Below are 144,179 nucleotides of genomic sequence, written 5' to 3'. Positions count from 1 at the left end.
GAAATAAAATTTGTAATTTTTATTTTTATCTTTTTTCTTTTTGTAGAGACAAGGTTTCTCTTTGTTGCCCAAGCTAATCTCAAACTCCTGGCCTCAAGTGAGCCTCCTGTTTATTTTTATCTTTTAATCCATTTTTTTTCCACAAACTTTTTGAAGTCCCCTTGTAGTCTCATAATTCTTTTCTAGTATGTCTTCTTTTTCATGCCTAATTATGTCTATTTTTGCTGTATCCATTTTACTTTATCAGACTCATGAGTTTATTTATTTTGTTTTCAAAGAACCAGCTTATTTAATTATGCACACTTTCTATTCTTTTTGTTTGTTCTCTGTTTCACTGATTTTGGCTACTAGATTTTTTTTTTTTTTTTTTTTTTTTTTTTGAGACAGAGTCTCGCTCTGTGGCCCAGGCTGGAGTGCAGTGGCCGGATCTCAGCTCACTGCAAGCTCCGCCTCCCGGGTTCCCGCCATTCTCCTGCCTCAGCCTCCCGAGTAGCTGGGACTACAGGCACCCGCCACCTCGCCCGGCTAGTTTTTTTTTTTTTTTTTTTTAGTAGAGACGGGGTTTCACCATGTTAGCCAGGATGGTCTCGACCTCCTGACCTCGTGATCCGCCCGTCTCGGCCTCCCAAAGTGCTGGGATTACAGGCTTGAGCCACCGCGCCCGGCCAAGATTTTTTTTTAAATTCTCATGTCTCAGTATACTTTGCTAATTTTTAATTTTTAAGATGAAAAAATTAGTTCCTTTTTTTTTCTTATTTAATAATAAATTTATTTAATGGCAAACATTTCATTCTGGATTCAGCTTTCAAATGTCCTACAAGTTTTTGTATGCAGTCTTCTTTTCACTGTTTCCAAAATAGTTTCTAACTTACCTTTGGTTTTCCCCTAATTTTTATTATGTTATTATCTGAGAAGGTAGTCACTAGTATCTCTACTTTTAAAAATTTATTTTTTTAAATATTCTTCATGAGAAAATACATGATATATGTAAATGTTGTAAGGACATACAAAAAAAAAAAAAAGAGAGAATATTGTCTGTTAGAGAAATACAAGATTCTAAATGTAGCCATTAAAGCAAGGTAATTTATTGTGCAGTTCCCCTAGAATTGATCAATTCTAAGAGAAATACACTTATGTCTGCCACTAAATACTTATCTATATTATGCATTTCTAATGTTTTTGCTTTACATGATTTACCAGTATGATGTTTGGTGTATAGAATTTTAAAATTCTACCTTTTTCAGGCCAGGTGTGGTGGCTTATGTCTGTAATGCCAACACTTCAGGAGGCCAAGGCAGGAGGATTGATTGAGGCCAGGAGTTCAAGACCAACCTGGTCAACATAGCAAGCTCCTGTCTCTACAAAAAAAAATAAAAATAAAATAAAATAAAATTTAGCTGGGTATGGTGTCACATGCCTGTAGTCTTAGCTACTTGGGAGGCTGGGGCAGGAGGATCACAAGTCTAAGAGTTCAAGGTTGCAATGAGCTATGATGATGCCAGTGCCTACCAGCATTGGTGACACCAGCCTCTGAAAAAATAAATAAAATAAGTACAATAAAATTATACCTTTTGCATAAATTGTACTTTTTATTTTTTATTTTTTATTTTTTTTGAGACAGAGTTTCCCTCTGTCGCGCAGGCTGGAGTACACTGGTACGATCTCGGCTCACTGTAACCTCTGTCTTCTGGGTTCAAGCAATTCTCCTGCCTCAGGATCCTGGGTAGCTGTGATTAAAAGCACCTGTCACAAGCCTGGCTAATTTTTAGATTTTTAGTAGAGATGGGATTTCACCATGTTGGCCAGGCTGGTCTCGAACTCCCAACCTCAAGTGATCTGCCTGTGTTGGCCTCCCAAAGTGCTGGGATTACAGGCACGAGCCACCATGACTGGCCAAATTGTGCCTTTTAAAAATTATGTAATGTCAATCTTTATCCTGTTTAGTGTTTTTTATTTTAAATTCCACTTACTCTTATATTATTGGTGGCATTTCTGCTTTCTTATTTGCATTTGCTTGAGATATTTTGCCCACTATCTTGTTAACTTCATCATTTTAATCTTTTGAACAGCTTTTATATTTACATTCTTTTTTTTTTTCAGACAGAATCTCGCCCTGTCACCCAGACCAGAGTGCAATGGCACCATCTCGGTTCACTGCAACCTCCACCTCCTGGGTTCAAGCGATTCTCCTGCCTCCCAAGTAGCTGGGATTATAGGTGTCCATCACCATGCCTGGCTAATTTTTTTGTATTTTTTAGTAGAGACAGGGTTTCAGCATGTTGGTCTTGAACTCCTGACCTCAGGTGATCCGCCCGCCTTGGCCTCCCAAAGTGCTGGGATTACAGGTGTGAACCACCACGTCCAGCCTCAGGTAGTTCTTTATAGCAGTGTGAGAGTAATACACCCAGTATATTCTTATTCATTTATGTATAACTATGCATATACATGGCAGGGTGTATTTTTGCTCATTCTGTTTTTTCCCTCTTCGATTTTGAGGTGCTTGTACAGATTAATTGTTGTCTTTTCTTTAATATCTTTCTCAGACGAGTCATGTGAGTGACCCTCTGAATTACTGCACATTCTCAAAGACCTTTTTTCCTTTTGACAGATTAATTATATCTGTCAACCTATGTATTACTGCACATTCTCAAAGACCTTTTTTTCCTTTGACAGATTAATTACATCTGTCAACCTAAAAACCGTGAGATCTATAAATCTGGAAAGGAGAACTTTATTTCTTGAGCAGGGCTGCAACCTGTAGTCTGGGAAGCAGAGCCTCCAGCTAAGACCAAAAGCAGACAGTTTGAGGGAGGTAGGGTGGGACAGGAGTTTTATGCTAAATGGGTTGGCTAAACACATATTTAACAGGCTAAAGGAGAAACTATAAATATTCACGAAGGGCAGGGGGTTGTGGTAATGCATGGTAAGCAAACATACATGTCACATACGTTCACTTTGGGGTGGAGACTTAACGTTAAAATGCAGTAAAATTAGGCTCTATACATCAAAATGTGAAACTTAGGACACAGAGGTGCTGTGTGGGTAGCCTCTGTAAACCGGCCAGAAACAGCCCATGGTCAGTGGTTATTCATCAGGAAGGAATACTTTGTGAAACTAGTTAGCTGCCACGTCTATACTGCACAAGGGAGGGGAGTCTGGCCATGGTGTCAGGTGGCGGTTGAAGCTGAAGTTAGTGGAAGGGTTTTCCATTCTTTGTTTTCCAAGACTGCTTTCTGTTTAACTCTTAAGAAAAGATCCAGGGCTGGGCGTGGTGGCTCACGCCTGTAATCCCAACACTTTGGGAGGCCAAGACGGGTGGATCATGAGATCAAGAGATCGAGACCATCCTGGCCAACACGGTGAAACCCCGTCTTTACTAAAAATACCAATAATAATAACAATAATAATAATAATAATAATTAGCTGGGCATGGTGGCACATGCCTGTAGTCCCAGCTACTTGGGAGGGGAATCGCTTGAACCCGGGAGGCAGATGGCAGTGAGCTGAGATTGTGCCACTGCACTCCAGCCCGGTGACAAAGCAAGACTCCATCTCCAAAAAAAAAAAAAAGAAGAAGAAAGAAAAGATCTGGTAACAGTTAATGAACAAAAGGGTATACTGAGGTGTGACTGTGACTGACTTCCTGTCTTGTCATGGCCTAGAAATTCAATTTTTAGTTTTTCTGGGTTCTCCTTGGCCAAGAGGGGTCCATTCAGCCAGTCAGGGGCTTAGGATATACTTCACATATCATGGCTAAGTAGAGAATTTTGCCTTTTCTCTAAAGATGATATTCTACTGCTTTCAGGTTTCCAACAAAGTACAATGCAAGTCTGATTCTTTTTCTTTTTTGACAACTTTTTCTTTTTAAATGGTAGCAAATAATAATTTGCTCTTCAAAGTTCAGGAATTTTACCTGATTTTGTATATATCATTTTTCATCAATTTAGTCTACCTTGGATTTCTGGGAGCTCTTTTAATTTATAAAATTAAGTCTTTAGCCTTCCTGCAATGTTTCTTTTGTGTATCTAGAATGCCTATAATTTTATATATTAGACCTCTCGACTTTTTCCTCCAGTTGCTTATTTTTTCTCTCCTAATTTCCATATCACTTTTTTTTTGCTGTATGCTTTGAGGGAGTTCTTCTACTTTACCTTCTAGGCCATTACAGTGACCTACTTCTTTTTCAGTGTACCTACCAATATAATTAATGTTTTATATTTCTAGCAATTTTTCTTTATAACACTTGAATTTCATTATGTGGTTTAAAAATATATAAATATGAAATTTCTTCCCTTTTGGTGGAGATTATTATTTTATGACTTTTTCCTGTTGGGCTTGGGTCTGGTTTTTGGAGGACCTGAATTAAAAGAAGCAGTTCTCTTTCCTTGTGCTGGCAATGTAGAAGCAGGCAGGTTGTCATCTTAATTTTGACTCCATAAATAGAGGTTTGGGAACAGTAGATGCAAAAGAGGACTTAGGAGCCATACTTCCTGCATTCAAATGCCAGCTCTTCTGTTTATTAGTGATGAATCCTTGGGCAAATTATTCAAATTCTATATCTCAATTTCCTTATCTATCCAATGGGGGAAAATAAGATTTAAAAAATTTAATTGTATGTAAGAAAATTCTTGAAGGGTTGTCATGACCATTAAAAAAGCCTACCTTTTTGAAGCACTAAGTATAGTTCCTGGCAAACATATTGGCTATTTTTAAAACTTCTTTCTGAAAATGAATGCATACATGGTAGAATACAAATTATTAAATCTGTGAACATTCTAGCTTCCCTGCTAGTGGTTCTCAACCTTGGCTCCACAGATGAATCACTGAGAAGCACTTAGAAATCCTCCTACCTTATCTCAGACAAGTTAGATCAAGTCTCTAAACTTGGGGTTTCAAGGAAGTAAGAATTTTCAAAACTCCCCAGGTGATTCCCTTTGAGGCCAGTGTTGAGAACAACTGCTTTAATACCTGTGCCAAAAAATAGAAATCAATGTTTGCCTGTTGATCTACTCTCATACTGGTCATTGCTGAATTTCCCCAGACAGATTTTTTGGCTTTGCAGAATGCAGATCTTAAAGAGAATGAGGACTTCAGAATGTGGCTACATCTCAGATTCAAGGAGATTTGTAAAAGCTGTCAGTGATTTCCCATTGCCCTAAGATAGAGTCCTAAAATCTGTCAAGGCAAAGCTCATTGGTCTAGTCTCTTTGTGCCTCATGCTCCCACCTCCTGTCTCACTCCCACTATGGCTCACTAGGTTCCAGACAAAAGAGCCACTTTTCCCTTACTTTAACATGCCAAGCTCTTTCCTGCCTCAGGGCTTTTCTGCTGGTTGTGTCCTGTTCCACGTTTGACCTGGCCACTGCCCATTATTGCACAGACACAATCTGCTAAAACTCACACAAAGAAAAAGAGATAATCTGAACAGGTCTTTCTATTTTAAAAATTGAATCAATAATTAATAACCTTCCAAACAGAAATTACCAGGCCTAGATGTTTTCATTGGTGAAGTCTACCAAGGATTTAAAGAACAAAAGATACCAGTTCTTTACAAACTGTTATAGAAAATAGAAGCAGAGGGAACATTTTCTAACTCACTATTTATAAGGTCAGCATTTCCCTAATGCCAAATTACAAGAAAAACTGCAGACCCGTATCTCCCATGAATATAGTTTCTGTAGGTCATGAATTCAGGAGCAGCTTTGTTGGGTGGTTCTGGCTTGAAGTCCCTCATGAGGTTGCAGTTAACATTTGGCCAGGCTGGAAGCTTGACAATGACTGCAGATCTATTTTACACAGTGCTGGTTGTTGGCAAGAGTTTCTCCCCATATGGGCCTCTCTGCTGATTGCTTTAGTGTCCTCATGACATGGTGACTGGCCTTCCCCAAAATGAGTGATCCCAGGGAAAGCAGGTGGAAGCAGCAATGTCTTTTATGGCCTAGCCTCAGAAGTCACACATCGTCATTTCATCTATGTCCTATTGGTAACACAGATCAATATTTAGTCACCTATTCATTTTGGGAGGGGACTAAAAATGTGCCATCCTGGAGGTTGTCGATGACATCATACAATAGAATACGTTTCAGCAATGGGAAGCCATGAATTACTTATACATGCCACCATGCACAGAAAGCTCTGATATTATAGTGATAAAAGCCAGACACAACAGAGTATATCCTACATAATTCCCTTTGTATGTTGTTCTAGAATGGCAAAACTATGGTCTTGCATCTGTTTTTTTGTTTGTTTGTTTGTTTTGTTTTTTTTTTGTTTTTTTTTGTTTTTGAGACGGAGTCTCGCTCTGTCGCCCAGGCTGGAGTGCAGTGGCGCGATCTCGGCTCACTGCAAGCTCCGCCTCCCGGGTTTACGCCATTCTCCCGCCTCAGCCTCCCGAGTAGCTGGGACTACAGGTGCCCGCCACCTCGCCCGGCTAGTTTTTTGTATTTTTTTTTAGTAGAGACGGGGTTTCACCATGTTAGCCAGGATGGTCTTGATCTCCTGACCTCATGATCCGCCTGTCTCGGCCTCCCAAAGTGCTGGGATTACAGGCTTGAGCCACCGTGCCCGGCCTGGTCTTGCATCTGAAAAGAGGAGGGATTGACAGGAAATAACACAAGGGAATTTCTGGGATGATGGAAATGTTCTATATCTCGACAAGGGAGTGCTTCACATAGGCATATCATTTGTCAAAGTTGTACAGTTAAAAATATGTGTGTATTTCAATGTAGAAACATTCACCTCAAAAGGATAGGACCATAAAAAAAATCTAGTGGGGACTGGGAATGAGTGGTGGTCTAGATAAACAAGAATGGCAGCATGTCCATAAGAGTTGAAGTTAGGTCATGGAATTTATCAATGTATATTATATTAATCTGTATATGTTTAAACATTCCAAATGAAAAGTAAAAAAACCCCAAAACAAAACCCGAACTGTTTTGTGTAATAAGCTTCTTATTCCTTTGTGTAAGAGTGTATCTTCCCTTTTGTTTTACCATGCTAATTAAAAGAGCATTTACATCTCATGGAGGCTGCATTATTAGTTACACACAAACAGGGTAAAGTCACCTTAACAATCTTAATTATAATTGAGAAGCCAAAAGTGGCTTCTCAACCCACTTCTGATGGGTGGATAGTGAAAAAACCCTCCAACAGCCCAACCCTCCAAAATGTCATATTACTTATGTAAAAACTGGTGAAATCCATCCAGCTCTTAGGGAAAATGGGACAGCAATCATGGCACAAAGATGGCTCAGAGACTATGTGTCCTCTCAAGTCAGTTGACTTTCCCCCCTTTCTACCAGAGTGAAGCTGAGCAGGCAACACAGTGATCTAGACATGTAGAGAGGACCTCCTACTTTTTTTGTAATACCTCCTTTTTCTTCCCTTAAGGGCTCTAGGAGCATTTGGAGGTCAGGGTGGAGGTGAAAATTAAACGAGAGGAAAGGAATTTGTAAATTGGTGCACAGGTTAGTTTACCATTCCTGAATCACTCCAGGATCTAATTCTAAATGCAGAAGTACATATACATTCTCACAGATGCCAGTGAACTTTCTACCAGTACAGAACCAACAGCCCTCTAAAAAGAATGTGCAGAACAATGTGGTGAAATTAGAAAGCACAGAGTATATCCTGGAACCAGTAATAGTCCGGATGGCCTGAATACATGAGGCATTTTAGGAGAATAAATATTGAAAAGGCTAAAGAAGCATAGTGGGCCTTGTGCCTATTAGTATGCCTTATCTCATCAGGAGAAAAATGACCCCAAAAGTTTAAGAATGAGGTTTGGTTAATATAGCTTGGTGTAAAAAAATTATTTTTTGCAAAGTGAATTACACAAACACTTTATGCATATCAGATTGGGACTCATCTTTTTTCACAGAATAGTAACACTAATAAATACAAAAGAAGAACCTTGCAGTTGTATGGCTCTTTAGTCATGTTGAATAGTATAGCAATGGTAAAACGTATTGACTACTTAATGTCTACTAGAAACTGTACTAGGTACCTTAGGCGACTTAACTCCCTTGATCCTCCCAACTACGTCATGAGGTACTATTAATAACCCCAATTTATAGGCCGGACATGGTCTCACGCCTGTAATCCCAGCACTTTGGGGGGCCGAGGTGGGTGGATCACCTGAGGTTAGGAGTTCGAGACCAGCCTGACCAACATGGTGAAACCCTGTCTCTGCTAAAAATACAAAAATTAGCTGGGCGTGGTGGCAGGCACCTATAATCTCAGCTACTTGGGAGGCTGAGGCAGGAGAATCGCTTGAACTGGGGAGGCAGAGGTTGCAGTGAGCCAAGATTGCACCATTGTACTCCAGCCTGGATGACAGAGTGAGACTCCGTCTCATAAAAACAATAACAACAGAAACAGGCAGAATGCGGTGGCTCATGCCTGTAATCCCAGCACTTTGGAAGGCCAAGGTGGGCGGATCACGAGGTCACGAGATCAAGAGCATCCTGGCCAACATGGTGAAACCCCATCTCTTCTAAAAATATAAAAATTAGTTGGGTGTGGTGGCATGCACCTGTAATCCCCGCTACTCAGGAGGCTGAGGTAGTGGAATGACTTGAATCTGTGAGGCAGAGATTGCAGTGAGCCGAGGTGGTGCCACTGCACTCCAGGCTGGCCACAGAGTGAGACTCCATCCCCCACCCCCACCCCAGAAAACAATTTGTGGATGAGGAATCGGAGACACAGAGAGGTGAAGTAAACAGGTTCACAAAGCTAGAGAGTGGCAGAGTTAGCATATGAACCTAAGCAGTTGAGCTCCAGAGTCTGTGCTGCATTACCCTGTCACTCAAAGCTGACATGCTGTATTAGTTTTCTGTGGCTGCTGTAACAAATTATCACAAACTTAGTGGCTGAAAACAACACAAATTTATTATCTTACAGTGTTGTAGGTCAGAAGTCCTAAAATTAAGGTTTTAGCAGCACTGTGATCCTTTCTGGAAGCTATAAGGAAGAACACATTTCTTGGCCTTTTCCAGCTTCTAGAACCCACCCATGTTCCCTGGTTCATAACCTCCTGCCTCCATCTTTAAAACCAGCATCTCTCTGACTCCTCTGTTGTTGCATCACTTTCTTTGACCATAGTTAGGAAGAGTTCTCTTTTGTATTTACCTATTTTGTTTGAATTGTGGTAAAAAACATAAAATTTACAATCTGAACCATTTTTAATTGTACAGTTCAATAGTGTTAAGTATATTAACATTGCTGTGAAATGGATCTCTAGAACTTTTTCACCCCTGAAATCTGAAACTTTGTACCCATTAAACATCTGTTTTCCCTTTCCCCTTTTCTCTTGGTAACCACCATTCTACTTTCTGTTTCTGTGAACTTTAGATACCTCATATAAGCAGAATCATATGGCATTTATCTTTTTGTGACTGGCTTTAAGCATAATGTCCTCAATCCAGTTTCATCCATGTTGTAGAATGTGACAGAATTTCCTTCCTTTTTAAGGCTGAATAATATTTCACTGTATGTATATAATACATTTTGTTTATTCATTCATCCATGGAGGGACATTTGGGTTGCTTCCATCTCTTGACTGTAGTGAATAGCAATGCCGTGAGCATGGGATTGAGAACCTGCTATCTCTTTGGGATCCTGCTTTCAATTCTTTTGGATATATATCCAGAAATGGAATCACTAGATCATATGGTAGTTCTATTTGTAATTTTTTGAGGAAACCCTAAACTGTTTTCTACAGTGATCACACTGTTTCACATCCCAACACAGTGCGCAAGTTTAATTTCTCCACATAATTGTCCACACTTGCTATTTTCTGTTTTTTTTTTTTTTTTTTTTTGAGTTGTCATCCTAATGGGTATGGGTGACAACTTTTTGTGGTTTTGATTTGCATTTCTCTAATAATTAGTGATGTTGAGTGTCTTTTCATATGCTTATTTATTTGTATGTCATCTTTGGAGAAACGTCTATTCAAGTTCTGTGCCCATATTTTAATTGGATTTTTTGATTTTTTAGTTGTTGAGTTGTAGTTCTTTATATTCTAAATACTAGCTCCTTATCAGAGATATGTTTTGCAATTATTTTCCCCAAAGAACACTCTGATTGTGTTCTTTGATGCACAAAATTTATAAATTTAATGTAGTGTCATTTGTCTATTTTTGCTTTTCTTGCCTGTGCTTTTGTTGTCATATCCAAAACATCATTGCAAAGTCAAATGCCATGAAGCTTGCTCCTGCGTTTTCTTCTAGGAGTTTTAAAGTTTTAGATCTTATGTTAATGGTTTTTTTTTTTTTTTTTTTTTTCCAGACAGTGTCTTGCTCTGTCGCCCAGGCTGGAGTGCAGACAGTGGCACAATCTTGGCTCACTGCAACCTCTGCTCTTGGACTCAAGAGATCCTTCCACCTCAGTCTCCTGAGGAGCTGGGACCACAGGGGCACACCATCATGTCCAGCTAATTGTTTGCACTTTTTATAGAGACTGGGTTTTGCAATGTTTCTCAGGCTGGTCTCAAACTCCTGGATTCAAGCAATCCACCCTTCTTGGCCTCCCGAAGTGGTGGGATTACAGGAGTGAGCCACTGCACCCAGCCAAGATCTTATGTTAATGTCTTTAACTCACTTTGAGTTAATTTTTGTATACAGTGTAAGGTAAGGATCCAATTTCATTCTTTTACATGCAGATACCCAGTATTCCAATATTATTTGTTGAAGAAACTATCCTTTGGCATTGTCTATTATTGGTACCTTTGTCAAACATCATTTGCCCATATATAAGATAATTTATTTCTGGGCTCTCTATTTTATTCCATTGGTCTATTTGTCTGTCTTTAAGACAGAACACATCAGTTTGATTACTGTCTCATTGTAATAATTTTTGAAATAAGAAAATGTGAGTCTTTCAATTTTGTTAATGTTTCTCAAAATTGTTTTAGCCATTTAGGGTCCCTCGAGATTCCATATGAATTTTAGGATGAATTTTTCTATTTTATAACAAACATCTTTAGAATTTTTTTCTTTTTTTTTTGAGACAGGGTCTCGATGTCTTGCCCAGGCTTGAGTGTAGTGGTGGAATCATGGCTCACTGCAGGCTCAACCTCCCAGGCTCAGTAGATCCTCCCAGCTTAGTCTCCTGAGTAGCTGGGGCTATAAGAGCATGCTACGACATCTAGCTAATTTTTGCATTTTTATGTAGCATTGAGTTTCACCATGTTGACCATGTTGGTCTCAAACTCCTGGGCTCAAGTGATCCACCCACTTTGGCCAACCAAAGAGCTGGGATTACAGGCATGAGGCGCTGTGCCTGGCCCCCACTGGAATTCTGATAGGGATTGTATTGAATCTGCAGATTGCTTTGGGTAGTATGAACATCTTAACAATATTGTCTTCCAATCCATGAATGCAAGATGTCTTGCAACTTATTTGTGTCTTCTCTCATTTCTTTCAGCAATGTTTTATAATTTTCAGCACATAAGTGTTTTACCTCCTTGGTTAGGTTTATTCCTAGTATTTTATTCTTTTTGATGCTATTGTAAATGGAATTTTTCTTGATTTCATTTTCAGATTGTTTATTGATAGTGTACAGAAATGCAACTAATTTTTGTGATGTTTTTGTATCTTGCAACTTGGTGACTTCATTTATTAATTCTAATAGGTTTTTTGGTGAAATCTTTGTGGTTTTCTACATATAAGATCATCTTAATTGCCAAGAGAGGTAGTTTTACTTATTTCTTTCCAATCTGGATACTTTTCTTTTTCTTGTCTAAGAGCTCTGGCTAGAAATTCTAAAACTATGTTGAATAGAAGTGACCAGTGTGGGTATCTTGGCCTTCTTCCTTATTTTAGAGGAAAAACTTTCAGTCTTTCACCATTGAGTATAATGTTAGCTGTAGACTTTGTATAAATCACCTTTAATATGTTGAAGTAGTTTACTTCTATTCCTGGTTTGTTGAGTGTTTTATTATAAAAGGGTGTTGAATCTTGTCAAATGTGTTTTCTACATCCATTGAAATGATCCTGTGGCTTTTGCTCTTCATTTTGTAAATGCAGTGTATTACACTGACTGATTTTCACCAGCTGAACCATCCTTGCAGTCCGGGAATAAATTTTATTTGGTCGTGCTGTATAATCCTTTTCATGTGCTATTCTGTTTGCTAGTATTTTGTGGAAGATTTTTTGCATCACTATTCATTTCATCAGGGATATTGGTGTGTAGTTTTCTTTTCTTGTAGTGTCTTTCACTGTGGTATCAGGGTAATCATAACCTCATAGATTAAGCTTAGAAGTGTGTCCTCCTCTTCAATTTTTTGAAAGAGTTTGAGGAAAATAAATGTTAATTAGTCTTTAAACGTTTGGCAGAATTCTCCAGTGAAGTCATCTGGTCCTGGACTTTTCTTTGTTGGGAGGTTTTTGATTATTGAATTGATTCAATCTTCTCATTTGTTATTGGTCTGCTCAGATTTTCTATTTCTTCATGATTCAGTTTTGGTGGGTCATGTATTTCTAGGAATTCATCTACTCCTTCTAGATTATCCAATTTGTTGCTGTACAATTGTTAATAGTATTCACTTACACTACTCTTTTTTTTATCTCTTTGGCATTAATTGTACTGTCTCTTCTTTCATTTATGAATTTAGTTATTTCAGTCTTCTCTCTTTTTTAAGTTAATCTAGCTAAGAGGTGTCAATTTTATTGATCCTTTCAAAAAGCTACTCTTAATTTGTTGATTTTTTTCTACTGTTTTTCTGTTCTCCATTTAGTTTCTCTCTGCTCTAATCTTTATTATTTCCTTCTGCTAGCTTTGGATTTAGTTTGTTCATCTTTTTCTAGTTTCTTAAGGTGTAAAGTTAAGTTGTTGGTTTGAGATCTTCTTTTTTAATGTACACATTTATAGCTATAAAATTCTCCTAGTACTGCTTTTGTTGCATCTCGTAAGTTTTGAAATATTGTTTCCATTCTAATTTGTCTCAAGGTATTTTCCAATTTGCTCTGTGACTTCTTCTTTGACCTATTGGTCAAGAGTAGTATGTTGTTTAATTTCTACGTATTTTTAGATTTTTCAGTATTCTTTGTGCCATTGCTTTCCAGTTTAATCCATTGTGATGTCAATTTTCTTGAATTTGTTAAGACTTGTTTTGTGGTCTAACATGTGGTTTATCTGGAGAATGTTTTATGCACCCTAGAAAGAAATGTATATTCTACTGTTGTTAGGGTGGGGTGTTTTGTATATATCTTTTAGGTCCAATTGATCTGTTGTGTTGTTTAATTTCTTTATTTCCTTATTGATCTTCTGCCGGTTGTTCTCCCCATTTTTTTTAAAGTGGGGTATTGAAGTCTCCTACTGTTATGTGGCTATGTAATTCTATCTCCAATTCTGTCAAAGTTTACTTCATATATTTAAGTGCTCTGAGGTTTGGTGCATAAATATTAATTGTTATATTTTCTTAAAGCATTGACTTTTCCATCACTATATAATGTTCTTCTTTTCTTATCCCTTTTGCTGGTACCCCCTTTTTGGTTTTTGTTTTGTTTTGAGATGGAGTCTCACTCTGTCTCCCAGGCTGGGGTGCAGTGGCACAATCTTGGCTCACTGCAACCTCTGTCTCCCGGGTTCAAGCAATTCTCATGCCTCAGCCTCCCAAGTAGCTGGGACTACAAGTACCTGCCACCATGCCTGGCTAATTTTTTTGTATTTTTAGTAAAGATGGAGTTTTGCCATGTTGGCCAGGCTGGTCTCAAACTCCTGACTTCAGGTGATCTGCCCGCCTTGTCCTCCCCACATGCTGGGGTTACAGGTGTGAGCCACCACACCCATCCCCCTTCTTAGTTTTATAATAACTTTGGTGCTGTCGCTTCTCAACTGACCTCTAGCATCCCCACAGAGGTATTCTGGTCAGTATGCTGCTATTAATTTGGTGACTCTGTGGGAGGAGGAGGGTCTGTAGCTTCTTAGTCCACTATCTTGCTGACTGGTCCTCTGCTTTTAAGGACTCATGATTAGGTTGGGTCCACTTGGATAATCCAGGTTAATCTCCCCATTTAAAAATTCTTAACCTTAATCATGTCTGCAAGTCCTTTTTGCCACAGAAGGCAAATATTTACCATTTTTGAGGACTGGAACATGGTCATTTTGGGGGGACCCTTACTGTCTACTATACATGGTTTCTCCAAAGGATTTTTCCATATATTAACTCACTTAATACCAACAATGTGGTGGAATAGAAATTACAGTACTTTTCCATACAGGAAGACTAATAGATTTGTTTTTTGCCCCAGGGTTATACTAGTATTAGGGCCTTTACAAATGGATCTCATTATACCTCTCTAGCTTCATTTCACACAACTCCCTCCACCTGATTTATAGTCACAGTCACCCCTCACACCTGTTATGCCCCTTCACAATTCAGTCACCAAGCAGTTAGGTAGAGAGGTCTCACTGAACTTTGTCATACCCTCTATTATCATACATATACACCAGTGTATAGTGTTTTGCTACACATTAGCCACGCATCATATGTGTACACTGCTAACGAATGGGGTTTTAGGATAGAATTGACTCTAATTGCCTAGTTTTGCTTGAGAAGTGGTATAATAGACAGCAGGAAATTTAATTTAGGGTGAGACATACATCTCTCTATGTAGAACTTATAAAAAGAATGGTTTAGACACAAGTCTACAAGGTGTTGCAAAACTTGTAGACTCCTTAGCTAGGTAAGGGTCATAAAATGGGATCTGAGAGGAAAAAGCTTTTGTAAGAGTAGGGAAGAGTTTCTTTAGAGGGCGTGGTAGTCAGGCTGTAAATCTCCAACTTGGGGAGGAGTGGGAGATTGCCATCTTCCAACATCACGCCTAGTGAGGGGGCATTAAGTGTACCTTTGAGAAGTGTTTCCTTTAGTTGGAGAGAGAGATGACTGGTGCCTGACTCATGCCTAAGAAAATTAAATGGACTATTACTCTGGGGGCTGACTCATGGCCAGGGATTCCAGAAAACACAAAAATGCCTGCCTCTCTGATGGTGAACCAGAAAGGTGCTGCTACACTGAGATCTACTAGCACTCTCAGGGGCTGTCAAAGCAAGGGATTTTTCCCATGGAGCATGTGGTGAAACCCTATCACAAAGTTGTCTTAAGTCTTGACCAAGATCACTGCCAGAGAAGGGAGACAGTTTAGCAGAAAGAGGGTAGATACCCAGAAGCTGAGAAAGCAACAACATGGTATAGTGTTAGAATAACAACCCCCAATGCATAATACCTCTCTGCCACCTTTCCCCTTGCATCTAACTTTGCTACTCCTTCCATCAAGAGGTGGAATATATTTCCTTATACCTTGAGTCTTACTGGCCTTGTGAGTTTTATGATCAATAACTGCAGCAAACATGACATTGTGAAAACTGAGGAAGAGAACTTGCATGGGTATTTCTTTTGAGAACGTGCCCTCGGCATGAGATCAATGGGTCAAAGTGCATGTGTTCAACTTTAGCAGATACTGCTAAACACTTTTACAAAGTGGTTGTACTAAACATATTCCCCGTAGCAGTACAAGAGTTCTAGTTGAACTGCATCTCCTCCAACAATTTAGTATTTTCTATTGTTTTACACTTTAGCTATTGTGGTAGGTGGGGTATCCAGTGTGGTTTTAATTTGCATTTCCCTGATGACTAAAGATGTTAAGCACCTTTTCAGATGCTTATTGGCCACTGGATATCCTCTTTTATGAAGTCACTGTTTTGCTCATGTTTCTATTGAGTTGATGGGACTTTTCTTATTAATTTGCAGGTATCTGTTTTATACTCTGCATATGAATCCTTTGTTGGACATACATGCTGCAGATATCTTCTACTACTCTGGAAGCAACTTTTTCACTCTTAATACAGCCTTGCTGACCAGAAATTATTAATTTTAACATAGCCAAACTTACTTTCTTTCTGATTAGTACTTTTGTGTTCTATTTAATAAACTGGGGCTTGGCACAGTGGCTCACACCTATGATCCCAGCACTTTGGAAGTTTGAGGAGTGAGGGTCGCTTGAGGCCAGGAGTTCAAGACCAGTCTGGGCAACATAGTGAGATCCTGTTTCTTTCTTTTTCCTTTTTTTTTTGAGATGGAGTCTCGCTCTGTCGCCTAGGCTGGAGTGCAGTGGTGCAATCTCCGCTCACTGCAAGCTCTGCCTCCTGGGTTCATACTATTTTCCTGCCTCAGCCTCCTGAGTAGCTAGGACTACAGGTGCCCGCCACCATGCCTGGCTAATTTTTTGTATTTTTAATAGAGATGGGGTTTCACCGTGTTGGCCAGGATGGTCTCGATCTCCTGACCTCGCGATCTGTCCACCTCGGCCTCCCAAAGTGCTGGGATTATAGGTGTGAGCCACTGCGCCTGGCCTGTGAGATCCTATTTCTAAACAAAATAAAAATAAATGAGTTGGGTGTGGTGGTGCACATCTGTAGTTTCAGCTACTCGGAAGGCTGAAGCAGATCACTTGAAATCAGGAATTGAGAGCTGTGGTGAGTTAGGATCACATCATCACACTGCAGCTGCAGCCTGGGTGACAGGGAGACTTGTCTAAATAAATAAATAAATAAGAAATGTCCTCCCATTTCAAAGTCACAAAGTTGTTCTGTTTTTCCCCAAAATTTTATTGTTTAACCTTTCACAAGGTTAAACAATATAGTCTATAATCTATCTGAAATGTATTTTCTTTGCGGTACGAGAAAGGGGTCAAAATATTTATGTATTTTCTCACCCAGATATCAAATGACCCAGAACCACTTACTCAAAAAACTGTCATATCCCCTCTGCACTGTACTGTGATAATCAAGTGACCACTTCCTTTCTCCATGTCCCTTTTCATAAAAAATTACTGCATTAGGCCAGGTGCAGTGGCTCACACCTGTAATCCCAGCACTCCGGGAGGCTGAAGCAGGTGGACTGCTTGATGTTAGGAGTTTGAGACCAGCCTGGCCAACATGGTGAAACCCCATCTCTATGAAAATACCAAAAAAAAAAAAAAAAAAAAAAAGCCAGGCATGGTTGCGCACACCTGTAGTCTCAGCTACTCAGGAGGCTGAGGCATGGGAATCGTTTGAACCTGGGAGGCGAAAGTTGCAGCGAGCTGAGGTTGTGCCACTGTACTCCAGCCTGGGTGACACAGTGAGACTCTGTCTCCCAAAAAAAAAAAAAAACTGCACTATTTAGTTACAAAAGCAAGAATATTCATTGTAGAAGATGCAAAAACATAAAGAAAATGTTAAAGCCCCAACAATCCCACCCCCTTGGAACTATATACACATCCTGACTTCTTTTCTATGGCTATATATCTATGTGTGTGTGTGTATATATATATATATATATATATAGGTTTTTTTTCCCCCTTAGGTGGAGTTTTGCTCTCGTCATCCAGGCTGTAGTGCAATAGTGCGATCTTGGCTCACTGCAACCTCCAGCTCCCGGGCTCAAGCAATTCTCCTGCCTCAGCCTCCCAAGTAGCTGAGATTACAAGTGTGCGCCAGCAGGCCTGGCTAATTTTTTTTTGTATTTTTAATAGAGATGGGGTTTCACCATATTGGTCAGACTAGTCTTGAACTCCTGACCTCAAGTGATCCAACTGCCTTGGCCTCCCAAAATGCTGGGATTACAGGCGTGAGCCACTGTGCCCAGCCTCTAGGAATATATTTTTTAAACCAAATGGGACCATACCATCAATTCTGGTTTTTGAATTATTTTTTGCTTAATACATTATGAATATCTTTCACGTCAACAACTATGTATGTTAAATATTTTTAACTAAATACTATTCCTTTTAACATTGTACTCACCCAAGATATAATTATTTTGACACTTACTGGTTTTCTTTTTTTTTTTTCTTCTTTTTTTTTTTGCGGGGGAGGGGGCAGAGTTTCACTCCTGTTGCCCAAGCCAGAGTGCAATGGCATGATCTTGGCTTATTGCAACCTTTGCCTCCTGGGTTCAAGCAATTCTCCTGCCTCAGACTCCTGAGTAGCTGGGATTACAGGCACGCGCCACCATGCCTGGCTACTTTTTTGTATTTTAGTAGAAACGGAGTTTCACCAACATGGTGAAACTAGCCAGGTTGGTCTTGAACTCCTGACCTCAGATGATCTGCCCGCCTCAGCCTCCTAAAGTGTTGGGATTACAGGCGTGAGCCACTATGCCCGGCCCACTTACTGCTTTTCTTTCAGCCTTTGTCCTTAGAAGAAGTGTAATTAAATTCACTAACCGTGAATGTGAAAGTTTTTAAATCTGCTGCCAATTGCTTTAGAGAAAACAAAAACTTCAGTCAGAGGGCAATTAGAGGGGCTGTTGAATGGCAATAGTTCAATTCTCTCAATTCTCCTGTCCCATTAGCACAATTATCTACTGGATTTTTTTTCTTCTTTTGGAAAATCTCAGTGCTGGTTGAACAAGCTATACCTTTGCTATTACAACACAAATAATAATTCCCTAACTGCTCAGTATTTCCTTCTATCATTAGTTAATGTGAGTGTCTATGACCCATGCTTTCTTACTTAACCTTTTTGAGCTCAGTTTTGTTATCGGTACAAAAATGAATACTGTACCTACCTCATATGGTTGTTGTGAGAATTAAGTAAGTTAATGTATGAAAGTGTTTAAAACAGTACCCAGCACAGAGTAAACTACTACTATTATTATTCCAAAATGCTTTTCCTTTGGAAGACTACATAGACTGTGTAGTTTTCTATGTCCTCCTTCAAGATTCATTTCTTATAAATTAAAAACAGGACACCATTTTTAATCTAAATGGCAAAGATTAAGGAAGCAATAATATTCAGTGCTGCTGAAGCTGCAGTGAGACCAGTACACTCATACACTGAGTTATTAGAAACTGTTGAAATCTTCCCAAAGAGCAATTAAGTAATGCTTAACAATAGCCTTTGATGCAATAATTCCACAAGGTAGTCCAAGACTTTTCCATAAACCAGTCATCACTATGCTATTTATTATAACACATATAGAATAAAAAACTAAATGCCCTCAAAGAACAAATGAAAGTATGGTGATCTCTAAGCTGGATTGCCCAGCCATTAAAAATATATTCAAATAATTTTTAATGGAAAGAGAAAATTCCTACACTCTGAAAAAGCTTCTCAGAGGAAGTGCTATTGAGCTGGTTTTTGAAGGATCAATAAGGGAGTAGAAAAGAATTCTAGCCATAATGGATGGGTACATAAAGGAAAGGAAGCATTCAAGAGTTGGATAAGAATATACTCACTCATATGAATAGTATATGTATTTTTTAGCTTCAAGTCTGGGCAATGAGGTAAAAAGTTTCCTTAAGGTTCTTTATTCTAGAATTCTATGACAATGTGTTGAGAATTTTGTCATGCAATAAGGTGTCTGCCATGTATTATTCCAAATGTAAACTGCTAAGCAAGATCAGAAGAATTTGAAAAATCTGCCAAAACTCCAGTCTCATACCAGATTCGCTACATGGGCAAGAAGGCATGTGATACTTACATTAATTTCTACAAGAATCTGAAAGCGAAGGTGATACAAACAAGAAGCAGAGAAATACTAGGTGGAAAAGGGAGTGGTCCCTGGTGAGGGCTCCACCCTCAAGCCTGGACCTGCAGCCCTAAATGAGAACTTCACATCCCCGTTTTCCCACCCAAATGTTGCCTTTTCCAAAACCACCCTGGCCCACCCCACCCCCACCCTGTACCCATAAAACCCACAAGCTCCACCGGCAGAAGAGCAGAGCGGAGCAGCAGACAAGGAGAGAAGAGAAGAAGCAGTTGGAGAAAAGCAGCTTGACTTCAGGGGGATGGCTTGATGGCAGGACTTCAGAGAAGAGTTTGGCCAGCAATGGCCGAACTCCAGGGGAAGATTAATCTGCTCACTCCATCCCTCTCCAGCTCCCCTTCCCACTGAGAGCCACTTCCATCGCTCAGTAAAACAATCCGCATACACCACCCTTCAACTGGTTCGTATGACCTGATTCTTCCTGGATGCTGCACAAGAACTTGAGTACCAAGATGGAAGAGTATAAAAGGCTGTGACCCGGCCGGGCGCGGTGGCTCAAGCCTGTAATCCCAGCACTTTGGGAGGCTGAGACAGGTGGATCACGAGGTCAAGAGATCGAGACCATCCTGGCCTACACGGTGAAACCCCGTCTCTACTAAAAAATACAAAAAAATAACTAGCCGGGCGAGATGGCGGGCGCCTGTAGTCCCAGCTACTCGGGAGGCTGAGGCAGGAGAATGGCATAAACCCGGGAGGCGGAGCTTGCAGTGAGCTGAGATCGCGCCACTACACTCCAGCCTGGGCGACAGAGCGACCCCCCGTCTCAAAAAAAAAAAAAAAAAAAAAAAAGGCTGTGACCCTCACCCTCCACTGAGGTGGTGAACACTTAGCCATCTGCGGACAGCAAACACTGAAAGAGCACTGATTGTAACATATGCCCTCTGGGGCTCTGGGGGTCACAGACACACGCTCCCAAATGGCAAAGCTAAACATTGTAACACGCTTGGACGCTGCCATGGGGCCTGCTCGAAGCTTGATCCTACCAGAAAGAAGTGACCGGATGGCTCCAGCATTTGTTCGCCCTGGCAGCTACACCTGCTCACCTGTGTGCTCCCCCTTCTTGAGGGGTTCAGAGCTTCGGGCTGAGTAACGACCTACCCCTTCACAAGTCCTGTGAAGAGGTCAAGGGAAGTATCCCGCCTCAAAGGTATCAAAAAATGCCCTTGAATATCCACTGTTACTTTTATTTATACTAAAATTCCATTTTACTCTTTCAGTTCATTGTTAATAAAGTCGTTTATTAAGAGAAGAAATACGATGTAAAATAATGATGAGGGGGTGGAGGGAAAAGGGGGTAATTCCCAGAGATTATTTTGTTACTTTGAGCATGCTTTTGATTCATAGAAAAAACAAATTTGATTATAGACTTTATAAAAAAGTACTTTAAATTATTTTGTATGTGTATTTTTAACAGCATTAAATACATCTGTAATTGGATAACAATAGTATTTTGGTGTACATCCTTCTAATCTTTCTTCCTAGATTTTTATTTTATTTTATTTCTGAGATGGAGTCTTACTCTGTTGCCCAGACTGGAGTACAGTGGTGCAATCTCTGGTGCAATGGAGTACAGTTCACTGCAACCTTTGCCTCCTGGGTTCAAGTGATTCTCGTGCCTCAGCCACCTGAGTAGCTGGGACTACAGGCATGTACCACTACACCTGGCTAATTTTTGTATTTTTTAGTAGAGAAGGGGTTTCACCATGTTGGCCAGGCTGGTCTCGAACTCTCGACCTCAAGTGATCTGCCCACCTCGGCCTTCCAAAGTGCTAGGATTACAGGCATGAGCCCCGTGCCTGGCCTTCTTCCTGTATTTTTCTAGGATATAAGCACCTGACATGAAGCAGCAAAAAGACAATACTAATTACAACAATTTCATTGAGTTTAAAGTGTGTTAAAACACACTTGAACAAATTATGTACAAAATATTGCAAATTTATTTTTATTTTTTAAAGATAGGGTCTCACTCTGCCGCCCAGATTGGAGTACAGTGGTACAAGCATAGCTCACTGCTGCCTTGAACTCCTGGGCTTAAGTGATCCTCTTGCCTTAGCCTCCTGGGTAGCTGGGACTACAGGCACACACCACTACACCTGGCTAATTTTTAAATTTTTTTGTAGCAATGGGGGTCTCACTATGTTGACCAGGCTGGTCTCAAACTACTGACCTCATGCAATCCTCCTGCTTCAACCACCTAAAGTGCTGGGATTACAGGCATGAGCCACTGTGCCTGGCCCATATTCCAAATTTATGTCAATAATTAGCTTGGGGAAGATAGGAGGAGCTCAGTTGCTGAGGGGTTAGTGGGGGCAAAAGAACATTTAAGCTTTTTAGCTGGGCATGGTGGGGTGCACCTGTAGTCCTAGCTACTCAGGAGGCTGAGGCAGGGGAATCGCTTGAACCCAGGAGGCGGAGGTTGGAGTGAGCTGAAGTTGCACTACTGCCCTCCAGCCTGGCGACAGAGCGAGACACCCTCTCAAAAAAAAAAAAAAAAAAAAACTTTCGCTTTATGTCTAATGTTGTAACTTTTATTTATTTTTATTATTACTTTTTAAATTGAGAGTTTCTGTCACCCAGGTTCGAGTGCAGTGGCACAATTATGGCTCATTGTAGCCTCCAACTCCCATCCTCAAATAATCCTCCCACCTCAGCTTCCTGAGTGGCTGGGACTACAAGTGTACACCACATTTGGCTAATTTTTTATTTTTTGTAGAGACGGGGTCTTGCTATGTTGCCCAGGCTGGTCTCAAACTCCTGGCCTTAGGTGATTCTCCCACCTTGGCTTCCCAAAATGCTGGGATTGTAAGCATGAGCTACCACATCTGGCCTAATGTTGTAATTTTTAAAAAGGAATAGAGTCAGTGTATTATTTAATATTAATAAAAGTTAAAAAATCCAAACTTAAAAAGAGTTGTCATATTTATAAAATAAACTTGTGGGTGGGTGTATGGCTTGCACCTGTAATCCCACACTTTGGAAGGCCGAGGTGAGAAGATCGCTTGAGCCCAGGAGCTCAAACCCAGTATGGACAACATAGGACATAGTCTGGATTCATCTCTACAAAAAATTAAAAAAAAAACAAAAAGTAGCCGGGTATAGTGGTGCAAGTCTGTAGTACCAGCTACTCTGGGGCTGAGGTGGGAGGATGACTTGAGCTGGAGAAGCTGAAGCTGCAGTGAGCTATGATCATGCCACTGCACTCCAGCCTGGGCGATAGGGTAAGACTCTGTCTTAAAAAAATAAATAAATAAATAAAAATAAATCTTGTCTGGATTCACAGTTAGATCTACAAAAATAAATTTTTTTTGAAGAGGGTAGTTATGATAAATGGAGAGTTTAGTTTTGTCAGGGAAAATAATGTCAAGCCTTGCCCTGCCACTCCTTCACTTCTTCAATAATTCCTGACTCATTACTTTCAAAACCATTAATACTGTTTGGCATGATTGAAAAATGCTGGAAACATTCCAGTTCTCAGAAATTCAGGCAGCCAAACTGGGTTTTTCATTTTTTATTTTCCTCCAGGAATATGGTGCTGATTATCACCTTCCAGTCACTCTTAAAAGAAACAATGATTAGAGTCAAACAACTTAATTCAATGAATACATATTGAATGCTTAAGTATTTTAAAAATATCAAGAACCACTTGGAGTTATAAAAACAGATACTCATAAGGAGATTAAATAATTAAGCCATATAATTGTGTTTTCATTTTTTTCTTTTCTTTCTTTTTTTTTTTTCCGAGATGGAGTCTCGCTCTGTCACCCAGGCTGGAGTGCAACGGCACGATCTCGGCTCACTGCAACCTCTACCTCCTGGGTTCAAGAGATTCTCATGCCTCAGCCTCCTGAGTAGCTGGGACTACAGGCGTAAACCTCCATGCCCAGCTAATTTTTGTATTTTTAGTAGAGACAGGGTTTCACTACGTTGGCCAGGCTGGTCTTGAACTCCTGACCTCATGATCTGCCCATCTCGGCCTCCCAAAGTGTTAGGATTACAGGCATGAGCCACCTCGCCTGGCTGTGTTTTCATTTTTAAAGCGCACCACAATTCACCTGAGATATGGTGGCTAGTACAGATCATTCTCATTGTGATAGCACTGGGAACATTAGATAAAACATCAGGACGGTCAGATGATTGGGCCCTAGTATACCCACTGTGCCTAACAGGCAGCAGCTGTTCATATCACAGGCATGCCACAAAGTTTAAAACATCATTTCACATGCTTTCTCTCTATACTAGTCCTTTATCTAATTGGGATGGGGTTGGTATTTCTGCAGGCAGCATCCTATGTGTACAGCAGCTAGAAACAGGAAAGATATATACGAGAAATAGGTAACTCAAGTAATGAGAAAAGCTAATAATAGAATGTCCTGCTGAATCAATTCTTTGGTCTCCTGGTGGCTCCATTTAATGAGTTTTCAACACGCTACTCCTGGAAGTCTTCTTCAGGAGCTGTCCCAAGCCACATATATCTGCTCTCTTCTATCATAGAACAGTATGAAAAGAAATAGTATACTTTATACTGCTAGGTAGGTAGTTTTATTATACTGCTACATAGAGCTCTTTCCATGAGATATTCAAAAACTAATAGGATCTGTATAAAATATTTCACTCAAAACTACTGAAAAAAGTCATGAATTCTTTCATGAAAAGTGTTTTTAACATGAACTGCCCATTCTGCAAAGAGGAAAAATATGTTGAATTAGTTAAATACCCAATTCAAAAGATGTTACATGTAAGACTTACAAAAAAAAGGGACAGAGACACAATTTCTTATCCTCAATTCTCATCTCCAAAAAGCTATGAAAACCAGTTTCTTTATAAAGTTTGGTGACAAAACCTGACCAAACTTGATCTGAGGCTCTTTATGATCTTTAGTTATACTTAGTGGGGATGTTCATAAATCACCACAAAAACACTATATTTGATAATGAGCTGCTATCCCAGACTTTTTCAGTAGTTTTGAGTGAAATATTTTATACAGATCCTATTAGTTTTTGAATATCTCAAAAATTTTGATTGCAAAACACAACTAGACCTAAGTTTTCAAATACAGGATGGCAAAGCGGTATTTCCCCAAACTGTTAATGATACAGTGATTCTACTAAATCCAAAGATAGTTCCAATAAGTATTTTTGTCCCCTCGTATGTCATGAGGATGAATTCCCGAGATAAGAAAAAGGGCATGTGAGAAAATTGTGCAGGCTGTGTGAAAACTGACACATGATTTTATAAGTGATGTAGCTGTAAGATACTGTGTAATTACCAGAAGTTATTAATCCATAAAGATAACATATTGTGTTGTTGCTAATAGTTATCTCCCGAAAACTGGAAAGTCCCATTCTTTCCACGTGCTTAGATACAGTGCTTTAGGGCATTCTTATTCAGTAGTTCTAGTGCTTAGAATATTCTTCTTCTTTTTTTTTTTTTTTTGAGATGGAGTCTTGCTCTGTTGCCCAGGCTGGAGTATAGCGGTGTAAACTTGATTCACTGCAACCTCCACCTCCCAGATTCCAGCAATTCTCCCGCCTCAGCCTCCTGAGTAGCTGGGACTACAGGCATGCACCACCACACCTGACTAATTTTTTGTATTTTTAGTAGAGACGGTATTTCACCATGTTGGCCAGGCTGGTCTTGAACTCCTGACCTCAAGTGATCCACCCGCCTCGACCTTCTAAAGTGCTGGGATTACAAGCATGAGCCACTGTGCCTGGCCCAGGATATTCTTATTCAGTGCTTCCCAACTTGGTTAAGCATTAGAATCTTCCAGAGAGCTTTGTAAAAATACCCATGCATGGGCTTCATTGTCCAATATTCTGACTGACTTGGTCTAGAAAGGGGCTCTGGCAACAGTGTTTTAAAATCTCCTTACATGATGATTCAATGTACAGTCAGAGCTTTAAAAAGTCTCAATATCCAGGCTATACCTTAGATCAGATAAATCAGAATTTTGCAGTGTGAAACCCAGACATCAGTACTTTTTTAAAAACATGCCCTGGTGGCTGGGCACAGTGGCTCACATCTGTAATAGCTCTTTGGGAGGCTGAGATGGGCAGATCACTTGAGGTCAGAAGTTCGAGACCAGCCTGGCCAACACGGCGTAACCGTGTCTCTACTAAAAATACAAAAATTAGCCAGGCGTGATGGTGAACGTCTGTGATCCCAGCTACTTGGGTGGCTGAGGCATGAGAATCGTGTGAACTCGAGAGGCAGAGGTTATAGTAAGCCGAGATTATGCCACTGTGCTGGAGTCCAGCCTGGGCCACAGTGTGAGACTCTGTCTCAAAAAACAAACAAACAAAAAAAGCAAACATGCCCTGGTGCTTCCAATATATACCCAAAGTTCTAACCCGATTGTTGCAACCCCCTGATCTGACTGGCTTAAAGATTAAGGGTGTGATTGTTTTTTTTTTTTTTCTGTCCTGAAGTAAGTCAGTTCTAGATCATCACCATAGTAGGGCCATCAATAAAGAACTGTAAGCATTATCCGCTCTGCTGGTGGTACATTCATAAATCCTTCCCCATTTTCTTTAAGAAAGCAAAAGGGGCAGGAGGAATAAGGTACAGAAATCACATGAAAAACATTTAAAAATACTTTTAGTAAAATATTCTGTACCATGTCAAAACTCCTTTAGCACACAGTAAATCATAGTGAAGAACAAAATTGAAAAGCAGAATTTGCCTTAGTTGAGGCTACAGTGTAAGAGAGAATACAACTTAGAAGGTAATAATAGAAAACCATAGCATTTTCCAGCAATTGATATGATAGTAAATTCATAAAGAAACACAATAATTTCCCAGTGACTCTTAACTGTTCAGGATGCCAATGCTAAACCAGGCTGCCATACATAATTCAAAGAAAGCTAGAAAATACATTCCACATATTAAATTGAAGATAATTTCTGCTCAGAGAGCAACTGAAACATATAGTAAAGTATACATTTTTTAGAAATAAGATAAAGTTCTTTTGCTTTTAGTTAACTTTTTCATACATTCTAATGGTCATATGAAAAAGATATTTACTTTTTTTCATCACTAACCCTGAGGAAGGAAGAACAAATGTGGAGCAGGCCACAAAACTCAGTAGGAACCAATCTCCATACTTTTCCCAATTGTGAATAGCAATTAACGGGAGAAGTTCAGGATACTATACTTATTTAGGCTTCCACACACATCAGCTTGAACTATTTAAAATAGACATAACATTTGGGCAACTAGCACAGTGGCATTTCTCTGCTTCAACTGAGAATTATTTTAAGTATCATCACTTTTATTTCCCACACTGGTTTAAACAAAACAAAACAAAATAAGACAAAACTTGACACTGATTATGTAAGAACTTTCAATTCAATATATAGCAGTATGTAGGGACAATATAGCTTCATTGCTCAAGACTTCCATTCAGCAGAAAAAAACATGCCTAAGTTCTTGGAATTCTTCTCTTTCACTAGAAAGATGCTAGCTGTTACAGGGGAGTTGATGAGAGCAAAATGTGAAATCCCATCACAATGGAATATAGGAGGAGCTGGCATTTCTGCTTTGCCATTACAATTATTATTCTTAGGATGGAAGTTGGAATTGCAAATTTAGCTGGACTCACCAGTTTCAACCTGTGGAAATGAAATAAAGTTCATCCCCTGGGCCAAAAACCCCAAGCAGCAGTTGGGAGCAAGAGGGCAATAAGAACAGAAGAAAACAGATTCACCGCATTGTTATCAAGAATGGGTTTCCCTGCTATGTGCTTTGCCTCATTTGTTGGGCTGTTGACCACCATGCCAGTGCTTTCATCCAACCCTGGAATGGAAAAAGAAGCAAGTGAGGTAGAAAACCCAAACGACTTGATTTTGTTTTTTCTTTTCTTTTTCTTTTTTTAAAATTATACTTTAAGTTCTAGAGTACATGTACTTAATTTTTAAAAAAGAACAAAATAGGCTTTTTCCTCCAAAGGAGACAATCTTTGAAAGGTTCTAAGTAACTTGCTAAATGACTTTAATGGATCATTTATATGATGACAGATATGGGACCCTTGATTACAAATGGCCCATTTGAATGCACAGTAATTTTCTGTCAATACCTCTGGAATTGCTTCAGAAGTGGAAGAGAGAACATGAAAAGCAGAGAGGGCATGAAAATGGCAGGTTGGTCCTGCCTTCCCAGTGGTTCCCCTCCAAGACTGATCTATGAGGTCCCTGGGAGTAGGGATCACGTCTGTGGCCGCAGTACTGTAAACGCACGGTTGAGCATGGGGCTGGCACAAAGGAGGCACACGAAGATTTACAAAGTCTCCCCTACTGCACGCATTTCTTTTCAACCCACTCAATGCAATCAGAAACGTTCCCAGTTAGAACCTAATTTAGAATAAAACTCACACTCTTTAAAAAACATGTTTACTGTCTGTGTGGGCGTGTAGAGTTATTGACCCTTTAGTGAGAATTAAGATCAGATTGCTTCGTCCTTAAAATCTAAATGAGACTAACAAAATGGAGAACAAATATTCTGACTGATGGGGAGAGGGGAGGAAGGGCACATAAATTTTCTGAGGCATGAAGAGCGCTGGGAGGACTGTACTGAGAGAACCCTTCTCTAGCCTTCCAACCTCTTCCTGATGTCAATCAAAGGAGAAACATGGTTGATGAGAGTGAGGAGCAAATACACACCTAACAGAATATGTGAGTACACTGATAGGATGGGAGAGCCTTAGAAGCAAAGCACAGAAAATTTTGAGAAAAGCATACTCTACCACTCTACCAGATATCTTTTTTTTTTTTTTTTTTTTTTTGAGATGCAGTCTTGCTCTGTTGCCCAGGCTAGAGTGCAGTGGCATGATCTCGGCTCACTGCAATCTCCGCCTCCCAGGTTCATGCAATTCTCCTGCCTCAGCCTTCCAAGTAGCTGGGATTAACAGGCAGGCGCCCCCACGCCAGACAATTTTTTTATTTTTAGTAGAGATGGAGTTTCACCATGTTGGCCAGGCTAGTCTCGAACTCCTGACCTCAAGTGATCCAACCCGCTTGGCCTCCCAAAGTGCTGGGATTTAGATGTGAGCCACTGCACCCAGCCATCTACCGTATATCTTGATTGAAGCAAAAAAAACTCAGGGGCAAGAATAGCAAGCATGATACCACAGTAAAAAAGTAGGTGGTATGTATAGTCAGATTAGTACAATTATCCCTCAGATGGAATAGAAAAATGAATGGAAGGAATTGTGTTAAAATGATATGATCCAAAATGTCTTGCTTTTCTGGGATTAGGTAATGGCCCACACAAAAGCGTCTGTTCTCTGCACTATTGTATCTTCCCCACACAGCTGCTAATCATTGCTGTGCAGGACTAATTCGACTAATTCTCTTTCAATTAATTTAACACAAAAGAATAAGAAAACCAAAATTGTGAGAGACTTTGCCCTATCATTTCTAGTCCCTCAACACCCTGTGTCTTTGGATTTGTTTCCATTGTTGACATTTTTTCTTTCTTTTCCCTATTTCTTTAACACACCAATAAGTTGCAAGAATGAAGGAATGTTCTTACCAGTATACTGCATTATAGCCCCTAAGTATGAGTCCACAATTGATCCTAGTAATCCAGCTAAACCACCAAATGCAATAATTGGCCACTGGGGGGCAGAAATGTCTAAATCATTCACAAAAATCAGCTGTGTGAGGAAGTATGCAATGCCCACAAAGGTACCACCAAGGAGACTGGAGACAAGGCCCACCACTGTAACTCCTCCATTGGTACCTGAAGAAGAAACATGTAGAAAATCATCTGGTTAATAATCAACAAACACATAAAGGCAAGGACAGCAAGGTACCTATCTAATCAAGACTAATTTAAAGAAAGCATTCTCTTTAAAGCAATCTAAATACTGTAGCTATTTAGAAAATAGTATTTTCTCCTCAGCAACTCTCAACATTTTAAGCAATGAAGCAGAATGGTTCAATGAAACCAGACTCCCTGGTTTCAATCTTGGTTCCGCTTCTCTCTCTCAATCTCTCTCTCTCTTTTCAGAGACAGGGTTTTGCTCTATCAACCAGGCTAGAGTACAATGGTGTGATCATAGCTTACTGCAGCCTCCAACTCCAGGCTCAAGTGATCCTCCCACCTCAGTCTCTCTATTAACTGGGACGACAGGTGTGAGCCACCTTGCCAGGCCTAATTCTGCTACTCTTAAGCCGTGTGACTGTAGTTAATTTATCTAACTTCTTTGTCCTTTAGTTTCTTTATAAGATAGAAATAATAAAAGAACCAATTCATACGATTATTAGGAGTACTAAGTGGCAATCCGTGTAAAGTAGTTACAATAGTGCTCTGAAGTAGGTATCTAAAATGTGTTAGCTGTTATAATGATGATGAAGAAGAGAAGAAAAAGGAGGAGAAGGCGATGATGGGGGATGGGATGGGGTAGAAAGAAAAGAAGGGGACAAAGAGGAAGAGAAGCATCAGAAGACAAAAAGAAAAAGCAGTACAGGTTGAGTATTCTCTTTACCCGAATTGCTTCGGACCAGAAGTGTTTTGGATTTCAAATTTTTTCAGAGTTTGGAATATTTGCGTTATATAGACTTACCAGTTGAACACCCAAATCTGAAAATCGTAAATCTGAAATGTTCCAATGAACATTTCCTGTGAGCATCATGTCAATGTTCAAAAAGTTTAAGATTTTGGAGCATTTTGGATTTTGGATTTTCAGATTTGCAATGTTCAACCTATGTAGCTGTTGATAATGTTGATAATGGAGAATTGAGATATATGTTAAAGCACTGATACCATAACAGGCCCTCAATAAATATTCCATTGTTCCCTTTCTTTTCCTTCCCTACTGATATGTTTGCAAATCAATCTCTGTGTTCCTGTATTGCTTATCTAGGACTTGCTAACATTTCCTGCAAATACTATTTATTATTACCAATTTAATAGCCTATAGAAATTTTCCAATTATTAAAGAGACTAAATAAAGTTTTTAAAAGGCTCTAAAATAAGAAATACATTAAATCAAGAGGTTTTTTGGTTTTTTTAAAGACTCTCAAATCAAGACTCACCAACTGTGTCTACCAATGGGTCAAAAAGGAGAAAAGGACTCACCAACTGGAACTTTCTCCCAGGTTGTTATCAGTCTTGGAGGACTTTTACTCAGAACTGTGCCAACTTCTGAAGCCCATGTGTCTCCAGCAGAGCAGGCCAGTGCAGCCAAGAGAGACAAACACATCCAGGAAGCGGAGTACTGCTTGGAAAAATCGACTGGGATTTCCCCAGGGCCATTTTCTATCATGTACAGCAGGGCCAGTTCTGTGGGTACAGCTCCATTACAGAACACCTGAATCCAATTCCTTTGCCCACCTGGAAACAAACAGATGAAAAGGACAAACAAATGCCTTCTCCTTAGAAGAAAAACTATGCAGTTATAGGTGTTTATGTTTTAAAGTTTAAGAAAAGAAAAACAACGAAAAAATATTTCAAAACAGTAAAAGTGTTATGGTACATGTGCCCAGATTCTATACTGTTATTAACAAATCTGGAAAAATTATGATAGACTCTAGTGCTTCTAAAATTCTGCTGTTATTTACCATTGTTGTGAAATAAATTATAAACTCAATTTGGCTACTAAAGGAATTCTCATATAAAATTGATGTTTTTTGACAGTCTAAACAACATTCTGATTGAAAGCTTATGTTGGCCAGGCGCAGTGGCTCACGCTTGTAATCCCAGCACTTTGGGAGGCCGAGGCAGGCGGATCACGAGGTTAGAAGATTGAGACCATCCCGGCTAACACGGTGAAACCCCGTCTCTACTAAAAATACAAAAAATTAGCCAGGCATGGTTGCAGGCACCTGTAGTTCCAGCTGCTCGGGAGGCTGAGCCAGGAGAATGGCGTGAACCTGGGAGGCAGAGCTTGCAAGGAGCCAAGATTGCGCCACTGCACTCCAGCCTGGGTGACAGAGCGAGACTCGGTCTAAAAAAAAAGCTTATGTTAGGATGAAATGAAGTTTACTATTTTGAATAATATCAAACATAATCTTACCTTCCTTATATTCTGAATCTAGACGCTTCTTCATTTCTCCCTTCCATTTAGTGAGTTTTGAGGAAGACAAGAAAAACATCAGCAAAGAGGTAAAAAAGCTGAAATTTGCAATGGTTAGGATAAATCCAACCACGAGCCCTGAAAGAAACATATATCAACACAGAATTATATTCAATTCATACCTCAATGCTGTGAAAAAAGGATGGATTTTTCCGTTTTTATATTATAACCTGAAATGTACATTTCTAACAATTTGCATTTTGCCAATTAAGTTGTTACCAAGCAGTAAACTGAATGTGATTTGAGTACACATTTTTTACCATATTTTAATTTTGTTTCAAGCAATGCCATATGAATGTAAGATATTATTTTAGATAATATTTTTAAAATACCTTTATTTTTAAAAAGTAGAAATAGAGATGGGGGTCTCACTGTATTGCCCAGGCTGATCTCAAACTCCTGGGCTCAAGCAATCTGCCCAGCAATGACCTCCTAAAGTGCTGGATTGCAGGAGTGAGCCACTGCACCTGGCCTTCTTTTTCTATAATAACCCTTTCCATTGCTTAGCTCAAAGTTCAGATATCATAACCAATGAGATAGTTATTCATCGACTCTTCCAGAGATGCTCAATTATTGGTATTTAACTTTGGTACCTTTTAATTGAGAGTACAAGAAATAGGGTAACTTGATATAAAGTATTAACAATAACAAATTGCTTCAGCTCTGGAGTTGAACAGTCTAGAGTTCAAACTTTGGCTCCTTCACTTACCTCTTCAAGATTAGGATAAGTTACCCAACCTCCTGAAGTCTCAATTTTGCACTGATGAAATGAGAATAATCAGAATTTACTTTACCAGCTTGCTGTAAAAAGTCAGGGATAATTTTTGCAATATGCTTATTATATTATCCAGGATGTAAGAGGTCCTTAATAAGTGTTACCTAATGTCATGGATACTAATAACAGCAACAGTTCCAGTGGCAAAAGCTCAACAATAATCACGATAAATATTATAATATTGTTATCCAATCTTTAAGTTTTTTCAATTGATTTTTAAAACATTAGAAAAGTTGTATGCAACTACTGAAGGGGAAAGTCAAAACATATGGAGGTATACAAATTGAAAGTCAAAGTGTCTCCCCTCCTCCTCTTCATGAATATTCACTGTTAACAATTTGTTCCGCTGTCTCTAAACAAACCCAAAGTAGAAGAGCCCTAAACAAAATACACTGAGATGTTACAAATGGCATCTATATCCTTTTTACTTCAACCACCTTAAAATAGCACACGAGGTGATCAATGTTCACGTTGGTGATAGCTTCAGATTGAGGAAATGAACAAAACAAGCTTTGAGGGAAGGGTTTCTTTCTGTAGTCCTAAGAGAGCTTGGAACTTTTAGCAACTCCCACCTATGTCTACATTTTAGATTAGTAACTGCTATCTCCTGTTCATATCTTTTCCACCTCTCCATCCTGCAGATCTCTAAATATAAGGGGTTCACAGATATGACAATAGGGTACTCCCAAACAATTTGAAGACTTGAGGACTATGGTTGCCTTCTGAGCCTTAAACAGGTAAATTCTGTACCTAACAGATAGCATCAGGGGAGTAAAATGACATTGTCTACAAATTGCTGACAACGGGACTAGAGTTATACTCCAAATTCCAACCAGGGTGACCTGGGTAATCTCCAGGAGGCGTAAAAGAGAGAGGCAGGACTGGAATTTCATAGCAATTTAATAAACTCAGGGCTAACCTACTGATTCATACATATTCTATGATAATTTAATTGGCTAGCCCAAAATGTAGAAAGTGAAGGCCAAAAGAACCAGAGGTTGGCAGACTTCTTGAACCACGTCCAAGGGAGAGGAACCTTTGATTTGTGGACTTGCATAACTGTTTCTCAGACTTTGTACTCACCAAAGCAGCCTTCTAATTATAATTCAACTTCTCAAGTGGCCTGACTACAAGAATAGGGCATGCCTGAACAGTGATGTTTGTGTTCTTCTGCCTGGTAGTTCTTCCATCTGATTAATAAAGTGGCATTCTGGCTCATATAGCAATCCTTTATGACAATGAGCACCATTCAACCAGTTGTCTAGGCTCTAATCAACTCTGGGAACATGACAGAGTGAGGTTTCCACTTCAGAAAGACTGAAACCAGACCCAACGTATAGTGACCACAAAGAGGTCAGGCCACCCTTGTGAAACCACACAGAGCACCACCACTGGCCTCTCCTGACAACACCTCCTCTTGCTGTGCTCTTCCACAAACACTTTACCACAAATCCCCCTCATGCGACCCTCTCCTTATTCTGGCAATGCTTGCTTTCTCTCCAAAAGACCACAGTCCTCCACTTCAGTGTGCGGCGTAGAGACTAAGTGTGACTGAACCCCTGCCCAATCCTCTCAATACTGAGGTATGTGTTTCTGTCGTGAACGGTTCTAAATACCCAGATCCTGAGGAAGTTCTGTAACTCTTACTTCTCAATCCTAGACACACTAAAGTCATGATGTAGCAAAGTAAAATTCCTTATAACTGTGTGTATTAGTCTGTTGTCATGCTGCTAATAAAGATAAACCTGAAACTGGGTAATTTATAAAGAAAAGAGGTTTAATTGACTCACAGTTCCACATGGCTGGGGAGGCCTCACAATCATGGCTGAAGGCAAATGAGGAGCAAAGTCACATCTTACCTAGTGGCAGGCAAGGGGGCTTGTGTAGGGGAACTCCCCTTTACAAAACCATCAGCTCTCATGAGACTTATTCACTATCATGAGAACAGCACGGGAAAGACCTGCTCCCATGATTCAATTACCTCCCACCAGGTCCTTCCCTTGGCATGTGGGAATTATGGGAGCTACAATTCAAGATGAGATTTGGGTGGGGACATGGTCAAACTTATATCACTGTGGACAGCAGTAGTGGAAGGAAAACAGTAATAATAACTAACATCTATAAAATATTTGTATGCCAAGTACTGTGCTAAGCATTTTACATGGATAACACTTCAAGATAATTCATTGCTATAGATACCATTATTCCTTCACATTTTATAGACAGGACAAGTACAACACTGAGAGTTTAAGTGACTTGCAGTCATACTCTAGGATAGTATTCCCAACTACTATGATATATTTTAAATCAGCATTAGATTTTTTTTTATCCGTAAGGAAACAAAAAGTTCCAAACAGTAAGAAAAGCTGGGTGTGTCGCCGTGTGCCTGTAGTCCCAACTACCCAGGAGGCTGAGGCAGGTGGACTGCTTGAGCCCAGGAATTCAAGGCTGCACTAATCTATGGCTGCATCACTGCACTACAGCCTGGATGACAGAGCAAGACCCTGCCTCTAAAAAACATTTTTTTTGGGGGGCAGGGCCTCACTCTGTCACTCAGGCTCAAGTGCAGCAGCATGATCTTGGCTCACTGCAGCCTCTGCCTTCTGGGTTCAAGCGATTCTCCTGCCTCAGCCTCCCAAGTAACTGGGATTACAGGCACCCGCCACTATGCCTGGCTAATTTTTGTATTTTTAGTAGAGCAAGGTTTCACTATGTTGCCCAGGTTGGTCTCAAACTCCTGGGTTCAAGTGATCTGCCTGCCTTGGCCTCCCTAAGTGCTGAGATTACAGGTGTGAGCCACCATACCTGGCCATAAATTTTTTTTTCACAAAAAGGTAGAAAAAAAAAGATAAACATTTCATAGAATGAAATAATTAGGAAAAAAGCAAAGGTTTTTAAAAATCAGACTACATCTATTCCTAATCATCTATTATGTATCTAGCACTATTCAAAGAAACATGGGACACAGAAGCATAAGATACTCTTTGTCCTCAAGTTCACAATCTAGTAGATTTCCTTTACGCTTAAACAGATCAAGTGGCATGTTATACCACCATGATAATTTTTAGAAACATGCATATTATATTTTTGCTACCTGACTTTAGAACTATCAGTTACTACTGAAAGTAAGTTAATGACATGCTTCCATGTACTACTACATCTGATCATTTCCATCTCTAAGGGCTGGCAGCAAATAAATGACTTTATTAGATTTGAATCCTATTCAATAAGAATACTTCATTAAGCACTAAGAAGCCTAGAACTAGAAACTTTCTTAGTGGGAATACTTCATTTAATTTTACTCTGAAAGCATTAGTTTCAATTTTCTGCAGTTCTCATTGTTTTCTGCCCAGAACTGTCTCTTCATCTTTGAAACCTCTCTATATACTTGTCTATTAATGCAGATGATCGTAATAATCAGCATATATAATGAGGTAGGAGAGAGGTCAGAGGGGGAGGAGTAACGTGAGCAGAGGTATGGAGAAAGAAAGAAATGTTTGTGGCAATGCCAATTTAATAGTCATTCACGTATAAAAATATGGTTGAAAGTACATAATCACTAACAATGAACATTTTTGCACCATTTACAAAGATGTGTTGCCTCACATAATATCTTGTTTGAGCTTCACCAATAAGCCCATAAGGTATTACTATTGGAGGTATTTTAGAAGAGAGAAGAAAGTGAGGCTCCTAGGAGTTATGCAGCTTTCCCAAGTTTGCACTGATAACAGGTGGCAGTGTTAGGTTTCAAACACATATCTTTTAATTCTAATCAACATAGGACAGGAGTAGACGCCCAAGGGCTAGAAGGCAGCCCTTCCAGCAGCAGGAAAGAAACAACAGTAGAGATCATAAATGCCAGAGAAGCAGGACAATATACAGCATGGAAGCTCAAGGAAGACAGAATTTCAAGAAGGACTTGACCTTTCTTTCTATAAGAATAATAAATTCCAAGGCGAGGATATCTGAGAGCTTTTTTTTTTTTTTTTGACACAGGGTCTCACTCTGTTGCCCAAGCTGAGTGCAGTGGCATGATCAGCCTCCTGTGTAGCTGGGACTACAGGTGTGTACCACCATGCCTGGCTAATTTTTTGATTTTTTGATTTTTTGTAGAGGTGAAGTCTCATTATATTGTCCAGGCTGGTCTCAAACTCCTGGACTCAAGTTATCCTTCAGCCTTGGCTTCCCAAAGTGCTGGGATGACAGGTGTGAGCCACCGCGACCAGCCCAGAAAGAACTTTTTTTAGCAAAGCATAACTCCATGTTATTATATTTAAGCAGAGAGTGTTCAAGTTATGTTATAAATGAGTTAATACTACCCAAGTGCTAACAGCAGTGCCTGGTACATAGAAAGTGTGATATAAACATTTGTTAAATAGATAAAACATAACCATTCCTAATACTTATTGATTATATGGTAAAATAAAATTCATACAAAAATATCAGTATGTCTAGTTAACTTTAATTCTCAACTACCCCACAAAAGGAAAAGAAATCTCACAATATAACTTAAACAATATTTCTTAATTATGAAGAGAATTGGCATGATTTTGAAGAACTCTGCCTAATAATAATAGTTACAAGCACTGAATAAATGTTGGCTATGTGTCCAGGCAATGAGGCAAGGACTTTAAATTATCTCATTTAATTCTCTCTATACCCTAAAAATGAAATAAGGGGGAGATCCAGGCTTTGTGGAGCCCGAAGCTTATATAATTTGGGGTTCCCTCTTTAAGAAAAAGAGTACAAAAGTTTTGACCTTTGCAAAATTGACAAAACCATAGGACCATGAGAGCACACTGCTAGAGTTTATTTATTCAATTTTATCTCTCACTTCTTTTCCTATTGTTACTATTTTCTAGTCAAATGAGCCTTATCATTCTTACTCTCAAATAAGCCTCTAAAATATCTGGACTTTTGCACTTGTTATTCTGTCGGCCTGGAACATGATTCTGTCAGCTCTCATTGCTAGCTTCTTTGGATGCCAGCGCAGAATGACCTCCTTACAGAAAAGCACCTGACGCCATTTACAGAAGAATGCACCACGTCTTCCAAAATACGCACTTAACACTTAATTATCTTTTCATTTTTCTCATAAACTTAATCATTACCTGAACAGTTTTATATATTATCTACCTGCCCTAAAGAATATAAGTTCCATGAGAACTGACACCATGTTCTTTTTGTTTACAGATATAGCCCAAGTTTTTAGAACAGTGGTACATACTAGTAAGTGTTCAATAAAAATTTGCTAAAAGATGGGTCAGGCATGGTGGCTTACACCTGTCATCCCAACACTTTGGGAGGCCCAGGCAGGTGATCAACTTGAGGCCAGGAGTTCAAGACCAGCCTGGTCAACATGGCGAAACCCTGTCTCTAATAAAAATACCAGAAAAAATTAGCTGGGCATGGTGGCACAGGCCTGTAGTCTCAACTACTCGGAGGCTGAGGCATGAGAATCACTTGAATCCAGAAGGAGGAGGTTGCAGTGAGCTGATCATGCCACTGCACTCCAGCCTGGGCAACAGAGCAAGACTGTCTCAAAAAAAAAAAAAAAAAAAAAAAAAAAAATTGCTAAAAGAATGAATACATGGCCTGTTCTCAACTCAGTTTTGGAAAATTAATCCAGAATGCTAAGTTTGGACTGCTCTGTTTGAGATTACTAACAGCAACTTCCAAGAGTTTATTCTCTCTGAATGCTCTATTTTACATCTAGGAGGAGTGCTCCAGTGTTTCTGCTGGTAGAAGACTAATTAATCAAACTAAAGGAGCAGAAAAGTCAAGGTTCATCTATCCTATTAATTTACTTTGTATCAATCACAAAATTTAATTTGTATGGTACACTAAAAGTGTATGTTAGTTTCTGAAATTTTGACAATAGGAATGCTGAGCAAGATGTAACTTTATCATTGTCTAAAATATATAACACTATGATTTGTAGTCAGTCTCATATATTCAGAATTTAGAAAACATAAATTTAAATTACATAAGCAAGTACTTAGTAGTTACTGTAAACATTCAAAATAAAAACATACCTCCTAGAGCTCCACTGTGATCTAGACTTTTCTTTTTAAGGCCATTAGAGACGATCAAAACAGGAACAACAACAGAAAACAGCCAACGCCATGGAGAAATAGGTCGTAAGTTACCTGAAAAATTATAAAGGTGGAGCACAAATTGTGTGAAGTCTGCACAGGTTAGTTTTGGCAGTAAACTTCCATTACTGCTTTTGGACTAAAATACTGTCATAAGTACAAACACCAAGATGAAGTCACCAAAGAAAAATATAGTCATGCATCCCTTAAGATAGGGATATGTTCTGAGAAACGCATCCTTAGGTGATTTCATAGTTACGCAAACATCAGACTGTACTTACACACACCTGGAAGGTAGAGCCCACTATACACTTAAGCTATATGCTATAGCCTATTGGTCCTAGGCTACAAACCTGTATAGCATGTTACTGCACTGAATATTGTAGGCAATTATAACAGAATGTATTTGTGTATCTGAACATAGAAAAAGTAGAGTAAAAATATGGTATTATAATCCTATGGGAACATGTTATATGTGTGGTCCGTCATTGACCAAAACATTGTTAGGCAGAGCACGACTGTATTTATGTTGAGACATGCATGCATATTTTCAGAGAAGCAGTCTTACTGGAGAATGGCCAAATAGGTTATGTTCAAGTTTTGAAAACCTTTTACTGCTATTTATGATAATAATGGATATCTAGATATTTAAATTGAATCTCCGGTTCATTTTTTTTCAAGGGGGCATATATTAAATTTCAAGGACTACCTAGAATGAACTCTTTCTGTAACAGGGTCTTACTCCTCTCTGCCTTTTAGAGGACACCTGATTCAATGGTTAGAAATTGATTATTCCAGAGGCTGCATCCAGCTCACAGATGTTTGGCTAGCAGAGTGTTTTCAAATAATTTGAGTCAATATTTAAAGATTAGAAGATATCATATAAAAATCCAGATTCTTGGCTTCTGTTTCAAAATTGGGAAGTTCTGGCCAACATGGTAGGATTGACTGAAGGTAAAGAGAGGTCCCCTCCTTTAAACAGGCCATGGCTTTCCCGTTTAAACTTCCCACCACTCCTGAAGGCTCCTAAACGCCAAGGCTAAGTGATTTCCTTATGGTAAAGAAAACCGTGAACCACTGCTTGTATCCATGTTTCTATCAAAAATGAGAAAATGGGCCAGGCACAGTGGCTCACACCTGTAATCCCAGCACTTTGGGAGGCCGAGGCAGGAGGATCCTGAGGTCAGGAGTTCAAGACCAGCCTGGCCAACATAGTGAAACCCTGTCTCTACTACAAATACAAAAATTAGCTAGGCATGGTGGTGGGCACCTGTAATCCCAGCTACTTGGGAGGCTGAGGCAGGAGAATTGTTTGAAACCAGAAGGCAGAGGTAGCAGTGAACTGAGATCGTGCCACTGCACTCCAGCCTGGGCAAAAAGAGCGAAACTCCGTCTCAGAAAAAAAAAAGGGGGGGGCGGGGAATGAAAGACAAAGAGGGCCCAAGCATTCAACAAAAGATGAGAAATATCCTATTTCTGGAAGTGAAAACTATTACCACATGTCTAACACACAAAAACTTGCAGTTTCATTCATTTGCATTAGGTGACTGGTCCGAGGGATATTTCAGTTTACAAATCCTGATTTATTCTATTTAGTTCAAGTCATAGTAAATACTATGACTGCATGACAACCATTCACTAACAAGAATCTTCTCTTATACCCCTCCCCTAAAACTCTGACGCCCCACTGCGAATCATTATGAATGAACAGCCCTGAGAGCTTCTGTATCCTGGAGAACCCTTTCCAATTATTCACGTGTTCTCTTTGCAAAAAGCCTACAGTCTGAAATGGCAATCCCTTACGATATAACCATTTAAGAGAGTTCACTTTCTCATTCTCCTTTTCATTTTTTCCCTTGTTGTAAACTGACCAGTATTTTGTTTTCATAGGAGAAGGAAGTTTGTGTAAATGGAGGCTTACGCTCTAAAGCACCTTCAAAACCTTAAAGATCTGAGTCCAGAGTACCTTATATTTAAGCAATGTAACTTTAGGCTTTAAAAGGAGTCTATTCTTTTGAAGCAGCCAAATGGCAGATAAGTCCTTCAGCTCTCCAAATGTAAATATTATACCGTCTTTAATTCTTATTAACAGAACATGTGAAACTGATAAACTACATTACTAATTTCTTTCTTTTTTTTTTTTTTTTTTTTTTTGACGTATTCTCACTCTGTCGCCCAGGCTGGAGTGCAGTGGCTCAATCTCAGTTCACTGCAACCTCCGCCTTCAGGGTTCAAGTGATTCTCCTGCCTCAGCCTCCCGAGTAGCTGGGATTACAGGTGCGTGCCACAACGCCTGGGCTATTTTTCTAGTTTTAGTAGAGCTGGGGTTTCACCATGTTGGCCAGGCTGGTTTGAACTCCTGACCTCAGTTGATCCTCCTGCCTCTGCCTCCCAAAGTGCTGGGATAACAGGCGTGAGCTACCGCTTCTGGTCCATTACTAATATTCTTATTCAAAATTAAAAGCATGACTGTAATTGCTTTACAAAGCTATGTTCACCTCACTTATCTTTCACCAAGACAGATGGAATAGTTACTTAACACATAAAGACATTTTGAAATAGGTATAACTAGGCCAGAAGTGGTGGCCTGTATTCCCAGTACTTTGGGAGACCCAGGTGGGAGGGTCACTTGAGCCTGGGGGTTTGAGACCAGACCAGCAACACAGAGGGACTCCCATCTTATAAAAAATAAAAATTAAAAAAAAAGAAATAGGTATAACTCGAATTATCACAACAAGCGTTTATTAAAGGCACTGTTTATATTATCATGTTACTAAGTTAAATCAGGCTATGGAAGTTAAGTAAACACAACCATTCATAACCATTCAGAGGATATGAGTTTTGGATTTCACAATGTTATGGTTTTAAATTTCACTGACTAGATTACAGAGAAACAACTTAGAACATTCATACTTACCATAATAGGTGCTTGCAGTCATTGACATAATCCAGAACGCTAAGGAAATGCAAATGATCAGGCTCAATATAACTATATTAGTTATCATCTTTATATATCTTTTGCATATATTGTCGTTAAGATCTGTCATGGAAAATAAGGATATGCGCTCCTGCGGGACAGAATATTAGCGTTTCGGAGAGAAAGTCATTTACGATGTGAGCAAGACACTTGTTCAGAGGCAAACATAAATCCCAACATATTCCACCGACCAAACAAGCAAAAAAATCACAAAAATTCCAACTCCTTCCGGAAATTCCTGCTGGACGGAGAGCTCCAACTCGTATGGGCGAGGTCAACGCCTCACCGCAAAAGCAAAGCGCTACCCGATCGACGGTGAGGGCGGGCTCCAGGCTGCTCAGCGCCTCACGCCGAAGCACCAGGGGAAAAGAGAAAGCCGAGGCAGCCAATCCGCGGTCCCGGCGCTGGCGAGCTCCACCCACCTCCCGTCGCAACCTTCTCACCCGCGGGCGGCATAGGTCCGCGGCTGCAAAGGGGCAGCTAGGGCACCCGAACTTGGGCAAGTGTGGGAAGCAAGCCTGACGCGGCTGAACGCAGTCACGTCCCGACAGCTGCGCAAGCCGCCCTAGGGTCCAGGTCTAACTGGCCAAGGCCAAGACCCCAGGAGCAAAGCCCGCGCCTCCGCGCGTCCCCTCCTCTTGCGCCTCCCCCGCTGTGGGCATGCGCCGCAGCTGCTTAGGGGGACGTCACCTCGCTGAAGTGGGCGGGCACTGCTGGCATCCTGGCCGGCTGCGTTTGCACTGCTTCTCCGAAACCACTTTATAGGTACTAAACAGCATTGTTTAGTACCTATAATGTGCTAGACTCCTGGCTGCTAGCGAGGTAAAGTTAAACATAGATTCTGTTACAGAGCTCTCAGTATTGTCATAACATCACTTAAATTGTGGAAATACCTGTCCTCACACCCCTTATATTTAAAGTGTGTTCATTTAGAAAGCAAAACGTCTTGTTAGCATAAAAATTCTGAATCGTGGCCGATTTCATTATTATTATTATTATTATTATTATTATTATTATTACTATTTTGAGACAGTGTCTCTCTCTGTTGCCCAGGCCGGAGTGCAGTGGCATGACCTCTGCTCACTGCAACCACCGCCGCTAGGTTCTAAGCCATTCCCCTACTCTAGCCTCCGGAGTAGCTAGGATTACAGGCGCCACCACCACCCCCGGCTAATTTTTGTATTTTTGGTAGAGACGGAGTTTCGCCATGTTGGCCAGGCTGGTCTCGAACTCCTGACCTCAGGGGATCCACCCACCTCGGCCTCTCGAAGTGCTGGGATTACAGGTTTGAGCTACCGCGCCCGGCCTGATTTCATGTTTTATGTGGAATTAACTTGTTTGCCCGGGTTAACAGTAACTAACTGATAATTACATATTATTTATCAATTTTTTCAGTTAATTGCTGACAGTGTAAGAAGAGGAGCCAAATTCATTTCAGACACAGCGTGCACTTGTGTTTTAACCCTCAAGAGTAGTTACTTTAAAAAAACTCACATTATTTTAAATTTCAAAATACATGCCAAGACTGCTTGTCATTTTCTTTGGTAAGGCATCTAATTAAGTAGTTAACTAAGAACAAATCTGTGAAGTAGTACTAAATAGTAGTGGGCTTCTTGTACTAGATAATATACATATGGTCTTTATGCTGAAATTTATTATGTGCCTACTTTCTTTTTGTCTTAGTCTGTTATGCATAGGTAAATGTTTGGATTATCTTACCAAGCTGACTGGCCAATATCAATGTTACCAGACTATTGGGTAAAATTATTAATAATAAAAGCTAATGTTTTGGGGTTTGCACAGTGGCATTGTTTTTGTCTCTGCTTAGACAAAATTATAAACTGGTCTGTTTTTTTGTTTTGTTTTGTTTTTGTTTTTGTTTTTGGCCTTGCTTCACCATAGTCACAGAGTGACTCTCTCTGATTAGTTGGTGTTCTATAGGAAAATCAGCCTAGCTGTGAATGTCAAGCTATCTCCCAACACTGGGGTGTAGCTGTGTCAGGTCAATTCCTGAATGTCAGGGATGATTTTCTCATGACTAGTAGATCTGGCTAAAAATGCATTATTAAATAGTAGTGTCAGTGAACTGACCCTTCAAATGAGTATTTTCCCTTGTATTTTTTTTTCAGTGACTTATTATTGATGTTTTTCTCCATAAAAGTTATTCTAGCTTAAGACCAAAATAATTTAGAGGAGTTAATATAATTAAAATACGGTAGTTCTTCCTTACATGCAATAGGCAGTTTCAGTTACCAAGGGTTAAACATGGTCTTGAGGCAGGAGAATAGGGTCTGGAGGGAGGGAACCTAAGGTTGATTCATGCTGACCTCCTAGAGCTAAATCAAAAGGAAAACCCCAACTTTCCACACCTAAGTAACAAAAGGACCTGAAGCTACTCCCTCTGCAACCCCCCCCTCCCCTTTTTTTTCTGTGTGGCAGATAGAAAATTGAAAGTATCTCTGCTTGGTCGCTTTCTGCAACCAATCAGATGTTTGGGTAGGAGTGTAACTTTGTAACTTCACTTCAGTCTCTAATTGGTTGTTTTTCACAACCAATGACACTGATTGCGGGCTAGTACTTCATTTACATAGAGTGTACACCAAGTAACCAATGGGAAACCTCTGGAGGGTATTTAAACCCTAGAAAATTCTGTAAGGAGGCTCTTGAGCCCCTATGCTCAGGTGGTTCTCGCCCTATGGAGTTTACTTTGTTTTCAGTAAATCTCTGGTTTTGTTGCTTCAATATTTCCTTGCTTTGTTTGTTTTGTCCAATTCTTTGTTCAAAACGCCAAGAACCTGGACACCTTCCACTGGTAGCAATCTGAAAATATTAAAAAGAAAATTCCGGCAATATTCATAAGTTTTAAATTGCATGCCAGTCAGAGCAGCATGATGAAATCTCATGCCATCTAGCTCCATCCCACCTGGGACGCGAATCCTCTGTTTATCTAGCATATCCATGCAATAAACATTACTCTCTCGTTAGTCACTTAGGAGCCATCTCAGTTATCAGATGGACTGTTGCAGTATCACAGTGCCCTTATTTTAGTTTTATTACAATGTATTGTTATAATTGTTCTATTTTATTATTAGGTATTCCTCCTAATCTCTTACTGTGCCTAATTTATAAATTAAACCTTATCATAGGTATATAGGAATCGGAAAAAACATAGTATATATAGGGTTTGATATTATCCAGGGTTTCAAGCATCCACTGAGGGTGTTGGAATGTATCTCCAAGGATAAGGGGAGAGGGGCTATTGTATACTTTTAAAAGAATCTATTGTTATAAATTTTATAGACTATCAATCTCAAAAATTTCAACAAAGTCTTCGTTTTTCTATTTACTTTAGAAGCCATTTTCTGGCAATGGAAAATTTCTGGTTAGGCATTTCCTAAACTGTATTCTTTAACTTAATAGTAGTTATTCTTTATTAGTAGGCATCCCTACCACTCAAAGATACCTGTGATCAAATTTGAGAAAGATTGTCTCTACATGGGATAAAGTGTATTATTAATGACTCTAAGAAGTTAAGAAACAAACACATTTGTTTAAATGCTTCCAACAGTTAATTGTCTTCCCGAGATTTCTTTCCTGTAGAAAACATGTAGTTTGAGACTTACTATAGCAATCATAGAATAAACTGAAAGTTCATTGTTGTGCTGCTCTTTAAATTTCACAATATAAATACCCATTTATGGTTAAGTGCTCTTTGATATAAAGTTTGGATTTTTCTGTGATAGACATTTATATTCAATACCAATCACAAAAATTATCCTAATGGCAAAAAGCACTTACTATGTGAAATTATCAGATTTTATTTACAATCCCTTTGAATCTAATCCAAAGGGATTGGTTGCGATTTTCTGAAATGTGCAAATATTTGAGTGATTTGAGTGCCAACACACATATACCACAGTCTCTGCCTTGAAGGAGCATAGCAGATGAAAATGGACATGTAGACCATTACATTATAATAAGATGATGATTTTATCCAAGTCATATATAAACAGGACTCAAGGAGAAAAGCACTTATGTCCCTTTGGTATGTTTAGGGATGGTGTCACACAAGAGAGGGGAGCATCCAAGGTAAGAATTGAAAGATGACAAAGAGTTAGCTCAGTGACTAAGCTAAAGGAAGGGCAATTTGTCAAGGTTTGTTTGGTGGTTAAGAAGAACATGAAAATAGGAAGTTCAAGAGAATGGAGAAGACTTAAAAATAACACATTTTGGAGTGTTTGCTAAATAATTTATTAAACCAAAAATTCATCTGAGAAACAGACACCTCTTTTAAAAATTTTTTAATATAAAAATAGAGGTGAGGTCTCACTGTGTTGTCCAGGCTGGTCCCAAACTCCTGGCTATAAGTGATCCTCCTGCCTTGGCCTCCCAAAGTGTTGGGATTACAGGTGTGAGCCACTGCATCCAACCAATATGTGCCTTCTTGACATTAAACCCAAATATTTTGTTTTTTAAATGTTTGTAGTATAGATTTTAAAAGACTAGGGAGCAATTTGAAGATGCATTTGTTGTATTAGATTGAGCTCATTCTAACAGGGCCTTAGGGAGAGGGTGGGGAGCAATGAGGGCAGGAATAAATAAATGGAATACTGTTTTCCAGTAGCCTTGAGGACAGACACTATGTCTGTCTGGCACATCCTAGTTTGATCAATGTCTCTTAGTGAGTTTTAAGATAGTATTTTTGGGCCAGGTACGGTGGCTCACACCTGTAATCCCAGCAATTTGGGAGGCCAAGGTGGGCGGATCACCTGAGGTTGGGAGTTCTAGACCAGCCTGACCAACATGGGGAAACCATGTCTCTACTAAAAATACAAAATTAGCTGGGCATGGTGGTGCGTGCCTGTGATCCCAGCTACTCAGGAGGCTGAGGCAGGAGAATCAGTTGAACTCGGGAGGTGGAGGTTCTGGTGAGCTGAGATTGTGCCATTGCACTCCAGCCTGAGCAACCAGAGCGAAAAATCTCAAAAAAAAAAAAAAAAAGAAAAAAAAAAAAGATAGCATTTTTTGTATTATTACATTACTCCAATCTTTTTTTTTTTTTTTAAGACAGTCTCACACTATTGCCCGAGCTGGAGTACAATGGCACAATCTCGGCTCATTGCAACCTCCGCCTCCCGGGTTCAAGCGATTCTCCTGCCTCAGCCTCCTGAGTAGCTGGGATTACAGGCACCCGCCACCATGCCTGGCTTATTTTTTGTATTTTTTAGCAGAGACGGAGTTTCACTATGTTGGCCAGGCTGGTCTGGAACTCCTGACTTTGTGATCCGCCCACCTCGGCCTCCCAAAGTGCTGGGATTACAGGTGTGAGCCACTGCGCCCGGCCCGAAACAATGTTTTAATCAGAAAAAAATTAATAAAATATCACAATCTTCTTTCCCTTTTGTTAGTAAAATTGTGCTTTGATAATGTCTTTTTTTGTTTGTTTGTTTTTTAAGAGACAGGGTTGCACTCTGTTGCCCAGGCTGAAGTGCAGTGGTGCAATTATAGTTCACTGCAGCCTTGAACTCCTGGGCTCAAGCAGTCCTCCTGCCTCAGCCTCCTGAGTAGCTAGGGGACTACGTCACATGCCTCCATGCCTGGCTAATTTTTATTTCATTATTTTTGTAGAGACGGGTGTCTCGCTAAGTTGCCCAGGCTGGTCTTAAACTCCTGGCCTTAAGTGATCCACCCACCTTAGCCCCACAACATGCTGGGATTACAGGCATGAACCCCTGTACTTAGCCTGCAAATACATTTTTGTGTGAGCCTCAAATTATGGTCAGGATAGAGATAGACTCTTACCATTTTCATAGCCCTTCGTATATCTCGTCTAGATTGCCTAACCAGTATCTAAAACAGTGCAAATAAACTATAATGTACATTTAGATACAACTTGAGCAACAAAAATGAAAATAATTTCTCTTCAAGGCTTTACATTATCTTTATTTGTTTTACCATTTGCTTCAGTTTAGGGAGAAGGACTTCACAGAAATCTTTTAGCGGGTCAGTGTAAAAGAACTTTCACAGAAATATTTATGTACATTTCTTAGAAATAACAGGCATGACAGTAATTTCCTTGGGGAAAAATGTTTAATATCACCATACTCAGAATACATTTTTGTGAATATGCAATTATTTAGTATACATTACAAAATCCTCAATTTTAGAAAGTTTCCAACTGTCTAAATATCAGAAGAATCCAATATTTTGGTACAAAGATGAACCATTTCCTATATTATAGCAAAATTAAAATCTACCCGTATTCTAACATTGAGAAATGAGATAAAACACAGTATTATAAAGTCTACTTTATAGAAAAGATCAAGCGACCTCAAAGACTTTACTATTTTCATATTTTAAGACACATGATTTGTCCTATTTTAGTAACCTGCTTCACATGTTAAACAAAGGGTAATGTGAACAGCAGAGAGGATTTGTTGGCAGAAGATCTATGTTCAATCTAGAACTATCTAGATCACAGACATTTCTATTCCTTGTGCAAGTTGGCACATAGTAAATGCCCAAATGAATAAATAAATCGAATTAACAAAGATGTCTTCATGTGTAAATCAGAGGTAACACCACCTACCACACAGAATGTAAGGAAAAAGAGAACAAATAAATACCAAAGTGCTTTATAAGATTCTGAGTTATTTTAAAAATCTGTGTTCATAGGTTTGTTATTTTACACAAAATACCAAATTTCAAATGAACTCCAGTACTGCATTTTGATGTACTATTTTATTTATAGCTATGTTTTCCTTTTAACAAAGATACCATTAACAACACATTTGTTCAGTGTTCATTTTAAAGGGTAAAAACGTTGTCTTATAGCTCCTTCAATAAAACACCATAATTCAGGTCAAATGCCAATGTCCTTGTACCTCCTTTGCTAAGTCAATACAAGGAGGATTATGTTTTGTTTCAAAACAAAAGCATTTGATTATAAAAAGGTCTACAGTTTATAGTTCTTACTGAATTCCAATTCAACAGCATTTACTAAAGGGACTAAATAGCTATTTATTTTGTAGCATTTATCATATTGTGTTATAAATATTACTTGTTTCTCTCAGGAGATAGAGCAACTTGAGGGTAGAAAATAATGTCATATTCTTTTGTATATCAAGTACCTAGCCTTTGGCTGGTTCTTTGTAGAGGTTGGTGCCCAATAGAGGACAAATAAACAGAAGATCTGTGTTGTGACCAGCAGAGGAAAAAAAGCTATTAAAATTTCAGTTAGTTTTATGGTCAGGGTGATAAAAAGAAACCTATCGAACTGAAAGCAGGATTTTAATAGGCTCCTTTTAGGTTTTTCTCTGTGAATAAAGCTAGTTCAAAGGTAGACAAATGTATACTAATAAAACAATTTGATGCAAAGAGTTTGGAGCATGTTGTCAAGACAGTAAAACGGAAATGACAGAGAAAACACAGAAAAGTTCACTCTAAAATTATTGAGTAGTAGTTTATTTAATACTGTCAAGTAATAATGAATGAAGATGAAGTAACGTTGTCAAAAAGTTTTATTTTACAATATTTTATTTTTATGATTTTTAAAATTTATTAAGATTTCAAGGTATTATTGTAGATGGGAACTGGGCTACATAAGTAAGTGTTTTGTATCTGGGGTGAAGGGTGAACCACATGAGAGTGGTTATACTTGGAAAAAATAGTTTTTATTCAAATGATTATTTGTCCAACTTATTTTGAGTTATAAGGTAGATGTGGTCAGTAAATGTTTGATGATGATTATATGCTGGTGAAAAGTTATTTGAAACCATACTAGAAAAAAATAAATATGTAATGACAGTTCCAAGGAACTACATCTAATACTTAAGATAAAGATAAAATAACTAGCAAGATTTATAACATCCACAAAAAGATTTTCATAAATATCTGTTTTAAATACTTCATGGGCATTCTAAGAGACTTTTCCTACCTTTGCATTTCCTTGGGAGGCATTCCTTAGTAAAGAGAGTGCTAAAACTGTAAAAGAATTCTTACTAGGATCCAAGCAAATGCAATCCTAAATAGTTGGCAAAAAGAGGGAATTTTATTTTTAATCATAAAGTAGCTATTACTTTACAGGAAAGTTTTACAGCAATTTATGACTTTTTATGACATAATTATGAATTATGCTACCTTCGTATGTTAGTATCACAAGTTTGAATTAAATAGGTTGAGTTAAATAACTTGATTATATATTAACACATTTTTACATGATTTCAACAAAGCTGTTTGAAGCAAAGAGTTCCTATTAAACATTAGTGAAATAAAGCAAACCCTTTAATTGTTCAAGTGCCAATGATAAGAATAGTTCTGATACTTTTATTTTGTAAAATAATTAGCATTTGCATACCACTATCACAGACATACGCATATTTCTATAGGGAACATTTAATTTCCCTTACGCACTATGGTTGCTTTATTTGTTTTTGCTGTTGTTGTTGTTGTTTTAGAGACAGGGGTCTCTCCATTGCCCAGGCTGGAGTGCAGTGGTGCAATCACAGCTCACCATAGCCTCAACCTCCTAGGTTCAAGTGATCTTCCCACCTTACCCTCCCAAGTAGCTGGGAACACAGGCATGCTGGTTGCTCTATTTCACTCACTAAAAAAGGAGACAAAAAGCAAGCTGATGTCTAAGATAAACTGATGCCATTTTAAGTTATTAATACAAATTGTGAAGATATAAGTAGTTTTCTGTGATTAAATTTTACTGTGGGTTTATGAAGAGGAAAAAAAAAAATCCCACTATATTGATATACTATTTCTGAGGTATAGCATGCATTTAGAAAGTAGTTAAAAAGAAAACAGAAAACCTTAGGAGATTTGGTTATCAACAAATACGTAAGCACCAATTTTGAAGTTGGAAATGTAAGTTTTTTAATATGAGAAAAAGAGTAGTATACATTTACTTAGCTAGGTCCTGAACTCTGAATTATTTTACAACATTTTCTTAGGTGAATATTATCAGCTACTAGATTTTACTAGTTTAAAGTACTTGAGGCCTTACCTAGTTTGGATGACTCAATGGTACTTCACATTCAAATATTTTCAAAATATTTTACAACCTATTTTAAAATCTAATATTCTTACGATAGAGGCCATGACAAGCTCACTTTTACTGGTAAAACAAAATACAGAAAGTTTTAATTTAAAAACTTGCCCTGTACCTTTTTTTTCTATAAATTTTTCAAATCACAGTGCCAATTATAATTTAATACAAAACCCAGCAGTTTTAAGGTCATGTAAATGTTGGTTAACTCTTATTTAGCATCTTATTTAGAATGCAATATGCCAACTTTGGTACAGGAAAAAATTCTTTTCTAATGTAAGTTAACCATATTACTTATCATAAGCTGTTCTTTTAATAGTAGTTTAAAAAGACAGAAACAAAAAACACCTTTCAAACATACAATTTATTGGCAAAAATTTTAAGTCCATAATTCTAACGTAAGGCACTTCCATTCATTTTCAAATAAAAATTTCATACAAATTTTTTTATTCTTTTGTAATCAAGTCTTCACAAATTATACAGTAATGTTACTTCAAGTAAAACTTTATTAAATAATGCATTTTGGCGTTAAGTGCCATAATTATCTTTACTTCTGAAAAGAATGAAGGATAGGCATCAAGCTCTGTGCAAGCTAAACTGAAATGAAGGTACTCTTGGTCTGTTTTAGATTTAGACTTGGCAGTGTTTTATCTTGTTGATCTTGTTCAAGGATCTTAAAATCTTCCAAAGGAAGAGTGCTTAAGGCAGTTGGTAAAATGTGTTCTGATGTACCTTTAGGTAATACACTATTCGCCTCTAAATTCTTTACCAAACAAGTGGCTTTGATCCATCTTCGAGTTGCTCTGCGTTCCTTTTGTAGGCAAGTTTTCATTTTTCTTCTTAAGCTTGCTATTTCTTTTTCCAGTTTAATGATCCTCTTTTTTGCCTCCATAGGATTCCTAAAGGCATAGCTGTGTTCAAGTAGTACTTGCTGACTACTAATGTTTGATTTTAAATTAGATGGTCCAGCTGGGGAACAACTGTTGCTTTTCTTCAGAAGATTCCTTGACTTGAGTTTCTGAGCCGAATAAAATTAGAGGGTTGAACATAAATTATGAAATATCACAAATAAGCAAATAGTGTCCAGTTTTGGATAACAGAGTATTTAAACTGTTCTTTTAAAAGTCAATATCAAAACCTTAATAGGAAACAGCAGCAGCCATCTCATGTAATCCAAGATTAAGTATTTTAACTGGCTGAATAAACTCTAGTCACCTACTTCTTTTTGTCCCATATCCAGAGAGATTCAAACATTGATTTGGAAATCGACAATGGACGTCCAAGGTTTTTTCCAAATTATTGACTATGATTCTATAGAGACTTTATAGAGATTAAGGTCAATTTAGAATATATGTAGATATTATTTATGATATTAATTTGATCCCCTTTTAATTAAATACCATTTTCTCAATCTGATGAATATTTTAGAACCAGGGTCCTACTTAATGAAAACTGAAGGATCTGGAGAAATATATTCTTAAGTATCAAGTTTCTAAATTTATTTACCTATTAATTTTTGATGGTTACATCTTCAAGGATTTAAAATCTGGCTGGAATATTTGCCAAAATCAGGAGTTTTTTTTTTGCTTTTATCTCTTTCATTCAAATGGTCATCAAGTCCTGTAAATTCTACCCACTAAATATTCTTACCATGAATCCTCTCCTCTCCGTCATTCTTTTTTTTCCTTTCTCTGTTCCACAGTAAGGCTGAACACTGTCATTCTCGATGTCACTACTTACACTGGGCCTCTATCATATCTGTTCTGACTGTATTATTCTTTATTGATCTCTGCACTTCATTTTGATCCTCATTAATCCACATTCTGCCATGAGAATAATTTTTCTAGAATATTTGACATTTCTATTCTGGCCAAATTATTCTTTGCCTACCTATTATCTAAAGGAAAAAAAAATCTTTACATGGCACACTATACAATTTAGGATCTCACCCCATTCTGCAATTTACCATCTTGATTTATACTCCAGCAATACTAAGCCACTGAGAGTTTCCAGATTACATCATATCCTCATAAGTCTGTGTCTTTTATTCATAAACATTTTTTGAAACACATACTATGAATTCTGGGGACACAACACTGAACAAATAAGACAATATGGTTCCTATCCTCATGAAACCTCAGTTAGTCCCTCTGCCTAGGGAATTGACAGGGACTCTTTTTTGATCTTTGTATCTCTAGCACTGAGCTTAGATTCTGGCATAATGGAAAGTTTACTTGTATTTATTAAATAAATAATCAAAATGTCAAAAATAAGGTACATTTCAAATTCAGTATTTGAGTATATACTATGTCCCAGACACTGTTTGAGGTGCTGAGGATTCACACATGAAAAAGACTAAGTTCTTGCCCTCTTGGAGCTTTTCTAACATCAGTGGTAATTAGCTTACCACAACCTGGTCTCCCATTCAGATAATAACTCATATACATTTAAAAGTTTAACTGTTACAAACAAGAGAAACAGTAGTTTTTCCTCTCTCAGAGGAAAACATGTTTGTCCTGCCTTTCAAAGTTAAACTATTTGTGTTCATTTTACCCTTTCTTACCCTTGGTGACCCTGTCTTTCCCAGCTAGGTTTTCCTCTCTGGTCAGATCTTCCCTAACTAGATAAAACATTGTTTTAATTCATTCATCTTATATCTTAATTCTTTCATTTTTTAATTTTACTTTTTTTGCTTCATTTTTTCTTCATTCTTTCCTTTCAAATATCACTTGCTAACATTTCCTACTCACCCCTCAGCCCACTGGTTTTTTATCTCATCATGCAACTGTAATTATTCCGTGCAAAGCCAAGATCCCTTTCCTCTATTTTAAACTCCCAAGGCTTCAAAAGCCCACTCTAAATGCCCAAGCTCTCTGAAGATTTCTGTTATGTCTGCCTCCCTCTGAACTTACATTCTTTGGTGTAACTCTGGCTGTGCTGCTCTTAAAGTACTTTACACATGTTATTTGTATGTCATTTTAAAATCAGAACACAGTGATGCTGGAAGTTTCATTACTCATACGATTTTTCAGTTTTACCAGTGGTGCAATTATTAATAATAATTGGTAATAATGTAAAATTCCAATATAGTAAAACAATTTGGATTGGGGAAAGAATATTGGAGTCAGGAGACCCAAACTCTGATTCTAGCCTGTACCTTTACTGTACAAGAGGAAGGTCTGCAACTTTTTTGAGGCATATCACTATAAATGAATTTCAGTTAATAACTGCATAAATAAAAAGGAATGGGTTCTAAAAATGGTTTTAAAAACAAGAGAGTAACATTACCTACCATAGACTTTATATGGGTACAAAAATCAAAAATGGTTGGAACAGCATCCATTTTAAGTCTTCGAGTTTGTCCTGTTAGGTCAAAACAGGAGGCTTCAAAGTGCTTTGAACAAAGAAATGTGTGTTTTCCTGGCACAAAATTTTTGCGCCTAACCAGGCGAACCCATTCTTTTCTTCTTTTAGGATCCAAAGGAAACCTTAAACAAAAAAAATATGCAACTCAAGTTCCAACTATCATAATTCTGGTTGCACCTAAATGATTAAAAGAAATTTCGAAGATGATTAAAAGTGTGTCCCATTTACATAGAAAATGTTAAACTCACAACATCCAGACACTGAAACAGAAACCAATTCATGGTAATGTTTTATAAGTTTGAAAAACTTACTCAGAAACTGACGAGTTGTTTTATATTTCAGGGCTTTTAAAAAGAGACACTTCTTCCCAATTAGCCCTTAATCTGGGCAGTAAAATAAAACATGACTAAACTGATTTAGATCAAGTTTAAGTAGAACCATTATAAGCAGGAGTAATTTCACCATGCTTTAATCTGCTGCTGATATATGTAGTCAAGAAAAGTCAGATATCTAAAGATTAAATTTTGTCAAGGAAAGCCTAGGCAGATGCTGGTACTCCTTCCTCTATGTCCCATCATTATGACACTTACCACATTATTTTGTAATTTTTCCATTTTAATTTCCAATGACATAAAGATTATAAATTTCTTGAGGACAGGGATCATTATATCTTGGCATGTATTTATCTTTGACACTTAGCACAGTGCTTTGCAAACAGCAGGGATTCAACAAAATTTGCTAAATTAATACAAATACAGAATAATAATATTCTGTATGTAAACAGCAAATATTTTTAAAAAGTCAACTCTTTAATTATGTAGTGCAGCAGAAAGCAAACTTACAAAAACGTAAAATACTTTGTAGCAATGTTTTTCCTTTCATATTTCAAGTATAAAATACAGTTGATGCTTTAACAACATGGGTTTGAACTACACAAGTCCAATTATATGTGCATTTTTTCAATAAATATATTGGAATTTGAAACAATTGGAAAAAACTTGCAGATAAACCATGTAGCCTGGAAACATCAAAAAAATTAAGACAAAGGTATGTCATTAATATATAAAATATATGTAGATGCCAGTCTATTTTATCATTTACTACCATAAAATGTACACATACTAGTCTATTTTGTCATTTACTACCGTGAAATATATAGATTTTAAAAAGTTAAAATTATCAAATTTTACAGAGACCATACATGGCATCATTCAGTCCAGAAGAATGTAAACAAATGCAAAGATGCAGTATAATGATAACTGCATAAAACCAACTGTAGTACATACTGTACTACTGTAATAATTTCATAGCCATCTTCTATTGTGGTGAGCTCAATAAGTGCTGTGAGTACCCACTTAAAGTGCCATGTGATGCTAATTCTCTCTGTCTGAGCAATTTGTCTCTCCAGTAAGTTGTGTATCATGGCAGAAAGTGATTTCTCGCAGTTCTTGCATATTTTTCATTGTATTTAGTGCTATATCATAAACCTTAACTAATACCATGATACCCATATGAAGTGCCATTAGTGATGATGGATGTGCTCTAAGAAGCAGAGTCATGACAATACAAGAAAAAGTTGAATTGCTTGAGAGAGATATATATATCCCCCACAGATTTAGGTCTGCAGCTGTGGTTGCCTGCCATTTCAAAATAAATAAATCCAGGACCATTGTTAAAAAAAAAACAATCGTCAAGCTGTTGCTACAGCTATGCCAGCAGGTACAAAGATCTTGCACTTTTTGTGAAATATCTTTCTATTCTGTATTGGAAATGCAGCTTTTATGTGAGTGCACAATTGCTGTAAGAAAGTCATACCTATATTCCAGGACTACAGGTAGTTTTTTTTTAGAAAGAAAATTTTTTAGAAAAATCATATTAGAGTTTATATAGAACTCTGGAGAAAAAGTGAGGCTGTCATATGATAAAACAAAAGGAAGGTGAATGATTTGAAGCTGCAAATTTAATGCCATCAGAGGATGTCTGATAATTTTAGAAAGAGGTTTGGCTTAAAAAATGTCAAGATAAGAGAGAGACAGCTTCTGCTGACCAAGAGGCTGCAGATGTTCCCCGATGCCATTAAGTTCATTCAAGAGAAAGGCTATCTGTCTGAACAGGTTTTTGATGCAGACAAAAATGCCCTTTCTTGAAAAAAAATGCCACAAAGGATATTTATTAGTAAGGAAGAGATGCAAACATCAGGACTTAAGGCAAGAAGGCATAGGCTAACACTGTTTTGTACAAATGCAGTGCAATTCTGCCCTTATCTACAAACCTGCTAAACCCTGAGCTTTGAAAAGGAAAGATAAACACCAGCTGCCAGTCTTTTTGTTGTAAAATGAGAGGCCCAGACACTGAGAACTCTTTCTCTGGATTGGTTCCGTTAAATTTAGGAAGCACGTTGCCAGTAAGGTACTGCCTTTTAAAGTTCTTTCCATTTTGGACAATGCCCCTGGTCACCAAGATCCGTGAGTCCAACACAGAAAGTGTCAAAGTGGTCTATTTGCCCTCAAATTCAATGTCTTTAATTCAACTTCTAGATCAGAGGGTCACAAGTTTTAAGGATCATTACACATGGTACTCTATGGAAAGGATTGCCAACGTGATGGAAAAAAACCCCAACAAAGATAGAAAGCATCGTGAAAGTATACAAGGACTGCACCATTGAAAATTGTTACAGAAAAAGTGGTGAAAGACACCAAGCCCAAAACAATAAATTCCTGTTAAAGAAAACTGTGTATTTGTGCGTGACCTCACAGTCTTTATGACAGAGCTGATAAGGGAAATCATGAAAGAGATTGTTGATATGGCAAAAAAGGTGGACAATGACAGGTTTCAAGATATGCATCTTAAAGAAATTCAAGAACTGATTTACGACGCCACACCAGAGGAATTAACAGAAGACTGCTTGATGGAGCTGAGTGCTTCTGAACCACTGCCAGATGATGAGGAAGAAGTTGAAGAAGAAGCAATGCCAGAAAAATTGACATTAGAAAATCTGGCAGAAGGGTTCTGATTATTTAAGACTGCTTTTGACTTCTTTTATGACATGGACCCTTCTATAATAGGGTCACTGAAACTAAAGCAAACAGGGAAGAAGGATTGGTACGATATAAAACCATTTTTAGAGAAATGAACAAGAGTAAGACAGAAATTATGATGTATTTCCATAAAGTTAGAGCGAGTGTGCCTGCCTTTCCTGCCTCCCCTTCCACCTCTTTCACCTTTGCCATGCCTGAGGCAGCAAAACCAACCCCCCCGCCTTCTCCTCCTCAGCCTACTCAGTGTGAAGACGACAAGGATGAAGACCTTTATAGTGATCCACTTCCACGTAATCAATAGTAAATATATTTTCTCTTAAGATTTTTTTTTTTTTTTTGAGACAGAGTTTTGCTCTTGTTGCCCAGGCTGGACTGCAATGGCGCCATCTCGGCTCACTGCAACCTCCACCTCCCAGGTTCAAGTGATTCTTCTGCCTCAGCCTTCTAAGTAGCTGGGATTACAGTCACCTGCCACCACGCCCACCTAATTTTTGTATTTTTAATAGAGACAGGGTTTCACCATGTTGGCCAGGCTGGTCTCGAACTCCTGACCTCAGGTGACCCACCTGCCTCGGGCTCCCAAAGTGTTGGGATTATAGGGGTGAGTCACCATGCCTGGCAGGATTTTCTTAATAACATTTTCTTTTCTCTGACTTACTTTATTGTAAGAATACTGTATAGAACACATGTAACATAAAAAATGTGTTGATTGTGTTATTGTTTAAGGCTATTAGTTCAATTTGGGGGGAATCAAAAGTCATACTCTGATTTTTGACTCTGTGGTGAGGGAGCTTCTGCACCCCTAAACCCTGTATTGTTCAAGGGTCAACTATATACTGATATACATCCAGTGTGTACCTGTTAAGGAAGAGACAAATACAAGGGGCTGTCTCTAAAAATTATACCAGTAACTTGGAAATATAAGAATCAAGTCGCATGTAGTAAGCTTGTGTAAAACTCTTTGGTTTGACTACATTATCCTTTAGATATTAATTATTAAATGACTGGTGCTTAAAAAGAACCACAAAATCCAAGTTAGAAGATCATGTGGTTCCGAAGCCCCCAAATGCAGCCTCATTAGGTAACAGCTTTGGGTATATCGCATATACTAGGTTTGCTAACATTACCAGCAATGAAGGGCACAAAGAAATGAATGTCTGGATTTACAGTCAACACTCTCCCATCTTCTGTCTCCATCCCCCTCAACCCTATAGGCACCCTGATCTGAAGATACTAACATCTGTATATCACTCCACAATTCACATATGCATTTTTTTCTATTTTACAAGAAAATAGAGATTTTTTTTTTTTTTTTTTGAGACGGAGTTTCACTCTTGTTGCCAAGGCTGGAGGGCAGTGGCAGGATCTCAGCTCACTGCAACCTCTGCGTCCCGGGTTCAAGCAATTCTCCTGCCTCAGCCTCCTGAGTAGTTAGGATTACAGGCGCCCGCCACACCTGGCTAATTTTTTTTTTGTATTTTTAGTAGAGACGGTGTTTTCCATGTTGGCTAGGCTGGTCTCAAACTCTTGACCTCGGGTGATCCACCTGCCTTGGCCTCCCAAAGTGCTAGGATTACAGGCTTGAGCCACCGCGCCTGGCTGAATAATTTTCTGATAACTTACTTACTCTGCCTAGCTTCACCTCTTAACAACAATCTAGTCTCATTTCAAAGATCTCTGTCCCAGTATTTGACAGTTTGGAAATATTTCCTAAAGACTAAGCTAAAAATCAGGCTTTAAACATATTTCTTCTTGTCAGGGCCTCGATAAAGACTCAATAAATAAGTACTATCATTGTATTATTTGTGTAAGACTCTTCCACTCTAAGACTGTCTTTCAGATATTATTCAGGTCCTTAATTCTCTTTCTTTTAAAGCTCTTTTAAAAACTAGCTCCTTAATTAGGAAATCAATGCCTTGAATCAAACCTTAACTTGACCAAATTCTACTTAAGACTGTTAAGGAATCCTATCTTATTAAGGAAGTTTTCCATGATCAGAGGACCGGGTTAGATGTTGCTATAGCACTGATATCACAGTTTTTTGGTTACTTTTCTATCTTTCCCACTGGACTGTAAGTTTCTCTAGGGTAGGAGCTATGTTTTTCACTGCTTTGTCCCTGAGTTTAGCATAGTATCTAGCATTGTACCTGTTAAGCACTCAATGAACTTTTCTGAATCAATGAATCAATGAACTAATGGGGTTAATTTGGCACTACTAGTCTTTAGATTTTTCTGTGCTGAAACAATATGAATAATCAATGATTTTATATTTAATTTTAGTGTAATGTTTTTGTACAGCACTAACCTTGATCATGTTTTGGATGTGTTGTTTGGACTTTTCTCAGCACATTCAAAGAGTGGGAGATATAGCCATAAGCTAAATTTAAGTTTACCTTAATTTAATAATAAATCATCACATAAATATGATGAAATTAATATTATGGTAAGAGAAGGATATATTCTTATCTATACAGTAATAGAACCAGGCTCTTACAAATATTTGATGTTTTGAAAAGTCACTCAGTAGTTTAAACAGTGCTATGTTGTGTGCATCTTCAATAATCAGTTGAATGCCTCATACATTCCAAGCACTGTCCTAGGCACTGAAGATACAGTAGTAAACAAAATACACATACTACTTCTCTTTCATGAGTGTATACTGTAATGGGGAAGGTAGGGAATCAACTAGTTGGATGCAATAGAACAGTGGTCACTGTCTCTGGACTCAAACCAGGGCACCAATCCTGGCTCCTCTGCATAATATCTGGGTGACTTTAGGCAAGTTAACCTTTTTAGGTCTTCTTTTTATCATATATAAAGTGGTGATAAGATTGGCACCTAGTGTGGTCATAAGGATTAAATGAAAAAATGTCAGTAAATGCTTAGCCCAATGCACAGTACCTGCTAAATACTAAACAAATGCTATTTATTATTATAATAAAAGTAACTACAAGTGTCCATGAGTCTTATAAAAGGGTAAGTACAAGGTTGTATGGAATAATAAAACAGGAAGAGCTAGTCTACTCAGGAGGCCTTAAAAATTATAGGAATCAGCTAGGAAAGTTAGGGTGGGTCAGTAGAGTGTTAAGAATATCTTGGGGACAGAGAATAGTGTTATGAAATAATGCTGGAGGACCTTCTAAGTCAAAGAGTAATTTTGAACCTTGTCCACCTTATCCAAAATGGCAATGGTAAGCCATTAAAAGGCTGAATTGTGAGAGCTGTTAACAGAAAATCTGTGAGCCAGTTGTTAAACACAGCCATTATTAAAATTAAATATAAAGTTGCAATTAAATAAATTAAAATGAAAAGGTAATGAATACCAAAATCCCCAAATTTCCTAGTGATTTTACTGTTATCTTTACTCTTAAGGTTGTCTGTTGTATCTGTATGGTGGAAATACTATCGAATAGTGTGAGACTGCACATCTCTTCCCAACTCCATAATCAGTGATGTTACATTGATAGCTTGAAACTAGACTTGGTAGTAGTATTTACATCATAGAAGGTGGGGAAACACTACAAATCAGGGCTTTTTCCCCTTCCTAGAGAACCATTTATTAAATATTTAGCAACATCCTATTGATTATAGAAGAGTGGCTAGGAGTGCATGGATGGAAACAGTGAGCCAGTTAAAAGCCTACTGTAATAATCTAATCAAGGTGTAATGGTGAGAAGTCAAGGGAGAAAGACTTCCAAGTTTCCAGATGGGTAGTGTCTTCATTTACTGAGAAACAGAGTAGAGAAAGTGGGGGTATGTTTGGGGAAGGGCAGTTTGTCAATATAGATAACAAATCTGGGTAACTAAAAGACCAGAGAAATACTGAGTAGACACTTGCCTATAGGTCTAGAACTCATTAGACAGAGATGGACTGGAGATACTGATTTGGGAGGCATCAACAGGTAGATGCTGAGACCACAGAACAGCTGAAATTATTTTGACATGAGTGTGAAGACCTGGGTTAAGGAGTAGAGAGAAGAGTAGCAAAGGAGATTGAAGACAGGCCAAAAAAGTAAGAAGATAATCATAAAATTAGTGTCAATTAATTTAAAAGTGGAGAGTATTTCAAGGAGGAAATGATCACACACCATGAAAAATGAATGTAGAGAGACATAAAGGTCATGTTAGCAAGAGCAATTTCAGATTACTGGGGAGACTTAAGACTAGAGTTGGCTAAGAGGTAAAAAAGATAGAGACAGTAAGTTTAGGCAAAATAACTTGCACATGGAGATACAGAAGTCTATTAATGGCCAGGCACAGTGGCTTATGCCTGTAATCCCAGCACTTTGGGAGGCCGAGGCAGGCGGATCACGAGGTCAGGAGTTCGAGACCAGCCTGGCCAATATGGTGAAGCCCAGTCTCTTCTAAGAAATATAAAAATTAGCCAGTCATGTGGGCATGCACCTGTAGTCCCAGAGATTCGGGAGGCTGAGGCAGGAGAATGGCTGGAACCCAGAATGTGGAGGTTGCAGTGAGCCAAAATCACACCACTGTACTCCAGCCTGGGTGACAGAATGAGACTCTGTCTCAAAAAAAAAAAAAAAAAAAAAAAAAAAGTCTACTAATGTCCCAGTAGTAAAGGAGTGAATCAGTTGAACCTGGTTTGTATTTACGAAATAGGAATGTATTTTTATTATAACGAATACTATTTTAAGACCTAAATTTCTGATGTTACACATGAAAATATTCAATTCATAGGCAAATTTTATGCATGTTATTGTACCACCATCCATCTTTTTTTTTGTTTTTTCTTGACCCTGGCAATACAGGGTCTCACTGTATTGCCCAGGCTAGAGTACAGTGGCACAATCCCGGCTCAGTGCAGCCTCAACTTCCCCAGTTCAGGCAGTCCTCCCACCTCAGCCTCCCAAGTAGCTGGGACTACAGGCACGCATCACCACGGCCAGCTAATTTTTTTGTAGAGACGAAGTTTCACCATGTTTTCTAGGCTGTTCTCAAACTCCTGGGCTCAAGTGATCAGCCCACCCTGACCTCCCGAAGTGCTAGGATTACAGGTGTGAGCCAACACACTGGGTTAAACATTGTTATTGGTGTCTGGACTACCCTCCCTCATCTATCCAAATTACTAAATTCAGTAGTTTCTCCTAGAACATTTCTCAAATCTGTCCCCTCCTCTCCAATTCTACTCTAATATCACCCTAGTCTAGAAAATTGGGTGGACTTTCCTTGTTTTATTTACTACAGCTTCCTAACTAGTTTTTCTCTGTCAGCTCACACCTTCCCTAATCCAATGCTGATTGTGCCAGCAACTGAGTACAGGGTTTAGTTTAGTTGACATTGTAACAAGATTTCCCTGTGAAGGAAAAAATAGGTACATTAATATTCTGTAATAAGTTCCTTTCTCATCAAGTTCATTCCCGATGATGCTTGACCAGCACTTTCAGTAATACTACGATTCTCTACACTGCAACCAGAGGACTTTTTAATATGCAAATCTAATCGTGCCATTCATTTTTTAAACCCTCCATGGCTTCTTAAGTACTCTTAGGATAAAACAGAAAATACTTAAGTAGCATGCAGGACCAAATCTGTCATCCTCTGGTCTCATGTGAAATATCACATCCTTTGAGAAGTGTTTTTTGACTTTCCAAGACTAAGTCAGGTCTCTGAATGTTTCTTCTGTGGCACTTAATTATAATGATTTATGTCTTTCTCCACCACTAAATTCTAAACTCCAGGAGGATTAGAACTTTCTGGATCCTTAGCACAATGTCAGGTAATTAGGAACTCCGTACATACTTGATGGATGAATGAACAAAGCACTACATATGCATGAACTAGTTTAAAAACAGAAACATCACAAGATTTTTTTTAAGTGGCAGATTTTAATAAAAGTACAGTTCGTAATAGTGAGGTAGGGAAAAAGGTCAAGGATATAATTTCTACATACTAACATCACATACGTTGTTAGGTATATAAAATACATAAAATCGGGACCGGTGTCACTTAACTTAATGTGTCTTTTCTTCAGGCACGTGGCAGGCACTTGCAGAGAAGGTAAACATTTACAGAGTACCTGTTATTTTCCAAGCATTGTTCAAAGTGCTTTCAAGAGTTCTGGTTTGACAGAACTAAAGAATTTTGATTTTTCTTCCAGCAAACAAAAGAAAACCTAGGTTCTTTTTATTACTCTGTTCTAGTAAGAACAGAAAGGTTATCTTTTGCACTTTAATTAACATCGCTTAATTCCATGGCTATCAAAGATGACTCAATTCCTCCGCAGAATTACTATGTGACTATTAGAAATCTAAATGCCTCCCAAGTCAATTCATCTAGTGAGAATTTCCTAATTTTAACGGGAACACAGCAGGCTTTTACGGTGATTGCTGATTGAATGGGAAGATCTCTTTCTCCCTTACGGCGTCATTCATGTCAAAACCCGGTCTAACAGAGGAATAAAAGAGTAGAAAATTACGATATCCTCCTGTTACTTTTTTACTAAGGGGTAATCACCAAACAGTACTTGGATTTCTTTTAGAAAATGAGTAAAGCTTCCCCGAAAGCGGGGAAAAATTGGACAGATTTGAGAAAAACAAAGGACGTATGATGCTTCCCTGCTACCAGCTGGGAAAGTTATTAGAATTAGGAGAATCCTCCTGTTCCTTCCACACAAGCGATAGCCAGAATAGGAACTCCAGTTTCCGTCACCCCCACTCCCTGCCCAGGTTACCTGTGGAAGCTGATGTTAATGTGCTTGTTGTAGGTAGTGGCACAGCCCGCCGCGGCGCAATTGGTCGGCATTTCCCTTTCCCACTCATTCAGCGCCCTTAAGTCTCTACTGAGGCGCTGGCTGCTAAGCTTCCTTCTGGCAGAGGCTGGACAATCGAGGCAGGCGTGCCTTAATCGTGAGAGCTTAGTCGTGAGAGCCGAGTGGGAAGAAGGGGTGTGTATGTGGGGGCGGAGGCGAGGGAGGGTCAGCCTTCCCTTTCTCTTTATTAATATGGCGGACTAGAGCCCACAGAACTGGCCCTCCTAGAGCTCTAGTCGCCTTCGCTTGACTTCACCAACATGGCGGACACAACCCGTTCTCTCTCCCCGCCCCCAAAAGAGAGCGGATCTACTGCGTTTCTTTGGCAGCGGTCCTCACAGCAATTAAAAGGAAGTGTTTTCCCCTCCGATTACTATAAATTATAAGAGTTTTACAATAAAACTCTCTCAAGGATGCAACTAAGAGCAGCTCCACCTACTTCTGCATGCACCCAGCTGTACCAGGCCAGATCCTGCAGTGGGTGTGACCCGTAGACCGGAAGAGTGAACCCGAAGAAAGAAGAAAGACTACAAATCCTAGTGAGTATCGAGTGGTCTTATTATCGCGTGAACTGTGAGCCTTTGTTTCCTGCGTGTCGCAGGAAGTGACGTTTCGGGTACAGCCGCTACCAGAGTCCCTTTCTCGCGAGGCGGAAGAACCCCGATCGCTGAGGAGCAAGGGGGCGCTAGGAAAAGGAACTGGGTTGCGACGGTCCGGCGAGAGAGAGCTGGGGTGCGGGGAAGTTGGGGAACAGAGGCCGCTAGGTGTCCGAGTAGGGTAAGACCGCACTGACCCGGCGGAAACGAGGCAATTGTCGGGCGGATCCCCGGACGGAGAGCTAAGGTTGTGTGGAAGGCGCTGCTCCCCGGATGGCGACCGCAGATACTCCGGCCCCGGCCTCCAGTGGCCTCTCGCCGAAGGAAGAAGGGGAGCTTGAAGATGGGGAGATCAGTGACGACGATAATAACAGCCAGATACGGAGCCGGAGCAGCAGCAGCAGCAGTGGCGGCGGGCTGTTACCCTATCCGCGGCGAAGGCCTCCTCACTCGGCCCGGGGCGGTGGATCCGGCGGAGGCGGTGGCTCTTCCTCGTCATCGTCCTCTTCTCAGCAGCAGCTGAGGAATTTCTCACGCTCGCGGCACGCGTCTGAGCGGGGCCACCTCAGGGGACCCAGCAGCTACCGACCCAAAGAACCATTCCGGTCTCATCCGCCCTCTGTACGGATGCCTTCGAGTTCACTGTCCGAAAGCAGTCCCCGGCCGTCTTTCTGGGAGCGGAGCCACCTCGCCTTGGACCGTTTCCGCTTTCGAGGCAGGCCTTACCGGGGTGGAAGTCGCTGGAGTCGGGGGCGAGGAGTGGGTGAGCGAGGAGGCAAGCCGGGGTGCAGACCCCCTCTGGGAGGAGGAGCAGGATCCGGGTTCAGCAGCAGTCAGAGCTGGCGAGAGCCCTCTCCACCTCGGAAGAGCTGTATCCTTAACGTGGCGGTCGGCGCTGGGTGTGTCACTTACCAAAGTTCCCTTTAGCGTCATTACTAGGTCTGTGAGACGAGTGTAACTTTGAATCATCAGAACCGCTGATTTCTCCCTGTGTCAGTATACTTAAAGTAAGTTGTTCTTTGGTAATTCCCCGTGTGTCACACTATAGTGTTGTTCTTAAGACTGCTTCATTGGATATATTAACGTGCTATGGATTGGGTTAAGCTAATGAAATCTAAGACAGTTAAGTCTGATTTGTAATAATACCTTAGAAGCCCAAGTTTCGTTAGCATTTGTATTTTTGCTGGGACAGAAACTTTGTATTTTATGTGAAGTTGACATATTGTTAGAGAAAAAATATTCATAAACAGTTTGGGGAATACTGTTGCTTTATCATATTGCGGTTTGACATTGAAAATTGTGAAAGTTTCAGTCTGCGCAGCCCTGCACTATTTTTGTGATTCTGTTTTTATCTTGATTTATTCCGGTTGCTGCCTTTTAAATTGCGGGAGGGGGAGGTTAAAAAAAACACTCTGGTGTCTTTAACAAGTCTGTTTCAGAGCTTTTTGATTCATTTGATCTTTTTGGAACGCTTTACCTCCTTTACGTTTGTATCAGTGTTCACTTTTGCGCATTGTGTAACTCTTCCTGCTGACCAAATGAGGGCCAGAAAGAGAAAGATAAACTTATCAGCATTTTTATTTTAATATGTTAGAGTGGAGGAATGTGTATGCGAGGGTGGAGATATCGGATACGTTGAGAAAGGAAATAGTAACATACCAGATTTTTGCTACTTCTAACCTTATTCTCAGTTTTAAACATTCCTGAGTTTACTCAGGATTTATACAGAGGAATCAATCATCCGAAGGTTTCCTGTTTTATAATGGGTTTGTAAAACACTATCTTGACTTACACTGTGACCATTGCAAAAGTTTAAAGACTTTCATTACTGGTTGTAATTCCCATAATGTGATTTTTAATTTCGTCATTATATATGAAACTTAAAAGTAATGACAGTTATTTGGAAGACAATCAGAATTACTTTTATAGAACACTTAGGTCCAGAATAGGTCTTTCTCAAATGTCATGATGTAAAAGGGGCAAGGAATGTACATTTAGGTAAGAAACGGCAGCTTCTGATGCTAGTCCCCTGAAAAACCTTACTTCTGCAACCAAAAGTTGGGTTAGGAACATTTTAGGATTGTTTCAGAGAAAATCATGTAGGCGCTGGGCGTGGTGGCTCACGCCTGTAATCCCAACACTTTGGGAGACCGAGGTGGCTGATCACTTGAGATCAGGAATTCGAGACCAGCCTGGCCAACATGGTGAAACCTTGTCTCTACTAAAAATAAGAAAGTTAGCCAGCGTGGCACTGGGTGCCTGTATTTCCAGCTACCCGGGAGGCTGAGGCAGGAGAATCGCTTGAGCTGGGGAGGCGGAGTTTTAGTGAGCAGAGATTGCACCTCTGCACTCCATCCTGCGCAGTAAAGCAAGACTCCGTTTCAAAAAAAGAAAAGAAAAGAAAATTATATAGATATTTAACTTTTTAAAAGCCAGCACATGGTTCTTCCAAGAAGGTTAGAAAACCTCTGCCCACGGTGTTTCTTAATCCATGGATTTGTAGTCTGTTTTCAATCCAAAAGCCAGAAAGGCTGTTTGAGCATATGTGTGTGTATGATTTAAAAATTTTTTTCAATTAAAAAAATTTTTATTAAATTTATTTTAAAAAATTTGGAGAGACGAGGTCTTGCTATGATCTTGAACTTGTAGCTTCAAGAGATCCTCCTTCCTTGGACTCCCAAAGTGCTGGGATTTATAGGTGAGAGCCACCAGTCTATATGTGTTTTGTAAAGGTACAAAGAGGAAACCTGTAGTTTGTATTAGGGAAACAAATGAAAATAAGTAGTTGTAGTTTAGTATAAAAAGTTGAAACTGAGGTATGTGTATAAAAAGTACTATGGGAGCTCAAAAGTTTTTCTTAAAATTTTTATTCTGTATTAGAAAAGGGGGAGGTGAGTAGGCTTTCTTTCTGCTTTTGTCCTCTTTCTGCGTGTTTATTCAATACTATTTTGGGCCTCTACCATAGACCTTTATTAATTGGTAAGCTTGTATGTTTTTATTAGTAAACTGGCATATGATGTTGCAAAAAAAAAAAAAGTACCGAAAAATATCCAGTCTGTGTGACTGATTTCTGTAGTAACTTGTCATAAATAAGATATCTTACTGTTTTTCTTTTCACAGATGCTGCACTTAAAAGGATGCTTATTTTGATCCTCTGCTCATTGTTTTCCTCATGAAGTATCACTGATTCATCCTAGAGGTGGTGTTCTTTTTAAGAATTTGAGAAGGAAAACGTAGTTCCCAGCTACTTTTGTATAATGTGAGCAAACAAAATATTTGTTACAACACTTTATTCAAATTTATTTAATATCAAGATTGTACTCAGTTTAATTCATATTTCCACTGTGTGATTATAATAATACCTTTTTTATTTTACAAATACTGTATAAAGAAATAATACAGGTTACTCTGTGGCATATTTCTATAATTTAGAAGTAAAGTAGCCTGAGTATAGGGTTTATTTATTTCTGTTTTTGTCATAACTCCTTTCACTGTAATAACTAAGATACGCTAGTTGCAACTTTAAATAAATAGAATAAACTAGATTCAATTGCAGTTCTTATTTTCATCCTTAATTTTTCTTAATGATAGACACTTTGTCAGTACATCTTAGCATGTCTCCCTTGAATGACTGCTCTTTTAAACTTTCAAATCTGATGAGAGCTAACATAATTAGGCCAGTGTCTCTCATCGGTAAGAAGTCATTCCATTTTCAGCTGCAGCTGAAAAGGTTGAATAGCACTTCTTTTTGTTTTAAACCAAGGTTCAGTTAGAAATTGTATCTTAACAAGCGTAAAATTAAATCTGGTAAGTGTTGGTTTGATCTTAGCTATTCTGTATAGATAGGGATAGATTTTCTTTAGCCTTAAAGGAGATTAGTCAGTTATAGTTGTAACTCAATTGCTTTTCCTTATTTTTCTATTTAGCATTTTTATTAGTATATTTAATCATTTCCCTTTGCAGATATTTCCAAGGTCTTCAGTCTTTTTTTTTTTTTTTTTTAAACTGCAGTTGTGCCTTTAAATGACTCCAGTGAAAAGTAAGATATAAATGCAGATAATTACAGAGCTTACGTACAAAGAGTGCATAAGAGGGGAAGGGGGAGTGAGAAACTCAGGCTTCATAGAGGTGACGCTCGAATTGGGGTTAAGTTGAAGAACAGACAAACTTAGACACAAAGCTATGCAAAAATTGTGATGAACAGGGAAAAAGTAAGTTTGGAAAGGAAAGCACAGGTCAGATTATATTTATTCTCAGGATTTTGGACTTTTTTATTAGTGAAATTTAAACAAGGGGAGTAATCTTATATTTTTATTCTAGAAAGATTACTCTGGCAGCAGCAGTATGAAGGATGGCTTGTAGGAGGTAAGAGAAATATCTTTTCACCAGGGTAAACTCTCCTGTGGTAGGTAAAACGGTGGAGGTGCATTAGAATGCTCAAAATAAGAAGAGAAAGAGGCTAAGTAGTGCTCTCTGAAGAGCACCATTATCTCACAAGTTAGAAAGGACTCAATGGAGACTTAAAAGACAAAAAACAAACAGGGAAACAAAGGGAAACGGGGAGTTATGGAAGCCAAAAGAGAAGTGGTTTATGGTGTCAGATTCTCATAGGGGTCAGGTAAAAAAAAAAATAAGGTTTGAAAACATTGATAAGGAAACTTAGCCACAGCAGTCTCTCTAGATTAATGGGACAAAAACCAGATTCCATTTGGTAAGAAGGGTACAGAGAAACTAGTTTTCTTGCAAGAAACTTGACTTTGAAGAGATCAGAAAACCAGAGATTTACTAGAACAGTTTTGCTGTAGAACTGTTAAGATTTTCAGATGTACTTACTGCTTATTTTTGTTTCTCAAATGATGGTAATTCTCATTTTTAGAACTGATCATCAGGAGAGTTTAAAAACCTTTTCTGCTGCTTGTCCTGTGAGGAGTTTAAACAGAAGAACCATATTTGGGGTACTGTATTGTTACATCCTAGCCAACTGAAAATGATCTATAGGCTGGGTGTGGTGGCTTATGCCTGTAATCCTGGCACTTTGGGAGGCCAGGGCAGACAGATCACCTGAGGTTAGGAGTTCGAGACCAGCCTGGTCAACATGGTGAAACTCCATCTCTACTAAAAATACAAAAATTAGCCGGGCATGGTGGCACCCACCTGTAAGCCAAGCTACTCAGGAGGCTGAGGCAGGAGAATTGCTTGAGCCTGCAAGACAGAGTTTGCAGTGACCAGGATCGCGCCACTGCACTACAGCCTGGCTGACAGAGCGAGACTGTCTCAAAAAAAAAGAAAAAATCTATAAATGGTATATTAAAACCCCAGGAGGTGCTGTCTTTTCTCTTGCTAATATCTGGTCTGGAAAAATGAGGTATAACAGTTCTCATGTATGAATTGTTTAGAATAAAAATTGTAGTTTGAAATTGTGTAGCTGTTTCTAAGGAAGAAGTTACTTTTCGTGTATCACTGTGTTAGAGAAGAAAATAAGAACAGTTGCTTCAGATTATTTTCATTACATTTTCCCTTCTCTGTAGGGGAAAAATAGGAGATATATTTTGAGTACTATTTTAAAGTGTTTTGTTTGTTTTTTTTCTTTTTTTTGAGGCGGAGTCTCCCTCTGTTGCCCAGGCTGGAGTGCAGCCGTGGGATCTTGGCTAACTGCAGCCTCCGCCTCCTGGGTTCAAGCAATTCTCTTGCCTCAACTTCTCAAGTAGCTGGGACTACAGGCCTGCACCACCACGCCTGGCTAATTTTTGTATTTTTAATAGAGATGGGGTTTCACCGTGTTGGCCAGGCTGGTCTTGAACTCCTGACCTGAAGTGATCTTCCTGCCTCGGCCTTCCAAAGTGCTGGGATTATAGGCGTGAGCCATCGCGCCCGGCCCCCTGAAGTATAAATTATCCACATCCGTGACAAACCATTCAGTTTCTCCCTTCTTCATTCAGAAAATAATCTTTAACATTCAGCTAATTATGACTTTCCTGGCACTTATAGAAGGAAGGATGCGATAACCTAACCAGGTGGACTATCTATGGATACTACTGGTAATTACAACACTAGTGATTTTGTAAGTGGACTATTTATATGGTACTTATTAAATTCAAGTATGGACACATGATGAAAGTGGGTATTAGCTGCACATACATTAAATGGAATTTAGTAATTTAAAAATATCGATTCATTTTTCTTGAAAAATTAAAAAGGGAGAAAATTCATCCATAATCTATGTGGTTTTTTTTTTTGTTAAATTTAACTGTGGAAAATTTTTGGAATCTGGTTTCCTTAATATGCTGCTCAGCCAAAAGTTTTGGAAGGTCTCCATCGAGAAAACAAAATTATTCATCAAAAAATGAAAACTGTGTGGAAGAAACTTTTGAAGATTTGCTTTTAAAGTATAAGCAAATACAGTTGGAACTAGAATGCATCAATAAGGATGAAAAACTAGCATTGAGTAGCAAAGAAGAGAATGTGCAGGAAGATCCTAAAACATTGAACTTTGAGGACCAAACTAGCACTGATAATGTCAGTATTACAAAGGATTCAAGTAAAGAAATAGCTCCTGAGGAGAAAACACAAGTCAAAACTTTTCAGGCATTTGAATTAAAACCACTCAGGCAAAAATTGACTTTACCAGGAGATAAGAACCGTTTGAAAAAAGTTAAAGATGGAGCAAAACCGCTTTCCCTGAAATCCGACACTACTGATTCTAGTCAAGGTAATGGAATTAAATATTTCAGTTAGTAATGACTTCTTTGTCTGAAGGAGTAACTACTTGTTTTGGTAGTGTACTTCATTTAAATGATTGTACGCTCATTTAAATGATTATAATTATCTGTAAATTTTGTACTTTCTGTGTAGACATATTATTGAATAATTACTAATTTTGTTTACTTTTAGTCTTTATTTCTTTATTTTTTTTTTGCCTGACATGTTGGCCTCTATAATAGAATGTTATACATCAGTGATAATAGTGGACACCTTTGTTTCCTAATTTAAAGAAAATGGTTTTGACATTTGTCATTAAATATGATGTTAATTTTTTTGTAGGTATCGCTTATGGGGTAAGGGAGGGTTTTACTCCTATTCCTAGTTTGAAATTTTCAGTGTGAATGGATGTTGAAGTTTACAAAATCTTTTTTCTTCATTATTGGGATGAGCATCTAATTTATTCTAATTTGTTAGTGTAATGAATTATATAATTTATTTCTAGTATTAAACCACCCTTGTATGCTTGCGTTTAATACAGTTTATGATATACCATTTTTAAATCATGGATTTGGCTTGTTTTTTCTTTTCCTTTTTATTTTTAAGATATAATTTATATACAGTAAACTTTACCTTTTAACATTATAAATGTCTGTGTAGTTCTTCAGGTTTTGACAAATGCAGACAGTGCGTAACCATCACCAGCCACCATTAATATACAGAATTCTTTCATCAACCTCAAACAGTTTCTCCAAGTGTCTTTGTAGTTACCCCCTCCCTCAGCCCTTAGTTCACCTGTAACCACTGATCTGTCCCTATAGTTTTGCCTTTTCCAGAATGTCACATTAATGGAATCATACAGTATATTGCCTTTGATTATAACTTATTTCATTGAGCATAATGTGTTCGAAATTCATTCATGTACTTGTATATGTCCGTAGTTCTTTTTCGTTGAGTATCCCATCATACTATAGTTTATCCATTTCCCAATTATGTTTGGGTTTTTCCAACTTTCGGCAATTACAAATGAAGGTTTGCTAGTGTTTTGTTTAGAATTTTACAGGTTATGTTCATAGCCTGTAATTTTTCCCCCCTCTTTTTCCTTGCCAGTTTTTAGTGTAAGGTTGTGATACTCAAGTCGGTTGGGGCTGGTTTCATCTTTATTCTCTGCAATAGTTTAAGATTGGAAACATGCTGAGATACTTGGTAGATCTTGCTGGTAAGTATCTGGGCCTGAGTGGAGTTTTTTTCCGAGAAGGTTTTAATCTGACTTTTCGTGTTTTCTATTTCTGTTAAGGCAGTTTATGTAAACTATATATTTTTTGTAATGTGTCTTTCCTATAAGTTATAGAAGTTATAAAAATTATTCTTAAGAATCCTTTACTTTTTTATCTGTAGTATTTGTAAGTTGTACCTTTTTTTCCCTGCTCTCTTCTTTAATTTCCCCTGAAATAAGTATATAGGTTCTTAAACTTTAATTTCCCCTGAAATAAGTACATATGTTTTTTCCCTGCTCTCTTCTTTAATTCCCCTGAAATAAGTACAAAGGTTTTTCAGCCTCTCTCCTATTAAGATCATTTTAGACCATCAAATTTGACTTTAGTTCTGTCTCAGGTTGGGATGTTTTAACTTTTTTCATTCATTCTAAATATTTTCTAATTTTTATTTTTCATTGACTTGTAGGCTACTTGAAAGTATGTTTCTTCGAAACATGTAGGTTGTCTAGCAGTGTTTTTTATTGATATCTAAGCCGATCATACTGTCAGAAAATAAGATTGCTTTGATAACCAATCTTTTGAAATACTTAAAGACTTCCTTTATTGTCTAGTATGTAATCAGTTCTTGTAAGAGTTCTGTGTATGTTTGAAAGAAATTTATAGATTACTTGAGCTTTTTGTGTTGTTCACTTTTTTATTTTTTGATACGCTTGATCAGCTACTAAGAGAAGTTTATTCAAATTTGCCAGCATGATGATGGATTTGTGATTTTTACTTTTTGCTTTAAATACTTTGAAGCTGGGTAATTAAGTCATTATGTAGTGACTTTATCTCTGACGTTTTTGCCTAAAAGACTATTTTGTCTTATATATTAATAGCCACATGATCTTTCTCTTTATATAATTTCCCACCCTTTCAGTCTTTCTATATCCTCATGTCTCAGATATTACTTTGTACATAGTATAGAGCTGGTTTTAATTTATAATTCAGTATGACAATCTTTGTCCTTTAGCTTAAACATAGTCTACTCACATTTTTTATGATTATTGACATTTGGTTTTATTTCTTTTTTTTTTTCTTTTTAGTCTCTTATTTTTCTTCACACAATTTTTTTTTTCATTTGCTAGTTTGGAAGTTAAATACTAAATTTCTGGTCTTATATTCCTGCCAGTGTTTAAAGTTAATCAAGAACCTTACCCTTTCCCCAAAATACAAAGAATGATGTTTGCTAAGTTTTGCCTATATTTTTAGCACTTTCTTGGCTCACTGTTTGTATTATGTCTGGGATTATATATGTATAAATACATTCTTTGTGTGTGTGTGTGTGTGTGTGTGTGTGTTTTAGATAAGGTCTCACTGTGTTACCCAGGCTGGAGTGCAGGGGTGTGATCATGACTCAGTGCAGCCTTGACCTCCTGGGCTCGGGTGATCCTCCCACCTCAGCCTCCTGAGTTGCTAGGACCACAGGCATGTACTACCATGCCCGGCTATGTTTTAAAAATTTCTGTAGAGACGGGGTCTCAGTATGTTGTCTAGGCTGATCTCAAACTCCGAGCGCAAGTGATCCTCCTGCCTTGGCCTCCTGAAATGCTGGGATTACAGGTGTGAGCCACCATGCTCAGTGCTTAAATACATCCTTTAGACATTTTTGCTTTTAATGTGTTTTTGCTGGGTGGAAAACGGTTTCTGTTTACTCTTTTTAAAAGATATTTTCCCTGGGTTTAGAATTCTAGGTTGTTTAATTATATGCTTTTTGTTTGTTTGTTTGTTTGTTTTTGAGACAAAGTCTTGCCCTATCATCCAGGCTGGAGTGCAGTGGCACTATCTTGGCTCACTGCAACCTCCGCCTCCTGGGTTCTAGTGATTCTCATGCCTCATTTTCCTGAGTAGCTGGGACTATGGCACATGCCATTGCACCTGACTAATTTTTGTATTTAGTAGAGATGGGATTTTCCATGTTGGTCAGTCTGGTCTGAAACTCCTGGCCTGAAGTGATCCACCTGCCTTGGCCTCCCAAAGTGCTAGGATTACAGGCATGAGCCACCACACCCAGCCCCTAATTATGTTCTTACTAACAATATTTTCTGACTTCCATTGTTGATTTTCAAAAGTTATCAGTCTTAATGGTTTCCAATTTGAAGATAATCTTTTTTCTTTGATTGTTTTAAATATCCTTTTTGTCTTTGATACTCTGTAGTTGAACTGTGATGTGCTGATTGTAGATTTCTTTTTTTGTATCCAGCTTGGAATTTGTTGTTTCTTGAATCTGGATTGGATCTTGCATTGGTTCTGAAAAAATGATCATTATTTCTTAGAATATTATCCCATTCTCTCTCTTTTTTGGAACTCTGTATAGATGTATGTTATGTTAAGTCATCGTACTTTATCTTTCATGTCTCCTAATTTCTCTAAGTCTCTATCACTTCGTAATTGACAAATTCTGGAAAATTTTCTCTGATACATCTTTCATTTTACTGATTCTCTCTTCAGCTGTATCTGATTTGCCTTAAGCCCACTTACTGAGTTTTAAATTTCAATTACAGTTTTTATTTTTATTTCATTTTTGTTTGTTTTCAAATCACTTTGATCATTCTTTGCACTTTTCTTCTCCCTGCTTATAATTTCAGCTTTATCTTTGTTTCTTTAAACAAATTAACCGTAGGTCTGTTTTGTTTTATCTCCTATCCCTGCTAATTTTCAATATCTGAGGTCTTTGGGGGTTTGATTTCTGATGTTTGTTTTTGTTATTACTCATTTTTGGTACTTTCTTTCTTGAACATTTAGTGGTTTTGTTTTGTTTTGTTTTGTTTTAATGTGAGGTGGTCATTTTCTTTTGAATTTTAGTAGTGGGAAGTTTTTGAGACCTGGGACAAAGATACATTCCCCAGAGAGAATTTGCTAAAGACTTTAGCCTTGAAATCAGTTCACCCCTCACTGGCTGCCCGTATAGTGTGAATTTGGTTGTAAACCTAAGTGATGATTATTTTGGGTTACACATTCTCAGGGAGATGCCTTTCTTTCCCCTCTTCAATTTAGTACTATGATTCTGTACAAGTAGTTTTGAAAAGTATAACACGGAGGGATAGAAAATACACACAAATAACTATCATGGAGTATAATATGAGTTATGTGTGAAAGCCTAGAGTAACACAGGAAGGATTAAATATCCTCACCTGGATTTAGAAAGGTTTCGTAGAGATGTAAATGTTTGATATACTTCTGGAAAAATGAATCTTTTCCACTGGGGAATTCAGAAGGAACCAAATGAGCAGATAGGCACAGAGGGCTTTTTAAGGGCGTTGAGATTCATCAAATATGTATGCAGTGTGAGAGATAATGGTGTTCTTTTTGGTGAGTGGTTGGACATAAAATTATAAAAGGACAAGTTAGTGTTGGATTGGGAGGGATGTTTAATATTTTGCTAAGGAATTTGAATTTTGTCCTTTAAACATTGGGTAGCCTGTTAAATGTTTTGAAGCAAGAAAATGATGTGATCAGATGTGTGTTTTAGAAAAATAACTGGCATCAGTATGGAAGAGTGATTGGAGGAAAATCAAAGAAGCTAAAATGTCATCTGAATCAGTAAATTATATAATTGTTTCTACATGTATATTTCCCCACCAATCCTCACCAAGACTCTACTATCAAACTTATGTTATTGGTGAGCCTTTTTTCCATATCTCTTGACAACTCTTCTATACCTTCATAACTTTTTCAGGCCCTTTACTCAAACTTTATTATTGTCAGTATATAAGCGTGTCTCTTATTTGAGGTGATCACACTCAATTCCAGCTTTTCACTTCCTGACCATAAACTTGTTTGTAATCCGTATCAATTTTCACTTCAGTTCTTTCATCCTGAGGGTAATGATTCTCTTGTTCATGACCATTTTGTTTTAACTTGTTCCCCTGGCTCTAACTTCTTCTGCCTTCTCTGGGACCTTGCTTTATTTATTCTGCTTTATCTTGACCTATTGTCTCCTTAGGGTGTTCTTAATATATTTGACTTTTCCATCCAAAAATGGAAATCCTCTTCCACCTTATCCTACATTCTGTCTTAAATTATGTCAAGTATTCTTCCTCTTTTCAGTAAGACTTCTGAGACGTCTAGTCTGTACCAGCTTTTCACTTTACTTCTCATTTCCTTATTAGCCCAATACAGTTTGCTTTTCTACCCCCATCACAATACTGAAACTACTCATGGTAGTTTTCTGTGACCTAATTGCAAATTTTAGTTGATGTTTTTTATTTCATTCTTCCATTCATTCAAAAATTAGTTGAACACTTTATTCCACGCTCTTGGAAATAAATTGGTGAGCAAAATAGTCACTTATGTTTTCATGGGCTTGCATTTTAGAAGGTAAAACAGTAAACATGATGAGTAAATTAACTGTTATGAAAGAGAAAAAGTATAGCAGGGTAAGTCGGGAAGGGATATCGAGGATACAGGTTGCAGCACTAATAGGGTGGTCAGCATAGGTATCTATTTGAAGGTGAGATTTAAAGAAAGACTTTGAAGACAGTAAAGGAATAGCCAAATGGATTTCTGGTGGAAGAGGCTTCTACACAAAAGGAAAAACTAGAGCAGTGATTTTCAAAATGTGGTTTCTGGGGACTGCATTATTTGGGAACTTGATAGAACACAAATTCTCAATCTCTACCTTAGATCTGTTGAACTGGGAGCTCTGGAAATGGGGCCTAGCAATCTGTATTTAACCAGCCCTTCTGTTGATTCTGCTACATGCTGAAGTTTGGGCATTGCTGAACTAGAGAAATGACCATAATACAGAAGGATGCCTGACATGTTTGGGGAAGAACCAGGAGTCCTGTACTAATACAGAAGAGAGAGTGAGGGGAATGAATAATGGGAGAGAAGCTGCTGGAGATGGCAAGAGGGGGCAGATCTTATAGACGGAGTCTTATAAGAACTTTGTTTTTTTATTCCTAGTGAAATGGTGACCTCTTACAGGGTTTTGAGCAAAGAACTGACATAATCTGTTTTATATTTTTAAAGCATCACTCTGGCTGCATTGTTGAGAATATTCTGTTGGGGGTAGACATCCCACCTATATTCAGTGATGTTTTTCTTCCTTTGAAATTTTGGGATTTCTGCAATGGATTTTAAAAATAACTTCCTGATTTTCCTTTTCTGTCTTTTGTTTGTTTTAAATAATTACTTTTCCTATGTAATTTCTTAATTTGTCATGTCCTCAGTGTCCCATTTTCTAGAGGTATTCTCATTGTTGTGGTTTTAACTACTACCTCTGTGCTGGTGACTTTAGCTCACATTAGACTTTTGGTGGGTAATATTTTAAATTCTGTGTGACAAGAACAGTGTTCATTTTGGAGGTTTTGAGTAAAACTTGAGATAATTTTATTGTACAGACCTATGACAGTGGTAGAACAATATCTAGCTACCCATTTGATCAGTTTAAACCTGCGTTTATAATCTTTGTGTAAAGTTATATTGTCTGAAATTTGTATTTATTGAATTTATTGTATTTATTATTTTGTTTTTGTTTTTGTTTTGTTTTTGAGACGGACTCGCTCTGTTGCCCAGGCTGGAGTGCAGTGGCGCGATCTCGGCCCACAGCAGGCTCCATCTCCGGGATGGACACCAGTCTCCTGCCTTGGCCTCCTGAGTAGCTGGGACTACAGGTGCCCACCACCATGCCTGGCTAATTTTTTTGTATTTTTAGTAGAGACAGGGTTTCACCGTGTTAGCCAGGATGGTCTCCATCTCCTGACCTCGTGATCCACCCGCCTTTGGCCTCCCAAAGTGCTGGGATTACAGGAGTGAGCCACTGTGCCCAGCCTATTGTGTTTATTTTTAAGGTAGCAATGTAGTCATAAGGTACCTGTTATGTTAATAGATGTTTGCCTCTATGCTACATTAAAGGGAGGTGCTGCCATTTTGTATAGACAAGTGAGATCCTAATCGACCAGTAGATTTCTCATGACCTAATGAAACTCATAAGTTTCTCATGTAGGATAATTTAGTGTTTAATGTTTCCCTGTTTATTTTTGTCTGATAGTTATTACTATTGTGTTGTTTTTAAAAGCATGATAATTTTTGCTACAATGGGACATATGCATTCCCCAAAATTACCACACTGCAAAATTGTGCAATAAAAACAATAGGGTGTGTGTAGAAAATGGGGTCAGAGGAACAACACTCAAAAACTTTATCCGTGGCACATAAAAGATAGGAATAAATGAAAAATGATAGCACAGCTTTGCTGAAATGGGGGGAAAAAGTGTGAAATATTGAAGTAAACATGTCAGCATTCCATAAAATAGACCTGAAGTATACCTGTGGAAGTGGAATGTTTGCTACTTATGAGTTATTATGAAGTAAAACAAGGAGTGTTACCTGAAATCAGACAGTAAATTGTAGTACCAGATGTGGATGTATGTGGCTTATAACACACACAGTGAACTTGGGTATTTGATAGGTGTTTGAGTGTATGTTTGTGTATTCCTACATGGCTCAGATCACTTGGGTGCAGTTTTCTGCAATCTTAGTGTTTCTCTGAGACAAATCACACATATAAATTTGTGTTATGCTCAAATTCTTTTCTTTTATCTTTTTTTTCTTTTTTTGAGACAGAGTGTTACTCTGTTGCCCAGGATGGAGTGCAGTGGTACAATCTCAGCTCACTGCAACCTCCACCTCTCAGCTCCAAGCGATTCTCCTCTCTCAGCCTCCCTAGTAGCTGGAACTACAGGCGCGCACCACCATGCCTAATTTTTTGTATTTTCAGCAGAGACGGAGTTTTGCCATGTTGCCTGGGCTGGTCTCGAACTCCTGACCTCATGTGATCCACTTGCCTCGGCCACCCAAAGCACTGGGATGACAGGCATGAGCCACTGCACCTGGTTGCTCAAATTATTTTCTACTGTATCAATCATGTTGCAACAAGTTCACATTTATAGACCAAGCCTTTCAACAGAACTCATTTGTCTTGAAATTTGGTCATTGCCTTCTGTTTACATTGATTGAGGTGCTTGATTAGTCATTTCTCTATTTATTGAATAAGTTGCATATTCTTTGGTTCACTTGAGCAGTCAAATTAGAATGTTTGGACCATTGACAGGTGTGGTGTTATGGTAAAAACACTAGGCTTGAAGTTAAGATCTAATTTAAATCCTAGCTTTGCAACTTCAGTTTTGTCATCTTAAGGAAAGGTTTCTGAATTTTTAACATAATCTGTTTTAGCTACAAAAGTATCTCAGCAGGATTGTAGATATTCTGTAACTTTATTATGTGATGTTTAAAGCTGTTGTAGATTACATAATATATAAATAAGGTTTCGTACATTGTTTCATCAGTCATCTGGGCCCAAGGCTGGATGTTTAGGAAAAAATGTATGCATGGACTTAATTTTATTGATACTTAAGCTGCCTCTACTGATGCTTTTCTAGGTAAATAAAAGACCAGTTCTCTAATGCACAAATGTAGACATTGAATTTATTTCAGTTTAGAGGACTGGATTAATTTAGTCATCATTATAGTCTATCAGTGTGGATAATCCAGTTGATAAATTAAGTGTTGCTGCTTGTTTCTATGCTTTATAAATTCTGTTCTTACTTGAAATGACTGTTTGTAGTTCAGAAGTCATTTTATTAAAAGTGTGGTTTTATTTTAATATTTTGAATCATTTTGCCTTACAACTTGCAGGAATGAGACTGATAAGAAGTTTGTTCAGCTTTTCGTTCTCTTTAATGGTATTTTCCTTTGGTTGAGAGATTGAGAAAATGAGACCCTTTAATGATATCTTTAAAGTAATTACCAGATATTATATAGGATTATTTTATTTTAGATTGTGGCTATCTTTTGGAGTATTCAAAAAATATTATTTTATTTTAAAGGATTACAAGATAAAGAACAAAATTTAACAAGAAGAATTAGTACCTCAGATATTCTGTCTGAAAAGGTAAGATGCTGCTTTGTGAGACTGTATCATCTCTGTAAGACCCATTTTCACATTGCTTTATTTTGTTCTTTTGTAAGGGAAATTGTCTTACTTTCACTCATTTTCTTTCATCATTCCTATAACTCCATTTGGACATAAGCCTTAAAGATAAGAAATTCTGTAGTGACATCTAGGAGTCTCTTTTCCCTGGGTTCTGCAAATTATGTTTAATTAAATGTTATATATATTCATACAGGATCTTTTTTTATCATTTGTTTTTTTGAAACCTTTAATTTTGATCCAGATATTTTCTCCATTTTTTGTGGGTTATCCTGTGTGGGTAAGCTTTTGGAGTTAGGTAGACCTTCACCTGGTATCAAATTCTATTTCCACTTCTTGTTAGCTGAGTGACCTTCTATAAACTATTTAGCCTTTGCTTGCTTCTATATTCTTTTCTACAAAATGAACTTAACGTCTTCTGTCCTCTGGGTTGTTGTGAGGCTTCAGTATAATGAAATACAGAAGCATCAAGCACTGTGTTTGACATGTAACAGGCACTCAATAACCTAAGCCTTTTCAGTTTGTTGAATTAGAGATCTGAAATATCTGTAGTTTTTTTCTTTTGAGATTTCAGTTTGTTTTTCTGTATAAATTGAAATGATTTAAATGGTCTAGGAGCTTTAGGAAAAAGATGGCTCTGAGTTTAGAAATGATACTATAACATACACATACACATTTTTAATACCCTCACAATAACCCTGTGAATCAAGTTGACATTATGTACATTTCATAGATGATGTAAGAGTCCTGTGAGTAAATTAAGTGACTTGCCTAAAGTTATATAGGAATTAAGTGTCAGAGCAAGTAATTTAATGAGCGTGTCTGACTAATGGGAACTAACGAGCTTAGCTCTGTGCTCTTGCTGTTCAAGTAGCTACCTCACGTATCATATAGGTGGGTGACAGAATCAGTGGTTTCTTCCATTCCAAAGGGAGTAGTTGCAAAAAATAATCAAAAGTCTCACTGGGCTCAAAAGTCTCACTGGGCGTGGTGGCTTATGCCTGTAATCCCAGCACTCTGGAAGGCTGAGGTGGATTGATCACTTTAGCTCAGGAGTTTGAGACCAGCCTGGGCAACATAGTGAGATCCCAACTTGAAAAAAATTAAATAATTTAAAACAAAAGAAAACAAAAAGACTTTGTCTCAGTGGAACAGTGAGGATAGCTTTATTTTAGTTAAACTCTCTACATGAGTACTGTTTAATAGAATTTTCTACAAAAATGGAAAATATAGCTGTATTCTCCAATATGGTAGCTGTTAGCGACACGTGGCTATGAAGAACTTGAAAAGTGATTAGTGTGGCTTAGGTCCAGATTTTTAAATTCAGTTTTGGTAATTTAAATTCAAATAGCCACATGTGACTCATTGCTGCCATATTGAATAGCACAGCTCTAGAATTTTAGTACTAGGCAATAGAATTTGATACAGTTAAGTGACTGAGAACTTAAAAAAGAATCATGATAATTTTAAAATTATTGCTTACATGTAGTTACCAACAGTGGAAAGGGTAACTGTATTCTGGTTTGGTTAAATTGAAGTACTGAAGTGTATGACAGTAGTTTAGGGCTTATAGTAGTTCATATTCAGGTGAAATCATTAGTTAGTATCCACTGTTTTCTTTATGTTTAACAATAGAAATACTTTAATTGGATTTTAGGAGAAAATATAATTACAATTTACCTATAAGAAAAAGTTATTAGATAAGTAGGCCTTCATCTTTTGGAATCTTTTTCGACTCTTCCTTTCCATTCCATGCACATACATAAAGAAAAAACAGAGTTTGTGTTTAACTTCAAGGGTGGGGAAGCCAAAGCTATCCTCCCACCCCTTATTAAAATCAATGGACTCTTATTATGAACCTCTTCGGAGCCTGCCATTTTTCAGTTCTGTTTTTGCTATCATGTGGAGAATATTTCGAAAGTGAAATGCAAAAGTTATTTCAATTGGAAAAAAGTCTCAGACATCTGCTTTTAACATTATTGTCCTGTTTTAGCTTTCCTGAAGAAAAGTCTGTTCTCAAAATATGTGAAATATTCAGATATCTGTAGCCTTAGAACACATAACAGTCAGCTGTAAGCAAGTCTCTGTAGATTTTTCCCTTCACTAGTAATTTAAAGAATTAAAAAATATACACATAAAAGAAAATTTGTACATTTGAATCTTAAGGATGTCTGTTGTTCTCTATTACTGGTGAGGCCAGCAAATCACGTGATCAGGGAACCACTTCCTTCTTCTTTCCTTACCTCTCCTGGGTCTTATTTCTTCATTGCATTTGCTGCCATCAGACTTTTACTCTTTGAGGTTTGGGAAGCCCTTTTAAATGTTAGCTACTAACTCTTTTATTTTTTGCATTATCCTGTTCTATCAGTTGTACCGCCTCACCAACCCTACGTTACATATATACACATACCTTCTGCAGACTGATCTTCTATTCGTATTTTAGGAATTATATTAGAGTCTTAGGCTATGGGAAGTAAATTAGTTTACTTATTTTATCTGTATTTGCCTTGTCATATTTGCCTTCAAACTTTAAATTTTTATCTTATAAAGGATTTGACTTGATAAAATGTATAAGCTAAATAATAGAATTAAAAAATTTTAGCTCTTTCTTTTTGCTTTAAAGAAACTTGGTGAAGATGAAGAGGAACTATCTGAATTACAGCTTCGCCTTTTGGCCCTTCAGTCAGCCAGTAAAAAATGGCAACAAAAAGAACAGCAGGTGATGAAAGAAAGCAAAGAAAAGTTGACTAAGACGAAAACTGTACAGCAAAAAGTTAAAACAAGTACAAAAACACATTCGGCCAAAAAAGTTAGCACTACAGGTGATCATTTTTATTAAATCTTGTGTTTTTGTTTTGTTTTGTTTTGTTTTTTGAGACAGAGTTTTGCTCTTGTCACCCAGGCTGGAGTGCAGTGGTGTGATCTCTGCTCACTGCCCCCTCCACCTCCCAGGTTCAGGTGATTCTCCTGCCTCAGTCTCCCAAGTAGCTGGGATTACAGGCGCCCACCACCACGCCCAGCTAATTTTTTGTAGTTTTGGTAGAGACAGGGTTTCGCCGTGTTGGGTAGGCTGGTCTCAAACTCCTGACCTCAGGTGATCCGCTCGCCTTGGCCTCCCAAAGTGCTGGGGTTATAGGTGTGAGCCACTGCTTGTGAATGAATTCTTCTAGCTGAATTCATGTATCAGTATAGTTTTGGGATTTTAATTCAGAGTTTTGAGTTTGGGGAATTATAGGGCCCTAAAATGGAAGACAGTCTTATATAAACAACTTAAGAGGAGCATCATCATTGATGAATCGATAATGAAAATATTTCTTAAGACTCTTATTTTTCTTTTATCTCCTAACAGATACTAATGTTTATGTATTTTTTATTTAAAGCTAAACAAGCATTGAGGAAGCAGCAAACAAAGGCATGGAAGAAACTACAACAACAAAAAGAACAGGAAAGACAGAAAGAAGAGGATCAGCGGAAACAAGCTGAGGAAGAAGAGAGAAGGAAAAGAGAGGAAGAAATCAGAAAAATTCGAGATCTCTCAAATCAGGAAGAACAGTACAATCGATTCATGAAATTGGTTGGTGGCAAGAGGAGATCAAGAAGTAAAGTAAGAAATGCAAAAATATAAAATCAAAACGTTACTCTAAGTTTCCTTGAAGGCTTATTTCATAGATTCTGTCAAATAAGAAAGCTTATTTTATAAATAACTTTTGGAAGAAAGGAAGGTAGGTTATAATTGGGAAAGCATCTTTTGTAGTCGTAGGTATTAGAGGACAAAATGAAGGCCAAAATTATGATTAGCAGAGACTACTTTTAGCTTTCTTACCATTTTCTAATTAGGTGAAAGTAGGATTACTAAATTGTGAAAACAAAATGATTGTTTCTTAAGTACAGGGGTAGAATTTCATTAGTTTTTCATTGTTTAGTAATGTAGATTGAGAATTGTGTCATGACTAGTATGGACTATTTTAATGTTAAATCATCATATAGTAATAACCTTAGTGCATGTGGCTATTTTGTTTAGTGGTCAAGCATTTGTTGAACATTTACTATGTATAGGAATATACTTGTTGTCTTCTCTTTTTCTCTCTCCCTCCCTTCTTTTACCCTCTGCACCCAAAAAGAAGAAAAAAAGCCCAAAAAGAGTACACTTGAGAATGTATTAATGAAGAATAGAGGGATATTAAAGAGTAAATTCATTAATTGGAGTTAGATTTGCTTAAGCAAGGAATATTGTAAATATTTATACTTTGAACTTTTTTTTTTTTTTTTTGAGAGGGAGTCTTACTCTTGTCGCTTAGGCTGGAGTGCAATGGCATGATCTCGGCTCACTGCAACCTCCGCCTCCCAGGTTCAAGCGATTCTCCTGCCTCAGCCTCCCGAGTAGCTGGGATTACAGGCGCCCGCCACCACGCCTGGCTAATTTTTTTGTGTTTTAAAAGTAGAGATGGGTTCCGCCATGTTGGCCAGGCTGGTCTCGAACTCCTGACTGCATGAGCCACCGCACCGGGCCAATAGAATCTTTTTCTAGAGATAAATATGGTATTATTTGCACATTATTCTTTACCTCCTCCTCAAGAGGTTTTGCGAGTTTTTAGTTTATTATAAACTGTCTCTGAGTGAAACATAGTAAGAAGTAGACAAGAAAACAGCATACAATAGGTAAACACATTTACTCAGAATTTGTAGTTTTCAGGTATCATTAATTTATTCATAATTAAAATGTTTTTGAATTTTTAGAGAAATGTTCTCTATGTAGTCATGATGATGTAAAACTTGCTTGTATTCCTCTAGTTTCTTAATTATACAGAAGTCATAAGTGTACAAGAGTTTGATGTCATTTTTACAAGAAGAGCTAATTATTTAGTGGCTTAGCTAACAGTGGGGGATTTCATCTGTATAGCTAGTATTTTGGAAATTCCATTATCTGTCTCATTATACAGTTATGAAATGTCAGCCAGTGTAGCTGTCATTTAAATTGAATCTCCCAAAGATGTGATAGGCACATCTAACTGAATCACCATGATTTTTGATATTCTTCCCTAGAAGATAACCATCAGTTCTTTTGTGATTTGTAACCCAAGGCAGAAAATACTTTGAAACTAAAAAAAAGTGTTGTATACTTAGTCTTCAGATCCTGACCTGAGGCGATCCTTAGATAAGCAACCTACTGATAGTGGAGGAGGCATTTATCAGTATGATAACTATGAAGAAGTTGCTATGGATACAGATAGTGAAACCAATTCTCCAGGTACGAGCCAAAACTTGAAACCTTTGTGTATTTACATGTATTAAATAGAGAATAGTCATTATGGTACTCAAAACCTTAAAAGAAATGTGTAATGCAAGTGAGATTTGCTGATGAACTGTATGATGATAGACATTATTTGTTGTTGTGAATACTTAGAGAGCAAACCTCAAATAAGTAATATTAATCTTTATTTCCAAGTGTTTCTAGATAGCCTTTAAATTAAAAAATAAATAAATAAGGCATTATTTAAACTCTGTTAACTATTGCTCTAGAAAGTGAAGATTGGGCCGGATGCAGTGGCTCAGCCTGTAATCCCAATACTTTGGGATGCTGAGGTGGGCAGATTGCTTGAGGCCAGGAGTTGGAGACCAGCCTGGCTGACATGACGAAACCCCGTCTCTACTAAAAATACAAAAATTCGCTGGGTGTGATGGCATATGCCTGTAATCCCAGCTTCTTGGGAGGCTAAGGCATGAGAATTGCTTGAACCTGGAAGGTGGAGTTTTCGGTGAGCTGACATCACACCACTGCACTCCCACCTGAGTAACAGACAAGATTCTGTCTCAAAAAATAAAATGAAAAGTGAAGAATGGGAAAGATGAGAACACTACTCTTTAAAAAAACAAACTCTTGATGTTTATATCCAAGATTCATTCTGCTTTAGTCAAAGAACAAAAGACCTTTTTTGCTATTTGGCTTCCTGTCTCTTTCTAGTATGATAATTTGTAGAAATTTTGAGACAGAAAATTATACTAGTGGCATCTCAGGAAAGACTAGTTAGAACTGGTCAGGGCTGTAACTCTCCTTTAGGTTGCATTGTCTAGAATCTGACTTATCTTTGAGGGCCAGAGACTTGATTTTGTTGATGTTCAGGGGTGATTAGCTGTGAGAGACCTATTCATTCACAAATAATGTAAAACACCTAAGACTGAGTCAGATAACAGAATGCAGTTGGCATTCCAGGAACTGGAGAATTTGGAAGAACACATGATCAGTGTATTTCTCCCTGTAGTCACATGGTGAGACCAGATCAAAACTAGAATCCTACTTTGGTGTATCTAGACTAGAGACAAAACAAAATATGTATTATTTGGCTAGTGTTTACCAAAATGCTCATTTTTCAGGTTGTTATTGTAAGCTGGTATATGATAGTCTTACATTATATTATGTTTTGATAACATAATTTAACTTGCTTTGGTCAATCTTTAATTTTCTTATTTTCAGATTCTTGGAGATGATTCTTTGTAATTCCCAAGTATCGACAATATTATTAATACTTTATTTCTATAAAATAACTTTATGATCTATGCTTTTTAAATGATTTTGTGAAACATGTAGAGAACGTACTCTCTATGCAGCTTTGTCAAATTTTAATTTTTTGCCACATTAACTGCAGATATTTATATATATTTTTTTCATTCAAGATCAATTTTTTTCTCAAATTTTGCCAACACAAACGTATTATATTTGAAGAAATGTGCATTAAAAATATCTTTTAATTCACTTTATCTTGTATTAAAAAAATGTTTAAAAAAACAAGATAATTCAAATACAGTAAAAAATCAGTTTAGGATCTGAGGTTCCAGGCAGTTCAAAAATTCCTGGAAGGTTTTTTTTTTTTTTCACCAGGATACTACAATGGCAGAACAACTTAAAAATCAGAATACTAAAATGATGGGGTGGTCCCGGCAGCTGCCCCGTCCAGCTGGAGCACACAGTGCCACCAAGGTAGAGAGGCCAGGGTCAGAGACAGTGAGCATCCCAATGCCAGCCTGCCCATCCATGTAATGAAAGCAGAGCAGGAACTGCAGCTGCATGGCCTTGGGAGCGGGTGGACTTGTGGAAAGCCAGGCTTTGAGGCTGCAAATAACTTTGAGTACCACTGGTGGTCCCAGAGCAGGTGGAGCCTGTATCTGCACCTCTGTTCCAACCAGCCTCCTGGCACAGGGCTGGGCCCACATCCTGGCCTCTGCATCTTGATCTGGGCTGGGGCCGGTCCACCTTGTCATTCTGGCCAGTGCTCATACTATAAGCCAATCACAAGTTATGTCAACTTCCTTCCTGTGTTGAAAAACAAGAATGGCTGGGCACGGTGGCTCACACCTATAATCCCAGAACTTTGGGAGGCCAAGGTGGGAGGATCACCTGAGGTCAACAGTTTGAAACCAGCCTGATCAACATGGTGAAACCTTGCCTCTACTAAAAATACAAAAATTAGAGCCAGTAGTGGTGGCTCGCCCCTATAGTCCCAGCTACTCAGGAGCCTGAGGCAGGAGCATCACTTGAACCTGGGAGGTGGAGGTTGTAGTGAGCTGAGATCGCGCAACTGCACTCTAGCCTGGGCACTGAGCGAGACTGTGTCTCAAAAATAAATAAATAACAAGAAAGCTTGACACAGAATCAAGAGCACAGTAGAAGTACCTACTGTTAATACTATTAACTGAATCAAACACCAGCAAACACTTTCCCAGTTCTCTGTCCTCCTGGATGATCCTGACATGGTGGGTAGCATGAACCAGCACGTAATGGACTTCATCTTTCCTGCCAGTAGTTTCTAACATTCATGAATGAAGGCTCCTCTTGCTGAGGGCACCTCTACCTTCCCACTGTCCTTTCAGACCCCCTAGTGGCAGGCCCAACACAAAGGTTAGAAAGTCCTCAGAAGCCTTTCCTGGCACCTGGCAGTGAGTCAGGGCTGGTTAAATCTGGATGAGGACAGTGCAAGCTGGAGGTGCAAGCTGGAGGGCTTTCCTTGGAGATCAGTGCACTCACTAGGTCCACCCTCTCTCCCAGATACTAGGAAGGGAAAACATGCCAAGTCCATAAAACGAGAGCACCATCAAATGTCAGACTATTAAACATTCAAATGTTCATGGGGCAGAACACTGAGCATAGACATAGCCTCTCTCTGCCACCTAATAACACAAATGTGACACAGCAGCCACATCTGCAGCGCTAAGTAAAATGTTCCAAAGATTAGTGTATATTCAGACGATCTCATTTGGGACTCAAGTCAACCCCATATAAGGCATGTGGATAATAATGTATTGACTTGTGAGACAACTGGGATAAAGAAGAAATGTTAGATTTTCTCTAAGATTATATAGTTAGTGGGTAGGGTAGTAAGAGTAGTCTTTGAAACTGCTATATTTCAGTGAGCCTAACAAGTCATTGAAGATAAAATACACAATTATTTTTATCTGTTACCAAGGAAGAAAAATTCTGACATGCATCAATTGTAATTATTTCAAAATTGAAATGTGAAAAAATGTGCACCTTAATGACTAAATACACTAAGTAATTCTTCTCATTCCTGGTTTTATTTGCTTTCAACACAGCTTATATAGTCCATGTCCTCAACTTTCATTTGTTCCACAAGAAGGGAATAATGAAGTCACCACATCATTGTTTTCCTTTGGCTAGAGCACTTTGGCAGGATTCAAGGGAATTTTTTGTTTCATTATTTCTTGAAAAGTATGCTTGTGGTTTTGTTGTTTGTGTGTGTGTGTGTGTGTGTGTGTGTGCTTTTTTTTTCTTTTTTTTTTTTTAAGTATGCTTCTAGCCTTTCTTGCTCTATTCCCTGATCTTATCATTAGGTTAAAAGTGGAACAAAGTGAGAGTTTTGAGGGACTAATCGTTAGTTTGAAGTGAATGACTGACTTTATGATGATATGACAATTTTAAATGGCTGGAGATGGACTTATGAACGTTAAAGATTTTATCAGAGGTTGATAAAATCTAATTTGCACTCCACCTAGATGTATTTCTTCAAACATAACATAAACCTAATGTATTCCTGGTGAAATATTTCTGTTACTAAACGCTTAACAAAAAATTTGTTTACAGCTCCTTCACCAGTGCAACCGCCATTTTTCTCTGAATGTTCATTGGGGTATTTTTCTCCAGCACCGTCTCTTTCTTTGCCTCCACCACCTCAGGTTTCTGTAAGTCAAAATTGATATCTAAGAAAATTATTTTGTCTTGTCTTTTCTAATTTGTTTTTAAAAACAAATGAATGGTTAGGTTTGAAGAGGGCTTAAAAAATCAGAATTGCTTATGAGAATTAATAGCATTGAAATATGTAGAATAAACAGTTGATTAAAGCAGCAAGCTATCCATTTGGTAGATATTTTTCATAGCTAATTTTTAATTTCATGTTGACTTTTCGGTACCTATCATGTTTCCTTCTTCTCTTTACTCTCATCTAGTAGCTACTCAGAAAATTTATTCAAAAACAGAAGTTAACTACTGTTTTGGACTGTCTCTTTTTTAGGGAATTGGAATTTATGTGCATTAGGATGCTTCTAAAAATTAATATTCTCTCCTTTCTCCTCTTTTCATAAAGATGGTTATTTTTAACTTGAAAATCCAGCAAAAGAAAAGCATTTTCTATGAAGTTAATTTCTTTTCCCCTGTCTCCAGTCCTCCCACAAAAACAAAACAAAATAAAAAAATGAAAACAATAAAAGGAAAAGGAAAAAAAGGAAGTAGAGAAATCAGACATTAAAAGTTTTGACATTATTTTTAGATTGTGAGAGCCTAGAGATCAAATTGAGTATCTCTCAGTAGGTGTAAGAGGGAACCTTTCCATTTCAGGAAAGATGCCTAGTGTGTTTCTAGAACATATATGGTGAGGGGAATATTAGAGCCAATAGTGAGAGAGAAAACAGCACTTTCTTCGTTGTAATGTTTTCTTTTGGGAAATAAATAAATGAACTAAATGCCGAGAGAAATACTGGAAGATCTTTGATGCAAATACATACCCAAATTCAGGGATTTGTGTAAAATTAGTTTCCTTTATAGATATTCTCTAAGAAGCCATTTTAAGAGAGTAGTCGTGATTCTTCTTGATAATTAATGATTAAGGTACTCTGGACTATTATGCACAGAATTCCTTGGTTTCTAATTTTTATTTTTTACTGAAATATGTCTTGGGTTTCAGTATCTCTTCTTGCTTTCAGGTAGTCATCTAGAAGGAAGGACCTTGTATAGTTTGATATCTATATTTTCTAGAATGCTAAATGTATATAAGAATGAGAACAGAGAAGTTTCTATAATTTTCCTTGAAGTTAATAAATGTTTCAAATATTGTTGATTTTTTTTTTAATTGTAAAAATAACACTTTTTCGTGGTTGGCTATTGATTTCTGGGTTTGTTTTGAGGTTAACATATACTTAGCTTACTATTCTTACAGCTAAAATAATAATATAAAGTTTATTTTTTTCTAGTTTAATATTGCTGCAGAAATAAGCATTTGAGTTGATAAAATTTGCATTGTAATTATTTCTTTTTTTAAAAAATAGTCTCTGCCACCTTTGAGCCAGCCTTATGTGGAAGGCTTGTGTGTTTCTCTTGAACCTCTACCTCCTCTACCACCATTACCACCTCTCCCACCTGAAGATCCAGAACAGCCTCCAAAACCACCTTTTGCAGATGAGGAAGAGGAGGAAGAAATGCTGCTTCGAGAAGAACTACTTAAATCTCTAGCAAATAAAAGAGCTTTTAAGCCAGAGGTAATTTAGGTACCTGAACCTCTAGGTGGTGCTCTTGAGCTTAGCTTTATGGTAGTCCTACTTTTTTCTGGTTACTTGGGTTTCATTGGACTTTTCTGCCAAGTGGGGATAATTCTAACATGCTCCAGATTTTTAAAGGTGGCAGAAATTTATTTTTATTTAGGAATGTTTCGTATCTTTCTCTTCCTTATATAGGAAACATCCAGTAATAGTGACCCACCTTCACCTCCAGTTCTGAACAATTCACATACTGTGCCAAGAAGCAATCTATCAATAGTCAGTATTAACACAGTGTCTCAGCCTAGGATACAGAATCCAAAGTTTCACAGAGGACCTCGTCTTCCACGAACTGTGATCTCGGTAAAAACAAAAATTTAATGCTACTTTTATTCAAACAGTTGTGAGAAATTTCTATGAAGTTTAGTTGTCCTGTTTTCTACCCCTTAGTTTATTTATATACACACATATATTCACATATAAATACAAATTTTTAAAATTTATTTTTAATTTATTGATAAAATGAGAGCAACACCTTCACTTGAAAACTGGTAAAGTTTGGTGATAGTGTGTTGGGGGAGTTATTGTTTTCATCAGAGTGGTATACTTTCCTCTGTCGTTTCTTCAACTTTTTTTCTATAGAAATTGGCTTATTCAGATTTTTTATCTTTTTGGAGTCAAAATTTTAACAAATTACATGTTTTTTATTTCTCCCATCTCTTTGTATACTTTGTGTATGTTTTCCAACCAATGACTACACTATTATGGAAGAAATTATTAGTGATGTTTATTAAGGAGGTTGAAATAATAGTTTGTTTCTGTCTTGTTTTCTAATGGCTTCAAAGTAAAATAAATAGAACAAAGACAAGTTGAAATCTTGCCTCTGTTAGGTAAGCCAGTTTTGGCAATTTACCCTCTATATGTAACCACAAAGTACAGAATTTTGATAATTATGTAAAATTAACAAAATAATTTTTCTTTGGTTTTAAAAGAGTTAATTTAAATTGCATTGTGGTTCTTTATATAGAAAGCGAAAATAAAATTTTAATGAGAGTAATTATAGTATAGAAAGACTTAAAGAATATACAGCATTTTATGTCTCGAGCATATAACCAGTATTGGTTGACACAGTGGATTATATAATACAACCCTAGAAGGAGACATAGACTGTCTACTTGGAGTCCATTGTTTTTGTGGATTGAAATTCAGAGAGGTTAAATGATGACCTTTTGTTATCACGAGTAATAAATATATTGTCTTTGCAGCTTCCAAAGCATAAATCAGTGGTTGTAACACTAAATGATTCAGATGATAGTGAATCTGATGGAGAGGCTTCCAAGTCAACAAATAGTGTTTTTGGTGGATTAGAGTCCATGATTAAAGAAGCAAGACGAACTGCTGAGGTAAGTGCAATAATTAAAGGTGGTAAGAAAGATGACCTTTTGACAATCAGTAAAATTTATTTTTTCCTGAAAATTAAACCATGAAGTTATAGATTTTTAATGACATTGATTTGTGGACATATTTTAAGTATTTGTGCTATTAGGACTTTATGTAATGAAGCATGTATCAATGTAGATTCATTTTACTATTAAAAGTTTCCATTATTTGTGTTTCCTATTAAGTATTTCCTTTTTCAAAATAGTAAAATTGGATATTTTGGATAATTGTTCTTTGTAGTAAGGAGACTGTTGTTTTAGAGTTGTGTTGTGTTACCAGAAAACAGTTTTTATTAAAATTTATTATCTAAGTACAACTTTTATCCTTTTTTCCCTATTTCAATTGTTGTTTAGCTATTATTTAATACAATGATTTTCAGACTGTAGATCTTGACTACTTGGTGGCATATACAATTTAGTAGTTATCAACCAACGTTGTTTTAGAAAAAAGAATAGAAAATGATGAAGACAGTCAGGTATTTCTAAATAAATTCAGTATACGCTGGGTTGCAATGTAAAATATAAATCTTAGTATGGAATTTTGGAAAGCTGATGATCTAGTTGACTTCAAAATTTTTTTTTTTTTTTTAGCAAGCTTCAAAACCGAAAGTACCTCCAAAATCTGAAAAAGAAAATGATCCTTTGCGAACACCGGAGGCTTTGCCTGAAGAAAAGAAGATTGAATATAGATTGTTAAAGGAAGAGATTGCCAAGTAAGTGTAATTTTATGTAATTTACATTAAAAGTATGTGATGTTTTCAAAACTTCTCTTACAGGGTTCGTTGGCACTGGGAAATGAGTGATGATAGTTTTATCCAAGATACAGAGTTAATGTTTTATAACTCACACGGAAGAGGGAGCTGGATGGTCATACATAGACTTGAATAGAGTGATGTGCTGAGACATAACCAGCTTAGAAGAAAGATGAAAACTCTCAAAGAGAAGGACTGCACTATCAACTTTGAGTGTTAACTTGGGTCATGCATATTGGTCATCATTTTTATTATTAGTCGGTGTGATTAATATTGTTACTGCATGAAATAGAATACGTTTTAAAATTAGTTTAAGTTTATTCTTGGGTATAATGCATATATCCTTTTTGATAATTTTAGCCGTGAGAAACAGCGTTTGATTAAATCAGATCAGCTGAAGACAAGTTCATCATCTCCAGCAAACTCTGATGTGGAAATTGATGGTATTGGCAGGATAGCAATGGTTACTAAGCAGGTTACAGATGCAGAATCAAAACTGAAAAAACATAGGTGAGCCTTGTTATCTTCACATATCTAATTGTTCCTGTAGTAGAGAAATATATTTTTGTGGCATATGTTATTAATAAGCATACTGTAGAATTATACATTTTCTCATTTAAACTTTGTAGAATATAGAAGTCTGTCATTTTGTTGAATGATACTACATTTACATAAAGTAATGAAATTAATGTTTAAATAAAAATACCAGCCAGGCGCGGTGGCTCATTCCTATAATCATAGCACTTTGGTAGGCTGAGGTGGGTGGATCACTTGAGGTCAGGAATTTGAGACCAGCCTGGCCAACATGGTGTGAAACCCTGTCTCTACTAAAAATACAAAAAAAATTAGCCAGACATGGTAGTGCATGCCTGTAATCCCAGCTACTTGGGAGGCTGAGGTGAGAAAATCGCTTGAACCGGGGAAATGTGTTCCCACCGCACCTGGCCCAACATTGAATATTTACTATAAGTTTTCAACAGTAATTGACATTACCTCAAGCTTAAATGGGTTGTTTTTTTTTAAGAGATCAGCCTCATAGTTACTATTATCAGTGCAGCAGTGTTACTTTAAATACCTGTGTGATGAATATAAAAATATTCATCCCTTTAAATTTTTATCTGTGTCTCATTGTAGATGCATTTTTAAAAATTGTGCTACTACTTTGAAAATTTTTTATTCTGACAGTGTTAGTCTGCTCTTGTAGGGAAACATTAACAAGAATTTTGTTATTTCTCATTTAGGATTCTCTTGATGAAAGATGAATCTGTTTTAAAGAATCTTGTGCAGCAAGAGGCCAAGAAGAAAGAATCTGTTAGAAATGCTGAAGCAAAGATTACAAAACTTACAGAACAGCTTCAAGCAACTGAAAAAATTCTTAATGTTAACAGAATGTTTTTGAAGAAGCTTCAGGAACAAGTAATTATTTTAAAATACTCTAGTCTCCCATTTACTACACATTTTTATAGGCCAAATTTTCTGTAAGACAAACCACCATATACGAAAGCCAGCAAAATATGTGTAACCTATAGTTTCTCATTGATAAATAATATTGGAATATTTTTATTTTCAGTTGAATAAAGCTGCGGTATTTGAAAAGAAGAAATTTCCTGTTTTAAGGTTTTCATTTACATTTTCAGGATTATTCTATATTTTCAGATTCACAGAGTTCAACAGCGTGTTACAATTAAGAAAGCTTTGACTCTAAAATATGGAGAAGAGCTTGCTCGGGCAAAGGCAGTGGCCAGTAAAGAAATAGGAAAACGTAAACTGGAACAAGATCGCTTTGGGGTGAGTTTTTTATAGAAATATTTTACTTTTAGAAAGCAGAAAGTTTTTATGATAGTTTTAAGGGTAAGATGTATATATGAAGTAACTCTTTGCTATAAATTCCAAGAGATTAAGATTAAAGCTTTGTTTTTAAATGACATCCACATTTTTGGATGCCTACTTTATTATTTTGTCTTGACTTTGTTTTTTTCGTAAGTCATAGATTAACTAGCAAAACTTTTGGCTACTTATGTTAAACTCTGTTTTATTCTCCATATTGATTTAGTTTTGGAATGTTAGCATTGTATGGTGGGGATAGCACAATTATCTTGCCAGAAGTTGTTTATAAAATCACAGTGATGTAAAGTATTTATATCATTTTTCTCCCTTAGCCAAACAAAATGATGAGACTGGACGGTTCTCCAGTATCAAGTCCAAGAAAGCATTCAGCAGAACTAATTGCTATGGAGAAAAGACGGTTACAAAAGCTGGAATATGAATATGCCCTGAAAATTCAAAAATTAAAAGAAGCCCGGGCCCTTAAAGCAAAGGAACAACAAAATATCTCTCCGGTTGTGGAAGAGGAACCTGAATTTTCTTTACCTCAACCCTCACTTCATGATCTGACCCAAGATAAATTAACCCTGGACACTGAAGAAAATGATGTTGATGATGAAATTTTGTCTGGTTCAAGCAGAGAGCGAAGAAGATCCTTTTTAGAATCCAATTATTTTACTAAACCTAACCTTAAGCACACTGATACCACTAACAAAGAATGCATAAACAAGCTTAATAAAAATACGGTAGAAAAACCAGAACTTTTTCTAGGGTTAAAAATTGGTGAATTGCAAAAATTATATTCAAAAGCTGACAGCCTAAAACAGCTGATTTTAAAAACCACCACAGGCATGACAGAGAAGGTTTTGCATGGTCAGGTAATTGAACATTTCATGTTTTCTCTAAAATCTGGAATTCACCCCAGCCTTATTTGCCTTACAGAATTATTATTTTCTTTTGCAGGAGATTTCTGTAGATGTGGATTTTGTCACAGCACAAAGTAAAACAATGGAAGTGAAGCCATGTCCTTTTAGACCCTACCATAGTCCTCTTCTAGTTTTTAAGTCCTACAGGTATAAAAGAAAGATTCAATAAGCTTGAATTTCAGGATTTCTCTTTGGTTTTTAATATTTTACCTTGAATATTTGATGATAATGAAAAAGCAGTTGAATCATTGCTCTCGATAACCAGACTTACCCTTTTAAGGAACATAAAAATTAAGTGTCCTGCTGTTGGGCTCAAACCACACTCTTGGATTTATCAATTTGTATCAAATTCCAGTTTCTGGCTATTGATAGAAATGTGGAAAATTTTAGATTTCTGTTTGCTAGGGATTTTAGGAAAAATAATTGGAGTCTTAGAGGTTTTTTTAATTTTTGATTTTTAATTTTACTGTTATTCAGTGTAAGAAGTGCATTGGCCAGACTTCAGAGTATTTAGATGTTTTCAAATGATTAACTTTGTGGGTCCCCCAAAGTTTTTAGACATTTAAAAGTTGTGAGAATGTTAAAGGGTTGCATGTTTTTATCTGAAAATTGTAAAGCACCTTCCAGGTAATACAGACTTTTTCCAGATTTTCTTGTCTTAGCTGGTGATGTGTGTAAGAAATACCAGTATTATATAGTATTTTATCATGTGGTGAGAAACTACTTTTAGAATACAAGGTTTTTTCTATTTCACCTGTTTTATGTTCTTGGTAAGAGGCTCGTTTCTATCACTTGATATTCTGGGTCTTTTCTCGAATTAATTTTGACATTAATTTAATTAGATAAAAACCTCATAAATAGTATGGAAATTTTAACTTGAAAAAGAAAAACTAAAGTTTTCTTAGTTTTCTGAGGAATATTAATTGGGCATAATATACCTGTTCACTCTTTTCACCTTAGATTTAGTCCATACTATCGAACCAAGGAAAAACTTCCCCTGAGCTCAATATCATACAGTAATATGATTGAACCAGATCAGTGTTTCTGCCGTTTTGATTTAACAGGAACATGTAATGATGATGATTGTCAGTGGTGAGTAGTTTTTGTGAACCTTCTGTAATTTGAAAAACGGTCTTATTTGCTTAACTTTGATATGTACATGATTATCTTTTCTGTGTTTTTTTATCTTAGGCAGCATATACAAGACTATACCCTTAGCCGAAAACAATTATTCCAGGACATTCTGTCATATAATCTGTCTTTGATTGGTTGTGCAGAGACAAGTACTAGTGAAGAAATTACTGCTGCAGCAGGTTTTTAAAGATTTCTTATTCTCTCTCAAATGAAAATTGAATTTAGGCAACTTAAAAATTATATGTTTAGTTGTTGAAATTGTAAAATACTTATTATAATTCAGTGTGTTTACCTATAATGCTTTATCTAGATTTGCTGTATCCAGTATAATTAAGGTAAAAATTTACCTCCTCTGTTATACTAGCCACATTTCAAGTACCCAATGGCCACGTGTGGCAAGTGCATGCCAGCACAGATTTAAGACATTTCCAACATTGCAGAAAGTTCTTTGGACAGAGCTCATTTAGATATTTAGTTCCATTTATTTAAAAGAAAATATTAAGCTGTTTGCATAGAAACTTTCCTGTTTTTAACATAGGACCCTATTTTTACTTACTGTTTTCAAAAATAGAAGAAGGCTGGAAATTACGATGGCTGTTGTTTCCAATTCTATAATGAAATAAGACTTCATACACTTTGTAGAAAGCAGAGATTACTGTCACACATTGTGAGCAAATATTATTAAGCTTTTTCTCAGATTTGGTGCCAAGTAATAAACCTTAAGCTACAAATCTTTTGAAAGTAAATGAAATAATAATTACTAAATTTGGTGTTATCACAGCCCAGAGTGATTGTAATGCCACTGAATCTATTTTATTGCTCCCAAATTGGGACTTTAACTTAATTACTTAGTTTATTTCAGGAACTATTTTTTTTTTTAAGCCCAAATTGGGTATATGATGTGGTAGGATTTGCTATAGTAAAGATAATACAGGCTTTGCCCTTTCAAATGCCATAGGTGTTATTGACCAGTACCATATACTCGCCTTTAATTCTTAAACGAGTTCACGTCATACATTTTAATTATCCTAGTCTCTAATTGATATTTGTCATGAAGATTGCTTTGCATGTATTTCAGAAAAATACATTGAGAAACTTTTTGGAGTAAACAAAGATCGAATGTCAATGGACCAGATGGCTGTTCTCCTTGTTAGCAATATCAATGAAAGTAAAGGTCATAGTAAGTACATATATAAGAGTGTGTGTGTGTGTGTGTGTGTGTGTATGTGTGTGTGTGTACTGCATCTCTTTCTGAAAAGGACTTTTTAGTTTCTGTATGACAGATTTTGTTGGTATTATGTTCTTAATATAAAATACATATCATTTCAGGCTGGGTGCGGTGGCTCACGCCTGTAATCCCAGCACTTTGGGAGGCCTAGGCGGGCTGATCACTTGAGGTTAGGAGTTTGAGACCAGCCTGGCCAACATGGCGAAACCCCGTCTCTACTAAAATTATAAAAAGTAACCGGGTGGTGGTAGCGTGTGCCTGCAGCCTCAACTACTTGGTAGGCTGAGGCAAGAGAATCACTTGAACCCAAGAGGCGGAGGTTGCAGTGAGCAGAGATGGCGCCACTGCACTCCAGCCTGGGTGACAGAGCGAGACTTCTGTGTCCAAAAAAAAAAAAAAATACATACCATTTTTAAGATGGAGTGAATGTAGTTCTTTTCAAATATTGAATATCCTTCAAAATGTTTAAAAAAAAAAAACACTAGTTATGTCATTAACAATCTTCTCCTATCTACTTTAGCTCCTCCATTTACAACCTACAAAGATAAAAGAAAGTGGAAGCCAAAGTTTTGGAGAAAACCTATTTCGGATAATAGCTTCAGTAGTGATGAGGAACAGTCTACAGGACCAATTAAGTATGGTAAGAAGTTATGTAATTTAAGATCCAGAAATATTAAATTGTGGTGTTCCATCTTTATTTAACACTTTGCTAATCCTTTGGTGTATCAGCCTGCCTAGTTAAAAAAAATTTTTTGTAAAAACGATGCCATTGGGTTTTTAGGCAATACAGTTAATTCACTGTGCAGGATTGCCTCTGAAATTGCAGGATATTTGTGTTCATGGCTTCTCTCCAGTAAATGCAAGCAGTACTGCTTAGTAAATAATTATGACTGCTTCAGATATTTCCAAACATACATTATTTGTCTGGGAAGGTAGCTTCCATTTGAGAACCACTGCCTAGCCTGTGTCCTCCTTACGGGCAGGTGTTCTATTTTACTTCATCTTTGAATATGTTTTCTGACATGCAGAAGGCTCAAAAAATGAGAATGAACAAATGATAGATGAACTAATGAACAGAATAATGTATGAATGAGTGCCTGTATGTTTGGCACATTTTACTTTCTAATTTCAAGTTTGCATTATTTGTGAATTAGCAAGTATCCAAGAGATGAATACTATTATATACTTATTTACACTAATGTAACACTTTTTTTCTAGTTTAGATATAGTAAAATAATCTTTATAAAGTATGACTTTTAATTTCTTAATTATAATTTGCAATTTAACAAATGTGAATTCATTTGATAATAATGAAAAAGCAGTTGAATCATGGTTACTGATAAGTCGACTGAAAAGGTAATGTCACTTAGCCTTAAAATAGTAGAGGCCTAATTACTCCTTTTGTTCTGGTGTAATCTTTAATAGCTCCTCTTTCCACTCAGAAGAGTCCTGGTTTGGGCGATAGATTATGTCATAGCTCTACCTTAAAGCTATGAGCTAGTACATATCATTAGAATCTAGGTTTTTAAGTTATTTTAAAGATGAGAACAATTGTTTTCTTTTTCTTGCATCTGTGGACTAAAGAAAATATGAAGCTAATAACACTTTTTTTTTTAAATAGCTTTCCACCCAGAGAACCAAATAAATGTTCCAGCTCTGGATACAGTTGTCACTCCAGATGATGTCAGATACTTTACAAATGAGACTGATGACATCGCTAATTTAGAAGCAAGTGTGCTTGAAAATCCTTCTCATGTACAACTTTGGCTCAAGCTTGCGTACAAGTACTTGAATCAAAATGAGGGGTAGGTCAGCTTCAAATCTTTGTGTAAACAGTTGCACATTTATATTTTTATGTTTGAGGTTTTTTTTTTACCTATGGTAATCAGTTAGGTTTCTTTCCTAGTATCAATGGAGTCTTTGTTTTTTGACAAAGCCAAAAGCATTTTATTGTTTAAAAGCTATTAGACAAGTTTAAGATTAGATCTTGAGTTTGTGTGCATGGCTCAGTGTATGGGTAATAAATTATACTAAAGTTTTTTACTCCAGTAGGCTCTTATTTCAAAGTAGGATTAGTTAAAACAGTAAATTCTGACTGGTGGAATGATTGGTTATTTTTTTTAAAAAAATCGTAGTCATAGTTTTTAAATAAAATTATGATAAAATAATGGTGGAACAGGTTAAATTTTGTTAATTTGTAATGGATATTTAAAGCTTATCTGAGAACCTCCAAATTATGATGAATTTTCTTCTTGTCTCTGTGTCATATTAAATTATATGTATTTAAATAAGGTAAATAGTAATAACTTATACAACCAATAGTTTGTATTGCAAATGGCATCTTCTAACTTCTTGGTAGTATAAATAAGCCAAGAACAGTCTTTTCATAATTATAACTTTATAGTTACAATAATTCAAGGGTTTTTGTTTTTTTTTTTTTTTACACATTTCTTTGAAATATTTGACCATCTTAAAAGCTTTTAAATAAAGCAGTGCTGCAGAGTGCTAATAAACCCACACATGCCTGGATGTGTTGCTTATTTAACTTTCCTGTGTGTCATTTCCATGTTAATGGGATAAGTACAGTGTTTTCTTTTCTGACTCATTTACTGAGTGAAGGCCAAAAGAACCGTACATTATTTTATGAATAGGATCATGAGAAAGAATTATCTTCTCCAAGAGATAGCAAGCCCTTGACCGTTGAAAAGAACTATTATACTGAAAGCTTTGATATTTTGTACTTGCAGTAGCTGGCCTTGAGAGAGAGTCGTTTAACTTTTCCCATTCTTGAACAGTGTAAATCATAAAAGGTGTTGCTGAATATGGACATAAAGCACATTTGAAGTTGATAATCTTAGTGGTTTTATAACACTGTACTTTTGTCTGTGGTAAATGCTTACTGAACATTCACTTAAAACATTGTTGAGTCTGTGGAAAATCAGAAATTTTCAGACACGTGATTTAAAATCTTAATCTAGTACCCTTTTCATAAGTGATCCTGGCTTCTTGGTAAATTCTAATAAAAATGGAATTTTAAAATTGATTCATTGTATTAGCCCTGTTTAAATTTTCAAGCAGGTTCTAAAAAGCATTCCCACCTTTTCTTTTATATATACAGGGAGTGCTCAGAATCCTTGGATTCTGCTTTAAACGTTCTGGCGCGAGCATTGGAAAATAACAAAGATAATCCAGAAATTTGGTGCCATTACCTCAGATTGTTCTCAAAAAGAGGAACCAAGGACGAGGTGCAGGAAATGTGTGAAACAGCTGTTGAATATGCTCCAGATTATCAAAGCTTTTGGACTGTGAGTAGAAAAGATAACGTACATGTGCGTGTGTGTGTGTGCGTGTGTGTGTAATCCTTTGGATCATCTTAAATATTGATATGTAGCTTAATAGAGCATATGCCTTATCTGAATATGGATATAATAACCTTACTTTCAGTTTCTTGTAACCACAAAGCCACTTCTGGATCAGAATTTAGACTAAGCAAGAAGAAAATATTTATTGAAGCAGTGATTTTTTGTTGTTGTTAACTTTATTAGTAAAGAAAAAATGTAAAATTATTAAAAATTTCACACTTACCTATATTTACACAGTTTTAGCTTGGGCAAAGTTAAGTGTAGCTTTTGCAAAACACCTGAAAAAATTGTTTCTTTTAAATTTATCTTAAATTGCCTCTATAAAATTATAATGACTGCCAGGAAACATTTTTGTCTTTTTATTATTTGTTTCCATGCTTATAGAAATAATCCCAATCTGTAATTCACACTAATATCTAAAGTTGCCAAGCTAAAAACATGTGATTGAGAAAAAGTGGCCTCTTCTTCTTTCTCCAAGAGAATGAGATGGTTTTTTTGGCTGTCAGTTTTTGAGACAGGGTCTTACTATGTCACCCAGGCTGGAGTACAGTAGTGCAGTCATGACTTACTGCAGCCTCTACCTCCTGGACCCAAGCGATTCTCCTACCTCAGCCTCCTGAGTAGCTGGGGCCACACATGGGTGCTACCATGCCTGGATAGTTTTTAGATTTTTTTGTAGAGATGGGTTCTTGCTCTGTTGCCCAGACTGGTCTTGAACTCTTGGGCTCATGCAATCCTCCTGCCTGGGCCTCCCGAAGTGCTGGGACTAAAGATGTGAGCCACCATGCCCAGCCAAGAATGGGATGTTTTTTACCCAGACTTAAAATTATAATTGATCCACTTGAGAAGTAAAATAAATATTCACCTGAACTTTTATCACCTGAACTTGGGAGCCATTAGTTTCAGATAAATTTTTAAATAAGTCTGTTGCTGTCAGATCTGTCATTTACTTCCAACTGAAGTTGTGAACCTGATAGATTTAGATAACATGATACCCCTTAATAAACTTCCTACTCTATTTCTTATTCTTTGAACGTAGGTACTGAACAGATTTAGATAGTAAAGGATGCTTGTTTTTTTTTTTTCTTTTTTAAAACCTAGAGCATTGTACCAAAGTGAATGCTGTTGATCACCACAAGATTTTATAGGGTGTAGAATATTCAAAAGTTGTAATATTTTTCTTTGAAGTTGTTTGGTCTTTAATGTATTTTGTCATGCATTTCCTTTCTTTTTTAAAAAATCTTTTTTGAGACGGAGTCTCACTGTGTCACCTAGGCTGGATTGCAATGGTGCGATATTGGCTCACTGCAACTTCCGCCTCCCAGGTTGAAGCGGTCCTCCTGCCTAAGCCTCCAAAGTAACTGGGACTACAGGCATGCACCACCGAGCCTGGCCAAGTTTTGTATTTTTAGTACAGATGGAGTTTCACCATATTGGCCAGGCTGGTCTCAAACTCACGTGATCCACCCACCTTGGCCGCCCTAAGTGCTGGGATTATAGGCGTGAGCCACTGTGCCCAGCATATTTCTAATATAAACCTATTCTCAAAACCTTTATGTAGTCACACACCTAAGCAACACAAATCATATGTGATAATAAATGTGAACTTTGGATATTCATCCTGATCTTGCTGCGATTTACCTTTTAAATTAGGGAAAAGAGAAATGAAATTGCTTCAGTGATGACTATAAGAGTATATCTGTATTGTTTTAGTTTTCATCTGATTCCACTTTTCGATATGTGATAGAAGAGGGAGTCTAGATTGTAGTACTAGAAGATGGATTTATACATTTTTACAATTATCCTTTTTGCAGAAGTTGAAGATTTACTATGAGATGGTTTTTTAATGAAATGTGAAAAGTCTGTAGTTTTGGTTTATTCCTGTAAGGCAAGATTAATAATATAAAGGCCCTTTGGGCAGTTTTTACACCTAGAAAGCACCTTTGAAGAGAAGGATTACGTATGTGAGAGAATGTTGGAGTTTCTAATGGGAGCAGCCAAGCGGGAAACATCCAATATTTTGTCCTTTCAGCTTTTAGAGGCTCTTTTGTTTAGAGTTCAACTGCACATATTTACTGGAAGATGCCAAAGTGCACTGGCAATTTTACAGGTAAGCACTTGTTACAGCATTTAATTGCATTTTGTAGAAAAAGTTTAAAAGGTCTACACCGTTATCCATAGCATTATTTAATGGTTGAAAGCACAAGATTTGGATTTGAATCCTTGTTTTTCCACTTACTGCTAAGTCATGTGACATTGGGTAAGTCTATGACTTTATTTCCTCATTTGCCTGATGGGTGTAGTATCTTTTTTTATAAGATACTAATAAGTAGAGTTTTTATAAGGTTTCAATGAAAGTATTTTATGTTAAGTATCCACAGATAAACTTCAAGATTCAAGCCATAAGGAAAAAAAATCAGTCTGATGAAAATAATCTATATGAGTGTGGTTTAAAAAAATTTTTTTCTTTTTACTGTTTTGTCTTTGTCTTACCAGATTTTAAGTATCAGGACACTTAAGATGTACCAACAAATGTGACCTTTTTATTATTTCATAAACTTTAGCATGGTAAAAATTATGTTTATCTGGTATTGACATCTCTAATTAATTTTTTTATCAAAAAATTTTAAATTTTTCCTAGAATGCATTGAAATCTGCTAATGATGGAATAGTTGCTGAATACCTTAAAACAAGTGATAGATGTTTGGCATGGTTGGCCTACATACATCTTATTGAATTTAACATTCTCCCTTCAAAATTTTATGATCCATCTAATGATAATCCTTCAAGAATTGTTAACACAGAATCATTTGTAATGCCATGGCAAGCAGTTCAAGATGTAAAGACTAATCCTGACATGTTGTTAGCAGTTTTTGAAGGTAAGTATAAAGTTTATAAATTGTAATATCAACTATTATATTATAACATCAGTGTTTAGAACATTAAGTACCCATTGTGATTCTCCATAATTAAGTGGAACAAATTGATATCTCTATATTGCAAGTTTTAGTTTCATAATTTATAAGGCAGATTAAGTATTGAATCTGAGAAGATGGACACTGGCATCTTTGAAAACCAATAGCTGCATGATATTACATTATCTTTCTGATTGTGGCAAAGAGTATCTGTTAAATGTGTAGAGAAAATAAATTATGTAAGTTTGATGAATTGATTAAATCAGAGAACTAGGCACCTTTTTTTTTTTTAGCAGTCCATTAAGGTGGAAGTTTAAAGATTTGTATTTATTCAACCAATTAATATTTTCTCCATCAGTCAGTGAGGTTGGTTGCTTCTCTATATTAAATGATAGGCCTGTTGTGGAACACATTAAAAGATGTAAAACCTGTTCCTAAAAGAAGTGTATAGCCTAGTCAGAAGATAAAATCTATACATTTGTCATAATTAAACATACAAGGTCATATAACTGTGTGTTAGTATATAGTCTAAACTGTATGCTACATAAAAGAGACTAGGGCCGGGCACAGTGGCTGATGCCTGTAATCCCAGCCAAGGAGGCGTAGGCAGATCACCTGAGGTCAGGAGTTCAAGACCAGCCTGGCCAACATGGTGAATCCCCATCTCTACTAAAAGTACAAAATTTAGCCGGGCATGGTGATGCACGCCTGTATTCCCAGCTACTCAGGAGGCTGAGGCACAAGAATTGCTTGAACCAGGAGGCGAAGTTTGCAGTGAGCTGAGATCATGCCGTTGTACTCCATCCTGGACAACAGAGTGAGACTCAGTTTCAAAAAAAAAGAGACTAGGATCTGTGATTTATAGAATTATTTGATACTGGCCATAAACCCAAAGGGAAGAGATTATTATAGATTGGCATGATAAAGGAAGTCTTCATAGAAGAATGGGGACCTGGAGCTTCAATAGCCATTGAAGCATGGCTATCAATATGACAAAGTGGGTCTCCTCAGAGATGGGGGTGGACCCTTGTCTTATTTATCATTTTACTCCTAAGGGCCTGTAAGGATGTGTGGCAAAATATTAAGTGCTTATTAAATGCTTGTTAAATACCCAGTGAAGGAAGTAAAGAAAAAAAAGGACATTACTGTCAGGGGAGTTAAACAAAAAGCAACAGGTAGATGGGAATTTATGCAATGGATTTGAAGTGTGATTGGGAAAAGGGATAGGTCTTATCAAACTGAGAGTTCTGTGCTGGACAATCGTAGTGATTAAGCCTGATAAGTAGAATGATACTTGGTTTTTTAAGAACCTTGAAAATGTGGTAGACTTGATGGCAGTAGAGGTTCTTTAAGAAAGAATGTGCTTGAAGAGAAATTACACCAATGGTAGGAAAACTAACCAGCAGCTGATGGCAATAACTGAAGTACAAGAAAAGTATCCTGGGAAGGAGGATATTAGAGACGTTTTAAGTTATCACATAGAAATACGTGGGGGTGAGGTGGGGGGAGGTGGAGGCGGGTTGCAGATTAAATGTCAGGGAAGAGGAGAAGGAGTAATGAAAGATTTCAGAGTTTTGAGACTGGGAAAAGGAAAGTGTCATTAGTAGAAAACTGGTACCAAAGTTGGGAAGACTGATTTTGATGGTAGGAGTAGTAGTTGTGATTGTAATTGGTCATTCAAGTGGAAATGATTGTTGGCGGTAGGAAATAAGGAAGTGGACCTTGGCCGTGGTGCCTCACATCTAAAAATCCCAGCATTTGGTAATCTGCTGAGGCAGGTGGATCACCTGAGGTCAGGAGTTTGAGACCAGCCTGGCCAACATGGTGAAACCCCATCTCTACTAAAAATACAAAAATTAGTCGGGCATGGTGGTGTGTGTGCCTGTAATCCCAACTACTCGGGAGGCTGAGGCAGGATAATTGCCTGAACCCAGGAGGCAGAGGTTGCAGTGAGCTGAGATTGTGCCACTGCACTCCAGCCTGGGCAACGGCGCAAGACTCTGTTTCAATAAAAAAGGAAGTGGATCTTACTTGGACAATTATCAATACATAAGTGGATTTGAGTGTTATTCACATAGAAGTTACTGTGTTACAGAATGCTTTACAGTTTTTATAATGTGCTTTTGAAGTAAATTATGCAGTAGTTGAGGCTATGGGATATTTTCTCTGAGGAAATGAGATTTAAGAGCATAACAGTAAGGAGTAAAAGGGACAGTGGAGTCATTAAAATGGGAATAAGAGGAAATTTAAACAATCTCTTGGAAGCAGAGGCAAGAAGAAATTAAGAAGAAGGGGAAGAACACTGTCAAATGTTAAATAAAATGAAGGTAGAGGTGAGCTTTTATGTTTGGTTAGATATGAGTCCTTATAAGTGAACTTCAAGAGTGTAGTTTCAAAGTGATTGCATTCACTTTTAAACTCCACGGATCTGGGAAGTTGTGGTACCATTGGGTAAGGAGGAAATGGTCACAGCTGTGCAAAGTAAAACATTGTACCATTTAGTAAGTAGCAACAAGATCAAGAAAGAACTCTTTACAAGGGGAAAGTGTGTTTTGATGGAGTAAGGAAAGGATCTAGTTTGGAGAGACATTCAAATGGCTGTGGGGCAGCAGGGAAAGACTTCCTTTGCAGTTGTCAGGGAAAGAGGAAAAGATAATTTATTCTATAATTTTTTTTTTGAGATGGGTTTTAAAGAATTTAGGATAATTACAACAGAGATACTTATTTAAATGAAAACACTGATAGATGCAAAAGCTCATATGGAATGACTTTATTCTTACCAGGAAAGTTGAGGAAAAGTTGAAAGGAATTGAATTTTAGGATTTTGGAGATTGCTTGAATAACTTCCTTTGAGTAAAAGCCAGAAGCTCAGTAAAGGTGAATAAGATGATGGATGGGTAATCAAAGGGAGGGGTCATCTTTTCCCATTGGCCTCTAGGAGTTGAAGTAACACAGTCAAATATTTCATTTTTATGGTTGACATGATTCATGTTGTGATGTTTTTGGGTAGATGCGGTGAAAGCTTGCACAGATGAGAGCCTTACTGTTGAGGAAAGAATAGAGGCCTGCCTTCCACTTTACACAAACATGATTGCTCTGCACCAACTCCTGGAGAGGTACAACTTAATTGCCAAGCAGCTAACCTTGTATTAAAAAGTGATCTTTTCATGTCTTTAGCCTTTTTGTTTTTGTTTTTGTTAAGGTATGAGGCTGCAATGGAGCTTTGTAAATCTTTACTGGAATCATGTCCCATTAACTGCCAGTTACTGGAAGCCCTCGTTGCATTATATTTGAAAACAAATCAGTATGACAAAGCCAGAGCATTGTGGCTTACTGCATTTGAAAAAAATCCTCAGAATGCAGAGGTTTTTTATCATATGTGCAAATTCTTCATCTTACAGGTAAAAAATAATGCATAATTCTTAAATATGATGCTTTTATATTTCAAATTTCCCTGTCAGCACCAGGAAGTGTTTCCTGGTCCTTTTACCCTTTGCAAGGGTTCCTTCTCTCTCTGCCATAGTACTACCTTAACACTTACTACAGTGCATTGTAATTTTATTCCTAGCTACTTTAATATATGCTATACTAAACTTCTTGAAGGCAAGGAACATGTTTACTCATATTTGCAGCCCAATGCCTACCACAGTGCTAGATGGCTAATATGTAATTGGTGGATGAAATGTGAGCCTATAGTAGTATTAGAGGTTAAGCTGTTTAATCGTTAATGGAACTTAATTCAGAGAGTAAAATATAATAACAGTTTTCTGAGTATGTCTCAAACTCATCCCCTCTGCCCCTTACCCACCCAAGAAACTGAATCTAATGAGTACTTTTTTAAGGCTTTTTTTCTCCCTTGTGACATTTTAATTAAACATTGTAAGCCTGATATATATCTCCCTCCCTCTTTTTAAAATAGAATCGAGGCGATAATCTTCTTCCATTTTTGCGGAAATTTATTGCATCCTTCTTTAAACCGGGGTTTGAGAAGTATAATAACTTGGATCTGTTTCGGTAAGTTGTAGAATTCTTAGTTTGTAGAGGAATGAGAGCACAGTTCAGTAGAAAGATTACAATTTTTTTCTTATATGATTACATTTTAGACTGACTTTTTAGTACATGAATACCCACTTAACAGAATACTTGAAACAGAGTAAATAGAACAATAAAAATGGAGGCAAGATGGAAAATTCTTTAACATTCTTTGGGTTAAACACACTATACAAAGTAAGGCATATATTATAACCATAGTAACTCATTCTTTTACTTTATTGTTATTGTTGTTAATTTTAGTACTGAATATTATAGCACTTAGTTATCCCAAGGCAATCTCAGTGATTTTTTACAAAATGTATTTTCAATCAAAGTTAATATAAATAATATGCCTTTTTCTTTTTTTAATTCTGAAGAGAACTACTCTAGCCCCTGATATGTCATGGAGTAAGAAGTTTCAGAGCATCCTTTTCTCAACCATTAATTTCTTAATAGCTCATATAGAGCTGTACTTACTGTCTTTCCTGAGAGTTCCTATTCCAACAATAAGAGGTCGTGGCAGGTTTTGAATAATGATTTTTTGGGGAGGAGCCTCTTAAAATTATCTTTCCTTTGTCCTCCTCATCTCTTTATGTGGTTAGCAAACTTTTTTCTTAAGAGCCAGAAAGTAAATATTTTAGGTTAGCAGGCCATGTAGCCATGTAGTCTATTACCACTACTCTACTATGTTGCTTTATTGAGAAATCAGCCATAGATGAAATGTAAATGAATGGTTATGACTGTTCCAGTACAGCTGTTTACAAAAATAGGCATGGTTTGCTGATCCTAAGTTAAAGCAGCATCAAAAGGAAAATATTTTATCATGACATACTCTATTTTGTATTAGGAAGAACTGAGAGAAGAAAGACCTAAGCTGAATATCTCCCAAAAAAATTTATTGTAGAAAATACAGATGAGTGAAAATAGAATCTTAAAGCCCAAATTTTGTTAAGTAAATGATCTATCCAACCTAGACCTTGTTTTTTGTTTTTTGTTTTTTTTTTAAATTTTATTTTAAGAGATGGAATCTCCCAGGCTGGAGTGCTATGGTGCGATCTCACCTCATTGCAACCCTCCGTCTCCCAGGTTCAAGCAGTTCTCCGGTCTCAGCCTCCGGAGTAGCTGGGATTACAGGCGCACACCCCACACACCCGGCTAATTTTTTGTATTTTAGTAGAGACAGATTTCACCGTGTTACCCAGGATGGTCTCGAACTCGTGAGCTCAGGCAATCCGCCTGCCTTAGCCTCCCAAAGTGCTAGAATTACAGCTGTGAGCCACTGTGCCCGGCCCACCCTGGAACTTTTTGTGAACATGGCAGTTTTATTTGAGATTTGGGGACACTATTCCCTTCCAGACTTGAGTCTTTATATATGTTCTCTTATGGTAGCAATTTATTGCCATAGCGATTTTAGTGCCCTTCCCAAAGGACCCTTCTTTTTGCTCTGTTATGTCTATATTAATATTTACAAATAATCACAAATGAAATCTAAATGCAAATTAATAGAAAATAATTAAACTTCTATAAGGAATTTAGAGGTTTTTCAGCTTCTCCATACTCAATTTCTTCCTCATTTAAATTAGTTTACTGTAACATCTCAAGCTGAGACAAAGGACTAATTCAAGGCTGAACCAAGCTCTTTAGAGATGGCTGGTTCTGGTCTTCCCTTGGGCATGGAGATAATTGGTTTAGTTTAAAAGAAAATGCTACCAATTTCTGCCTTGGTAACTAATCAAAGATCTTCAGATCTTCTTGATGCCAGCTTAATAAGGCAGAATAAATAAGCATCAATAAAAATTTGAAAATGAGTTGTCTCCAAATATATTCTCATTACTAAGTCATCTTTATTAAATTATTTTGTGGCAATAGTCATAATTCACTGAGAATTAAGAGAAAAAGGTATTCTGTTTATAGCTTATTTAGACAATAATGAAAGCCTTGTTTACACAACGATTGTGCATTTCTGTTAATTTAGAAAGTCTTTTTCATCAGATATTAGGAGAATGACGATAGATGAGATAATTTTTGGCCTTGCCATACTTACTGTATATTGATACAAGTGTTTAAAATTTATAAATTGTCGATGTTTATTAATAGGAGAAATCTGCTCTTAATTGGTTCAAAATACTTTAAAAATTTCATGAGTAGAAATTGTTAAGCAAAATACTTAGCACTGTAATTTTTACCTGGAATTGAATCAACTCTCTATGTGACATTTAGTATAAAGATGACAGGCAGAAGGAACTAGATAGGTAATTTTCATGTGTTTCAAGTCAATTTGAAGATTAAGTAGATAGCTAGAAAAATTAATTTGGGGATATCATTTACTTTACTAAAGTTAAACTAGGGATTATAGTCTTAAGTAGATTAGATTTGAAGTTATCTCTTCTGACCATCTCAGTTTTCAGTGAGGATGTTAAGGGATTAACTCACGGTAATGTACCTTGTCTTGGCAAAGTCAGGATGATAACCTGACTTCTAGATGTTCTATTTCTTCTCTTTCTTATGTTTGCCCCTGATGCAGCCTGTCTAATTCATTAAGACTTGTCCCCTTGCAGTTATTTAAAAATTTAAGACAAATAGTTATACTAGATTGTCATTTTTGTGATCAGTGTATTTCCTTTAAAAATGTTGTTCTTAAGGATGGTGGTACCTTACACACAGATTAAAATACATTGGAAGGAAAGTGGACTTAGTCCAGTAGAATTCTTTACTGATTGACTTTTTAGAGTTACTGGGATCGACTTACAATCCTAGTAAGTTTTGTGGTTTTTCAAGAAGGGGCTATAATTTGTAGTATTTCCCAACCTTATTTGATCATAGATCTCTTTTGACAGGTACCTTATGGGCTAATGTGTTATAGAATACACTTTTATATCATGTCTAAACTTAAATGGGTTGTATGTGTGTATGGCTGTATGTGAGAGAGACTACTTTCAGACATAAGGTTTAGTAAATCCTCTTTTTTTAAAGAAAGGGTCTCACTCTTTAACATGGGCTGGAGCACAGTGTTGTGATCTCAGCTCACTGCAATCTCTGCCTCCTGAGTTCAAGCTCTTCTCCCACCTCAGCCCGGGAGTAGCTGGGACTACAGGCATGCACCACCACGCCTGGCTAATTTTTGTATTTTTTGTAGAGATCTTGGGGTTTCACCCAAGTTGTTAGCCAGGCTGATCTTGAACTCCTGACCTTGAGTAGTCCACCTACCTGGGCCTCCCAAAGTGCTGGGATTACGGGTGTGAGCCACAGCCCCAGGCCTTGTAAATCTTTTTTTAACAAGAAAGTACAGATTTCATTGGAAAATTTCGGATACTTGGTAGACTCATTTGTTCTTTTTAAACTAGGTTTAAATTAGAGGATTATGGGGTTTCGTTTAATCTTGGGGATAGAATAAAAAATTCATTTTAGGAGGAGAGTTTTTCATATAGGTATAAAATAATAAAATTGTGGCCAGGCACAGTGGCTCATGCCTGTAATCCCAGCACTTTGGGAGGTTGAGGCATGTGAATTACTTGAAGCCAGGAGTTCAAGACCAGCCTGGCCAACATGGTGAAACACCGTCTCTATTACAAATGCAAAAATTAGCTGGGCGTGGTGGTGCATGCCTGTAGTCCCAGCTACTCAGGAAGCTAAAACATGAGAATCACTTGAACCTGGGAAGTGGAGGCTGCAATGAGCCGAGATTGTGCCACTGCACTCCAGCCTGGGCGACAGAGCGAAACTCTTGTCTCAAAGACAAACAAACAAAAAAAAACATTGTGAGTAACATGTAATCCTAGAGATGTGACCAAAGAGGTATGGTATGCATATGAAAAGAAAGTCTCGTTGCTTTCTAAAAAATATTTAAATGAAATTTAAGTGAAACTAACGATTTTAAAAAATACGTGTATAATTCATGTGTGTATAGGCATAATTTAAAACAATACTTGGTTTTTTTTCAGGTATCTTTTAAATATTCCAGGACCAATTGACATTCCATCTCGTTTATGTAAAGGGAATTTTGATGATGATATGTTTAACCACCAAGTTCCTTATTTGTGGCTGATTTACTGGTGAGACATCCACTGTGGAGAGATATTGCATACTAGGCCTGCATTTGCTGTTTATTATTGAATTACACTTTGTGTTTCTTATAATTAACTTGATGTTAAAGTCATTGAAGCACAATTGAAGAGATGCTAAGGTTTACTATATACTAGAGAAGAAAGGTCAAAAGAAGGATTCTATTGTAATAACATCTGTAATGTTTAAAATCCTTTGTCATTCCTTCACCCGATAGAATTGAATGATAGACATGTTTTCCTTATTTTTTAAACAGCCTTTGTCATCCTCTTCAATCAAGTATTAAAGAGACAGTGGAGGCATATGAGGCAGCATTAGGGGTGGCCATGAGGTGTGATATAGTACAGAAGATATGGATGGAGTAAGTTTAATTTTTCTTGATAAGAATGGGATTTGGGGATAAAGGGGTATGGTTGGGAAAGGGGTGACCAGCTTTCTTGGTGAGAGAACTACTGGCTTAGTTATTCTAAATTACGATATTTTTCTTTTGGCAGTTATCTTGTCTTTGCGAATAATAGAGCTGCTGGATCCAGAAACAGAGTTCAAGAATTCAAATTTTTTACTGATTTAGTGAATAGATGTTTGGTTACAGTCCCTGCCCGATACCCCATTCCTTTTAGCAGTGCTGATTACTGGTCCAACTATGAATTTCATAATAGGGTAAGAACTCAAAACTTTTTTCTTTAGATGTTTGTATAAAACAAAGAGACTTTAAAAATGATAGCAAAACTCCTGTTTTATATCAAGAGAGCTTTTTCTAGGACTACTTTCTTAACATTCACTATTATTCTTGACCATGTTTCTTATCTATTTAGAGTCTAGCAATAGAACCCTTTGAGGCTCAATTAAAATGTGCATTAATTATGTTATAGTTACGAAAATTTAACATTTGAAGCAAAATAGAAGGGATATTAAGGTGTAATGCGTATTAATGAAAAAACACATCAAATCAAAGATTCTATTGTAATACCTGTAATGTTTTGCTTGAGTAGTTGAAAATTCTACTGAATGAAAAATTTAGTAACTTCAAAATAAGTAAGAATGGGCTTATGTGTTGTAGCTGCTCTTTTTGTAAATATTTTGTCAAGCAAATATAGCTATACATAAGGCATAAGAAAGTTTAAAATTAGGTGCTGCATATAATTCTAAAAGTAGAATCTAAAGATAGTTTTGTGATTACCTTTTTAAAAAATTTTTTTTCAGGCACTACTTTTATTCAGCGCATTATAGGCTAAAAAGCTCCTTGCTAAAGCTCATTGTAGACTAAAACATATATATGTTTTGTTTATTTATTTTTGGTGGGGTGGTTTTGTTGCTAATCAGGATAACCAATTATTATGCTTGTACTTCTATGCCATTCTTTATCCCAGGATCTCAAACCACTTTATGGACATTAAGTCATTTACACACGGGCATTCCATGAGCAAGATGTGGCAGGTATTATTAGCCCTATGACTTGCCGAGCTATACAGCAAGTAAAGGTAGACTCAGGAATGAAAACCCGGACTCCTGGCTTCTTGTCAGTGTTCTGCCCATGGTTCTCATCACTAGACCATATTTCCTAATTCATATTTGGAAAGTCACTAATAAAATTAATGGTAGGAACTGTAACTCACAACATCATACATTACTATAATTTATACATCCATATCTTAAAGACCATTTTGGTTTTCATGTTAAAACACATAGGTAATTGGATTTCATATTTTGGTTGCATTCATTTTTCGCCCCCCTCAACCTTTACAGGTTATTTTCTTTTATTTGAGCTGTGTTCCAAAGACCCAGCATTCCAAAACCTTGGAACGGTTTTGTTCAATTATGCCAGCTAATTCTGGACTTGCATTGAGGTAAGAAAAAGTAACATTCTTTTGGTTCTCTGCCTAATGGAATAGGCTCTTCATATAAAATTATTCTTGAAAACTTGATAAAAATAGTCTGTTGTTCCATTATGTCCTTATGAATATATACTACTTAATTTCAGAGTTGTTAAGCCAATATTTAGCTCTTCATTCAAAAGTCAGTGTAAAAATTCTGGTCGCTTCAGAAAACTTCAAGTTACAAAGGGGCACGTAATTCCATTCAAGTAAAGTTCATCTGTGTTTCCTAAACACACACCATCTGTCCTTAGTATGTGCATTATAAGCAGTAAGCTTGTTTTCCATGGCAAGGGAATATTATTTAAGAGGTTTTCATATTTTCACATAGGTCAGTTGCTGTCAAATATTGGCAAACATTAGAATCTCCTGGGATGCTCATTTACAATGTAGATTCCTGACCTTGAGCCCTCACACCACATTTTTGAAGCACTGATTAGGGATTTCATATATTCAATCAGAACGAGATTTCTTAGCCTTTCTTTGTACTTTCTCTGCTCTGATACAGCAAACCCACTTTCATCCACAAGAATTATGCTTTTTAATTCAAAAAGATACCCTGCACGCTAATGCATTGGCTTCCACTTGTACAGTCATTCCCACTGCATCAGTTGTATCTTATCGTTTTATGGATCATAAGATGCCTAAAATATTTATAAAATGTTCCCTTATGTTTTAAAGGATTTACATTTCATTTAGCATGTATGTGGGGAAAATCGTATAAAAGTTTAAAAACTACAGTTGAGACAAACATAATGGTAGTATTTTACAATTTTCTTAGCAAGCCTGCCCATCTGTAGAAGCTCATTACAGAAATGTTAATTATGAAACACCTTTGATAAAATGTGAAATAGAAAATGTCGTATTTTGACATAATTTTCTATTGTGATAAGCATTTTAGAATGTAGGTAGTTTACTTGTTTATTTTGTTGGTAAATCCCTACCTCTGTGTTTTGATACTTATTTCCTCTGGTCATCCCTGTTCTTTTTTTCCAGGAGAATAGAGAACTTTAATAGTTACTATACATGCATTTTAGTTCAAGAAATATTCAAGATTGATCATACTCTAAGAAAGAAAAATACCAGGAAATTGCATTAGTATCAAGCCATTAGTTTAAAAAAAATTTGGGATGGGAAATAGGGACTCTTATTTGGAGGGAATGCTTTCATGTCCTATAGAAATACATGCACCTTAGTGTAGTTTGGTAAGATGAGCATAGATCTTGACTTGACCTCTTCATAGTTTGCACATTCCTGTCCCAGGGGAATTTTTGTAAGAGACATTCTGAAATATTTGCTGGGTAGCCTTTATGGAATTTAATCAAGATTTATACTTAATCATTGTGCTCATAGAGCACATTTGGGGTTCCCTACACTTACAATGCTTTGTTCATTTTCCTGAATGTACTTTACAGGTTACTTCAACATGAATGGGAAGAAAGCAATGTTCAGATTCTGAAACTTCAAGCCAAGATGTTTACATATAATATCCCAACATGCCTGGCCACCTGGAAAATGTAATGCAACAATCATGTACATGTTTTTATAGCTATTGCTTTTATTTATAAGGTTTGCTCCAGACAGGTAAATCTGAAATGACATCTATATATATATGTATTTTTTTTTTTCTTTTTTTCCTGGACAGATTGCTGTTCTTAATTTAGATTTGTTTTTAGCATTTACTGAGGTTTAATGAGAGTGAGTACTCATTAAGAATTGCCTCTAAAAGCAAAAAGCATAGACTTTTAATTTTCTTTGAAGGAGGACATTTAAGTAACAGTACTGTTATCAAACAAATCTGCTACAGTCATTTTAAGACCGCCTCTTTTGAAATGTGGTGTGTCTACCCTGTTATAGTCTGATTTCTTCTTTCTTTTAAAGGTGTTAGTGCTAGGTATTTTTGACTAGTAATTATGAGGTGTTTTGTTTTTGTTTTTGTTTTTGTTTCCTCCCGTGAACGTTATTTATGTTCAAAACACTGGTCTGCCTAAAAATTGTTGAATTTTTCTTTTCACTATAGTTTTCCTCCTTGGAAGTTTAGCCTGTTAACTTTCAGGAGGTTTTGTACTCAGATTCCCACAGTCAGTATTCTGCCAGTGGTGGTGGTTCATTTTGTTCAAAGATATGTAAATTTTTCTTTTCCTTTTTCTGTATTCCTTTTTTTTTTTCTTAGAGCCATTGCTGCTGAGATTGTTCTAAAGGGACAAAGAGAGGTAAGCCATGGTTGAATCTCAGATGGGTCACTTTTAAAAACTTTTTCTGTCCCTTTTGTTGACTTCTCAATTTAAAAGAATTAAAGCACAGAAGTTAACATTTCATGCACGCTAAGAACCAGGTGGGGAAACAAAAGTAGTTAACATTTTAAGAGCACCAAATATTTGGAAACTCCAAAACTCAGCATAACCATTTTGTCTCAGATGTTACTGTGAATTACCATTCTTTAAACAGATTAGGATTATGAAGGTGTTTTTCATTATATTTTCTGATGTAATTGTGTGTATGTCTATCTTACAGGTCCACCGTTTATATCAGAGAGCCTTACAGAAGTTACCTCTTTGTGCATCACTGTGGAAAGATGTAATGCTTTTTATCTTTTATTTTATCTCGATGTTTTCCTGTAAATTTTCTGCATGTGCCATATCCATTGATGTGGTAATGCTCAAACTCTAGCTAAGTCTTACTTCTGTGCTTCCCTGTCTTTTACAGCAACTCTTGTTTGAAGCATCAGAAGGAGGTAAAACTGATAACCTGAGAAAACTAGTTTCCAAGTGCCAAGAGATTGGAGTCAGCCTAAATGAGCTCTTAAATTTAAACAGTAACAAAACAGAAAGCAAGAATCACTGAACACTGGGTGCAGTCAGTTCTAAGTCCTTATAATAATTGCCAAAATTATTTGAATGATTCTTCAAGATTAGGCTGATCCCTGGCTAAGGTCTGTGTAAGGCAGACAAGCATTATTGATCATATCAAGTTCCCTACAATGTCCTGTCCTCAAAACCGGAAGCAATGAACATGATCCTCTTCGGTTGGATAAATGAACTTCCTGTTTGGCCTGCTTCTAGGCCCTGCCAGATTCTCATAACATCATATACGTAAGTATAGTTCCTCAAAGTGACTGACATTTATTTTAATTTTGCCTTGTTTTTGTTTTTTATTTTCTCCCCCATTCCTTTATTTTGTGTTATTCCTGACTCACTTGACACTCTCTGATGCCTGAGAGATTCCTGTTTGGGATTTAATATCCAGGGCTGTGTTTACAGTAAAAAAAGCAGGCAGTCCCTTTTAGTTTTTCCTTTTTAAATTTTTTTGAGATTCTTCATTTCAGGATTTAAAACTATAGCAGTCCATCTTAAGGAAAGTGTAACTGCCATGGCCACAAGTCTGCTAGTTGCACTTGAATGCTCTATCAGGGTGGTTTATTGCCCTTTCTACGTTCTGGACTCCTTGCCGAGACTGTTTAACTTGAAGATTAAAGAAACTATTGCAAATGCCAGTGCATCAGAACCTAAGAGTGGTCAAATATTATGTGCAATTTTTTTGTAAAGAAATTTTAATTTATAATAAAGTTTAACAGTTTAAAGAACAGTTAATATTTGAACTGCTTTGTATTGAAATACTACTTTGTAGTATTAAAATTGTTTATATATTTTTTAATATAAGTTAACTTTCTAAAAACTCTTGCTGTCTTTATTCACTTTTCACACTGGTGGGAAAGGGTCAAAGTCGGAGATAAAGATATTTACCATAACTTATAGCAATACTTTTTTATCTTGAAACTGCTTTCCCATTAAAAAAAAAAAAATTTAATGATTTCTTAATTCATGAGAAGATGGATACTGTTGTGAGGACAGTGAACAGAGAGGTTTGCACTACCATTAAATTCCTTGTTCTCAAATTCACAGTGTTTAGAAGGTGCCTCCCAACTGTAGTTTGAATGATTTGCCTAGTGACATGCCATCTTACGTTGAGTATCAGTGTGATTGAATGCAAAGGAGACCTTGCTTTTTATTTTGTTTTCAGTTTATATTTGGTTGTTTTAACCTTGGCAGGAAAAATGTTAATGACACACACAAACCACCACAAATCTGGTCTTAACAACTTGCTCTTGAACTGTTAGAGGCAGAGCAGCAACCCCATGAAATACCAGGCAAACTTGTACATGTTTACATTTGTATAATGCTCACTAACAATAGAACCATATTTTGAGTCCCTATTTTGTGCCTACTAGACAGGGCGATTTGGCTAGTAAGTGCTGTTTGATGGGGTCAAGAATGGAATCCATTTGTCTAGTGTCTTTCATTTAATCAAAAAGAAAGCTGGAGGCTTACTGGTTTTTCCCTAAAATCAAAAAAATGTGGGTGGAAGGTAGTAATCCCAGAGGAATAGTTATCTATCTACTCACTATGCATTTAACTTTATATAACTTTGAAAGCTTTTCCTGCTCTGATTTTTTTGAAAATAGTTGTTAGGTTTTTAATAAAATATTTCCAGTGTGTGCCTCCATAGTGTAACAGTTTTTAATGTTAACTGAAATGTCTCAGTAGTTTTTAGGAGACAGTGCTAAGCTTGAACTTGTATTGCATTAACAGTTCCATCAGCAGTAACTATTTTGTCTCTGTCTCTTTTTTTTTTAATGAGTTCTTTGCAGTGGTGTATGTAGAACTCTACTCAGTGCATGCAGTCACAGGGTCCATCCATGGAGGCTGTACACTAACAACTCTAGGGATGGCCATTCACATGTTCTGCACAGTCATGTAGGAATAGGCCCTGTTTCCTCTTTGATCCATTGTCATATTGCTATTTAAAGGTATCTTATACAAATGATACTGCCTTAAAGATAAATTCTCATATCATCTTTTCTTCCTGTCAGTTTGTAAACTCACTTTAACCTTCACGTTAAAAAAAAATCACACACACTGCTTAAGGGTGAGGTATATGTTCCTGTCCTCCTTCCGTTATCAGTTTTACTTTTTTTTTCTTAATGAAGTGCTTTCAGTACATGATAATTAAAGTATTAAGCAAATTTGGGTTAAAGTTTGTATGGTTATTGCAGAAACATGAGTATAAAAATATTTAACATACTGTGTGACTAAAGTCTTTTGGACAGAGAAAAGACTAGTCATTGAGAACTGCAGTCCCTTGTATCTGCCACCCCTGCTGGGGGACAAAACATGCTAACAAAAGAGGCCTTTTTAAGCTGTGGGATTTTATCTCTGATGAAGGAAATGGAGTGGTAGATTATGATGTATTTTTATGTGTTTTCGTTCATTTTAGAGAACAGCCTAATATTTCTATTTGCCTTTTAACGGAAAGTGGACCTTGTAACATTGTTTTTCACTCGATTATCTAAGGCGGTTTGCTTTCAATTAAAGGGTGTATAAACCTACATCATAAAGTAAGCAAGAATCTCCAGGTGCAACATCTAAGAGCTAAAGGCACTAAGCAGACAAGAAAAAAGTGATTAAGACTGACAACAAATGTAGAGGGACTTTATTGAAGATTGTAGTTCAAATATTTATTTTTCAAGGTTGTTGAAAAGGTAGGAACATGTGGCTAGAATACAAACAGGGCCAATATTCTTGGTTAAAGCTGTCATGTGTTCACAGATAAGTCCTAATTTCCTCAGGTCTGCTTTCATGTCTGTATGTTAACATTAATGTGAGGGAAGAATGGGGAAATACAATTTTAGTGACCTTTCAGGTTTCAGGATTATGCCTGCAGGTGTGTCATTGCCCTTTAGTGCATATTAACAGTAATTATACAGAACATTTTGAACAAGAGCTGGTCAAGAAAAGGCAAGCTTCTGATGAACATTTCTGATATTGTTTCTTTTCTGTTTAAAATTAGGACTATATCTTTCTAAGCTGTGATGCTTCTTAATGTAGGTGGTAGAGTCAAACTGAAAAAGAGCTTCTTCTTTCTTTCGTCTTTTTTGGGGGTAGAGGAGTTTATTCCATGTGCCACCAGAATGCCCCCTTTCTACAGGTGTTCCTCAGTTGCGTGTTTCACTCTCGGGGAGAGGGGCAGTGAACAGCTACCTCAGGACATGCTGTTCCATCCTGTCCTCATTCCTGTCTTCCACCATCATTCACATAACCTTCCTCACTACTTTTTCAGTACTACCTGATTTAGATTATGATAAATGTGAAAAGCTTTTTCAATTTTTGTCTGACATCTTTGAGGTAGATAATGGAAACTTGCCTCTGTCTTCCACAAATGGTAAGATGGATATAGAGTTTGTCTCCACTTCTCATTTGGTGACCTTCACAAGAGGGACCCCACAACATGTTTTTCAGAAGCCTCATGAAGAGAATCAGGCATTTTTTCATTTCAGAATCCATTTGAGCTCTGTGCTAGGCATTCTCAATACAGAGAAGAGTAAAGGGATCCCCTTTTACATTCTAACAGAAGAGGAATGTATGCCAAGGAAGCATCTCCAAAGGGTATCTATCCTAACTTGAGTTAGAAGTTGGGAAAGGCTTCCTGAATGGAAGTGAATCATTGAGCTAAGGGAAAAAATGGAGGAAAAGATGAGACCAATAATAATTTCAAAAATCGTGTCACTTCTATCTGCACATTTGGAAACCTGTGCATTTTTTAAAAACTTTCTGAAAAAGCTGTAACTTTCCAAATTAATTCACAACTGAAAATTCATTAAACATGGTAACAGATGTGTAAAAATCCATAGCAGCCTAACTGTTCAGAAGAGAGTGCCTTTGGGGCACCCCGTGCTTCAAAACCCACATGAGCATGAGTGACTAGGAGTAATCCTATTAGAAGACCCAGTTTAAACAGCCTTGATTTCCAAAGTCTGATTGTAATTGCAGCTGCTGCTACTAGCTTTTACTTTTTTCCCTCTCTCTCTCTAACTTCTTGGGTAATGCATGAATAAAATGTTACTTTCAACATTTATTGTCTACAACTTGCAGAGCACTATTTCAATTCCAATCTACTTGGTTTTCCATTACTTTTTTTTAAACCTTTCCTATGGTGTTGAGCCATTATGTTTTAAGAGTCATGGTTATTTTTCTGTTTATATAGAACTACCCAAAGTGGGCCGGGGGTGGTGGCTCATGCCTGTAATCCCAGCACTTTGGGAGACCGAGGCGGGCAGATCACGAGGCCGACGGATCACGGGGTCAGGAGATAAGAGACCGTAGAGACTATCCTGGCTAACATGGTGAAACCCCGTCACCCCGTCTCTACTAAAAATATAAATTAGCTGGGCGTGGTGGCGGGCACCTGTAGTCCCAGCTACTCAGTAGGCTGAGGCGGGAGAATGGTGTGAACCTGGGAGGGGGAGCTTGCAGTGAGCTGAGATTGCGCCACTGCACTCCAGCCTGGGCGACAGAGCGAGACTCCCATCTCAAAAAAAAAAAAAAAAAAAAAAAAAAAGTGGCCCAAAGTGTCTTCACTGCTTTAAACTGGTTTTTCCATATGACCCAATACCAGAAATGTTTTCAACCAATGTAAAGCTAATTAAAGCCAAGAATAAAATGATTCTGTTGAGGAACAGCAATAACAAAAAAAAAAAAAATGTTTAAACTTAGAGGAATGTGTGCTTCCTAGTTTGATGAAATGCAGAAGTTCCAGAATATCTGAAGCCATTACTACTCTTAAGTGGTGGGTGCTGTGATTGATCTGAATTTTCCCTCCAGTGTAAGAACAAAACAATACAAAACAGTGAATAGAACATTAAGAGTATGTGAGTTAATTGTATTTCAATTACCATAGAGTAACATGAATATTTTACTTTTACGCAAGACTATATAATAAATTTTGAAGATTATCCAAACTATAAACAAATACGACTTTTCAAGGGCTATCTTCTCTGAATTAAGTAAAATTTTAAATTTAAACGTGAAAACTATTTGCATAGCCTTTCTTAAAAAGTATATACATTTGCCTTTTGGGAATCTGAAAGTCTCAAGACTGATTATCAAGTCTGCTGAAATCAAAGATAGGTTTACAATATTGTTTGGTCAATCAAGCAGCTTAAATCTTGCAAAAGTTCTTACATAGCGAAAGTAAGCCATATGAAAGAGAATGATAACCAACAGTCTAAAGGAGCTGAATCAGTGAGGAAGAGTGACAGACTGGTGAGCTGTTTGCATTAGTGGACATAATCAGGGCATCTGCTGCCAAGGCCAAAACAAACACTCAGCTTGGCACATCATACAGTGAAATTTATGAGATTGCCAGGAGATAGATTTGACATTTCATACTGTTTGAAATGGAGCTACAAAGAAATAGTTTCAGGAAATGGAGAAGTGTGAACCAATGTGAGTGATGAAAAAGTGTGTATCTAAAAGATCTGGGTATTAGATTCAGCTCTACCATAAACTAGCTATGTAATTGTGACAGGCCATTTCACTGCCCCCTGTCTCTTTTTCTGCATTAAAATGGGGAATTATGTGTACTTACCTCAGGGGTGTTGAGATCAAATAATAGGAATTACTCTTAAAAAAAAAAAAAAAATATTTTGAGTTTGGAATCATGTTCCAAAATTTTGAAAGCAGAGATGCTGCAAAATAATAGTTTGCTTCCTCTGGACCTAATTTCTTTTCTTCTTCTTCTTCTTTTTTTTTTTTTTTTTTTTTTGAGACAGGGTCTCTTACCCAGGTTGGAGTGCAATGGTGCAGTCATGGCTCACTGCAGTCCCGACCTCCTAGGCTGAAGTGATCCTCCCACCTCAGCCTCGTGAGTAGCTGGGATCACAGGCACACACTACCATACTTGGCCTTTTTTTTTTTTTTTTTTTTTTTTTTTCTTGTATTTTTTGTAGAGACAGGGTTTCACTGTATTGGCTAGGCTGGTCTTGAACTCCTGAGCTCAAGCAGTCTAACTGCCTAGGCCTCCCAAAGTATTAGGATTACAAGTGTGAGGCACCATGCCCAGCCCTGGACAGAATTTCATTGCTGTCACTTGATGAAGAGCATATAACTCTACCAATGCTCAAGCATGAATTAGTTGCTGTTTGTGAGAGAGAGAGAGCAGAAAATTGTAGTGTAGGCCAGGTACCATGGCTCAGGCCTGTAATACCTGCACTTCGGGAGGCCAAGACAGGAGGATTGCTTGAGACCAGCCTGGGAAACAGCGAGACCATGTCTCTAAAAAAAAAAAAAAAAAAAAAAAGCTGCTGTCTAAATTCAGTGGCTCATTCCTGGCATTACCAAAATAACAGATAAAAATATCAGTTAAGAGATGGTCTTGGCTGGACGCGGTGGCTCACGCCTGTAATCCCAGCACTTCGGGAGGCCAAGGCCGGCGGATCACGAGGTCAGGAGATACGAGACCATCCTGGCTAACGTGGTGAAACCCCATCTCTACTAAAAATAACAAAAAAGCCAGCTTGGTGGCGGGCACCTGTAGTCCCAGCTACTCAGGAGGCTGAGGCAGGGAGAATGGCGTGAACCCAGGAGGCGGAGCTTGCAGTGAGTGAGCCGGGATCAGGCCACTGCACTTCACCCTGGGCGACAGAGCAAGACTGTCTCAAAAAAAAAAGAAAGAGATGGTCTTGAGACAGGCGTGGTGGCTCATGCCTGTAATCCTAGGACTTTGGGAAGCCAAGTTAAGACCACCTCAAGTTTAGGAGTTTGAGACCATCCTGGGCAATATAAAGAAACCCCATCTCTTTAAAAACAAGGTCTTTAGGTTTTAAAGTCAAAAGGAATCAAAATTTAGTCTGCTCCTGTTTTCAGTTCTGAGGATTCTCAGCATGTTGGCTGTATTCCCTTTGTGGTGAAATAGGGGATAAAAACTACCCCTTAATTCAGTACTCAGAATTTAAGTGTAGAGCGTATCTTAATAATCGAAGCCACTTTCCACACTTTTTTGTAGTTGCCTATAAAAGGACATGAGAGTATTGACCAATTAAGTTTACTTATTTTGTAGGCAGCAGTCATAAAATGACCTAACCAGGCAAGAGAACTTGCATAGAGTTTGCATATAAGATAATCCTCCAGGAACATACTTCTAAGAGAAAAGAATTGCTGGGTTTTTTAAACCATAATTAGACCAAATTTGGCTGAAGCTCTGGCCCAGTGATGAAAAGTCACAGAATGCAGAACAAGGGGTAATTGGTAGTGTTCATTTGGTGATTAATACTGTTCTAAATAAAAGTAGTATCTAATTTGGGGGTGGGGAGGAAAGGATGTGAGTCAAAATAGCCAGTAGTAGCTTACAATTCAATGTGAATGATGCTTTCTATATTAGGATTGACAGATGAAAATAGCAGTGGTTTAAAAGTTTAAGTAGGGTGGACCAGGGCTGACTGTATGATACTCCACTGTAACAGAGACCTAGGCACCTGTTTGTCCTGTGTGACCTCCTTTCCCAAAAGAGGTGCTACATATCTTTGTGTTAGTCATGTCCTGTGCAAGGACACATGGCCAAAGGCTGAAATAGCAGGGGATGAAATTAATTCCATGATCAACTCATGAAGCACCCTAAGGCACTAGTTGAGTCAGCATGGAGGAATGGTGGCCTTTTAAAAATCCACACAAAGGGATCATTAAGAACCCAAGTTCTATGGGGAGGGTTGGCATTTTTCTAAATTGCACAACAGCACCACGTGGGCTGGTGGTCCTGATGATTCTAGATGGTTGCTCCACACCCAGCTCTTTTGTTCACATTCTATTTAGCAGGAAGGAAAAATGAAGGGAAGCGAGACCCGCCTCCTTTCTTAAGAGGGCTCAGAAGCTGAACATGCCACATTTGCTTTTGTCCGATTGTTCAGAATGTAGACACATGGCCACTGCAGGGAGGCTGGGAAATGTAGTCTTTATTTTGAGTAGCTACGTGGACCGCATAAATTCAAGTATGAAAGGGAATACGTATCTGAGGAACAACTAAATATCTGCCATATTACCATCAAGTGGAGTAAACAAACTATAGAGTGAAGTTAGTGGCTTCAACCTAGCGTGTTTGGAGGTCTAAAAAAGTTTTAAATAGTGAATCTGTAAAATCTCTTCTAGTTCTGTAATTCTACTCTATAATCTTGAGTTTGGAATAGGGAAGCTGAAAGCACATTTCCCAGACCTAGCTGGTCTGGAAATTTAATAAACGGTTATTTAATAACAACGAACACTTTGTTGAGATTTTAGTCTGTCCCACCATTGTAAGTGCTCAAGGAATATTTATTTACATTTTCACAACAACCCTATGAGATACTGCTGTAATCTCCATTTTATAAATGTAAACTGAGTCATGAGAAATTAACTCAGCCAGGTCACAAAGATAGTAAATGACAAACCCAGGAAGTTGACTTCCGAGTGCGTGCCCTTAATTTGCAACCTAAAAATCCCCTAGAGTAAAACTGGTCCACTGAGAAGCAATCCTGAGAACTTTGAGGGAATTATTGAGAAAGAGGCACTTTCTTTTTGTTACTAAGCTACACTAAGTTAGGGGAATGTAAGCCTGGAACAGTGGGTAGTTGCCTTGACACAGCACTGTTAGAGCCCACTGGAAGTGAGGCCCAAGAGGAAAGCAGAGCCAAGAGCTGAGGAAAGACATATTCTTGGTAATAGCAGGATTTGTTGTGTCTGAAATAACCCTGAATTCTTCTGGCATTTAAATGTTTTCATTCTCATTGACTACCTCTTCTCCCCATTTGAAAAACTGACCTGGCTCTGCACAGTGTCTCACACCTATAGTTCCAGCTACTCAGGAGGCTAAGGTGGGAGGATCATTTTGAGCCCAGTTCAAGGAGGCAGTGTGCCATGATCACATCTGTAAATAGCCACTACACTCTAGCCTGGGTAACATAATGAGACTTTGTCTCTAAGAAAAATTTAAAAACTAAAAATTGAGCTTCTAAGACTCATTATAGGTTCTTGTCCTCTGAAAACACTAAATTTAAACATCTGTGGGTGTATGCCTGCAGAATGTAACATCACCGATTAAGTCATTGGACAATCAGGACACAAGATGGTGTAAGTTCTTACAATTGTATGAATTGTGATCTAAGTTGAGAGGTATGAAAGTGAGAGAATTGCATATTTAGATATGTAGGGCGTAGGGCTGAGAAGTTTCAGGAGGGAAATAAATATAGCCATAGTGCTTAAATTCTTTTTGGATTTTCCTTGGATTGAAAACTTGACTGTATGATCAGGAGAAAGTTCACTTAACAATTCTTCAGTCGACATTTCTTCATTTTTAAGGTGGGATTAGTACTAGGGCTTATTTCACCTGAAGTTGTCAGGATAAAATAAGAGCATACTAGTAAAGGGCTGTGTGATAGTAGAAGCTATTTGAGGATAGAAGGCTTGGAAATGTGGGTTAGGGCAGTGTTTCATAATAATAAGAAAAGGGTAGTCAGGTGCAGTGACTCATGCCTGTAATCTCGGCACTTTGGAAGGCTGAGGTGGGTGGACCACTTGAGATGAAGAGTTCGAGACCAGCCTGACCAATATGGTGAAACCTTGTCTCTACTAAAAATACAAAAATTAGCCAGCATGGCGGCTTGCGCCTGTAGTCCCACCTACTCAGGAGGCTGAGGTGGGAGAATAGCTTGAACTCAAGAGAGCAGAAATCGAAGTGAGCTGAGATTGTGCCACTGCAGTCCAGCCTGAGTGACAGAGCAAGACTCTGTCAAAAAAAAAAAAAAGAGGAATAAAACAACTTATTAGTGGTGGTGGGTGATTTGTTTTTCTAAGACCAGCCGAGTGGGCACAAAAGAACCAGCGAGTAGGCAAGGCTAAAAGCAAAACTGCAAATTTATTCTTTGGTCATCTAGTTTCAGGGACCGGAGCTGGGCGGGGGTGGAGTTTCTAATACAGTCCCAACAAGAGTGGGGGCTGAGAAAGCCCGCCCCTGGTACATCTGCTGGGAGCGACTTTTCTAGGAGTGCAAGGGCAATAGGCGGGGCACGGGCATGTCGGGGGAGGGGGGCCGCTCCGCAGGTGCCACCAGGTAAATCTTGGTCTCCTTGGATTGACATCACCTGGTGCATGCCTGATTAATCTGCACCTTCCCGGGTGTCAGCTGCATTCTCGCACACACGGGAAGAGTTGGTGGTGAAGAAGAACCTGGAAGTGCACCATCCTGCCTCCGTTAGTCCAAACAGTCCAACCTTTTATTGATAATAGTGATAAAGGGGCACAGTGGTCTGTCTGGCTACTTCCTGCTGTTAAGGGGCGTCGTTAAGGTCAGGGCCCATGGTTGGTATTTGGAGGTATGGATGAAGAATAAAATAAGGCACAGTATTAGTATAGGAATGAGGAATGGAAGCATTTGTTGGAATATGGGCAAAACCCAGAAGGATGGTCCTGGCAAGGTTGGGGAGTATGAGATAGTTAAGAAAATTTAGTAAGTTTGAGGCGAGTGGGGGAAAGCCAAACTGATTTCCACTGATTGCTTTCGGTAGGGGCCCTTTTTAGCTGGGAATGAGGAACGAGTGCGCAAAGTAATTGCTGGCCAGGCAGCAATTAAGGAGTGGAGTTTTTTCGTGGAGTGGATGGCTTTTCCCTTACTCCTACTACAGGGATATTGGATGGAAGACTAGGTCCAGAGAAGGACGGCAAAACAGAATAGGTAGCCTCACTGTTGATTAAAAAATTAATTGTCTTACCCACTACCAGGAGTTACCCACGGCTCGGCGAGGGTGATGGGGGTCCCCGAGTCTCGGCACCTTCAGTTGTCGTCGTCCAGATGTAGGAGCTGGAAGGAGCTCCCAGGATCCTGGGAAAGGGGGTCACGTGGAGATGCAGCACCTGTTCTCAGGGTGGGGCAATCAGACTTCCAGTGTCCTCCCTGCTGGCAAGCAGGTCAGGGGGTTGCTGGTGGATGAGGGTTAGGACATTCACTGGCCTAATCTCCTGATGCCTTGCACTTATAGCAAGGCTGCGTTGGGGCTCAGGGACCCTGTGGACACCTGTTGGCATAGTGTCCTGCCTTGCCGCACTTATATAGCAGGCTCTTTTTGTAGCCTTGGAGTCTGTGGGGTGTGTGCTCTCTGGCCTGGGGTTACGACTGGGCTGTAAAGCCGCTGCTAGGAGCTGAACCTTCTGTTCAAAGCGAGCTTGCCGTCTCCTCTCTGGAGTTATAGACCTTAAAGGCTAATTTAACTAGGTCTTGTATTGGTGTCTGAGGACCATCCTCTACCTTTTGAAGTTTTTTTTTTTTTACGAATGTCAGGAGCTGATTGAGAAATGAAATAAGATGCCAAAATGGTGGCCCCTGTGGGGGAGGCCCGATCTAACTGGGTATACTGGGTTAGAACCTCAGTCAGTTTAGGGTAGAAGTTAGGATAACCTGGAGGTCATGCCAAGTTAAGTCATAGGCCTGACAAAAGTGTCTAAATTCCTTTATGTATATGGTAGGATTAGCTGAGAAATCACCTAAATGCTTCTCAATTTTGGAAAGATCGGCCAATGAAAAAGGGACATGTACTCTACCCCCTCTGCCCCAGCCACCTCTAGCAAAGGTGCTAACACTGTAGGAGGGTGTGGGGCAGGATTGGAGGCATCAGCAGGGCACTTAGAGTGGGTGTGGGCAGAGGCAGGAGACTCAAGACAGCCAGTCGGGGGCCCCGAAGGAGGCATGGGACCGAGTGGATTACTAGTAGATAAGGAGGAGGAAGGAGGAGTCTGGATGGGGGAGGAGGAGGAGTCTGGGCAGGAAGGGAGGGGGTGGAGAGAAGGAGGAGTATAGGGACCAGAGCTTAAGGCCCAAAAGCCTTGTACGTAATTAATTTCGGACCACTTGCCTAGCCGCTGGCAGAAATTGCTGAGGTGGATCACGCCACAGTGGAAAGGAAAATTAACCGCTTCCTCCTAAGGTCTTGTTCGAGCTGTAAGGTTTTTAAATTGGCTAGGAGGCACCCTAAGGGGGTGCTCTTTGGAAATTTGGACTGGGGGGTTTCCCGTTTGTTTCCTCCTTACTTACACAATGGACACAATGGAAATGGAAGTGGATCTCTGCCTGGCTTCAAAGTGTCCTTTGGAACCAGCAGAGACAGACTGGAGGCTCATGGAGCCAAAGTGGAGATTACCTTCAGGCGAACGTCTCCATCCTGAACAGGTCTCCTGAGCCACTTGGTGGCTCAAAATGGACCTCGGACCTGTGCAGGATTTTGGCCAAGGGAGGTAAAGAGGAGACAAGGGCACTTACCCCAGAGAGGCCATGAGAGTGAGGGAAGCGGGTCTCAGGTCCTGGTCCGTCCGCCGCGTGGAATGAGGAGGAGGAGGAGGCTCCCTGGACCCTGGGGACCCTGAGGAGGGGTCTCCTCCTGGGTTCGGCACCAACTGATTTTTCTAAGACCAGCCGAGTGGGCACAAAAGGAGGAGACCCAGGAGGGGTCTCCTCCTGGGTTCGGCACCAACTGGTTTTTCTAAGACCAGCCGAGTGGGCACAAAAGAACCAGCGAGTAGGCAAGGCTAAAAGCAAAACTGCAAATTTATTCTTTGGTCATCTAGCTTCAGGGACCGGAGCTGGGGGAAGGGGGGGGTGTTTCTAATACAGTCCTGACAAGAGTGGGGGCTGAGAAAGCCCGCCCCTGGCTCATCTGCTGGGAGCGACTTTTCTAGGAGTGGAAGGGCAATAGGCGGGGCACGGGCATGTCGGGGGAGGGGGGCCGCTCCGCAGGTGCCACCAGGTAAATCTTGGTCTCCTCGGATTGACATCACCTGGTGCATGCCTGATTAATCTGCACCTTCCCGGGTGTCAGCTGCATTCTCGCACACACGGGAAGAGTTGGTGGTGAAGAAGAACCCGGAAGTGCACCATCCTGCCTCCCTTCGTCCAAACAGTGGGGTCTCATTGCTTGATAAAACTTTTCACTAGAGGAAGAAGAACAAGTAGAGACAGAAAGTGGAATAATTGAGTTTGAACTGTTATTTGGCAAAAGAAAGTTCTAGTAAAGGTTTGGAAACTAGTATTAATGGATGGGATGGCACTTGCGAAGAGATGAAAAGAAAATAGGGCTTTTTCAGTTGGAGATTCCCTGGTGTAGGGAATGTGCTAAAAAGACTACAGTGATCTAGACCTTTGCCACTCAGTGTAGTTCTGGATCTACAGCATCAGGGTCATCTGGAAGCTTGTTAGAAATGCAGAATCTCAGGCCCTACCCAGACCCACTGAATCAGAATCTGCATTTTAATAAGATCCCAAGGTGATCTCATGCACATTAAAATTTGAAGAGCACTGCTCCGGGCTAGAGAGCAATACATGGATTTCCATTGTTTAAAATGCAAAAGAATGAAGAAATGTGGTCCCAAATCACTGGGACATCTGTTTTAATATCTGTGATACAGTAACAACAAGTTGCATAGTTTTCTTTAGGCTTACTGTTTCATTATGCGGTGTGTGCCTGCCAGGTTTCAGAAACACAAAACTAACCACTAATTTTCATCCTTATCAATGCTCTTTCCTCCAAAACTGATGCTAAGGAATACTTCTGGCTTCCCAAGTTTTAAATATTGAAGTGCTCTTGAAATTTAAGTGAACTATAACTCCTTGCTTACCCACAGTATTAGTTATCTATTGCTGCGTAACTATCCCAAAACTTACCAACCTAAAATAACAAACATGTGTCACAGTATCTGTGCTTAACTGAGTGATTTGGCTAAGGGTCACTTGTGAAGTTGAATCAAGCTATAGGCTGGGGCTTCAGTCAGTCATCTGAGGTTCCACTGGGGCTGAAGGATCTATTTCCAAGATTGCTCATACAGTTATTTGCAGGCCTCAGTTTGTCACCATATAGATGTCTCCCTAGGCTGCTTGAGTGGTTTCATGGCAGGACAACTAGCTTTGCTCAGATTTAGTGGGCTGAGAGAGGAAAAAAAACAGAAGCTTTGGTCTGATAACCTAATCCTGGAAATGACATGTATTAATCCATTTTCACACTGCTATAAAGAACTGCCTGAGACAGGGTGATGTATAAAGGAAAGAGGTTTAATTGACTCACAGTTCAGCATGGTTGGGGAAGCGTCAGGAAACTTACAATCATGGCAGATGGAGAAGGGGAAGCAAGGCACCTTCTTCACAAGGCAACACGAAGGAGAAGTGCTGAGCAAAGGAGGAAGAGCCCCTTATATAAACATCAGATCTTGTGGAAAACTCACTCTCACGAGAACAGCATGGAGGAAATGGCCCCCATGATTCAATTACCTCTACCTGGTCTCCTCCTTGACATGGAATTATGGGAATTACGATTCAAGATGAGATTTGGGTGGGGACACAAAACCTAACCATATCAACATACTATCACTTCTGCCATATGCTGTTAGTCACACAGACCAAACCTACCTAATACAGTATGGGAGGGTATTACACAATGGTGTGAACACCAGTCAGTAAAGATCACTGGGAGGTTGTCCTGGAGCCTGGCTACTACAGTGATGGGAAAAGCACTTTGCTTTGTGCAACCAGACTCATCAATAGCTCTAGGTGCAGCTTATACAGCTGGGAGCCTCTTTAGTCTCTATGGAGAGGAGGGAGTGAAACAATGAGTGACTTGCAGATCTCACACCCATATTCACATTACTTCTAGGGCTGCTGATCCAATCAGAAATGGATTTTAATCTTGCTTGGATGGGGGAAATAGGGGAGTATGAAAGCAAAGAACACCTATTTGGTTGAGACTGCCTTTACATTTCAAAAAAATTTAATGCAGAGTAGTCTCATCAGTTCTTTAATTCATAATTGTATCAACATTGGGGAAGGATGTTTTGCTGGAGAGTGGTCAGATTAACCCTTTGAAACAGGTCGTATCTACTAGGCATACTGACTTTCCCATGTCAAAACTTGGTTTTTTTTTTTTTTTGATATAGAGCCAAAGAAGCAATGAATGATGTGTATAACCAAATGTTGGGATAACTCCTTTTATCAATAGGCTTGCATCCATTTCTCTTTATCCTGATGCTTCTTAATCAGCTCTGTGCAGCTTTACTCTCTGCAATTCTCCGTACTTAACCATGCACATAACCAGTCCAACACACTATACATCCTACGGTCCATAAACTCTTAAAATTAGAAAAATAAATTGTCTAGAAGAGTTGTCAATCTCCACTGAAATTTGGCTGGGATAGATCTCTCCAGTCATACATTAAAAATATTTAAAATTTCCTTCTGTTACAAAGGTATTCAGAGAAAAATCTCTGAATATTCCAGAGATTGCAGAGTGTAAAATCAGCTACACAATCTTTATCTAATTATTATAACAAAACAGCATACCAGGAATTCTTATTTTGCCATTGGGAAATAAAGTTATGTTGGCAAATAAAATTATGTTAATCTGAAGCAATGACATTTGGTCCACTTTAGATCAAAGGCCTCTCTGTACCCCAGAGGGCCAATTCTGCTCTTGTTAGGACAAAAGGCTTGGGTAAAAAGTACAAGTATTTCTTTTTCTTTTTTGTGGGTCACCTTCTTGTTGTTGCTTCCAATAAACCTCTCAGTGGTTAGCAAGTTTTAACCAGAATATCAAGCAAGATCATTTTCTTACTATTAAATGGAGATTTAAAATTTGATAAGTTAGATAAGTATCAGGTATACAGGAACAGCATATTCCTCCAATGAAAATACAACCTTTCGCATAATTAATATATCTCCATGACATATATTACTGTGTTTTTATTTTTACAGTTAATTGGTGTCTTAGTTCATTCAAGATGCTATACCAAAAATACCATAAACTAGGTGACTTATAAACATCATTTACTTCTCACAGTTCTGGAGGTTGGGAATTCCAAGATCTATGAGCTGGCAGAGTTGGTGTCTGCTGAGGGCCCATTCTTCATAGATGGTACCTTCTGTCTGTGTTCTCAAGTGGTGGAAAGGCTATTTGGGGCCTCTTTTCTTCTATCTGTGTTCTCATATGGTGGAAGGGCTGTCTGTCTGGGGTCTCTTTGACAAGGACTCATCCCATTGACGAGGGTTCTGCCGTCATGACCTAATCACGTCCCTAAAGGCCTTACCTCCTAATTCCATGACCTCAGGGATAAGGATATAATACATGAATTTTGGAGGGACACAAACATGCAGACAATAGCTATTGGAAAGTGAACTTTGCTGACAGACACAGTATAATATGATTGTATCAACTCCATTTTACTGATGAGCACTCTGAAGAAAGGGAACTAAAGAAACTTGCCAGGATCACACAACTTTTGAAAGCTGGAGTGGGGATTGGAATCCAGGTGTACTGGTTCATTTTATGTTGCTATAACAGAACACCACAGGCTGGGTAATTTATAAGCAATGTAAGTTTACTGGGCTTATGGTTCTGGAGGCTGGGAAGTTCAAGACTGAGGGGCCACATCTAGTAAGGACTTTCTTTCTGTGTCATCCCATGGCAGAAGGCAGAAGGGCCAGAAAGCACAAGAATGTGAGAGAGAGCCCAGAAGGGGGCCAAAGTCATTTTGGAATGACTTTTATTAGGAATCCACTCCCTTGATGGACAGCATTTATCTCTTCATGAGGGAAGAGCCCTCATGATTTAATCACCACTTAAAGATCCCACCTCTTGGGAGGGGAACAAGGGTTAAAAAACTAACTATTGGGTATTCTCCTCAGTACCTGGGTGATGGGATCAATTGTCCCCCAAATCTCAGCATCACACAATATAACACAGGTAACAAACCTGCACATGTCCCCCCTAAATCCAAAAAGAAAGTTGACATTATTTTTTTAAATATATATATTTATGAGGCACAATGTAATGTTTTGCTACGTGTTTACAATGTAGAATGACCAAATCAGGCTAATTAACGAAATAGCCTTATCACAGTCTTTTTTTTTTTTTTTTGAGACAGAGTCTAGCTCTGTTGCCCAGGCTGGAGTGCAGTGGCACAGTCTCGGCTCACTGCAAGCTCAGCCTCCTGGGCTCACGCCATTCTCCTGCCTCACCCTCCTTAGTAGCTGGGATTACAGGCGTCTGCCACCATGCCCAGAGAATTTTTTGTATTTTTAGTGGAGACAGGGTTTCACCGTGTTAGCCAGGATGGTCTTGATCTCCTGACCTCATGATCCGCTGGCCTTGGCCTCCCAAAGTGCTGGGATTACAAGCGTGAGCCACCGCGCCCAGCCCACAGTCTATCTTTAAATAATACACTGCAACACCCATATTATAAGAACCCTATAGCAGCATATTTGCATTTTTTCTTTGTCATCATTTGCATTATTATTCTCAAATATTTTACTTTTACATCTATTCTAAACCTCAAAATACATTCTTAATATTTTTGCTTTAAATAATTATCTGTTTGCCAGATTTATTGAATTATAACTGGTATACAGAAAACTGCACATAATTAATATATACAATTAGGCAAGTTAGTAGACATTACCATCACTGCAATCCAGATAATAAACAAATCCATCATCTCATAAAAGAAAAAAAAATCTCGACTCTTAACATTTGCATTGGGGATTAAATTTCCAAAACATAAACCTTGGAGGACATTCAAACCATAGCACCAGGCTTCTTGGATTCAAAGTCTGAATGCTCAGTCACTGAATTATATTACCCCTGAAGGTACCCACTCAATGAATGTTTACAGAATAGTTACATTTTTCTAAATGTGTGCTACATAAATTTTTTATAGACAAATTTTTAAAAAATACAAAAGGATATTTATCCAATTGTATAAATATTTCTCCCAGTCAATGCTTTAGCCAACATTTTTACTCATTTTTTAAAAATATGAAATAAAGTGTCATGCCTCCACTACTCCCCTTTACCCTGCACTCAGGATAACCACTTTTCTTTTCATTTCCTATTCTCCCTTGCCCTAGGAATGATAGCTCAATTCTCTTTTAAGGTCTACTCCTGTAGTCAGTAAAGCGGTTCTTCAACTTTAACCTGCATCAGAATCACCTGGAGGCCATATGAAAACACAGATTGCTGGACTCCACTTCCAGAATTTCTGATGCAGTAAGACTGGAGTGATACCTGTCATTTCTAACAAGTGTGCATTTCTAACAAGTTCCCAGGGACCATACTTTGAAAATCACTAGTGTAGCTGTTAAAAGAAATGTCTCTGAGACCTGTCTCCCCTATTTACTACGTAAATGATCTTAGGCAAGTTAACAAATCTTTGTGCTATTGCTTAATCTACAAAATGGCAGTGATAACAAGACACATCTCATAGGCTTGTATCCTAATTAAGTGACATATTGTGCATAAAGCACCCAACGTACCACCTGACATGGATCAAGTCCTTATAATAACTATTATGACAGGCTGGCTTTTCTAGACAAGCATCCACTTAAAATATATTTAATAATAAAATAATAGTTATTAGCAGTAAAAAGGTATTCCTCATTCTTTCTGTTTGCTTGTTTTTGAGACAGTCTTGCTCTGTCACCAGGCTGAAATGCAGTGGCATGATCATGGCTTACTGCATCCTCAGCTTCTTGGGCTCAAGAGATCCTCCTACCTCAGCCTCCTGAGTAGCTGGGACTATAGGTGTGTACCACCACGCCCAGCTAATTTCTACGAATTTTGGGTAGAGATGTGGGTGTCATGTTGCCCAGGCTGGTCTTGATCTCCTGGGCTCAAGCAGTCCTCCTGCCTTAGCCTCTCAAAGTGCTGGGATTACAGCGTGAGCCACCATGCCCAGCTTATATGCCTCATTCTTGATACTTCCTTCTCTGTAGAGGGAGCTCCATTAATGTCACTATCCCTGCCTTTTGGTATATTCATTCACTGTCTTCTCCAAGGGGAGCAGGAATAATAGATTTTATTGGAGGATTTGGGAAAGGAATCTGGCCTGCTTGGGTAAGCCCCGTCCTCTTTTTTTCAAATTTTGGAATGAGGTTGTCCACTTGGATCTAAGTTCTGCAGCTCCAGGATTATAGGGCGTCTTGCCTCCCAGTGGGGAGGCTATGGCCATCCAATGCTGCCAGCGACTGGGAAAAGAATATGACTAGCTCTGGAGAGCTCATTGCTGAGATATTTAAGGCACATTCTAAATATTCAGTTTATGATTCAGAAATGTGGCAGATTGATACGTATCTGCCTTATTATTTTTTCTTGTTTCTCACTGTTTAGAGCTCAGGCGAAGGGAAAGGATGCTATTTGTCAGAACCTTTCAAATCCAGTATGAGGCTTGAATCTACAGCTATGTGGTATTTTTGTCTTGATAGATTATTGAGGTTTCTAGAGGCTCTGTCCACAGATGAGTGTATGTTTTCATATAGACTACCCTGGTCTTTAGCAAGTCTAAGATATTCGAAAGCTGAGAAAAAAAAGGGTATTTTGGAAACATGACATTACAGAGCCTTCTAGAGACCAAATCTCCTGCTCCTCCTGGTCCCGGGAAGATATCTCCAGAAGCTGGGAAACAGCTTTGTGAAGGTGGAATAAAACTGCCCTGTCTGCAGTTGAGATCCTCCTCTGAGAGGACAGCCACATTTCTGGCTTATCACAGTCCCACAGGGTAAGCCTCATAGATTACACTGAAAGAACAAAACGTAATGAAGTCTAGGGGAGAAATCACACTCACTCCCTGATGTTTCCTTCCATAGGAGGGAGCACTATTAGAGTAACACCCCTGGCAGCGTGCCAGCCTCTTACTGATTTTTCCATAGGGAGGATAAGTGACATATCTTATTGGAATTTAGAACTCTATTTTTTCTTCCTTCTGTTACTGTCCCCAACAAGGTTACATTTGGCTCTGTTCTCCCATGATGTTATTTTATAGAAGCACACTTTTGTGTGGGGAGGTGTGTGGTGGTCTGATGTTCTCTGTGTCTCAGTGGACAAATCTGCCGAATTCTCACATTAAGCATTAGGAAGGCTAGTTGCCGGTGGATAAAAACCCTGCTATCTTTGATCAGCTTTATCGGTAATGAAGGTGATGTTTTACCTCTGTTGCTTTTCTGTTTGTCCCATTTTTAATAGGTTTGGGGCAAAGGCGGTTCTGTTTTTTGTGCCATTCCAAACTCTAGACAATGGCTACACCTTTATTGAGCATGTACGATATACTAAACACTTTGATATTAATAATTCCTCAGTAGGGAGTAAATAAGCTGTGAGGAAATAAGCCATTATTATTATTCCCATTTTATAAACAAAGAAATTACCACTTAGAGGAATTAAGTAACATGTCTAAGGTTACCCAGGTGGTAAATGGTGGTGCTGGCACTCAAGCCTAGGGGTGTCTGATCCCAGAACCCTTGCAGTTATTTCTACCACTCTCTTTGTCCAAATTTCTTACTTGAAAACAGAAAGGAAGTTTTTAAAAATAGAGTTTTAGGTTGTGAACCCCGAAAATCTGAGACAGATCTCAGTTAATTTAGAAAGTTTATTTTGCCAAGGTTCAGGACATATGCCCATGGCGCAGCCTCAGGAGGTCCTGATGACATGTGCCCAAGGTGGTCAGGGCACAGTTTGGTTTTATGCATTTTAGGGAGACATGAGACATCTCAGTCAACATATGTAAGATGTACATTGGTTCCGTCCAGAAATGTGGGACAACTCAAGCAGGGAGGGGGCTTCCAGGTCACAGGTGAGAGACAAATGGTTGCACTCTTTCAAGTTTCTGATTATCCTTTCCAGAGGAGGCAATTAGACATGCATTTCTCTTAGTGAGCAGAGGGGTGACTTTGAGTAGAATGGGATGCAGGTTTGCCCTAAGCAGTTCCCAAACTGACTTTTCCCTTTATCTTAGTGATTTTGGAGTACCAAGATTTCCAAGATGTATTTATTTATGTATTTATTATTTACTTATTTTCCTTTCACAAGGTAAAAAAATTCCATCTGTATGTACTGTATGTATTATATATAAATGCCTACTTTGTTTTGGATGTTGTATAAATATATCTAATGTAATGAACAGAGCAAGTGACCATAGCAAATGAGGGATAGAATGATGATTCATGGATGGGTCAGTGGTTTCCTGCTGTATATCCCCTGTGGCAATGGAAACTGTACCTGAGCTGGGGAAGAAAGGCTTAAAAGATTTTGCCCAGACATTTAGGAAAGACAATACAGCTATACTTACAAACGTTTTGGACAGTTAGGGGTGGGCATTTTAGTTGGAGAGCGGTTTTTTTGTGAGGGATAATAACAACTACAAAAAGTTCTTCAAACTAGTTCAAGTATAAAAGGGGTTCATTGAAAGACTACAACAGGCAAATTCCCAGACACCTAAAAATAGGACCAAAAACCATGACCAAGCCACCCAGGGAATGGAACTGTCTAGAAACTTTATCATTCATAGAGCTGCTTGGCATCTTCTACTCCTTTTTGCTTGCTACCCCAGTCTTTTGTTTTTCTCACCGTAGTGGCCATTTCTACTTCTCAAAACTAAAATTTACACATAATTTTGGCTTCTCATGGTGTCATTGCCAGTCAAAATTCTGTTTGATCTTTCAGTTCAAGCATCTTCCCTTCATGATCTGACTGAGTGTAGCAGTGAGGACGACCAGACGTCACTCTTGTCGCCATCTTGGTCTTGGTGGGTTTTAGCCGGCTTCTTTACTACAAGCTCTTTTATCAGCAAGGTCTTTATAACCTGTGTTTTGTGCCAACCTCCCATCTCCTCTGTGACTTAGAATGCCTCAACCATCAGGGAATGCAACCCAGTAGATTTCAGCCTCATTTTACCCAGCTCCTTATTCGAGACGGAATTGCTCTCGTTCAAACACCTTTGACAGTTGCAGTGAGTCGAGATCACACCACTGCACTCCATCCTGGGTGAGGGAGTAAGACCTTGTCTCAAAATAAATAAATAAATAAGAAGTGGAAGGCTTTAACCCAGCCCTGGGATAGTCCCCTTCACCTTATGGATTTCTCACCAGTGTGGTGACCCAGTTTTTCTTTGTCTTTGCTTCAAACACTTCTGTTGCTTCCAGTTGATCATCTCTATTCTGTATTTTTTTCTCTTCTTTTCTTTTTATCTTTTCTTTTCTTTTCTTCTTTTCTTTTGTAGAGATAAGAGTTTTGCCATGTTGCCCAGTGCCCACGCTGGTCTCGAGCTCCTGGGCTCAAACTCCTGGGCTCAAGCGCTCCTCCAACCTTGGCCTCCCAAAGTGCTGAGATTACAGGTGTGAGCCACCCCACCCAGCCCAATCATCTAAATTCTATAACTTTTCTCTATGGCATAACTTTATTTGCTGGTGCTTGTTACTTCAGCCCATTTCCCCAACACTTCCCCTACAAGGTTTTCCCTGAGGGCATGCACTTACTACTAATTGTCTTGCCTCAATTTGAATCTTCTGCTTCTCTAAAAGGGAAAGAATCTGGTTGTTCATTGTCCTTGTGGGACAGAGCCCTGGGGGCTGGGCCATCCGGAGGTTCAAGGACCAAGACAGATTTTCTTTACTAAGGGAGGCAGATTGGGGGTACTAATCCAGCGCATGCTCCCATATTTGCAGTTGTTTTCCAGCCACAACCCCTAACACATCCTTCGTGGATGCAGCATCATGACAGTTTACAAATACCATGGCAACGCCAGGGTTACCCTATATGGTCTAAAAAGGGGAGGCATTAATAATACACCCCTTGTTTAGCATATCATCAAGCAATAACCATAAAAATGGGCAACTAGCAGCCATTAGTGCTGCTCTGTCCATGGTGTAGCCATTCTTTTATTTCTTTAATTTTTTTTTTTTTTTTTTGAGATGGAGTCTCACTCTGTCGCCCAACCTGGAGTGCAGTGGCCCTATCTCGGCTCACTGCAACTCCACCTCCCGTGTTCAAGCTATTCTCCTGCCTCAGCCTCCTGAGGAGCTGGAATTACAGGCACATGCCACAACACCCGGCTAGTTTTTTGTATTTTTAGTAGAGACGAGGTTTCACCATGTTGACCAGGCTGGTCTCGAACTCCCGACGTCAGGTGATCCTCTGCCTTGGCCTCCCAAAGTGCTGGGATTACAGGCGTGAGCCACCGCGCCTGGCCAGATTCCTGTTTTTCTTATTTCCACATGTGTCCTCCCAGTAACTCTCTAGTCTCCATCTGACTTATGATCAAAAGAGGCTAACTATCCACAGTCATTGAATATTTCACCTCAGTAATCTAATATTTACAGTCTTGGATCAAAAATGATACGAAGAAAGAAGGCAGGCAGGCAGCAAATAGAGCGACGGGTAGACATCTGAGGACCGTCAGCAGCTAAAGAGACAATCTGATGTGTGATGTCTTAACTTTGCCATCTATTGCTGTTTGGTGATGGTATTTCTATGATTTGGGGCTGTGGCTCTGGCTTACTAGACTTTTATCTGTACTTCTTACTACCTGGGGAGAGAGAGCAGTAGAAAGAACAGACATCAAACCTGCTAGAACCTTAAAGAGTTGATATTGTTTCATCAGTAGTTTGAGGGCAAAGATTAGACTCAGTCAGGAGCCAAAAAAATGAAGGGACTTTTCTAGTGTTCCACAGCAGGTCTGTAACAAGTGGGCTTAAATCTCACGTCTTGATCCTTCACAATGCTGAGTGGACTGGCGAACACCTACCCACTTGTGACAACTATACCCTCTGGTTTCAGGATGTTGATATAAGGTCTCACTGCCTTCCTCAGCAATCTTCTGAATCTGGCATTCCTTCTGAGAAGACTAACAAGCATTCATCCAAAACGTTGGTCATCGGAAAGTGAGCTGTAATTTGATCTAACTTCTCACTCAGTATGATATTTTTTTTTGGTATACAAGAGACCTGATGGAATCTTTCTTAGGTAAGCCAAATCTGTCTCTCTGAATTGTTCACCAGTTGGTTCTTGTTCTCTTAAAGAGTAAGTCAGCTTACTCTATGACTGTTTTTCAGTGCTATTAAGTGAAACTTGGGTTTTAGTCCTAGTTGCTCATCTGTGACCTTCGAAAGTCACTTATTCTTCTGACTCTATATTTTCATTGGCAAAATGACAAGTCCTGCTTTGCTCATTCCACAAGACTGTCAAAAAAGGGGGAAAAGACAGGATCCAGTTATTAAATACGTACTATTCAATACTTTTCAGGTAGTGTGATGATAACTTTATATACACTGAGTTATTAGTATTTCCAATCCTATGAGACTGGTGGTATGATGCCCATATTTTTGAGGAGAAATTTGAGGCTGAAAAAAAAATTAAATACCTTGTCCAAGGATTACACAGATGGTAACAGAAGTAGGATTTGAACCCAGGCCTGTCTGGCAATTAAGTTTAATCATTTTACTATTTGGCCTACTATAGGCTGGTACTTAGGAAAGCACTTAGTAAATTTCAATTATTCAAAGATTTTAAATATTTTCCTCTAGCCTGCTTTTCTCCAGGTGATACATTCTCCATTTTTTAGGCTATTATTTGATAGGATATCATTTCCCTATTCCACTCACTGTTTCATTCACTGTTCTCATGGAGTAGCATGTTTTCAACATTCCCATAAAGTACAGTCTCTAGAGTGGAAAGTCATGTCCATAATGAGTATGAACCTGTATTCCATAATGCTTCTCCAGCCTATCACATGCATTTTCTGCCTGTTTCTGAAGTTTTACCATCCTACCCGATAGGCTTCAGGAACTTGTGTGAGATGAATGAGTCAGTGTAGAATCTGAGTTCAACGTCTTTAGAAATGTTCATAAGGACATTGAAATGGGGATATGGCTACACAGCCCCTCCCCACTTCACTTGCAAGGAAAAACGACCATAACTGAATTGTAGTTAAGGGTCTCTGTGGCCTGAGAGAGAACATGGTTAGTGTTTAGTGACCCGTAGGAAGACAGTCTCTTTTATCTGCATGGTGGAACTGTAAAATCAAATCTCCAGTACTGAAGAGTGTGAATGGAACTAGTAGAGTCACAGCAATCCCGTCTATTTATCCAGGACTTCTTTCTCATCAGATGGGCCCCTGAACTAAATGTGGTAAGATTAACAAAGAAGCAGGACAATGTTATTTTTTCATATGTTAGAGTTTTTCTGGTTCTAAATGAACAGGGTGTGGCTACTTTTATTTCCTTTTACTACTTCATTTTTCTATTTTTAGCCAAAACTAAATGAGTAGATTTTTTTTTATATAAGAATTATTTTCTCTTCAGTAAGAGTTGAACAAAAATTATGTGCGATAACAGCCACCTAATGCATTTTTCTATTAAAATGTCCTTCAAAATAGTTTGTTATGGGTGACATATGAAGAGAGGGACTACAGATGATGAGTTTTTTGATGTAACTGGTTAAATTCAAAAGCAAAGGTAGCTCCATTGTGAGCATAAGGTCTTAGCTTAAAAGGTGGCTTTCCAGAGAGGCCTTTCCTGAGCTGCACGTCTAAAGCAGCACACTAAGCATTCCCAACAGACTATTTAAAATAGCTTCATTTCCTTCATTTATGTTCCTGTCGGACATTTACATGTTTATATTTGTTTATTGTCTATCTCCCCTCCACTGGAATGCAAATTCCAGACCTTGTTTTTTGTTATCCCCAATGTATAGAATACTGCACATAATGGTGCACAGTATTTGTTGAATAAATGAATCTGCTTTTGGAAACAAAATTGTTACTCCCTTACTTTAAGCTAGTTCACAGTTTATGGTTTTTACAAATTTGCTCCATGGTTTGTTCTTTACTGTTGTTCAATCTGTCCCCTTCTCACTGTAGATTTATTTATTTGTGGATGTAATTCAAGTTCTTTCTGATTATGCTGTATTAGAGTGAAGAACATTTATCAGATGTCAGTGTTTTATGTAAGGTGTATTATAACTAGTATTTTGTCAATAAAATAATAAAGCCTGTGGATTTATCTAAAGAAATAAGTTGCAGTGAATTTAAGTATCTGTTTTTTTTTTTTTTTAATTACATTACTGTCTTGTGTTTTCTTGAGTGGGAGACAAAGGGGCTGCCAGGACTTGTTCTTGACTTTGGGCAAGTATATAAAAATATTAAAAAGAAAGAATGAGATGCATTGCTCTAGAGGCAACTTTTATATCTGCTGCCTGGGCTAAGAGGTGTGAGAGTAGCAGGAGTGAGCTCTTGTTTCAGCTGAAGATAAGCCAAGCCAAGCCAAGCCAAGCATGGACTGCACAAGAGAGGATCCCATTGGATACCTGTTAACTAGGTTTGGGCATGTGGTTAAGTCTGATGGGTAGGTGGAAAACTCAGTGCCAGGTGCCCTGTGGGTGCTCTGTAAACATGTTAATTTTAGCGATAATACTGTACCTCCTACCAGTACTTGATGGTTTCATTTTGCAATCCATGCAAGGAGGGCGGGAATCACCACTGGAGTTGGTAAGGTCTGGCACAGATGTCTAGAAAAATAATTTCATTTCTCATGTTTTTGGGGATGGGGACTGAAGGGGAACAGTGTGTTTCTTTGTGCCCTGGGAATTGTACGTCCTCATGTTTTGGTCTTGACATAATCATCAAATGAATTATTTAAGGTTGATTTGTTATTCATATATTTCTTTCTAATTGTGAGGTTTTTTTCTTACATTGCAAAAGAGGTTTGAGACCAAAAAAAAGTTCTAGCTTGTAAAATCCAAACTATCATAAGCTTCACAACAGTCAGGACAAAATGGCGTATCAATCATAAACAATTCAGGAGTTGGTAATGATATTTTGATTTGTTATGTGAAAGATTGATTTTTAAGATAAGTCCAATATATTTAGAGTATTAAGAACAAATATTAATACTTAAATAGCAAAGGTACTTATACTCCAAAACTTAAAAACATTTAGGAGACTATATATCTGCCTGTGGGCTCAATAAATAGACTTGAAAATATTTTGTTTTATAGTCACATTTTATTACAAATTTATTTTTTACCCAATAGAAAAGCAAATTTAGAATC

General features: G+C 38.0%; 4 protein-coding genes, 1 long non-coding RNA gene and 1 other non-coding gene across 10 annotated transcripts in view; 2 read left to right on the top strand and 4 right to left on the bottom strand.

Annotated features, from left to right (window-relative positions):
* Positions 1–26,113: 26,113 nt before the first annotated feature.
* TMEM19 (transmembrane protein 19) lies at positions 26,114–42,113 on the bottom strand. Of its 3 annotated transcripts, none has more exons than XM_023226508.1 (7): positions 41,880–42,109; positions 41,398–41,436; positions 38,421–38,534; positions 31,551–31,688; positions 30,614–30,868; positions 29,063–29,272; positions 26,114–27,328 (listed from the first exon to the last, which is right to left on the bottom strand). In XM_023226508.1, exons 1-7 carry the CDS (start codon positions 41,911–41,913, stop codon positions 27,165–27,167), a joined length of 954 nt encoding a protein of 317 aa, XP_023082276.1. In that variant the 5' UTR covers positions 41,914–42,109; the 3' UTR covers positions 26,114–27,164. The 3 variants fall into 3 exon arrangements, with proteins under 3 accessions (XP_023082276.1, XP_023082277.1, XP_023082275.1); XM_023226509.1 differs by having other exon boundaries at positions 41,901–42,109; XM_023226507.1 differs by having other exon boundaries at positions 41,398–42,113.
* Positions 42,114–47,528: 5,415 nt separating this feature from the next.
* THAP2 (THAP domain containing 2) lies at positions 47,529–64,182 on the bottom strand. Its single transcript, XM_023226512.2, has 3 exons — positions 63,605–64,182; positions 53,802–53,997; positions 47,529–51,527 (listed from the first exon to the last, which is right to left on the bottom strand). Exons 1-3 carry the CDS (start codon positions 63,673–63,675, stop codon positions 51,102–51,104), a joined length of 693 nt encoding a protein of 230 aa, XP_023082280.1. The 5' UTR covers positions 63,676–64,182; the 3' UTR covers positions 47,529–51,101.
* A 154-nt stretch (positions 64,183–64,336) lies between these two features.
* ZFC3H1 (zinc finger C3H1-type containing) lies at positions 64,337–118,150 on the top strand. Its single transcript, XM_023226510.2, has 35 exons — positions 64,337–65,149; positions 70,571–70,987; positions 80,066–80,130; positions 82,793–82,991; positions 83,550–83,773; positions 85,294–85,417; positions 89,264–89,361; positions 90,721–90,930; positions 91,126–91,290; positions 92,193–92,330; positions 92,958–93,079; positions 93,479–93,628; positions 94,360–94,534; positions 94,775–94,906; positions 95,278–95,820; positions 95,906–96,015; positions 96,829–96,960; positions 97,060–97,181; positions 98,081–98,182; positions 98,751–98,870; positions 99,852–100,035; positions 101,349–101,535; positions 103,514–103,702; positions 104,234–104,471; positions 107,518–107,623; positions 107,710–107,908; positions 108,427–108,521; positions 112,481–112,591; positions 112,858–112,962; positions 113,096–113,261; positions 114,348–114,448; positions 115,891–115,992; positions 116,649–116,688; positions 116,990–117,052; positions 117,182–118,150. Exons 1-35 carry the CDS (start codon positions 64,552–64,554, stop codon positions 117,317–117,319), a joined length of 5,970 nt encoding a protein of 1,989 aa, XP_023082278.1. The 5' UTR covers positions 64,337–64,551; the 3' UTR covers positions 117,320–118,150.
* On the top strand, positions 65,180–69,354 carry LOC111552331. The gene is made up of 3 exons (XR_002734610.1): positions 65,180–65,285; positions 67,399–67,537; positions 68,599–69,354. It is a non-coding gene; the product is annotated as an uncharacterized LOC111552331 (long non-coding RNA).
* Positions 88,260–88,383, bottom strand: LOC111552368. Its single transcript, XR_002734620.1, has one exon. It is a non-coding gene; the product is annotated as a small nucleolar RNA SNORA17 (small nucleolar RNA).
* A 25,962-nt stretch (positions 118,151–144,112) lies between the features above and the next one.
* Positions 144,113–144,179, bottom strand: part of LGR5 (leucine rich repeat containing G protein-coupled receptor 5) — a 143,334-nt gene continuing 143,267 nt past the window's right edge. For all 3 annotated transcript variants that reach the window (XM_023226542.3, XM_023226543.3, XM_023226544.3), the window contains one exon: positions 144,113–144,179. This exon is cut by the window's right edge and continues 2,598 nt beyond it. The gene's annotated coding sequence lies outside the window, so the exon portion shown is untranslated.

This window comes from Piliocolobus tephrosceles, chromosome 10 (assembly GCF_002776525.5).
Source record: "Piliocolobus tephrosceles isolate RC106 chromosome 10, ASM277652v3, whole genome shotgun sequence".
NCBI lineage: Eukaryota > Metazoa > Chordata > Mammalia > Primates > Cercopithecidae > Piliocolobus > Piliocolobus tephrosceles.
Note: the sequence above shows the minus strand (reverse complement) of the source record. Positions and strands in the feature narration are given on the sequence as shown.

Bases quoted from the DNA above. Each gene is read 5' to 3' on its own strand.
- ZFC3H1 (XM_023226510.2), top strand. From the start codon at position 64,552: ATGGCGACCGCAGATACTCCGGCCCCGGCCTCCAGTGGCCTCTCGCCG. The intron at 94,907-95,277 runs GTGAGTTTTTTA...TTTCTCCCTTAG, and splicing joins TGGAACAAGATCGCTTTGGG to CCAAACAAAATGATGAGACT. The intron at 98,183-98,750 runs GTAAGTACATAT...TATCTACTTTAG, and splicing joins CAATGAAAGTAAAGGTCATA to CTCCTCCATTTACAACCTAC.
- TMEM19 (XM_023226507.1), bottom strand. From the start codon at position 41,527: ATGACAGATCTTAACGACAATATATGCAAAAGATATATAAAGATGATA. The intron at 31,689-38,420 runs GTATGTTTTTAT...TGTTTCTTTCAG, and splicing joins TCACAGTGGAGCTCTAGGAG to GGCTCGTGGTTGGATTTATC. The intron at 27,329-29,062 runs GTAAGAACATTC...TTTCCATTCCAG, and splicing joins GGCTATAATGCAGTATACTG to GGTTGGATGAAAGCACTGGC.
- THAP2 (XM_023226512.2), bottom strand. From the start codon at position 63,675: ATGCCGACCAATTGCGCCGCGGCGGGCTGTGCCACTACCTACAACAAG. The intron at 53,998-63,604 runs GTAACCTGGGCA...TTTTTGTTTAAG, and splicing joins ATTAACATCAGCTTCCACAG to GTTTCCTTTGGATCCTAAAA. The intron at 51,528-53,801 runs GTAGGTAATGTT...TATTCGGCTCAG, and splicing joins GTACCCATATAAAGTCTATG to AAACTCAAGTCAAGGAATCT.